This window comes from Salmo trutta, chromosome 2 (assembly GCF_901001165.1).
Source record: "Salmo trutta chromosome 2, fSalTru1.1, whole genome shotgun sequence".
NCBI lineage: Eukaryota > Metazoa > Chordata > Actinopteri > Salmoniformes > Salmonidae > Salmo > Salmo trutta.
In genome coordinates, this window is record NC_042958.1 from 12,154,323 (window position 1) to 12,298,501 (window position 144,179).

General features: G+C 42.3%; 5 protein-coding genes, 1 long non-coding RNA gene and 1 pseudogene across 9 annotated transcripts; 3 read left to right on the forward strand and 4 right to left on the reverse strand.

Moving 5' to 3' along the window:
• The first annotated feature begins 4,918 nt into the window (after window positions 1-4,918).
• Window positions 4,919-9,656, forward strand: mcur1 (mitochondrial calcium uniporter regulator 1). 2 transcript variants are annotated; one of them, XM_029694106.1, is made up of 9 exons: window positions 4,919-5,308; window positions 5,910-6,020; window positions 6,122-6,225; window positions 6,590-6,691; window positions 7,419-7,460; window positions 7,862-7,933; window positions 8,101-8,154; window positions 8,341-8,455; window positions 8,872-9,656. In XM_029694106.1, the coding sequence occupies exons 1-9, from the start codon at window positions 5,014-5,016 to the stop codon at window positions 8,925-8,927; spliced, it is 951 nt and encodes a 316-aa protein (XP_029549966.1). In that variant the 5' UTR covers window positions 4,919-5,013; the 3' UTR covers window positions 8,928-9,656. The 2 variants fall into 2 exon arrangements, with proteins under 2 accessions (XP_029549966.1, XP_029549973.1); XM_029694113.1 differs by having other exon boundaries at window positions 4,957-5,005.
• Window positions 9,657-12,465: 2,809 nt separating this feature from the next.
• LOC115148741 (2-(3-amino-3-carboxypropyl)histidine synthase subunit 2) lies at window positions 12,466-13,771 on the forward strand (the record flags this gene model as incomplete). Its single annotated transcript, XM_075074230.1, is given in 5 exon segments — window positions 12,466-12,837; window positions 12,839-12,981; window positions 12,983-13,104; window positions 13,307-13,495; window positions 13,659-13,771. Coding segments are annotated over 5 exon segments (939 nt in total), but the record flags the coding sequence as incomplete, so codon positions are not given.
• Window positions 13,772-17,065: 3,294 nt separating this feature from the next.
• On the reverse strand, window positions 17,066-26,960 carry LOC115150638 (neutrophil cytosol factor 2). Of its 3 annotated transcripts, XM_029694142.1 has the most exons (16): window positions 25,912-26,960; window positions 22,172-22,318; window positions 21,851-21,933; window positions 21,359-21,467; window positions 20,982-21,116; window positions 20,627-20,734; window positions 20,329-20,388; window positions 20,135-20,178; window positions 19,510-19,651; window positions 19,288-19,353; window positions 19,021-19,093; window positions 18,861-18,907; window positions 18,567-18,718; window positions 18,364-18,475; window positions 18,088-18,205; window positions 17,066-17,408 (listed from the first exon to the last, which is right to left on the reverse strand). In XM_029694142.1, the coding sequence occupies exons 1-16, from the start codon at window positions 25,927-25,929 to the stop codon at window positions 17,317-17,319; spliced, it is 1,506 nt and encodes a 501-aa protein (XP_029550002.1). In that variant the 5' UTR covers window positions 25,930-26,960; the 3' UTR covers window positions 17,066-17,316. The 3 variants fall into 3 exon arrangements, with proteins under 3 accessions (XP_029550002.1, XP_029549996.1, XP_029549987.1); XM_029694136.1 differs by lacking the exon at window positions 25,912-26,960 and having other exon boundaries at window positions 18,861-18,904; window positions 22,172-22,436; XM_029694127.1 differs by lacking the exon at window positions 25,912-26,960 and having other exon boundaries at window positions 22,172-22,435.
• Window positions 26,961-40,416: 13,456 nt separating this feature from the next.
• LOC115150667 (uncharacterized) lies at window positions 40,417-42,696 on the reverse strand. Its single transcript, XR_003867142.1, has 2 exons — window positions 42,384-42,696; window positions 40,417-41,444 (listed from the first exon to the last, which is right to left on the reverse strand). It is a non-coding gene; the product is annotated as an uncharacterized LOC115150667 (long non-coding RNA).
• An 841-nt stretch (window positions 42,697-43,537) lies between these two features.
• Window positions 43,538-49,722, forward strand: LOC115150659 (GRB2-associated and regulator of MAPK protein 1-like). The gene is made up of 6 exons (XM_029694166.1): window positions 43,538-43,926; window positions 44,949-45,089; window positions 45,958-46,088; window positions 46,278-47,471; window positions 47,770-47,930; window positions 48,271-49,722. The coding sequence occupies exons 1-6, from the start codon at window positions 43,806-43,808 to the stop codon at window positions 49,136-49,138; spliced, it is 2,616 nt and encodes an 871-aa protein (XP_029550026.1). The 5' UTR covers window positions 43,538-43,805; the 3' UTR covers window positions 49,139-49,722.
• A 4,246-nt stretch (window positions 49,723-53,968) lies between these two features.
• On the reverse strand, window positions 53,969-107,867 carry prkdc (protein kinase, DNA-activated, catalytic subunit). Its single transcript, XM_029694181.1, has 86 exons — window positions 107,610-107,867; window positions 106,577-106,653; window positions 106,353-106,457; window positions 106,158-106,232; window positions 105,944-106,052; window positions 105,567-105,679; window positions 103,884-103,983; window positions 103,659-103,714; window positions 103,503-103,533; window positions 103,210-103,367; window positions 101,903-102,049; window positions 100,065-100,229; window positions 99,692-99,860; window positions 99,249-99,298; window positions 97,034-97,177; window positions 96,437-96,586; window positions 96,145-96,263; window positions 95,737-95,896; window positions 95,358-95,423; window positions 95,132-95,251; window positions 94,814-94,973; window positions 94,542-94,648; window positions 94,362-94,452; window positions 93,784-93,947; window positions 93,392-93,544; window positions 89,768-89,875; window positions 89,316-89,542; window positions 89,088-89,182; window positions 88,772-88,874; window positions 88,513-88,646; window positions 84,560-84,790; window positions 84,159-84,385; window positions 83,603-83,811; window positions 83,247-83,379; window positions 82,893-83,051; window positions 82,366-82,569; window positions 81,982-82,170; window positions 81,729-81,833; window positions 81,204-81,371; window positions 80,483-80,610; window positions 80,182-80,389; window positions 79,621-79,802; window positions 79,257-79,425; window positions 78,554-78,619; window positions 78,376-78,439; window positions 78,100-78,248; window positions 77,650-77,790; window positions 77,226-77,345; window positions 76,914-77,057; window positions 72,625-72,776; window positions 72,364-72,498; window positions 71,746-71,857; window positions 71,520-71,647; window positions 69,721-69,870; window positions 69,372-69,545; window positions 69,082-69,180; window positions 68,788-68,998; window positions 68,285-68,468; window positions 67,882-68,076; window positions 67,554-67,669; window positions 66,721-66,852; window positions 66,339-66,521; window positions 64,239-64,450; window positions 63,924-64,062; window positions 63,365-63,550; window positions 62,133-62,357; window positions 61,847-61,955; window positions 61,557-61,659; window positions 61,284-61,449; window positions 60,995-61,169; window positions 60,576-60,769; window positions 60,301-60,481; window positions 59,850-60,010; window positions 59,539-59,750; window positions 59,113-59,200; window positions 58,826-58,969; window positions 58,095-58,305; window positions 57,899-57,966; window positions 57,472-57,692; window positions 57,153-57,245; window positions 56,937-57,029; window positions 56,588-56,659; window positions 55,959-56,160; window positions 55,464-55,652; window positions 55,224-55,363; window positions 53,969-54,748 (listed from the first exon to the last, which is right to left on the reverse strand). Exons 1-86 carry the CDS (start codon window positions 107,776-107,778, stop codon window positions 54,544-54,546), a joined length of 12,381 nt encoding a protein of 4,126 aa, XP_029550041.1. The 5' UTR covers window positions 107,779-107,867; the 3' UTR covers window positions 53,969-54,543.
• Window positions 107,868-109,145: 1,278 nt separating this feature from the next.
• On the reverse strand, window positions 109,146-119,968 carry LOC115148748 (ankyrin repeat and SAM domain-containing protein 6-like; annotated as a pseudogene).
• Between the last annotated feature and the right edge of the window lie 24,211 nt (window positions 119,969-144,179).

The following is a 144,179-nucleotide window of genomic DNA, read 5'->3' on the forward strand; positions in this document are numbered from 1 at the left end:
AGTGTATGTAAACTTCTGACCCACTGGAATTGTGATACAGTGAATTATAAGTGAAATAATCTGTCTGTAAGCAATTGTTGGAAAAATTATCTGTGTCATGCACAAAGTAGATGTCCTAACCGACTTGCCAAAACTATAGTTTGTTAACAAGAAATTTGTGGAGTGGTTGAATAACAAGTTTTAATGACTCCAACCTGAGTGTATGTAAACTTCCGACTTCAACTGTATCTACAGTAGCTTTGATTGGACTGATCATGTCAACATCATACTTTCAAAATCTTAGCTAGCAAGCTAGCAGTCATCATCATGAATCAAGTCGACAATCTACTGGCAAATCCTTTTCAAACCTTGTCATATGAAGAGAAATTAGAGATTAAACATCTTGGTGCTCATCGGCCATTGGACATAAACATTATTCAACAATGAGGGGAAGGATGCATTTCTGCAACTCCTCTAGTTATTTTCCTTGGTCATGCCAGAGGTGTCACTCCTGCTCCCGCTCTCCCTCTGTGGCGCTCGAGGGCGCCAGGCTGCCATTCATTGTGCATACCTCTCGACATCATTACGCATAGCTGCACAATACTGGACTCACCTGGACTCCATTACTTTGTTGATTACCCCCTCTGTATCTGTCTGCTCCTCAGTTTGTTCCCTGTGTCAGCATTGATGTCGTTATTTTTCCCCTGTCCAGACGATGTTCCTGTTCTTGCTTCTTATCCGTGTTTCATTAAATGTTCACTCCCTGTAACTGCTTCTCGTCTCCAGCGTCAAGCCTTACAAGAGGTGGATGTTTTGTACAACATAACGCAGAAACGAACCATTGATGCAGCAGAAATCACCGGAGCAATCAACAACTTCAAGGTGAACGTTCAAAACATTTGCGAGCAAACTAATGCACTGGCCAAAGGACATGTTGATGCCACTGAACCAAGGCAGAGAACTTAACACTGCACCCGTGATAAAGGAGACATGCGATACAATTGATGCTCATGTGCAAGAAAGGTTTTATGAAAGTGACCACTTAATTGCAGCAAAGTTGCTGGCCAGCTCATTTTCCCCCCAGTAGGTACATTCCTTTCCGACTGCAGAAGTCCAGTGTGCTACCAAGCTATGGCCTGTGGGCAACCAGGAGAAGCTGAAAACGGAGCTGTCCACCCGCATTATGAGCTGAACACTGGAAAGACAGCACTTTCTTTATTGAAATCACTCTACGAGAACAACCTGCAGGAGGCCTTGTCTGAGACGGTCTCTCTTCTCAAAATCATCATCACCACTCCGATGACAACAGCTGAGTCCCAGAGAAACTTTTCCACCCTTAAAAGGATAAAAACCTTTACACGCAACTCCATGGGCTAGAAAAGGTTAAACGCATTGGCATGCTGTCAATACAGAATGACTTCATCCAGAGAATGCCAGACTTTGATGACAAAGTAATTGAGACATTTACCCACAAGAAGGACCGCCGCGCCAACTTTCTATTCAAGTGAGCACAACTCAACAATGGTGAGTCCATAAATATGTCTGGTATGCTGCTGCATAAGTGATGCAATATGCCAGGGAGATATGTATACTGTAGCTAATCAAGAAATACTAAGTGTATTTTGCATAGTAAGCAGTTAGTAGCCTGTGTCTCACCCTAAGAATGTGGTCCTTTCCCTCTTAGAACTTACCTTAATGTTCTGACTTGGTATTGGTATTTTTGGTATTTTATTAGGATCCCCATTAGCTGTTGCAAAAGCAGCAGCTACTTTTCCTGGGGTCCACACAGAACATGAAACATGACATAATACAGAACATTAAGAGACAAGAACAGCTCCACTTGGTGATGCATACAGTATGTAGCCTATAGCTTGCTTTAGAGAAATGTCAGCATCGAATATTGCAATAGCTTTCATTGCCTGCTTACCTGCCCCCATTGTAAGAGCTTTTGTTGTCTGCTTTTGTTCCCCTGTTAATTAAGCCTACTGTTCGGCCTTGGTGTAAAGGGAGAGTACTGTAAGAACGGCCCATGTTCTGAATTATGTCGCTGTCCATTTCTAAATTGCTGAATGTGTCCAGTTTGTTTTATCCTGTAGTAATTTAGTCATTTGACTTCTAAAACAATAAATCTCAATCCATATCAGATATTTGTCAGGGAAAATTTTTGAAAAATTAATTCTGAACCTGGTAGTGCACATGTAGCCTATAGCCTGTTTTAAATAAATGTAATGATTGAATATTGTAAGAGCTTTCATTGTCTGCTTATGTGCCCCTGTTATTTATCTTACAGTTCTGACTTGGTGTACAGGGAGAATACTGTAAGAACGACCCATGTTCTGAATTATGTCTCTGTCAATTTCAAAAGTGCTGAACAAATAGGCAGAATATAGGCTACATCTGTCCCAGCTCGCTCATGTCTAAATCAAAATTATGGCTTGCCTCTTAGGCAGCATTCCTCCTCCTCCAAACACGGCGAGTTGAGTTGATGCCAAAGATCTCCATTTTGGTCTCGTGGATCCACAACACTTTCACCCAGTTGTCCTCTGAATCATTCAGATGTTCATTGGCAAACTTCAGACGAGCATGTATATGTGCTTTCTTGAGCAGGGGGACATTGCGGGCGCTGCAGGATTTCAGTCCTTCACGGCGTAGTGTGTTACCAATTGTTTTCTTGGTGACTATGGTCCCAGCTGCCTTGAGATCATTGACAAGATCCTCCCGTGTAGTTCTGGGCTGATTCCTCACCATTCTCATGATCATTGCAACTCCACGAGGTGAGATCTTGCATGGAGCCCCAGGCCGAGGGAGATTGACAGTTCTTTTGTGTTTCTTACATTTGCAAATAATCGCACCAACTGTTGTCACCTTCTCACCAAGCTGCTTGGCGATGTTCTTGTAGCCCATTCCAGCCTTGTGTAGGTCAACAATCTTGTCCCTGACATCCTTGGAGAGCTCTTTGGTCTTGGCCATGGTGGAGAGTTTGGAATCTGATTGATTGATTGTTTCTGTGGACAGGTGTCTTTTATACAGGTAACAAGCTGAGATTAGGAGCACTCCCTTTAAGAGTGTGCTCCTAATCTCAGCTCGTTACCTGTATAAAAGACACCTGTGAGCCAGAAATCTTTCTGATTGAAAGGGGCTCAAATACTTATTTCCCTCATTAAAATGCAAATCAGTTTATACCATTTTTGACAAGAGTTTTTCTGGATGTTTTTGTTGTTATTCTGTCTCTCACTGTTCAAATAAACCTACCATTAAAATCATAGCCTGATCATTTCTTTGTCAGTGGGCAAACGTACAAAATCAGCAGGGGATCAAATACTATTTTCCCTCACTGTAATTGCAAAAGGTTTAGCCTTTTAAAATGAAAACTTGGATTAGCTAACACAACGTGCCATTGGAACACAGGAGTGATGGTTGCTGATAATTGGCCTCTGTACACCTATGTAGATATTCCATAAGAAATCGTCCGTTTCCAGCCACAATAGTCATTTACAACATTAACAATGTCTACAATGTATTTCTGATCAATTTGATGTTATTTAAATGGACAGAAAATGTGCTTTTCTTTCAAAAACAAGAACATTTCTAAGTGATCCCAAACTTTTGAATGGTAGTTTATATATAATTTGATGCTCTCATTTTTGTTAGAAAATCAATATCAAATACAGATTGAAAAATAGCTAGAGGCCTTGTGCAATATAGTTTAGCTAATGTTATTACTATGTATTGTAGTGGAATGAAATTGAACCAGGTATGTTTTTTATTCTGATGCATGCTGACTGTATGTGATAGTAAGGTAAAAAAAATGTTTTTATTGAAATGCGTTGCACATAATCTGTCTGTCCCAATTGACAGTGGTAAATGGACAATTGGCCCAGCGTCACCCGGGTTAGGGGAGGGATTGGCATGAGGGGTAGGCCGTCATTGTAAATAAGAATTTGTTTTTAACGGCATGCCTAGTTAAATAAAGGTGAAATTAATAAAAACAAATTTAAAAAATGCACGCTTGTCACATTGACGTCATTCTTGTATTTGACACTGAAGGTGCTTCTCCCACCTGATAACAATGAAGATCTTTGCACAATTTATGTGTGGGAGCATATCAGTTTGCTCACCTCTCATGAATATTACATTCTTATCAAGAATTTCCTGTGAATATTCTCACTATTGTGGTATCCATGTCACTTCATCCAAAAGGCTAGCCTACTGTCACGGATATTGTGTCCAGGCTTTCACAATACAGTCATTTTTGAAAAATATGTATTCTATCATTTGTGTAGTATTCTGTTTATATTCTGTTGTCAGAGTCCTCCCTAACCCGAATACCTGAGATGGTACCGAGGGTACGGAACTGGTTCTACATTAAATCAAATGGAACAAGTGTAGTCTCCATGTTGCTGTCCGCAGCTTTATAGTCAGGATAGCAGTTGTGCCAGCAATTTAAGCAAAGCAGGAGACTTCCACTAAGGCATATGACAAATACAAACATTGCAAATGATGTAGATGAGAATATGTTGCCCAAACATAGTGGACGGCCTGTGCACAATTTCAGGGCGCTGCCTGCCAATCTTGTATCCAGTCCCAATGTAAATTAAACATCACTTTTAAGGCTTAAAGAGCATTCATAAACCCAATATTAGGCCTGTAGATCATTTAGAAATCATGCATAAGGCAACGCTCATCCTTGTCAGTCCCACACCCCAAAAGGATGCTTTTGATACAGTAAAATAAGAATGTGTGACATCCATATGCAAGAACACACAATGCATATTTTACAAGAATACACAATGCATATTTTATAAGAATACACAATGCATATTTTACAAGAATACACAATGCATATTTTTTTCATATCAATTTGAACAAATACAGTAAAAATTGACAAGTGCATCAGGTCTAGATCAGTGTAGTAAGAAAATATAGTAAACTGTTGCTTTAAAACCAAACCCTCCTAGTTACGTCAACGTGGTGACATGAGATTATGGGAACTCCGGCAGGAAAGTACAGTGAAAGTGAACTAAAGGTTTGACAATGTCATTGAAACAAAGAATCGCATTTCATTCGCGGTTGAACAAATGTACTTTAAACTCGGAGTCTTGGTATAGTAAGCAAGAAAAGAGGACACGCGGGGACAGAGCAGGTTTCACTACAGTTGCGCTCCAACCTAATATTTCCTCTCTGAACACAATTTTGACGAGCAGCATCCATTCGCGCTGTAAACAATGTAACACCGATTCTGGCTCTTGCAACCTTGACAAACGAACATGGAGAAGGAGACTATTTACGGGAGTGAGCGTTTTTAAACGGAGCTTTTTATTTGTCAGAGGTATGTATGTACACTGTCTGAGCCAAGAAGACAACAATAACATACACACTGTCAAAAATAAATTTGCTAGCTCGGGTTCAGATTGCAACGGTCGTCACTAGTTACCACAGCCACAACGTCATAAATCCCGCCCATTTCTACAATTTCTCTTCTTAAAATGTGATTTAAACCTAACCCTATATTTAACCCTACATCTAACCTTATGCCTAACCATAACCTTAAATTAAGACCAAAAAGCATATTTTTGTTTTAATGACATTTTTACAATATAGCACTTTTTAACTTTGTGGCTGTGGTAACTAGTAGAAATCGATTGCAACCGGGGTTTGAGTGACCTCGTGAGGTCGGATGATTATTTCGGAGAAAATTTTTCGACAACAAATAAAAGTCCCAGTGTTAATGCATTGAACACCAGGACAGATATGCCACTACAATACATTAAATACATGAAATGTATCTCGTCATATCACCCTCAGAGTGCTATACATTTGCATAACATTTTCTTAATTTGATGCAGGATCCTATGGTGGTTATAAATAACACATTTTTCATGTTCTGATCTGTACGCTACATCTAACTTTTCCTTTTATATGGCTATCAGAGCTGAGCACCTCTATACTTCAGTATGAATTGAAAACAGATATGACAAAGTCTGGAAACCGGAGGCTGTATTTTGATACCCATGCATTGGTTCGACTCCTCGAAGACAATGGTTAGAAAATGGTTTTTATTTGTGTAATTTGAAGTAACCCCCATACATATTTAATTCAGTGGTTGGTTTGAACCCAGTTAGTGTTTTGTTTTCATCAACAGGCTTCACCACTCAGCAAGCTGAGGTAATTGTCAGGATGTTGGTCAGGACAACAAACTCCAACATGGATCTAATCTATAATGACATGGTAACCAAAGTGCAGCAGGTGAGGCTTGACTTTTTCATATCAACATACCTTTGGTCATATACTGTATGTGGACACTTGCTCATTGAACATCTAATTTCAAAGTCATGGGCATTAATATGGAGTTGGTCCCCCCGTTGCTGCTATAAACCTATTCCCCCTCAAACTGAAAAGAGACTGAAAAGATATTGCATGGGTCCTTAGATCCTCAAAAGATTCATGACTGTGTGTGTGCTCGATTTTATATACTTGTCAGCCAAATCCACTAATTTGAAGGGGTGTCCCACATACTTTTGTGTGTGTGTGTGTATGTATATAGTCAAATATTGATAATACATGTAAATAACAACTAATGAGACTGACTCGCTGTGGCAATGAATTGCAGGAGATCATGTTGCAGAGGGTCTTTTCCCAAATTGCATCGGTGAAAAAGGACATGATTATCCTTGAAAAGAGTGAGTTCTCTACTTTGCTGGCAGAGAATGAGGTGAGTATTAATTTGTAGGAGTTCTCTAATCCACAGGAGGCTGCTGAGGGGAGGACGGCTCGTAATAACGGTGTAAATGGAATGGCATCAAACACCTGGAACCATGTATTTGATACCATTCCACTGACTCCGTTCCAGCCATTACCACGAGCCCGTCCTCCCCAATTAAGGTGTCACCAACCTCCTGTGCTCTAATCCTATCATCACTTGAAGCACATCAGGGAGCCTTTTATGTCTACTCCTTTACAGACGTCATTTCAACGTCTATTCAATGCTGGTTCAACATAATTTCATTGAATTGATGAGGAAACAACATTGATTCAACCAGTGTGTGCCCAGTGGGAAGAGAGGGTCCCGTGATGGGACACATGAGGGTTAGGATTACCTTATATATGCCTTATGTTACTTATTTTCCAGTGGTAGTCAGTGTTCTTCCTTGTCATTTGAACAGTGACGGTGTGTGGACTCTGGCCAATCACTGACATCAAGGACATCCTATGGAGAGTCCACACGTGATGTCCCAAGTCATACTGGTTGCATGTCAATAGTTTAAAGTTGTCTCTTCACCTTGCATCTTCTCTTTCACTTGCTCTGAACTGAAAACATAGGATTGCTCCCTCTGTGGTCACATGACTGATACAGTGGATGGAATTTTTTGGAGGGCCATGTTATTTCCTTAGTCAGGCATTTGAAGTATATCAATGAATTAATTCATCTTTTCTTACAGAAAGTCAAGGTAGAGCTGATGCAACTGAAGGTGCAACTGGCTGTAAGTTGTTTTAAGGTGGTTTAATTTCTGTGTTGAATAAAAATCATGAGCTGGGGCTGACTAATGGCAAATAAACTATAACCCTGAAGAAGGCACAGTGATGCCGAAATGATTTACCAAATAAATTACTGGGAATTTATATATAGTGTGCAACTCTTTATTTTTATAGCTTATGGTTTAATTTCTGTGAAAATATGTCTCCACATCACCCACATGTTGCTGCCAACATTTTACCTGTTTGTGATGATTTTGCGTGTAAACCGTGTGAAGTTTTCTATATCTATAAAGTATGACTCTTTGTGAAACAGAGCCATGATCAGTTTGGATTGCAGCCTTTAACAGCACTTCAGAACCATTGAGAGTGTTTGAATGACTGAATACCTCCTTTTTCTCTGTCGCAGGATGTGATGAATAAAGTGCGCTTTGACAATATCTTGGATATGAATTCGGAAAAGAGCAGCATGAAAGAAATGGTAAATGTCTTAGTATTACAATGTATATGCTGATGGTTTTTACATTAGTATTCCTAGGATGAAGGTGTGACGCTTTTCTTATTACATACAGTATATCTTGCTCTTATCAATATTTAATGCAAATTTGACAGCACAGTTTCGACTCTGATAGACTATTTGACTTTCAGAAATCAGAGCATGAGAAGAGGCTCATGGAAAGTCGGACCGAGATAATGGAAATGGTCTGTATACTGTACATTATGATTAAACAATTCTACTTTAGAGCTTTTAACGGGTTACTTCATTCACCATGCATGTGTAACACCCATCTCAATTATGTCTTTTCACCATGTATTTGTTATTTAGTTGTTATGATGAGAATAGTGTCTGTGGTTTATGTGAATAATAGCCAAATCTGTCTGTTGTAGAATGCTGAGCAAAATCGTCATTTGACTCGGTCCAATATGAAAATCGACACTGAAGTGGCAGGATTGAAAACCATGTTGGAAGCTCACAAACTTGATACTATCAAATACCTTGCAGGTAAGAAGTGTCATTCATGTATCCATGCATTATAGTCTTATTTGTTCAATATTTAAAAGGCACTCGCACATCTGAGCTATCTTTGTTGCAGGTGCATGGTAAGATGAATAAGATGAGAAAAAAAGAAGAAACCCACACACTGCTCTTGATAGTATCACTGCTCTTTATTAAGCTTTGTATTGGCCTCAAGGCCTTCGTCAGAGCTTTTTCTGACTGAGGAAATCTCTGACGAATGCCTTGAGGCCAATACGTAAAGATTATTTGCTCAATAAAAATACACTATAAATGCTGAATAACATTATGTCCCTCGAATGAAATAGATACTAATTGTGTATCTCTGGTTTTGGTCAACTAAACGTCACTTTTGTCCATAAGCCATAAACAAGTTCTGACTGACGGACTCCTATGTCTTTCAGGTTCAGTCTTCACTTGTCTCACTGTGGTTCTCGGATTCTATCGCATCTGGATGTGACTCCGGGGAGTACAGGAAGAGCTGGTCATCTGGACCACTGTAGCTCAAAAAGAACCCATTTGAACTGCCACCATTTTGTGTTTGATAAATAGTAAATCGCTATAGGAACAAACAACCACTGGCTGATGGCATGAAGACAGATAAAATGCTTTGATGTTGATTGACATTGATATTTCTGAGGACCAATGACTTAAGATTTAGAAGATGAATCCAGGATGAACCCAGCAAACCATGAAATGCAAAAGGCTGCACTTGTAAAGCACTATCCAACATTTTTGATAGTATTTTTAATTGGTTGTGTTTTCATATTAGAGTACCCTACAAAATAAATGAAATGTTATTTAAGATAGAATCCTGACAACAAATATGTATTGCAATGTATATGAATGCATTTTTTTGGTACATGCACTGTTAAGCAAGAAACCTGCATATGTTGTTTGATAAGTATGTTGTGAAAATGCATCGATATATACTGTAATTGCCATGCTGTCCAAAGTGCATTTCCGGCTATGTAGTCAGATGAATGTAGCCAGTGGGATGCAGCTCCGTATATTTTTTAAACTGTTGTAGACACTAGGGGATTCGTGAGCCATTGGAACACACATTCCATCAGTCCAATGGACCATTTTGTATGACCATAGTAGATATTGTAAAACTGTATAAAAGGAAAGCAGCACTTATGTATGACTAAACACAAATCAATAATAAAGAATAATTTTTGGACCATAACATACGTGTTTTATATTATTTACCAGACCCTAATAACATTTGCATAGGATACCTTTATTGTGAAGGAAACAACTCAGAAGTTATTTCCCGTGGTCGTGTATACATTTGTAAATTTTGCCTGTTAGAAATAATGCAATTTATCATATTTTGCTTTCTAAATGTTTGAATTATTTATACTGGTGGTCGTGTTTTGATGAGAAACTTGCGTTCGATACTATCTATGCCTGGGTCACCTCTAAATTATTTGATTTGACATCAAGTTGGGTCGTCATTTACGAGCTAGCTATCTAGCTGTACAGTAGCCTATATTGACATGATAAATTGCAGATACCCAGCAGAAACTCCATGTTCTGTAGGAGCAGCATTTATCATAGGCGAGGAATTGCATTCAGCAGCAACAGAATGTTCACTCTGGGAATCTCGAGGAGCTCTATCAGATCATTGAGACATGCCACTTACATTTTTTATTTATTTAACCAGGTAAGCTAGTTGAGAACAAGTTCTCATTTACAACTGCGACCTGGCCAAGATAAAGCAAAGCGACACAAACAACACAGAGTTACACATGGAATAAACAAGCGTAGAGTCAATAACACAATAGGGGGGAAAAAATAGTCTATAAACAGTGTGTGCAAATGGCATGAGGAGGTAAGGCAATAAATAGGCCATAATAGCGAAGTAATTACAGTTTAGCAAATTAACACGAGTGATAGATGAGCAGATGATGATGATGTGCAAGTAGAAATACTGGTATGCAAAAGAGCAGAAAAGTAAATAAAAACAATACGGAGATGAGGTAGGTAGATTGTGTGGGATATTTACAGATGGGCTATGTACAGCTGCAGCGATCGGTTAGCTGCTCAGATAGCTGATGTTTTTGCAATTCGTTCCAGTCATTGGCAGCAGAGAACTGTAAAGAAAGGCGGCCAAAGGAGGAATTGGCTTTGGGGGTGACCAGTGAAATATACCTGCTGGAGCGCGTGCTACGGGTGGGTGCCGCTATGGTGACCAGTGAACTGAGATAAGGTGGAGCTTTACCTAGCATAGACTTATAGATAACCTGGAGCCAGTGGGTCTGGCAACTAATATGTAGCGAGGGCCAGCCGACTAGAGCATACAGGTCGCAGTGGTGGGTGGTATAAGAGGCTTTGGTGCCAAAATGGATGGCACTGTGATAGACTGCATCCAGTTTGCTGAGTAGAGTATTGTAAGTTATTTTGTAAATGATGTCGCCGAAGTCGAGGTTCGGTAGGATAGTCAGTTTTACAAGGGTATGTTTGGCGGCATGAGTGAAGGAGGCTTTGTTGCGAAATAGGAAGCCGATTCTAGATTTAATTTTGGATTGGAGATGTTTAATATGAGTCTGGAAGAAGAGTTTACAGTCTAGCCAGACACCTAGGTATTTGCAGTTGTCCACATATTCTAAGTCAGAACCGTCCAGAGTAGTGATGCAAGTCGGGCGGGCGGGTGCGGGCAGCGAGCGGTTGAAAAGCATGCATTTGGTTTTACAAGTGTTTAAGAGCAGTTGGAGGCCACAGAAGGAGTGTTGTATGGCATTGAAGCTCGTTTGGAGGTTAGTTAACACAGTGCCCAAAGAAGGGCCAGATGTATACAGAATGGTGTCGTCTGCGTAGAGGTGGATCAGGGAATCACCCGCAGCAAGAGCAACATCGTTGATATATACAGAGAAAAGAGTTGGCCCGAGAATTGAACCCTGTGGTACCCCCATAGAGACTGCCAGAGGTCCGGACAACAGGCCCTCCGATTTGACACACTGAACTCTGTCTGAGAAGTAGTTGGTGAACCAGGCGAGGCAGTCATTTGAGAAACCAAGGCTGTTGAGTCTGCCGATAAGAATACGGTGATTGACAGAGTTGAATGCCTTGGCCAGGTCGATGAAGACGGCTGCACAGTACTGTCTTTTATCGATGGCGGTTATATTGTTTAGTACCTTGAGCGTGGCTGAGGTGCACCCACTTCATCAATGATCATCAGTTCAAAAATGTATAAGGATTGTTATCCCTTAAAGCACTTGCTAACAAGCTAGCTACACAAATTGTCACTTGAATAACAGTTTGTGTGAGTGTAGGCTAATTATGATTTCAGTATTTGTTATTGAATGAGACTAGTGAATTTATAAGCATTAGTTTACCATTTTAAAGGTCCAAAGCCCTTTTCATCTCGATATCAAATCATTTCTGAGTAACAATGAAGTACCCTACTGTGATTCTTTTTTGGACCATTTTAAATTGACAACAAACCCAAAAACCTTTTTTAGCATGAATTTCGCTACAACTGTCTGGGAGTGGTCTTGACTCTTTGTAATTGGTCTATTAACTGTGTCACCGGGCAGGCCAAAACTCCATCCTACCAACACAGGCTGAAATGTCAAACAGCTCTTACACTAAAAGGGCATTATAATAATTTTCACAATTATTATTAACAGAATTATTCCAACCTCAGTGTGAAAATATATATAAAATACAGGAAAGTCTAGTTTGACTGCACTGGGCCTGTAATAATTTGAAGAGATGTATCACTATAACCTTATTGTCAATATTCATGATATTTCTAGTTGTTGTGTAGATGAAGTTGCAGCGGAGCATGTAGGAGCGGACTGCATCATGCACTACGGGAGGGCTTGCCTCAGCCCGTCCAGAAGACTCCCTCTGATGTACGTGTTTGAGAGGAGACGTGTGCCTCCTCCTTCAGAAAGCTGTACCGACAGACAGAGTCACATCATCCTCCTGTACAATGTCAACTATGCTCACATTATTGGTAATGTTTCACACTGACTTATTTCCTCTGAGTATCCGAACATTGCCGCCTCAACCCTTCATGTGGACGGAGAACTTTGCTGGTCACAGACAGACACACAGACAAACACAATGACAGCAGTTCTCCGTGTCAAAACGGTGATCAAGCCGTTTATCAGTTTGGTAGGCAGTTTGATTTGAAATGTGGACAGACCATTGAGGACTACAGTGTGTTCTATATCGGTCACGAAGGTGCAACCATGACAAACTTCGTGATGACTTGGAACCGCTGCTCTTTCTGCTCTTTTGACCCAGTGACAATGACAGGGTCGATCAGTATCAACAAAGCTTTGATGAAGCGATATAACGCAATAGAGCGGACAAAGGATGCCAGTGTGGTGGGCACACTAGGTGTGGCAAACTACCTTAACCATCATCAAGCAGCTGAAATAAACCAACCACAGAGCAGGGAAAAAGAGCAACATGTTTGCCATGAGGAAACTGAATCTGGCCAAACTGGCTAACTTTCATGAGATTGACATTTATGTACTGATCGCATGTCCTGAGAACTCTGTTGGACTCCAGTGAGTTCTACAAACTGGTCGTGACCCCCTTTGAAATGGTGGTGGCCTGCAATAAGAACAGGGAATGGTTGGGAGAGTACGTCACAGACTTCAGGGATGTCCTTCCAGGTAGGATCGGATTGACATTGATTTTCTGCTGAATTAAACTTTCTGGCCAATAATATTGTGAACAAGAATAGGCCTAGCTAGTGCTTTACTGTGCATATCATAGCCTGGTCCCAGATCGGTTTGACGAGTTGGCAAGACAGCACAAACAGATCTGAGTCCAGGCAATATAGGTAATATGACTAATAGTAAAAACCTGTTGTAGGTGGATGCAAGCATGTGGCCTTGGCGAATCCTGACGACCTCGAGGATGGTGATGAGACTGATGTCTCCCTCATCACCGGAGCTCTACGAACGACCCGCTTCTTGTGCAGTGAGCCAGTATCTTCCTCACGCCACTCCTCACTAGTTCTATGGAACCAGACGCTCACTGTGGCCAACGCTAACACAGCTGGTACATTATGTGGGAAGAACAGACAGCTAAAAACAGGCCAAAAACAGGCTGGGTTGGGGTTGGGGTTAAAACTCTACTCTGGGATTGCAAGACGATAAAGATGTTGTTGAGTGGTCTCTTCTTCAGTTACAATTTTAATAAGTCCCTCTTCTGTTTGTTTCAGCCACGTTCCTGGCGGGCCATAGCTGGCAGGGACTGGAGCAGAAACTAGATGAAACACTGGTGGTGAAAGCATTAGAGGGAAGGAAAGGCCTACGAAGAGGAGCTGACGACTGACCGGAACCATTTATCATGAAGGAACTCATCACATCCAGATAATTAGTGCATTGCAACATTTTTATGCAAAATATCTAATTATTTACAATATACACTGTATCATGTTGCGTCATAGCTCAACAGATTCCAATTCAAGCAATCTTCTGACACATTTAAGGCCAGTATTATTGCATAACTAAGCTGACTGACAAAATAAAGGAAACACTAACATAAGCTGCCATAACAGCTTCAATGTGCCTTGGCATAGATTCTACAAGTGTCTGGAACTCTATTGGATGGATGCAACATCATTTTTCCATGAGAAATTCCATAATTTGGTGTTTTGTTGGTGGAAAATGCTGTCTCATGCGTGTTCAATTGGGTTGAGATCTGGTGACTGATGCTCTTTTGAGACCCTCTTTCAAAGTCATTGAAAACTCTTCTAGCTATGGTAGCCAAAATAATGGTCAACTGGGCATTTTTATACATTACTCTAAGCATGATGGGATGTTAATTGCTTAATTAAAGACATGCTCCGGAGCTTTGGCGACCAGTAAGTATTTTTTTAAACCTCCCGCTTTGGGCTTGATGTGACAATGTGTAGTTCATACATACATAATCTATGAGCAGAATAACGGTTTTACCATGAAATCCCAAGTTTTAAAAGCGACTGTTTACAGCCCATCACCATTTTAGTGACAGCTAGCAACATGCACACACAGCAGAGTGCGAGAAAGAGAGACGTGAACGAGAATGACGCGGTGCACGTATGTGACGTAGGATGACATTTTTGGGGAACACTTTTGGCTCGTGAGCGCTACTTTCAGAACTAATGGCTAAAAAGTAAACAAAAGTACCAGAGAATGTCTTTAACTCAGGAACCACACCTGTGTGGAAGCACCTGCTTTCAATATACTTTGTATCACACATTTACTCAAGTGTTTCCTTTATTCTGTCAGTTACCTGTATATCAACTGGTTTATATTTGCGTGATGCTTATGTTAATTTGTTTTTGCTACACTGAAGCGTTTCGTGGAGGCAAAACGGAAAAGTGCAAGCCTTTTCATGTAATATTTAGGCTTTTAAATGCACATCTCTTTGTAAGAAGCGTATATATATAGGTGTATACAGTTTTTACACATTTTGTTATGTTACAAAAAGGGGTCTGAATACTTTCCAAATGCACTGTATATGAGTCTTAAAAAAGAACAAAACCAAAACTGTTAAAATGTAACAGATGAAACCACATACTTGAACTTAAAGGAAAATTCCACCCAAAAGTTTTCACGGTCTCATACCTTTCAAAATACAGAAATATGCATCATACCGGCTGTATTTCTGTATTTTAAAAGTTAAATATCTTTAAAACTTGATTGCTGACATTTTGGGACCATATCAACAATGGATTAATGAAACAAATAAATAAAAATAATTGTTTTGGGGTGGAGTTTTCCTTTAAATGCACTCATCACTGTTGTTATTATTTAATCACCAACAGTTTGCTCCATGTACTGTAAATCACAATTGAGATATGAAAAAGAGTTGTCGGTTTTATTTTGTCATTCAAAATCTTTAATATGGGCTGTTGGATCAGTCATAGTTGCAGATGTCAAATGTGCTATGAAAGCTATTTTCATATACACACATACCAAAGGTCCTGAAACTGCAATTCAGAATAGTCTGTGTCCATGCTATACCCAATGTTTAATTTGTTTAACAATGACATAAAAATAACTTAGGTATAGCAGATTGTTCCTGAGGGAACCATTTGTGGTGTCAGATACATACAAGCACATACGGTTGAAGTCGGAAGTTTACATACACCTTAGCCAAATACATTTAAACTTAGTTTTTCACAATTCCTGACATTAATCCTAGTACAAATTCCCTGTTTTAGGTCAGTTAGGATCAGCACTTTATTTTAAGAATGTGAAATGTCAGAATAATAGTAGAGAGAAGGATTTATTTCAGCTTTTATTTCTTTCATCACATTCCCAGTGGGTCAGACATACACACAATTAGTATTTGGTAGCATTGCCTTTAAATTGTTTAACTTGGGTCAAATGTTTCGGGTAGCCTTCCAATAAGTTGGTTGAATTTTGGCCCATTCCTCCTGACATAGCTGGCGTAACTGAGTCAGGTTTGTAGGCCTCCTTGCTCGCACACGCTTTTTCAGTTCTGCCCACAAATTTTCTATGGGATTGAAGTCAGGGCTTTGTGATGGCCACTCCAATACCTTGACTTTGTTGTCCTTAAGCCATTTTCCCACAACTTTGTAAATATCCTTGGGGTCATTGTCCATTTGGAAGACACATTTGCGACCAAGCTTTAACTTCCTGACTGATGTCTTGATGTTTCTTCAATATCATTTTCGTACCTCATGATGCCATCTATTTTGTGAAGTGCACCAGTCCATCCTGCAGCAAAGCACACACATAACATGATGCTGCCACCCCCGTGCTTCACGGTTGGGATGGTGTTCTTCGGCTTGCAAGACTCCCCCTTTTTGCTCCAAACATATCAATGGTCATTATGGCTAAACAGTTCTATTTTTGTTTCATCAGACCAGACTAGGACATCAGTTTGTACAGATAAACTTGTACCTTCAGGCGTTTGGAAATTGCTCCCAATGATGAACCAAACTTGTGAAGGTCTACAATTTTTTTTTCTGAGGTCTTGGCTGATTTCTTTTGATCTTCCCATAATGTCAAGCAAAGAGGCACTGAGTTTTAAGGTAGGCCTTGAAATACATCCAGAGGTACACCTCCAATTGACTCAAATGATGTCAATTAGCCTATCAGAAGCTTCTAAAGCCATGACATAATTTTCTGGAATTTTCCAAGCTGTTTAAAGGCACAGTCAACTTAGCGTATGTAAACTTCTGACCCACTGGAATTGTGATACCGTGAATTATAAGTGAAATAATCTGTCTGTAAACAATTGTTGGAAAAATTACTTGTACATGCACAAAGTAAATGTCCTAACTGACTTGCCAAATCTATAGTTTGTTAACAAGAAATTTGTGGAGTGGTTGAAAAACGAGTTTTAATGAGTCCAACCTAAGTGTATGTAAACTTCCGAATTCAACTGTTAAAAAGAATGTAAAACAAAAAAATGCATTTCTATTCAAATACGTAGAAAACCTGGGCATGCTTGATTTGTGCCGGGCCAAAAAGGTTATTAAAACTTATAACATACTTTAACAATAACATGACATAAATTGGTAAATATCAGCCCAATGAAGAAAGGTCCTTGCTTAGGTAATGACGTTTCAGACCTAAATGCCTTCCCTCAACATAAATATTGAAATCTGACTGTGTTTTTCTTTGATGATGTTTGGTTGGTGGTTTCCAGATTAGAAGACAAAAGCCAGTCAGCCGACATATGCAGTGTGGACCGTAGATGTGGTTTCCACGAAGGTGGAAACATTGCCTTTAAAAGGTGCATAGCTGCCAAAGCGTTATCGGATAGAATCCTGGACCTCATGCTCAAAGTAGAAATATCAAATCCCACAATCTCTATGAAGTCATTGTTCCTTATCCTGACATTATGACATTCCTTTTACATTATTTATCTTTCATAGGAACTTCTTCCACAAAGGATGCCGGGAATATGCCAATCTTTCCGTTGCACTGTCCCTCAAACCAGTCTTCATTGACTGAAAAGAAAGTATTGAAAATGGGAAATGGGAAATGACTTTTGCTTCTGTATTTTAACAGGAAAAAATCCACTCCAAAACTGTTGTTTTTTTTCTCACTGTTTTACAGTCCCAACAATATTTTGCATGTCAGCAGTCAAGTTTTCAAGATATCATTTGCCACATCATCATGATGATGATGCCAAATGCATCATGGGATTAAAAACGCATCATTGTGATGTGACAAGTGACACTTTGCTTCTTGAAAATACTATAATCTTCAAAACTTGACTGCTGACATGCAAAACATTTTGGGACTATATCAACAGAGAACAAATTAAATAAATACCAAAATATAGTTTTTTTTTTTAGGGGATTTTAAGAAAACATTAGGTCTAGGCTTTTTCAAATAGCAATAAGTCAATGTACGCCTCTACAGCTATTAGAGAAAATACAATAAGTCTCTTGACACAAATTATTTTCCCAATGTCGAAATGGGGCCCCACATGAGAGAGTAATGAAAATGGGAATGTACTATTGCTTCTGTATTCTGTAACCCTAATTCTGTGTTCTGTAAGACAACAGCAGGTTTCCAGCTCTTCTAGGATATCATATAACAACAGGATAATAAAAAACACTGACACAACTGATTTCTGCATTGTGGAAATGGTGCCCCGCATGAGAGAAATGGGTAGCTCACCTTTGGAGAGAAGTAAGATGGTATCTCCTTGATGGAACTCAAGATCCTCTGGAGTTGAAGACTCATAGGAATGAAGCGCCATCAGGTGAGTCTGGCTTTGCAGCTCCTCACTCATGCCCTGTATTGTAGATTACATGAAATAAGGGACATTAGTACCCACATGATGACATCTGCCAGAACAAGGTTTTGTTGACTATTACATTTGTAAATTAAAAGTCCACATAGCAAAAAGCTATTATGACATCAAATACTGTATAAAGTACATGACCACATTACCTCTTTGAGATCACACCACAGTGTTAAACGACCATTGTGGACACAGCTCCAAACATCTTCCATCCTTGTGTTCTCATCAATCACTTTTTTACCAGAATCTATTTGGGCATAGCTTGAGAAAAATCACAAAAATCCTGAGCTTAGTTTTGTAATAGTAATGATTGTTGAAATAAATTGACACTAATGTTTAACCAGTGCCATACCTCAAGGTGATTGCTGTGGCAGGGAGGCCCAGTTTGTTACTGATTTTCTCCAGAGTGGTTGTGTAGGGAAGTCCAGGCACCATGCAGATTGCTATGGTGTAAGTGAAGTGCACTTTCACTACACAGAGTGAATGGTCACTAAACTCTTCACTCTGGCAAGACAGGGGAATGAAATAAACGTAAAATTATATTTAAAATGTGTAAGCGTAGAGTACTGATAAACAATTGATATTTGCTTTGGATATTGCATGCTGTGAAACATGTCTTGAACTCGATTTTCAATTATTCTCATACCTCTGTTTTTGTGTCCCCAATGCTCTGATTTTCAGTAGCAGAAGCTGCTGCAATAATACCCCCAAAAGTTACGTAATTTGTAATAGGTGATGTTGCATTGCCAATAATTAAAATGTTAACTATACAACTTCCATTCCATTTTTACATAAAATATCTTTACCAGAATTTCTCTGAGGTCTGTTCGGTGGTTCTCGTCTAGGTGGCGCTGGGATGTCATCCTTGTCTGTCCCATCCTACAAGAAAGCAAATCAACCCACGTAGGGGGAATCAATTAACATAACAATTGAGGGGTAAGCTATATTTACCAGTATTTTGGGGATTCAACCTTTAAAGGTGTCCAATTTGTTATAGCTCAGCATTGACACATGTTAGAGTCAATGCCATCTTGTCATGAGGAATAAACACTATATTGACAGTAGAAATGTACCTGATCTTGCTTAGATGATAAGGTTATTTCCAAACGCTCCAGGAAATTATAAGGAACAAGCCCCCTCTAAAAATGTAAAGTTTAAATTAATTCACTGCACACAAATCATTTTTTAAAATAATGACGCTCATAATCAACCAAGTATGTTTGAGCATAATGAGTACAATAGATCCACATTTTTCATGCATAAAGCATTTTTCAGTGTAATGTTTGTACTCATACTCGCTCATTGAAGATGACAGAGGCCCAGTTGTCAGATCCTTTGTTCAGCACAAAGACAATGTTGCCAGGCACCACAGCTAACTCATCACTTGTCTCAGGGACAAACTCAAAGAGGACAGTGTGAGGCTCTCCCTCCAGAGCCCTGCGGGGGGGCGACAGAGATATCCTACTTTAACTCATACCCAAATAATGCTGTTGACTCGTTCTATGCTAGTATGTGGCCAAAGCATATATTGTAGAAAAACACTTAAAACACTTAAAAAAAACCCACCTCAAACTTGTATCTCAAATAGACAGTTTAAAAAATGCTTGCTATTTCCTCATAGAACATGATGTCATGTTGGCACACTGGCTGAGCTGGCCAATCAGTGGTCTACTTGTGTGAATTAATATTTGTAATGACTGGTATAAGCCCACACCATTCTGTTTTGGGGGTACACCCAAACCACTCAAAAAGAAAAAAGCTTATAATTTTCCTTCCAAAATATCTAAAAAAATATCACTTATATTGTAATTAAATATAGTTCATATTTCATAGAAATCTGGAAACACTGGACAGTTACTTTAAGTGTCAAACCACCCCCAGTGTCCCCTACAATTAACATCGAGATCACATTAACTTTACCTCAGAACTTCAGGCGCTTTTGGTCTGGTAGGAACATCTTCAACCTATTCTTACCGTCAAAAAAAATGGCACATCACATTACACTGAATTTTCCTCCTCAATCAATTTCTTATTTTAATTGTTCATCGTTTTTATTTTAATTGTTGACTGTTTTTAAAGGCACTATTAAAACATCAAATCATATGACACTTCACCTGTGGCTGTAACGGAGCAAAGCCAGAGAACTCATCCTGGAAGACGATGGAAGAAACAACCTGACGATAGAGAATAAAACTGGTTCAACATGAAACAATACTTTATGACATGCCTACTACTAATAACGTGCCAAATAGCTATCCTAAAGAAAGACCCAAGGCTATTCACAACTAATTTAAAATGCACATCTCAAACAAAGTAGGTACTTGACATGCATGTTGTATACACATTTACAAAGTCGCAACATTTTGGCTGGTTAATATATATGTTATATTTTTAAAGAGATGATAGGGATACCTTAGCCTTGCCCAGGTAGTCCTTCTTCTCCAGTTCAGCCACATAGTTCTTGTTTGGCTTGAACAGCACTTTCGCCGGGACCTTAACTGGCTCAAACAGCTTCTGCTTCTATAAGGATTAACAGAGGATTTACATCTCCAACTTTGTTGAACAGTCAGACGCCGTGAAAATGCATAATAAATACATATTAAAACACTTTTCACACTACTGAGATGAGCCGCCTGGCCTGGTTACTCATTCACTATAGCTGCTGGAACAAACAATGTAAAAAAAAAAGTACATATCTAAGCCAGCACAGTATAGTTGGGGTCAACATCATAGTGTGAAAAAGGCTTAAGAGAGAAGGGCCACTGACCAGGATGCACTCCAGACCTCTGTCGATGTGGCTGAGTTTGGCCTCGGTCCTGAGATTCAGAGCAGTCAGGAGGTTCTCCTTGGCTTTCTCCCACTGACCCAGCTGAGCATGGGCCAGCGCCATGTTGTGCAGTACCTGTGGGAGTGATACCACTCAGACATTTGTTGTTGTTGTTGTAAAATTACAGCTATACAGCACTTCCCGCCCAGGTCTCAAAGTGCTTTACATTGTAGCATCCACTTTTTTGCTATGTGTATACATACTGTGATGTTTGTTGGGATAGGTTGCTGTGCAGACACTAAAATACACGTAACATATTCGACATCCAATCATTGTTACAAAGGCAAGACTTCCATCATATCTTTACCTGGACTCACCTCACAAGCATATAATTTGTATCTCAGACCAAGAGGTTTGTAGTCAATCAGCTGGTTCCCCCTCAACTCCTTGAAGGCATGTTGGAAATCAGCAAAAGACTCCTCAAACCTGCAGGCAAAGTAAGGAGGTATCCAAGTAATTCACTATCCTGCTATAGGTAAAACACATATACAGCTGAATAATGTAGAATAAATAATATGCTACGTTTAATTGTACAAAATAATTATCCATTTTAAGAGACATTTCACAATTTAAACTTCACACCAGATGATGTCATAAATGTTTCCAGATGAAGTCATCAGAAACACTTATCCTCTATAAAATCATAGAAACTCACTATTTTCACATGTTGATGTTGGGGTGGTCCTGATGATGAATTTGAACAATTGTGAAATGTCCCTTTAACACACCATTCGAAAGTATGGGATTCTTTTTTAAAGCAATTATAATGCATCTAATCACCTATCCCTAATATGATAGATTTGTCTTGCCTTTCTTTTTTGTAGAATGTCAACCCCCTTTGAAAGAATGCAACAGCCAAGTGTTCATCCTTTCCGATACAACTGTCCAAAGCCTGTGTGATATTCAAAAAAACTCAGTGACTTCCTTCCAATCAAATGGTACCACAAGCATTGTGTACTCAAACTAAAACTTCCCCTTTTTCTGTGACTTGCATTTTTGAAGTGTAAAATAACATTTAATTACAATGTGATAGCAACTTTAACCCTTAGATGTATTGATTTCTTTGGTAAAACAGGGAAAGAGATAATTGTCTTTTAATTAATGATGAAATTTGGTAAAAACTGCCATACCTTTTCAGCTGCATCTAGGTTCTTATTGATCAAATGTAGGCAGCCAATGTTGAAAAAGATTTTGGAGTTCTTTTCCTGGATGTCCAGAAATGTTCCAAGGGCAGCTGCGGAATCCCCGCGTTCGAAACAGGCCACTGCCTCATCCCACTGTTTGAGAGTGTTCACAAATGTCATGGTTCCAAATAGAGTCGATGCGCTGAGCTACAGTGATATGACGAGAGAAAAGTGAAACCACTCTTCTTAAACTGACACATTTCCCCCACAGAGGTAGGAAGGAAGTGTAATGATTACACAGAATCGCAGTTCCTTTTTTTTCTCCAGTCCATTTAGTGTTGTAACAGTACGCCCCGGGTTGAGGGTTCGATTCCCACGATGGACCAGTATGAAAAATTACAAAAAAATTGATCTGGATAAGACTGCCTGTTAAAATATAAAATGTGAAAAGTGTTGGCTGCAACAGTGCAGATAAAGAAGCGAAACATAGTGCTTGAAATAAACATGCATTTGCAGGGTTGCCAACTTTTGAAGAAAGCTTAGAGTGAAATTTTGCCTAAATGGTGGTCTGCATCTGTTTTAAAGCTAATTTCCAGCAATTCTATGTATTTTTACATGGCTTAGGCCTATGACCAGGGTGGGCGGAAAATACAGGTCAGGTGTATTTAGAATGCTTTGAACATTAAATGAACACTCAAAATTCTACCACTTTGTTACTTTGAGACTTGTGCCGGATGACATTTAAAGTATGCTCATATTTTTTTTAACATATTTTTTAGGTGGTTTGACACTTTATTCAGACAGTAATGAAATTAGATGGGGAGACAGGGAAATGTGAGGAACAGTGGGAAGGTCAGTGGGAATGCTCTGCACAGGAATACTCATATTAATGGTTGATGGCAGTGGGTAACCAAATCATAGATTGCAGTCTCCTTGTCCGTAGACTGCTTTCAAGGTAAGGACACAAACATTTTGTATTTTATAATTTTGGTGAACTCTTTAAAATTGGGCTGGAAGAAAATCCTGCTTGCTCTCCAGGAGGGTTGGCCACCCATTATCTATGTTTCCCAAGTGCTAGGTGTTTGAAAATGCTCTTGTTTTAACAATACATTTCTCAACCACCAAACCTTCAAAAAAATACCAATATTCAGGGGGTTTATGCCTACTACTTGAAGATCCTTGCCATCATCTTACTCTACATAGCCAAGATATATGATGCGTGTTTAGGAGTTGTGAGTCCCCCTCTACTATCTCTGCCTTTATTGTGCACTATACTAAAATGGCCTGAAGTATTTCATATCCATCCAATACGTATTTGTAGGACTTTTCAAAACTGTCCATGAATGGCTTGCAAAAAGATATAGCCTCAAATAATTCATTTTCAAAGACACAAGTAGGCCTATGACACTGGCAATATTGTGAAGTGGAATAATAAATTACTGTAAGTGTGTGGAATAACAGTGGTGTTGTTGCTGGCAAGCACACTAATTAACTTTTATTTTAGCCCTTTGTTAAGAATGACAATTGCTCAACTGATCAGACTAAATAAAAAGTACATTGGTAATAACATTTCCTGAAGACTACCCTAACCAAATAATTTTTATATTTATTGTCCCCCCTCTAGAATCAAAGTTAAACTTTTGGGTTCACAATCTGTTTGACCAAATTATTTTTATAGTTACAAATCAGGTCCCCCTACCAAACGTCCCTGCTATAACAGACTGTATGTCTATCTGCTGTCTTTTCGTTGTCACAGACTAAATGCCAATCACCAAACGAGGGGAATAAATCGACTTTAGTACCAGCTGTTAAACGGCTGCATTCTGCAATAGGCGCGGGAGTAGGAGCAACCTCATTTTGTTGACAACATTGTACATATGAGAGTAGCATGGTAGCGCTGTTTTAACAGCTGTATAAACTCAGTGGAGAACGTTCTCTCTCTCCATTCACCTCCATTCTAATCTTGAGGGGCGTTTCTTTAAAACGCACATCCAATCCCCTTGAGTCCTTACATAACTACACCAATCATATCCTTCAATGTGCCGCGGTTCACAGTCCTGTGGCAAGAGGTTCCGCGCGTGATGTTAAATTGCAGTTTCCGATTTCAAAACTATTTGAAGCAAGGTTGAAAGTTAACGCACTATACAATGGATTTAGAAAAATAAAAGCAGTACTTTTCAATGCGTGAGATATAAGACGTAAGGAGTGTGAGCGTGAGAAGAGGGTCAAATCAAATTGTATTTGTCACATGCTCAGAATACAACCTTACAGTGAAATGCTTACTTACAAGCCCTTAACCAAAAATGCAGTTAAAAAATATCCCCCCCCCCAAAAGTAATAGATAAGAAAAACGAATAATTAAAAAGCAGCAGTAAATACATTTACATTTACATTTAAGTCATTTAGCAGACGCTCTTATCCAGAGCGACTTACAAATTGGTGCATTCACCTATAATATCCAGTAGAACAACCACTTTACAATAGTGCATCTAAATCTTTTAAAGGGGGGGGGGGGGTTAGAAGGATTACTTTATCCTATCCCAGGTATTCCTTAAAGAGGTGGGGTTTCAGGTGTCTCCGGAAGGTGGTGATTGACTCCGCTGTCCTGGCATCGTGAGGGAGCTTGTTCCACCATTGGGGTGCCAGAGCAGCGAACAGTTTTGACTGGGCTGAGCGGGAACTGTGCTTCCTCAGAGGTAGGGAGGCGAGCAGGCCAGAGGTGGATGAACGCAGTGCCCTTGTTTGGGTGTAGGGCCTGATCAGAGCCTGAAGGTACGGAGGTGCCGTTCCCCTCACAGCTCCGTAGGCAAGCACCATGGTCTTGTAGCGGAGCAATAGCGGAGCTATATAAAAGGGGTACCAGTATGGGGGTGCAAATACTCTGGGTAGCCATTTAATTAGCTGTTCAAGAGTCTTATTGCTTGGGGGTAGAAGCTGTTTTGAAGCCTCTTTGACCTAGACTTGGCGCATGGCAAGCGGTACCAGTCTATGACTAGAGTGGCTGGAGTCTTGACAATTTTTAGGGCCTTCCTCTGACACCGCCTGGTATAGCGGTTCTGGATGGCAGGAAGCTTGACCCCGGTGATGTACTGGACAGTACGCACTACCCTCTGTAGTGCCTTGCGGTCGGAGGCCGAGCAGTTGCCATACCAGGAAGTGATGCAACCGATCAGGATGCTCTTGATGACGCAACTGTAAAACCTTGAGGATCTGAGGACGCATGCCAAATCTTTTCAGTCTCCTGAGGGGAATAGGTTTTGTCATGCCCTCTTCACAACTGTCTTGGTATGCTTGGACCATGCGTTTCTCACGGCCAATGCGTGAGAGTTGGCAGCTCTTAAGTTTGATGTCCATGTAAAACTCCTTTGGGCCCTAAACAAATCTATCCTGGGTTTGGCTAATTTCTTTATTAGCAACTATTTCAGCTTCTTTTTTTTGGGGGGGGGGGGGGGTACCTAGGGCTGCCAACTTTCTCACTACCAAATAAGGGACAAAAGGTGGCGTGCCATTGCACAGTGCCACGGCGGTGTGGGTATGGTGTTGTGTGACAGTGTATATTCATATTCTTATTCAATTGGAAAGGCAAAACATTTTTATATTCCATTTAGTCTATAGCTTTACTAAAACTGTATCATTATGTAAACGTTTGAATAAACCTCAAAATTAATGATCAATGAAATCCCAATTTTGACCATTACAGCAAAAAATAAATAAAACATTTCAAAAGAAGGGCATGAGTCACTCACCAAGTCTACTTTTTCCATGGATATTTTTTGCTGCTCTTGAATGATTCAAGCAGTCCTTTGTCCTTTTGCATAGCCAGAGAGAAGTCCTTACATGACAAGTCACAGTTCACAGATATCTAGAGTTCATTTTTGATCAGCTCTGTCACAGAGCCTCTGTGCTGCATCTGTTTCTTGAGTCTGACCATTTAAATGGTCGTCAGAGAAAATCCTCTCTACAAAGGCATTTGAGCCTGGAACACTGAGGACAAATGAGACAATCCTGAACATGTTGATCAAGTTGGCTTTCCCTAGGTTTTGGAAAACTGCCACCCACTTCTCACTGGTGGATTTTGTGGTATCCTTTCTGGCTTTGTGTATTTCCTCCCGGCTAGTACAAAACTCTTAATTTTGAGGGAAACCATCACCTGCTCCAGGTCAGTGAAGGAGAGCTCCTCATAGAAGCCGGTCCGTTTCAGTTTCACCATTACATTTTCTGGTGAGAAATCAAACCACTTGTCAATGTATGTAAGGACAGTGTCATAGAACTTCAAAGTCCTGTTGCTGCTTGGACCTTTGTGCTGACAATTGTTTGTCCATCAGCTGCTTGGTCTGGTATCCAAAAAAAGCTGTCCTGTTTCTGCTGAAGCATGTTCATTGTACATTTTTGGACTTCCTCGTAAACATCGTGATGCGGAGCATTGTTTCCTCCAGCTTTTTTACGAGTTTGTCAAAAACACACACCACATTGTGGGAAAAAAAGACAAATCTCAGCACCTTCCGTTTTTCTTCATACTAAAAAATACTCTTCAATGCCACAGGACAGGTCTCCCCAAGGGACCTGAAGTATGAAGTAAGAGCTGGCCAGCTTTGCAGGAGACGATCGACAGCTGGATGAAGGGAGAGCCATCGTGTGCAAACATGTCGCAGAATTTCACACCACTCAAAGTCAACAAAGGCAAAAAATACTCACAGTTCCTCTCTTCGGGAAGCAGATACTGAGACGTGGCTGTAGATCTTTAAAACAATTGTCTCAATAGCCAATGACAGCTGATCGCAGGCGTGCTTGCAGGCATTATGAGCACCGAGGTAAAGACAGTTTCAGGTTGGATATTTGACGGATATTCGCCTGTAGTTTTCCTTACATCCACTAACAGCAGTTAGGGGCCGTCAACATAGTGACAAATCACATTTTTCAAATTTCAATAGCTCTTTAACCATTACTCCTAAAACTTTCAAAACTGGTTGTAGCTAAGCCGATGGCATAGACACACATTGCACACTTTGTTTTTGTCGATTTACATCTCGCACTATTTTAAATTAATTAACATTTTTGAATTTCAATAGCTCCTTGGTCATGTGACCTACTGACTTCAAACCAGGTTCAGAATGTCCACTCAGTGGGCCTACACATTGCACACCCTTTAGTTTGTCCATTTTCATCTCACACATTTTTACATACATTTTTCTAAATTAAAAATGTAAATAGCTCCTTGGTCATGTGACCTACTGACCTCAAACAAGGTTCAGAATGTCCACTGACTATGCCTATCACACACTCTGATGTATGTCTACTTTAATCTCATGCTATTAGACTTCAAATGTGTAAGCCTGAGACCCAGTAGGTGTGGACATTGCTGTACAGTAGACACCCACACACAGAAGTCATTTGGAGAAAAAGAGTGTATCTGACTGATAGAGTAGTTAACAGTGATTACTATTATCTGTCTGACCCCCTTGTACCCTCAAACCCTTCCAGGACATTACAATCTCACAATGCAGGATATTCCATGGTCCCTAGACTCCTTTCTAACAGTCCTCAAGCTTCAATAGGATAGTCAAAGACTGTGTCACTGTTGAAATTCAGAGTCAATGTTATCATTTTAGTAAGTCTTATGGTCGGACATAAAATGTCTCCAGTTTCTTGCTTTCTCAGGTCCTGCTGAGTGAACAGTATTGATGCCTTTCAGTCTAGCTCCAGTCAGGTGTCATTATGTTATAAGCACCACGCCACCCCACTCCCATTTCGTAACACCCTCTCACTTTCTACCATTTGTCTACACTCCAAGAATCATGAGAGCCCTCTAGCTGTAGACGCCCCCAAATCCATGACAACTGAGATTACCATATCTATAGCCTTCTTAGCTTGTAGGTCTAAAAGCATTTTTGTCCTTACTATGTTGAAATATCAAAGACTAAGGTTTTTGTGTGACTCTGGTAAGTCATTTCAAGTCAAAGCCTTGTTTTCCCTGGTACATAAACGTATACTACTAACTAGTTCTGTTTATTTTGACTTTGCAGCATAAAAATCTTGTTGGGAGCTGTAAAAACACTTCCACAACTGTATGTTAATAAAGAAACACTACAGCTCAGTGCAATGGTAAATGTTACGTCAGCTGTGGGATATGGACAGTAGAGGGGGATGCTGTTGTACTGACAGTAGAGGGGGATGCTGTTGTAGTGACAGTAGAGGGGGATGCTGTTGTACTGACAGTAGAGGGGGATGCTGTTGTACTGACAGTAGAGGGGGATGCTGTTGTACTGACAGTAGAGGGGGATGCTGTTGTACTGACAGTAGAGGGGGAGGCTGTTGTAGTGACAGTAGAGGGGGAGGCTGTGGGACATGGACAGTAGAGGGGGATGCTGTTGTACTGACAGTAGAGGGGGATGCTGTTGTAGTGACAGTAGAGGGGGATGCTGTTGTACTGACAGTAGAGGGGGAGGCTGTTGTAGTGACAGTAGAGGGGAAGGCTGTGGGACATGGACAGTAGAGGGGGATGCTGTTGTAGTGACAGTAGAGGGGGATGCTGTTGTAGTGACAGTAGAGGGGGATGCTGTTGTAGTGACAGTAGAGGGGGAGGCTGTTGTACTGACAGTAGAGGGGGATGCTGTTGTAGTGACAGTAGAGGGGGATGCTGTTGTAGTGACAGTAGAGGGGGATGCTGTTGTAGTGACAGTAGAGGGGGATGCTGTTGTAGTGACAGTAGAGGGGGATGCTGTTGTAGTGACAGTAGAGGGGGAGGCTGTTGTAGTGACAGTAGAGGGGGATGCTGTTGTAGTGACAGTAGAGGGGGATGCTGTTGTAGTGACAGTAGAGGGGGATGCTGTTGTAGTGACAGTAGAGGGGGATGCTGTTGTAGTGACAGTAGAGGGGATGCTGTTGTAGTGACAGTAGAGGGGGATGCTGTTGTAGTGACAGTAGAGGGGGAGGCTGTTGTACTGACAGTAGAGGGGGATGCTGTTGTAGTGACAGTAGAGGGGGATGCTGTTGTAGTGACAGTAGAGGGGGATGCTGTTGTAGTGACAGTAGAGGGGGATGCTGTTGTAGTGACAGTAGAGGGGGAGGCTGTTGTAGTGACAGTAGAGGGGGATGCTGTTGTAGTGACAGTAGAGGGGGATGCTGTTGTAGTGACAGTAGAGGGGGAGGCTGTTGTAGTGACAGTAGAGTCATCACTATTTCAGGACTTTTCTTTTGATGAGGGTCACAGCACTGGAGAATAACCTGGTTCTGGTCCAGATGTACCGGACTCATTTGCCTGAGGGTGGCCTCTAAAATAGTAAATAAAGTTATGTTTGCTTGTACACTGGTCATCCTTATGCACTCCATGCAATACTTGCCATTGTTTGTAATAGTTATTGTCATGTTTTTGTCCACATTTGTTTGGAAATACTTGTAACTGTCCTTTGTCATACAGCTGCATGGTACTGTGACATTAGTTGTCATGTTGTCCACTAAGCTGGTTGTTGTTAGTCTAAAGCATACTTTTACAAGCTTGTTTAATATTTGCATTTGTCCCCCAGCTCTTTGCCACAAGAGTCCAGTCTGCTTTTCACAGCCCTTTTGCAACGACAACATTGTAAAATCCTTTTTCCAAAATTGATTGAGGTACATTTTTGCGAAGAGGTATGAGGGTTGTGATATGGGTCACTGAATAGTAAAGTCATTTAAGGGATCAATACATTTCTGTATTGCATCCCCAGTATTTGCATGAACCATCAGGCCAAGTGTTTTTGGTTGACCCTGCTGGACAGAAAGAGGAATCGGGAACACGCTGCATTCAAATTCAGGTCTTAGTTGTACTGGATCTAATACATATTAGCATTTTACATACATTCATAAGTGTAATAATTGTTTATGACATAATGTGAAAAACTCCTGGCTGCTGGCTCTGTCACTTTCAGACATGTGCAGAGAACCACAGAGGTTCTCTGTAAAGAGAGAGTAATCCAAAAGGCACATACACACCCCTTGACTTTCAATTGGTAGCCTTGACGTGTGTATTCTCTCCTGATTGGCTCTGTGGTGCTTAGTCAATGGGAACTCCGTTGCCGGCCACATCATAAAGTTTTTACACAGTCTGGCAGTCTGACTAAAGTGCCAGAGGTATAAGGAGTGACATCCTCCTTTGTATTTATGGGAACAAATATTTAACAATTTGGATCCTATTCTTGGACAGTTAGAAGACAATGCATCAATGCAACAAAAAACAAAAATGTACAAATTACTGTCCATGAGAAACCTCAACCTTGTGGGTCTGTGGGTGTTTGGGCCAATAAAGTGGCAACTCAATTCTACCACTGACTAGCCTCTCATGCCCCTATGAACGGGGACACAGGACAATAGCTTTTAATCTAAACCAGCCCTTTTTTACTGGAGTACACTAACCCCTAATTAGGACTCTTTTCTTGACACACAGTATCAGTTTATCAGATAAGAAGTCAAGAAGATCAAAAAGTAGATTGTTGTAAGGGTGTATTACGTCCTGTGCTGGCCACATTGTCATATCCATTCTGGATTCTGACTGGTAAAATCATAGAGGCATTTTTCAGCTATGTATGTGTATACTGTATGTGGGAATGTCTTATTCCATGTACCAACACTGCATGTAGGATGGACATATTCCTCAACTGCATATATCATAAATTGCTAATAGTAGTATTATGTTCAACAACTGACTTTTTCAGATATTATTTTGACAAACACACTTTGGTGCTTACAATTCATTCTCTATTGTCATAGATTTGGTGGGCACTGTCATCTGTGATATGACTTTCTGTAAGCACGTACTGATGAAACTGTCAATATTTAAATAAACACTACATTTATTCACTCTGATAGGGTTGGATCCTATATGCTACTTTTATTATTGCCTGTAAATGGTTCAGTGCCTATAATTTAGGCTGTGTGTATGTAGAATGGGGCATAAAGGAAATGACCTCTACTAGATTATAGTGATAAGGAAAACAGCAAACACATTTGGCCTGTGTATTCATTTGCTAATCAGAATTCCATTAGGTTTACATAAAAAAAAGAGAATACTTCAAAATGAAAAGATCCTGCCATGGAAAAGACGACTGGGTGGACATAAAGTGGACAGCAGGACACCTTCGGGGTCTTTGTAATGCAGGTTTGATAGTTATATTTTCAATAATGAATGGTTAGCTGTTATGTGACAATTAGGTCAAAAACTCTATTTTATTTTTTGGTGAAGATGGCCAAGGAAGTTGCACAGAACTTCCGAAATCCCGTCCCAAATTGATATAGAACCTTCACAAAAATACACGGAGCAACTGCGAAAATAAATGGCTGATATGTAATAACATTTAATTCAAAGTAAATGTAATTCTTTATTTTTATGTAGTTGTGTGGGACAGCCATATGTTCAGTTCATGCCTATGATTTCAGAGTTCAACAAAGCCAACAACTGCTTCATGTGTGCCACTGAGAAATAACCTGAATGTGTCCCAAAGACTGACTGGGTTAGTAACTTTATTTAACATGTTTATAATCTTTTGACAACAGTGACGGCATGTAAGACAATTTATGATATAACACAATGGATGGCTAATGTGTCATACTGCATTGATATTATTTATAACGTCTTATGTTTTGTTTTAGATTGAATGTTTTTCATGCCAACGGTGGTTCCATGTGCTGTGCCTAGGAATGAAGACAAGAGTTCAACAGGGTAAAGAACAGAAACTGCTGCCTATTGTTGAAAATGTATGCTATATCCCATCCACACTGAAGAGGCTCTGAAATGTACATCAACCAGGGATAAAGAGAAAGTTAACACTGAAATGTTTCGTACTTATTTGAAGTAAAGTGTCTGTTGACATGTTGGATAAGATTAAAGGTCTAAAATTTGTTTAATTTGTCAATATTACATTTTTATTCATTGATTTACTGGCCACCATTACTGTGGTTACATGTTCAGTATATGTATTGACCAGCAAACCCACTGCAGCCTACCTTACTAGCTCACTCGCCATCCCTGCTTTGGACAATTAATAACTTGACTCTTGTACTTTACCCTTTATTGTTGATATTAACGATGAAAGGAGATATCTGTCTCTCTCCTATTGTGTACCGCTGTTAAATACTGTGGTAAAATAAAAATAAAAAACAGGGAAAATAAGTACTTAGAACTACCAATTATTATAGATAAATATGAAAGAAAAAGGGTAAATGCTGGACTGAAACCCATAATTGTGAAACTAATATTAATGTACAACAATATAGAAGATACAGGACTTGAGGTTATGCAATATTTACATTTACATTACATTTAGTCATTTAGCAGACGCTCTTATCCAGAGCGACTTACAGTAGTGAATGCATACATTTCATACATTTTTTTTTCTTTTTTTCCTGTGCTGGCCCCCCGTGGGAATCAAACCCACAACCCTGGTGTTGCAAACATCATGCTCTACCAACTGAGCTACAGGGAAGGCTATGGGTGTATATCCACTGCACACTTCTTAGGTGTGTAATTGACATGACAAAGGAGCTATTGCAATTTAAAACTATGAAAAATGTACATTACACCACATGATTTTACAGTACACAAACAAGAGTGTGCAATATAGAAGGAAAGCCAGTGTACATTCTGCACCTTGTTTGAAGAGCTATTCAAATTTCACATTTGGAAAAATACATGTAAAATCGAGTGAGATGAAAATGGACAAACTAAAGGGTGTGCAATGTGTAGGCCCACTGAGTGGACATTCTGAACCTTGTTTGAAGTCAGTAGGTCACATGACCAAGGAGCTATTGAAATTAGAATGTTTGAATAAAAGTTGACATTGACATTATCTGCTGCATAGGCTGTGACGTGTCTAATATCCAGTTCATCAGAGCTTGATGTATGCCATTTGCAGTTTCATCACTGTCTTCATAAAAGTCAAGTAACTTGCACTGCACTTCATCATACACAGAGAAATGTCTCACGCACACTCTTAACAAGACAGTCGGTGCTGTTGTAGGTCCGTCTTTAACCGTATGGTACACATATGGAACGCCGTTTGGGTCTTAAAGCACGTGGTCAAAACGCGATCGTTTTAATGCTACGCGTGTAAAGTAAGCAGGTGCAGGCGCTAAATTAACGCGCTAAATTAACGCCTACCCGCGTCAAATAAGCGCGTGCAAGTGTGCTTGCAGGCGGTTCAACATGTGCTAAATAAATGGCTGCAAGCGGTCCTGCAGACTTCAAGTTAAGCCTACAGCTGCTAAATATACATCTACACACGCTAACTTAATTAAGTAGTTCCTTAATATGCTAATTTTACTAGCCAATTTCCCTAGCTCCTCCTTTCAACCAGGTTTCAATAATCAGTGTACAGTCAGTTTGATGCAACAACACCACAATTGAAGATGGCGAGAAGAAACTTCCTTATCTGCTGCAAACAGACCCTAAATGACTGCACTCGATAATCCTGGACTTTATGCCCTTGAGTCCACGTTAACAAGGTTGATTATTTTTAAATACTATTATTAATCATAAAGTTGATCCACACACCCCGGCCATCGCCGCAGTGAACGGCACAGTCTTGTAACATTTTTACAGCCCTGCTAGCTACATAAAGGTGATTTATTGTCGAGGAATACTGACGTGAAACATGTTTTTGTATTTTTAGGCATTTTTTGTATTTTCTGGTATTTTTAGGCTGGCTAACTATAATTGCAATGCCACCTACCCGTAGCCGCGCTAGCTCGCGATTAGCATGAAAACATTTACAAAATCACATAAAGCTCATTTGGCCTAAGACAACCCTGTAAAAACTTTACTAATATCTACAACATACCAGCTTTCAAACAGCACAGAAATTACTTTTGAATACCCTTTGAAATTTTAATATTTAATCTAAGCCTATGATGCAGAAATTAACAACTTCAGAACCAGGAACGTTAACGTTAGTACTATGGTACTGTTTTAACAGGAATCGCAGTCCTATGGTCTCTATTTTCACAAAACTGTCAGGACTTTAAAATGACTGATGATATACATTACCTCATCCCTGTCTATTGTTACACATTTTTTCCCAGACACTTCAATCTGTCACATGCACCGTTATATTCTGACATGTCAGACTTGGCTCTGGATGAAAAGATTAAGGACTTGGTGGCTGGGAACGACAAACTTGGAACGGAGGCTGTTCGAGCACAATTAAGGGCATTGGGAATCCGGGTGCAGAGACGCAGAGTGAGGGACAGCATGATTCGTGTTAACCCGAGGGCGGCTGCCTTCAGAACCATGTCGCAGAGGCTACATAGAAGGTCATACCGTGTTGCTGGACCAAACTCGTTATGGCACCTTGATGGAAACCACAAACTGATAAGGTAGATGTATCTTTGTGATAGACACAATTATCTATATCACTGGTGAGAAGTTGTACATTGTAACACCTCAAATTGTTCATCAACTTGTTCATCAACAACTAACAGTTCAGTTTAGCAAGCAATGGCCCAATATGTCAATCATGTGGATAATAATTGTTTTATTGTATTTCTGCTACTTCTGTGATCGATAGAATATCTGCATCATGAAATTAACAAACATGCTTATATTGAGGACATACTGAGGCAAAAACAGTTGGAACAAAGTATTTGTGCCTAAGTGTGAACAACAGGAGAGTCTCCTCTTGACTCATTAACTTGCTTCATTAACATTGTTCCACATTTTGGATGTTCATTTAATATCTGTTCTGCTGCTTTGTTATATACTGCAGGAACCTGATGCAGCATCTAAGTGGTAAAGGAGGATGGTGATGTTTGTATATTTCATGTGTTCAGCTTTTGTATCAACCAGTGCTGTGTTTTCTGATTTAGGTGGAGGATAGTCATACATGGTGGCATTGATGGGTGCAGCCGCCTCATTGTGTTTCTCCGTGCTTCCAGCAACAATCGCAGCAGTACTGTAATGGATTGCTTCATGAATGCTGTCTCCAGATATGGCGTTCCCTCCAGAGATAGGACAGACCATGGAGGAGAAAACAACACTGTCTGCTTGTTGAATGTAATACATATTGAAAATATTATTTTAAAAAAATAGAGCGACATGCATCCTTAAAAGGTCTTCTTGACCTACACATTGATTACATTCTATAGTGAGTGATGCATGCAGCTACATTTTTTTTCCTGTAAATCATATTCAGAACGCAATCACATTATGTCTGAAAGCTTTATTGCTTTCTCCATGTTTTTGAAATGTATAAGCCTTCAAATGACCTTTTACAGACTACTACAAACGAGGCTACACTTGTGGCAGCACCTATTCCTGTGCTATTCCTGTGGCACCCCATCTTCTGCACCACTTCTTGTGGCCCCCCTCCACCTATACCACTTCCTGTGGCCTCCCTTCCTGTGGCCTCCCCTCCACCATTCCCTGAGGCTTATCGTCCACCTTCACCACACTCTTCTGTTGATGTTGGTGATGACAATAAGTAAGTCATCCCTGTAAATAATTAAATGTCTTATTACAGATGAATTGTGGGAAGTATCTGAGCTTTGTTATTCTGAATGTCTCTTTTAGTGTTGACCTCCAACACTGCTGAAGTTAATGAGATGCCAACCAAATTAATGTGATGAGGGACAACGTTTATGATTGTGCAATGAGAGTTTTTAAGAGAGCCCGCTTTAATCCGGAGGCAAAAATAGACATGGTTTTTAGGGATGCTGACGGAAAAGGGGCAGCTGATGAGGGTGGTCCCTCAAGAGAATTTCTCCGGCTGCTAATGAATGCCATCCATTCCTCTGCAATATTTGAGGGAACTGATTGACAAAAATGCCTTTCTTGCAACTCTCAAGGTGTTAGACTTTTACACCAACAAAGACACATTTGTTTATGGCAATATATATGACTATATAAGACATTTGATTGTTGTATGTAATGTGTCCTTTATTTACTGTTTGTCTTCTGTGTGACAGCACTCTATGATGGCGTATACAAGCAGGTGGGCCGCATGATTGCTGTCTGTCTGGTACATGGGGGGTGTAGAGACACATTTTTTCAGAGAGGCTATACAGGCAAGTGTGTGGCCTTCAACCTCCTGTGCCAGAACTGAAAGAAATTGTGGAATATGACTTGAGAGAGAAGTTGAAGGTAAGTACTTTATACTGTGATGGATGTTATGTTACTGTTAATTTGCACTAAGTTTGAAAAAATGTTGGGTTGTAGTTCATGAGAACTTTTCCGCATGGATTTGGTTTATTTTTGTTGGCAGTCAATCTTTAAGGGTAGTGATAATCAGTTTATTGTTTTGCTAATTTGTCCCAAAACACAGTTCAATAAACAATCTAAGACCAGTTAGCACAAACTGTTGACAAGGCACAGGAAGTGGTCATGTTGGGTCCAGTGCGATACATTCGTACATCGGAGGGATGCCCTAGTGGAGTCAGCCACAAAGTTCTACTTAGAAAGCAGGATACGGGATGCTCTTGAGTAGTGAGTTTCCATATAGCTAAGGAATCTCAAGTTTAGTTAAATTCTTCAGGGCAAATTCATATACTTTTTTTTACTTTATAGATTCACAGAGGGTCTGGAGTGTCTAGGTCTCCTGCCTTACATGAATAGACACTCAAGCCTCTTCAGAGAGGTTTCCATCTATGCTGCGAAACCTCTTTTGGCCACAGACATAGCTTCTCTCCAAAGCAGAGCGCTCCCCACCTGGTACTAATCAAAGAGCAATAGAGAGAGGAGTTATATGTTTCTGGAGGGACTGGCTTCTGGAGGTGGAAGGTTAGATGCAAAACCATGATCATTGAAGTAACACAGCCCACATCAGTAAAACATCACCTAATCACTCTCACAACTGTGGGACAGCATCCTAATCCCTTAATTATGCAAAACTTTTTGGAGGACTGTAATCTTCCTGCCCTGAACCAGGAAGACTCTAACTTCCTGAATAAGGAAATATCTCTTGAAGAAATAAGAGAAACAATAAAATCTCTAAAGAGTGGCAAGACCCCGGGCCCAGATGGATACCATGGTGAATTCTACAAAACATTCAGCAACATGCTCTCTCCCTGCCTACACAAAATGTTGGTTCAGGCCAACGAGGATGGAGCGCTCCCATCCACTTTGGATGAGGCGTTTATTACAGTTATATATAAGAAGGGTAAGGATCCGGAAGAGGTAGGGTCATACAGACCAATATCCCTCCTTAATACAGACCAAAAGATTTTAGCAAAAACTTTGGCTAACAGGCTTAGCACTTTAATTGGCAAATTGGTCCATTCGGACCAGACCGGCTTTATCCCTAACAGAAACTCATTCTTCAATCTCAGGCGCCTATTCAACATTATGTATTCTCAGAGGTTACCTAAAGTGGACCTTGCCGTTATATCTCTTGACGCCGAAAAGGCCTTTGACCAAGTTGAGTGGCCCTATCTATTCAAGGTCCTACAGAAATGTAATATTGGAGATGGGTTCATAAAGTGGATCCAGCTTTTATATAGGAACCCCTGTGCGAGAATACTCACTAACCAATCATTGTCGCCCCGATTTAACCTTTACAGAGGGACAAGGCAGGGTTGTGCGCTGTCGCCTATGCTCTTCGCCCTAATTATTGAACCTCTCGCTCAAGCGATCAGATCTCATGCAGCAATACACGGCTATAATACTAAAGATACTCTAAATAAGATGTCCCTATACGCAGATGACATTCTCCTCTATGTAACAGAACCCCAAGATAGTATTCCAGCTATTCTGAAGGTGATTCATTTGTTTGGTACCTTCTCAGGATCCAGAATAAATTGGAACAAGAGTGAATTAATGCCCATTCGGTTGCAAAACACTTCTTGGCTAGAACATCTTCCAGTTAAGCTATCTTCAGATAAATTGACCTACCTTGGAATTGTAGTTACCAAACAATACTCCTTACTATTTAAAGAGAATTTCCCCTCTCTGATGCAAAAACTTAAGGCAAACATACAATTTTGGAGAACTCTCCCAATTCCTCTGCTCGGAAGAATTAATGCCATTAAAATGGTCTTCCTCCCACAACTGCTCTACCTATACCAGAACATCCCAATATTCATACCTAAATCCTTTTATAAACAACTGGACTCTATTATCAATCCTTTCATGTGGGATTCTAAAACACACAGGATAGGTAAAAAACACCTCTGTAAATCCAAGATGGAAGGAGGATTGTCTCTCAACGTTATATTTTACTACTGGGCCGCCAACCTCCGCGCTGTTACGTTTCTGCTGGATGACGCACACCCGCCACCCAGCTGGCTTAGTATGGAGCGAGAGGAGTGCCACCCCTTCTCTATTGGTGCTGTGATTTTGTCACCTGTCAATCTGGAGATGTCACTTTACCGCAACAATCCTATTATACATAGCACAGTCCGAATCTGGAAGCAAATTAAAGTCCACTTTGAGCTTAGACCAATATCATTCATGCTTCCTGTTGCCAGGAATCCCTCCTTTGCCCCCTCTAACCTTGATAACACCTTTGAGCGATGGGGAGAGTTGGGGATAAGTACCATAGGGGATTTATATATAGGGGGGACCTTTGCTTCCTTTGAATCGCTGAGGGAAACCTATAATCTTCCCAGAAGTAACTTTTTCAGATACCTACAGATTAGAGACTATGTTAGAAAACACCTCCCAACATTTGGGAATGCTAAACCTTCCATGTTTGACGGATGCATAAAAATATGCCCCACCTCAGACAAACTGATATCTCGTATATATGACGCTTTTCAATCTGTTAGCGCACCGTCTACTGATGCCATTAAGGCAAAATGGGAGGAAGAACTAGGGACTGATATTTCGGTGGCAGACTGGGAGGACAGCTTGGAGTATATCCACACCTGCTCCATTAACTCCAGACATCATCTCATACAATTCAAGGTATTATACAGATTACACTATTCCAAAACCAAACTGCATAGGATATTTCCTGGTACATCCCCTATGTGTGATAAATGTCAGGCTGAGCAGGGTACACTGCTTTGCCCTATGCTCTCACTTGTATGGGTATTGGTGTGGAATTTTTGGGGTCCTCTCTGAAGTTCTGGAGACTTCAATAGACCCAGACCCGCTTCTGATAATCCTGGGAGTGTCCGATTCCCTAAACAGATTAACCAACTCCCAAGAACAACTAATCTCTTACAGTCTCATTTCGGCAAAAAAATGAATCTTGTTGTTTTGGAAAAAGAGGGAAGCACCCTCTACCAAATTATGGCTCAGCGAAATGGCAAACACTGTACACTTAGAAAGAATTAGATATATTCTGAACAATAAAATATCAACATTTGATCAAATCTGGCAGCCTTTCCTCTCTTACTTGGACCAGGCGGCGCTGTGAATTTGCACTTTTTAAAGCACTCTCAATTGTCATATGGTCATCTACCTTTGGGCAGCATGTGCTGGCCCCGCCACCCGAGCAGTTGGGAGGGGAATAGGGTGGGATAAAGGGGGGTATAAGTGGGGGGGTTACATCGACCCTTTTTTCTTTCTACCTGTCCTTGTTTTGTAATATTTGTTTTGTGCCCAGAACTCTGGGTCTTTTGGATAATGTCTGTTCTCTTATGTTTAGATAAGAACTGTAAACTTGTCTTTTATACCTATACACCATACTTGTGTATGTGTTCAATAAAAAATATTTGAACTGTGGGACAGCATTTTGTAGCCTTATTCTTCCATGGGCCCGTAAGAATGTAATAGATCAATTAAATCCCAAACTACTTTCACTTAAGAGTATTGTGTTCTTCAACAAGTGTTACTTATGGACTTTAATGTCCCCCCCTTTCTTTTTTTCAGGGGGGAACACATACCCTTTAACCATGGAGGTTTTCTTTTTCCCTTCGGGGGCTTCAGCATTCCTAGGCTGGGATTGCCAGTGGAGCCACCGCTACAGTTCTCTGCAACTGCATGGCAAGCGGTACCGGAGCGCCAAGTCTAGGTCCAAGAGGCTTCTAAACAGATTCTACCCCCAAGCCATAAGACTACTGAACATCTAATCAAATGGCTACCCAGACTATGTGCTGCTACTCTATCTATGCATAGTCACTTTAATATCTCTACCTACATGCATGTATTAACTCCACTAACCAGTGCCCCCACACATTCCCTGTAAATAAGCTAGCTATTGTTATTTTACTGATGCTCTTTAATTATTTACTTTTTTTTGTAACGGCATTGTTGGTTAAGGGCTTGTAAGTAAGCATTTCACTGTAAAGTCTACACCTGTTGTATTTGGAGCATGTGACTAATACAATTTGATTTAAATAACTCATTTAAGGAGAATTATCCAAAATGTTTATTGCATGACCACCTAGTAAGTTCAGAATACTGCAGCCAATGTTAATTGATGTGTCCCAAAAGAATTGATATTATGAAAGTTTCCGACAGGATTGTCCATCAGCAAAAACATTACAACCAACCTGAATCAATTGGACACAGTAATACATAATGCAGCTTTAATATTTAAATGTATGATTTCTTAGTGGGTAAACTGAGCATTATGCAAAGTAGTTAAGTTATGTCAAGGGACTATGTTACAATATGTGCAATGTTACCATAAATCTTACAGTAAATATGGACATTTCATTTACATGTGTTATGGCAATAAAAGACACCGTAGTTGGTACATAGGTCATAGTGCAGTAAGTTTGAGGGTAGTGGAGAAGCACAAGTGAGACTTTGAGTGAAGTAACTGAGGGCAGAAAAGGATATCAGGGTGCCCAGGAACTTGAAGCTGCTGATCATCTCCATGTCAATGTACAGTAGATGGGAGAATGGTCAAGTATCACCATCTACTTTGTTTTTCTTATGCTGAGACTTGTCCTATCACCATTGTCAGGTCCCACAGCTCCTTCATGTACTCATGTGTGCCATGGTATTGTTGGGTCCATTCTGGGATACACATTCTTATAATGTAAAAAAATCTAATTTGTTATTACAGGATTTACAACCAGAGCCTGCTAACCAGTTTGTGGGTAAGGATGGCGTTGAAAGCAGAGCTATGAAAGAAAATGCACTCTGATGTATGTAAAAATGTATAATTGACATTTGTTGGGACAATAGGCAAACTGGAGTTGTACATAGTGTAGCACAATCTATTGTTCCAGTTTTTTTTAATCTATATCGACTGGGCTGCAGTGGAGACGGTAAGAAGCTTCGATATCATGGGGCCCTAACTTCTAACGTCCTTTCCTGGTACACCCACAGACACTGCAGTCAAATGCCAACCAGCGGGTCTCTGTCCTACGGTGGCTGAAGACGTTTTGCCTGATGTCAAACAAGAGTGTCAGATTCAAGTGTCTGGAAAAAATGTAAACAGAACCATAAGAGCAAATGACTTTTTTTGTCATCTTTACTGGCAGTTTTAAAATGTCTAATTGATTCATTGACTCCAAGAAACAGATTGTTTGTAGTTCATAACATTAACACAACTGACAAATGGTGCTTGACTGTAAATTGGGATACATGTTTTAATAACATTAGATATTTGATTGGGCTTAATGTTGCATACAAATCAAATGTATTTATAAAGCCCTTACATCTGCTGATATCTCAAAGTGCTGTACAGAATCCCCGCCTAAAACCCCAAACAGCAAGTAATGCAAGTGTAGAAGATACCTTGTGCATGCATGCATGCCAACCAGGTGAGAATCACCAAAATGAATTGATACTTGATGAATCAGGTCTTCTCTGCTGCTTTATCAGTACTAGCCGATAAGTCACATTTAGGTAGCTTGTCTTCCTTAAGTCAATGATAAAGCAAAATAAAGACAATAGTCCAAAAATTGAGAACTACCAGGATTTTGAGCATCTCCGTTGTCTAATCAATGTATGCCTGGCCCTGCATGCAAGCAACAATCTTGCTAGTATGTAAGTTAATTTACCTTGATAGTATTAATTAACACAGTCCAATGTGTTTCTGTGGCTGTTATAGTTTACATGATTTTTCAGCAGGGCTTTTAATAAAACAAGACGGTGCCGTTCATTGCGTCTAGCAGTATGACCGGGCAAAGTTTGAGGCTAACTATATGATATAATATGGCCGGGGTTCGAGGCTACTGACTTTAGCTAATTTAGCTAGCAAAATATCTGATTTAGCTTATGCTAAGTACACTGCTGATCCTAGATTAATGTTAGCTGAATTTTATAGCCAGTGATGAGAAACAGATCCTTCCACTTTAAACTAGTTGATAAACTTTACGATTATGTAACAACAAATTTCAAAGACAAAACCGTTACCTTGTAAAGGTTCAAACTCTGCCTGCAGTGGAAAAGGAAGTTCCTTCAAACTGAAATCTGGTAGAAAGGAGGAGCTAGGGAAATTGGCTAGTAAAATTAGCACACTAAGGAACGCGTTAAGTTAGCGTGTGCAGGACCGCTTGCAGCCGTTTATTTAGCGCATGTTGAACCGCCTGCAAGCACATTTGCACGCGCTTATTTGACGCGTGTAGGCATCCATTTAGCGCGTGAAGACGTTAATTTAACATGTTCACGCGTTAATTTAGCGCCTGCACCTGTTTACTTTACACACGTAGCATAAAAAAGAGCGCGTTTTGACCACGTGCTTTAAGACCCAAACGGCGTTCCATAGTCTTCTTTATGTATTTACGTGACAGAGTATTGATCTGAGAAAAAGCTGTTCATGTACCTTTCAAAGAGGCAAATGCTGGCTTTGCTAAGACTTATCTCTGACTTGGACCAAGAGAAAGGCTATCCACAAGATCAAGTACGCCACCTATATGCTCATAGCTTGATAGATATAAAGTACTGTATCTCTAGATACAGAAGGGCAGTGTGACCTGCTCTAAGAAAACAAGCATGGTTGAATAACATTGACCAACATGTCACATTATCCTACAAGTATAGCATTACAAATGTATGCATGAATGGTGCTGGAGTAGCCTAGGCATATAAGGTTGAAAGTGGACTTTCAAGAAGGAAATTGGGTGTTTTGATCCCCCACCCAGCAAGCACCGATCTTCTTTAGCTCCCACTAAGTAATTTAACTAGTTTCTTTCTCGTGTGGATAAATAATATGCATAACATTAAAAGCACAATATATGCGTTTATATATGTTATATGCATAACATATTTGTCAGCCTGATAGTTGTTCGAGTAGGACACAAAGTAAAATAAAGACTTGAATTAACTCATGATATTCTCCCTTGGATTCCCGTTTGTGTTGAGTCTCAAGCTTGGCCTTGCGGTGAATTCAACAGCTGACTGGCAGGCCACAGTAAAAACCGGCTATATCGTACAAATTAATGAAAACAAAAAGGTGCTTTTTTGTCTTTAAGTTTAGGGTTAGGCATAAGGTTAGCAGTATAACATTTTAGAAATAGGCGGGGTTTGTGGCTGTGGTAACTAGTGACGACCCAGACAAGGGAATAGTTTGAGAAGTAGGCGTCTGGCATGTGCAGATATCTGTGGTTTCAATACACAGCATTTCCTGTCAATTTAGGTGCAACTAGCATACTAGCTAGTACGGAGCTAACATGGCTGTGCGACAATTTAGGAAACAAATAGCTAGCTAACCTCAAAATAAACAAAACCGAACCAAAAGAAAGGTGTAGGTTACATGCCTGAAAACAATGCAAAGCTAGCAGCAACGCCGGGAAGTGGTGCGTTCATGCTACGCATGTCGTGTGTTTACAAGCTAACATGGACCTTGGATCAATGCTGTACAACAATTTGAAAGATGTATCATGGAGCACGACGTCTTTACCCCTAGACCGACTTGTCAGTGTTTATAGATTGCCGCAAATTGTGAAGTTGGACAGTGGTAGGTAAACTTTGAGCAATTTATTGTTTTTAGTAAGGGTTAACGAGTTAATACGCTGCTTAAAATGGCAATTAAAGTTAGCTAGCCTCCAACCTAACTATCTAGGTTAGCTAGCTAAGTTGCCTAGACATCTAATGTTAGTTAAATTGGCTAGCAACCATTAACTAGTTAACAGTTAGCTACTCTGTCATTGTTGACAACGTAGCTAACGTTAGTCAACAAAGTTGCAAAAGCTTACCTAGCCTTTTAATAAAATTGGGCAAAATAGAAGAAATGCATAAAAGATGGTAGCTAGCTAGATTCATTGCTTGATTGTTATCAAGTTCCCGAGTGGCGCAGCGGTCTAAGGCACTGCATCTGTCATACTGACCCTGGTTCGATTCCAGGCTGTATCACAACCGGCCGGGATTGGGAGTCCCATAGGGCAGAGCAAAATTGGCCCAGTGTCGTTAGGGTTTAGCCGGGGTAGGCCGTCATTGTACATAATAATTTATTCTTAACTGACTTGCCTGCTTAAATAAATAAACATAACGTTAAATTTGTAGTTGAAAGAGGAATGCATTGCAAGAGTCTTTTCTGTAGCGGGCATGCATACAGAAAAAAGATCCTCACTGTAAAATGCAGTCCAAGAGTGGGCTACCAACAAAAACGTAGCTAAACAATAGAGCAAATGCAGAGATTTTTCACATGCAAATGTCATTTGGTTTAGGCCATGATAGCCATATCTACACAGTTATATTTAAAGCTGTAGCTACATAGCCATTTAAAAATATAATTTTTACATTTTAGCCCACAGTTATAAAAGTCTAGATTAATGCTTAGTCTACATTAAAACATGAGGTGATACACTAACGTTAATCATGTAAAATATACTATTCATGAGGGACTGATAACTAGTTATACATTTCAATGATTGATATTACTGTATTCAAATCCATCTGTGAAAAATTGTGCCTCGTTTTTTTTATGACAGTGATGTTTTCTACTTGTGTAATTTGAATGAAAGTGTCTCTCTTCTCCAGGTGAGTTGGTGGATGGCTTACGAGACAATGACTACCTCTTGATTCATTCCTGTCGTCAATGGACTACAATCACTGCACACAGTCTGGAGGAAGGCCATTATGTCATTGGGCCCAAAATAGAGATCCCGGTACATTATGAAGGTTAGTCAATCACTGTTCCATTTTTAAAACTACTTTGTCAGTGGTTCACATGGCAATGTTTATTCAGATGTATGTGAATGCCTTAGAGTAATATTAATCGGTAAACTAAACCCACTCAACTTTTACAACATTGACTATGACTCTCCCTTGCCACAGTCTAGCATATAATATCAGCAACCTATTTTACATCACACTTCACGTGGACTGATTAGACAGATCTTTGCTAAAAGCTTATTTTATTGTTATCAAGCTTTTCAATGCCTTTCTAAAGCCATTGAAGTTAATGAAGGAAAAATACATTGATTTGTACAACCAGTACATTTTAAATCCGGTGCTAGAATCAAATATGCAACATGCAAACACGCACATTGTACTGTTTACTCAGGGTTTAGAACAGGCACAGTGCCGTTTCACTAATCTTAAAAGCCTCTCAGGCTTGAATCAATGATTACACAGACGATACCCTTTTTTACATTACTGACTCTCTGCTGCGCCTGCGCCAATCCAACTGATCTGGCTGATGGGACCTCAGACTGACATATGATCAATGCTCTCGCCTCACAACATATGGGAAGTGTACTTAGTCAGACTGTAAAACTGATTCACGGAAACACTGTACATAACACTGGAACATTGAGGTTGCAATGAAAGCTTGGCCTGGTGCAGGCTGAGGCTACTGCTGGGAACCAGGGTTATTCAGATAGCGATGTTCCCAGAGGGTCTTTGTTGTGTGTTCACTGAAATATTTCAGAGATGTTTCCTTTTGAAGCACAGACTAAACTAAAAGGGCCTATCCTATCCAGTAACATTAACAAAGGTAACATGCAGCCAGGCTATCCTGTCTGATTCTCTCCACCCCTTCCTGTAGGTCAGTTTAAGCTGCTGGAGCAGGACAGAGATGTCAAGGAGCCGGTGCAGTACTTCAACAGTGTGGAGGAGGTGGCCAAAGCATTTCCCGAACGGGTGTATGTCATGGAGGAAATTACGTTCAATGTGAAGGTCAGTTGCTATTGGTTGATAGTTAATCAAAAGTCGATTTTAGCCTTAAAGTGACTTGTAAGTTATGTACATTTCCAAAATCTTCAGATGTGACATTGTCATAGGAGGTCAATTGGAGTGTTTTTAGGGGTTATAGTTATGTGATCTTTAGGCTATGAGACTACAATCCAACACGTCCTTGTCTCACAGATGGCTTCGGGCGAATGCAACGAGGACACGGAGGTGTACAACATCACACTAAGCACCGGTGATGAGCTCACCCTCATGGGCCAGGCAGAGATCCTGTACGCCAAGGCGTCCAAGGAGAAGTCGCGCTTCAACACCATCTTCAAGAAAATCGGCAAGCTGAACTCCATCAGCAAGATCGCAAGCCGTGGCAAGATGCCCTGCCTCATCTGTATGAACCACCGGACCAACGAGAGTGTCAGCCTGCCCTTCCAGTGTAAGGGTCGCTTCAGCACCTGCAGCCCCCTAGAGCTTCAGATGCAGGAGGGGGAGCACACCATCCGCAACATTGTGGAGAAGACCCGGCTGCCGGTCAACGTCAGCGTGCCTGGCAGCCCGCCGCGCAACCAGCATGACGTCCACCTGATCCGCGAGAGTCACCGCTACAAGTTGGTCAACATCCAGACCAAGACGGTGGTGGTGGGCTGCGTGCTGCGCAGTAACAAGATCACCCCCGTCCACTTCCCGCTCCACATGGCCTCCATGCCCAAGTTCATCATCCCTGAAGGGTTGCTTCAGAACGAGCTGTGGCTGGACACCATGGTGCACCGCTGGTTCACCTACTGCCAAGAGCAGTTTGACATCGACGACTATTCCCGTGCTGTGCGTGATGTCAGGACTGACTGGAACGACGTTGATGGGAGGAGCCCCAAGAAGAGTAGTGGTAGTGGTGGTAGCAGCAACAGCAGCAGCAATGGCTGCCCCTCCCACATGCACATGCCCAGCTCTCTCACGTACGCCCGCGACGAGCTTACCCAGTCATTCCACCGGCTCTCGGTGTGTGTTTATGGCAACAACCTGCACAGCAACAGCGAGGTCAACCTGCAGGGCTGCATGACGCTGTGCGGAGACTGGGTGCTCCTGCCATCCGAGGGCGTGCTGGCTGATTCGGTTGACACAGAGTACCTCTTCCCTGAGCTGCTGGAGGACATGAGCCAGTCGGCTGTTCCCTACGAGGAGCTGTGGCTGGACAACTTGAGATCAAGTCGGGGAGGAGGAGGGCACAGTGTAGGCGGCGAGGATCCAAGAGGCACCAGCAACACCATCGCCACCTCCATGGCTGTCATATCATACCCCGTCTCCTCCTGTCATGTGGGTCCAATGGTCAGCTCTGAAATCTGTCTAGCTCCGCCCCCAGTCCCACCAAAGTCTGAAGCTGTGAGTACACATGAATTCTATCACCATGGCTACATTAAACAACTAATATTCCAGTATTACTACCAAGCAAATTGGAAAAAATATTGATGTTACTGATATAATTGGCTTATGATCAGATGTAGGCCCAGTGTTTGAGACATTACATTGTAACAATTTAATATTCTTTACTGGTGTAAACATCCTCACAGCTAAAAACAAACCATTTCTCAAATTAGCAAGCAGTTGTTCATTGCTTGTTTTCACTGGCTGTTTTGGGATGGTTTGAGGCTTTCTGATTTACCTTCACCTTCCTCTCCAGGTGAAGGTAGAATGCCGTCATTTGAACGCCCCTCCCATTCCCCCCCGAAGTTCCAAGCAGATGATGTCCACCCCAACGCCGGCTGTAGCTAAGGCTCGGCAGACGGAAACGCGCTCTCCAAGCCCTACTCTCTCCTATTATTCCTCAGGCCTACACAGCATGTAAAATCCCAATGTGTAGCCTCATCATTTGCGCATAACTTTTGACTTCAATGCATGTTTCACACACACCACTCAAGTTAGGATTTGGTCCTGCACTGTTTATAGATTTTATTCTGATTCTAGATGATACATTGAAATGACCATAAAAAATAAAAAACTTATGTACACACTTCCTTACACATTGCTGACTAGTCAATAGCCCTTGTTTCCCTCCTAATGGTCTGGAATGTTGGGCTACATTTATCCCTATGTGACATTATTTCAGAATAGTTTAGCAGTGTTTAGACTCAATTTGTACCTAGTTCTTTCACTAACTTTAGTATTTGTGTTTTGCTCGCAGCTGTGGAGGAGAGAATGAAGTGACTGAGGCAGACGAGCAGAACCACGTGTGTTACCCCTGTAACTGGGTCAAGGGCAACGAGGAGTGCCTGACAGCATCCCATTTGAGCCCACCTCACGACGGCGTACTCTCCTGCCCTTCTAGACTGTCGTGGCCCAACTACTCCTGTGGAGGGGATTCTCAAAGCATGGAGGAGTTCCTGCCCATCCCCTGTCGAAGTTACTACAGCTATCCCAGAAAAAGACCCTCTGGCACGCCCAAGTCACCATGTACTTCCAGCCTTTTTGACTTCGATAGAAAAGAGCAGAAGGGCGGTAGCGCCATCCCCTTGAAATCCCACAAAGCCTCATACACTAATCGGTTTTGCCCCAAGTCGTCGAGCTACACCCTGGAAATGTACAGAGACAATATGATAGACGAATGTAACACTAAACAAAGCCTGTCGTGCCCCATCTTGCCACCGAGGACGCCCAAATCAAACGAGACATGTAAAGATTCTGTCGAAGATACGGCGCAGGACACTCTAAAGTGCCTGGTCAGCCAACAACACGATCAGGTCACGACGACAGAAATATTCTCCATCTCCTATCCCCCCCTACCGCCACTGTCCTCCCCCTCCCTACCAGCCCCCGGAGGACAATGGCAACCACCCACCAACCTCTCTGGACTTTCCATCGAAGAGGTGTCCAAATCGTTACGGTTCATCGGCATTTCCGGTGACATTGTGTCTTCGTTTATGACAGAGAAAATCGACGGGAATCTACTTCTGCAGCTTACGGAGGAGATTCTGACAGAGGACTTCAAGTTAAGCAAACTCCAAGTGAAGAAACTCATGCAGTTTATAAAAGGTTGGAGGCCTAAAATATAGCCTAGCTCTGTACCAAAAACAGTTTTGTACTCAAACGCTATGCACATCCAGAAATTATTCTGGGGTTATTTCATATAGTAGGAGTTGGCCAGATGATTTTCTGAAACAACTCTGCACATTCTAGTTCTTTGATAAAGATAACACATGAATTGGGCATAGTATATAAATTACTAGATGCCCTCTCTAAATAACCCACACTCAACGTTAAGCTTTCTTGTTAAACCAGAAAACCAAGGGCAGTCTCGAAGGTGGCTGCCTAACTTGTCAATCCAGCTCTCCGAAGTCCAACCCTGGTATTCATTACAGTTGTCTATGTAACAGGGATGTGTTTGTTAACTCGTCATTATATCTGTTTAGATTTTCTGTTTGTCCTCTTTAGGGACATTCTCTCACAACTCCGTTACTATTTGCTTTAACCCGAAGCCTTTCCACGAACGTTTGCGATCCAAGCGATGGCATTTAACTAATTTATACGCGTATGCTTCTTGTAATGCTGAATTAATATGCAAGTAATAACCACCAATACAATGTAACTTCATATTCCGCATAATGAAATGCACTTGAGTAAAACGTGTTTGCCAGTACAAATAGACTGTGACAATCAACTCATGACAACACTGTACAGTCGTGGCCAAAGGTTTTGAGAATGACACATACATTTTCAAAGTCTGCTGCCTCAGTGTCTTCAGATATTTTTGTCAGATGTTACTATTAGAGGTCGACCGATTATGATTTTTCATTACCGATTATTGGAGGACCAAAAAAAAGGCCGATGGCGATTAATCAGCCGATATTTTTTTCCTTATTTTTAAATATTTTTTATTTGTAATAATGACAATTACAACAATACTGAATGAACAATTATTTTAACTTAATATAATACATCAATAAAATCAATTTAGCCTCAAATAAATAATGAAACGTTCAATTTGGCTTAAATAATGCAAAAACAAAAGTGTTGGAGAAGAAAGTAAAAGTGCAATATGTGCCATGTAAGAAAGCTAACGTTTAAGTGCCTTGCTCAGAACATGAGAACATATGAAAGCTGGTGGTTCCTTTTAACATGAGTCTTCAATATTCCCAGGTAAGAAGTTTTAGGTTGTAGTTATTATAGGAATTATAGGACTATTTCTCTAAACGATTTGTATTTCATATTCCTTTTTCCTATTGGATGGTCTTATAGGCACTTTAGTATTGCCAGTGTAAAAGTATCGCTTCCGTCCCTCTCCTCGCTTCTACCTGGCTCGAACCAGGAACACATCGACAATAGCCACCCTCGAAGCAGCGTTACCCATGTAGAGCAAGGGAAACAACTACTCCAAGTCTCAGAGCGAGTGACGTTTGAAACGCTATTAGCGCGCACCCGGCTAGCCATTTCACATCGGTTACACCAGCCTAATCTTGGGAGTTGATATGCTTGAAGTCATAAACAGCGCAATGCATTGCGAAGGGCTGCTGGCAAACGCACAAAAGTGCTGTTTCAATCAATGCTTACGAGCCTGCTGGTGCCTACCATAGCTCAGTCAGACTGCTCTATCAAATCATAGACTTAATTATAACATAATAACACACAGAAATACAAGCCTTAGGTCATTAATATGGTCGAATCCGGAAACTATCATCTCGAAAACAAAACTTTTTTCCTGTCAGTGAAATACGGAACCGTTCTGCATTTTATCTAACGGGTGGCATCCCTAAGTCTAAATATTCCTGTTACATTGCACAACCTTCAATGTTATGTCATAATTCCGTAAAATTCTGGCAAATTAGTTCGCAACGAGCCAGGCGGCCCAAACTGTTGCATATAGCCTGACTGCGTGCAATGAACACAAAATGACCCAATTTCACCTGGTTAATATTGCCTGCTAACCTGGATTTCTTTTAGCTAAATATGCAGGTTTAAAAATATATACTTCTGTGTATTGATTTTATTAAAGGCATTGATGGTTTATGGTTAGGTACAGTCGTGCAACGATTGTGCTTTTTTCGCAAATGCGCTTTTGTTAAATCATCCCCGTTTGGCGAAGTCGGCTGTCTTTGTTTAGGAAGAAATAGTCTTCACAGTTCGCAACGAGCCAGGTGGCCCAAACTGCTGCATATGCCCTGACTCTGTTTGCAAGAGAAGTGACACATTTTCCCTAGTTAAAAGAAATTCATGTTAAAACAGGCAATATTAACTAAATATGCAGGTTTAAAAAATATATACTTGTGTATTGATTAAGAAAGGCATTGATGTTTATGGTTGGAGCAACGTGTACCTAAGCGATTATATGCAACGCAGGACAGGCTAGATAAACTAGTGATTATGATTGATTGATTGTTTTTTATAAGATAAGTTTAATGCTAGCAAGCAACTTATCTTGGCTTCTTACTGCATTCGCATAACAGGCAGGCTCCTCGTGGAGTGCAATGTAAAGCAGGTGGTTTGTGTTGGACTAGTTAACCGTAAGGTTGCAAGATTGAATCCCCGAGCTGACAAGGTAAAAATCTGTCGTTCTGCCCCTGAACAAGGCAGTGAACCCACCGTTCTTAGAACGTCATTGAAAATAAGAATGTGTTCTTAACTGACTTGCCTAGTTAAATAAAGGTAATAAAAATAGGCCAATTTGGTATCCAAAAATAACGATTTCTGATTGTTATGAAAACTTGAAATCGGCCCTAATTAACCGGCCATTCCGATTAATCGGTCGACCTCTAGTTACTATGGAATACTGAAGTATAATTACAAGCATTTCATAAGTGTCAAAGGCTTTTTGACAATTACATGAAGTTTATGCAAAGAGTCAATATTTGCAGTGTTGACCCTTCTTTTTCAAGACCTCTGCAATCCGCCCTGGCATGCTGTCAATTAACTTCTGGGCCACATCCTGACTGATGGCAGCCCATTCTTGTATAATCAATGCTTGGAGTTTGTCAGAATTTGTGGGTTTTTGTTTTTCCACCCGCCTCTTGAGGATTGACCACAAGTTCTCAATGAGATTAAGGTCTAGGGATTTTCCTGGCCATGGACCCAAAATATTGATGTTTTGTTCCCCGTGCCACTTAGTTGCCTTATGGCAAGGTGCTCCATCATGCTGAAAAAGGCATTGTTTGTCACCAATCTGTTCCTGGATGGTTGGGAGAAGTTGCTCTCGGAGGATGTGTTGGTACCATTCTTTATTCATGGCTGTGTTCTTAGGCAAAATTGTGAGAGCCCACTCCCTTGGCTGAGAAGCAACCCCACACATGAATGGTCTCAGGATGCTTTACTGTTGGCATGACACAGGACTGATGGTAGCGCTCACCTTGTCTTCTCCGGACAAGCTTTTTTCCGGATGCCCCAAACAATCGGAAAGGGGATTCATCAGAGAAAATGACTTTACCCCAGTCCTCAGCAGTCCAATCCCTGTGCATTTTGCAGAATATCAGTCTATCCCTGATGTTTTTCCTGGAGAGAAGTGGCTTCTTTGCTGCCCTTCTTGACACCAGGCCATCCTCCAAAAGTCTTTGCCTCACTGTGCGTGCAGATGCACTCACACCTGTCTGCTGCCATTTCTGAGCAAGCTCTGTACTGGTGGTGCCCCGATCCCGCAGCTGAATCAACTTTAGGAGACGGTCCTGGCACTTGCTGGACTTTCTTGGGCGCCCTGAAGCCTTCACAACAATTGAACCGCTCTCCTTGAAGTTCTTGATGATCCGATAAATGGTTGATTTAGGTGCAATCTTACTGGCAGCAATATCCTCGCCTGTGAAGCCCTTTTTGTGCAAACCAATAATGACGGCACGTGTTTCCTTGCAAGTAACCATGGCTGACAGAGGAAGAACAATGATTCCAAGCACCACCCTCCTTTTGAAACTTCGTCTGTTATTCGAACTCAATCAGCATGACAGAGTGATCTCCAGCCTTGTCCTCGTCAACACTCACAAGTCTGTTAATGAGAGAATCACTGACATGTCAGCTGGTCCTTTTGTGGTAGGGCTGAAATGCAGTGGAAATGTTTTTTTGTGGATTCAGTTCATTTGCATGGCAAAGAGGGACTTTGCAATTAATTGCAATTCATCTGATCACTCTTCATAACATTATGGAGTATATGCAAATTGCCGTCATACAAACTGAGGCAGCAGACTTTGTGAAAATTGTCATTCTCAAAACTTTTGGCCACGACTATTTGAAAATCTATTTCATTTTTTTTTGAACCAACGTTGACTTTATGTAATGGTTAAAGAAGCATTGGGGTTCATGAAACAACTACCGGGATTTACCATTGCTAAAGGACAATGGTTTGACAAATTAAACGGAGAACTTGCTATTTAAACTATGGATATGTTACATGGGTTTAAGAGTATTTAATAACTACTAGCCCTTGATTAATTTGATATAAACTGGGATAACAATATCTTCCCTTATTGTGCACATTTACAAATACTGACCAGACTAATCTGCCTTAATTTAACCCACCATAGACCATTAACTACACTACCTTTAGCTGGGGTTCAAGGTGGAGAAGCATAAAACGTTCAGATAGATATGCTTTGTATAGCACAGTTATGATTCATGTATAGAAACGTGAAATCATGTTAATACTATAGCTATCTGCAACATTCTGAACATTTCACCTTACTGAATACAGCTTGTGTAATTTTTCTGGTGTTTGTCAAATTACTGTAAATGATCAATAGCACAGGACCATGAACTGGAAAATGCATCTACAAACTATCATGGGAAAATGTACTAACTTATGAACCCCCATTATATTTTGACCTAACCCTTTCTATGGTTGTGTATGATCAATAAACATGGACACATCTTATCTTTTGGCTGAGCTACAATGACGACAACCTTGCACAAATGCACATCGAAGGAATGCCGTTTTATTCAATGATTCGCCATGCAGTGCCTTCCAAACAAACAAAAGCCAGTTAAACAATGAAGTGTCTAGTTTGAGAGTGTTAGAATTCATTTACTTTTTTTAAACAATCATAAAAAGACTGAAGACGAGGCTTCATGTACTAACTTCATAATCTATAAGGAACAACATCAGCACAATATCGTGGGCAACAGTCCATTGGCCCTGTTTGAATACTATAGGAACGCATGCTTCCTCGCTCCCTTGAAAAAAAAATCTGATCCTTAAAGGAAAATTCCACCCTAAAACTATAATTTGGTATTTGTTTCATTAGTCCATTGTTGATGTAGCCCCAAAATGTATGTCAGAAATCACGTTTTCAAGATACAGCAGTACTTTGCTTCGTATGACACAAAAGGCGTCATACCGGATGTATTTAGAAAGTGATATTAAACTTGATAGCTGACATGCAAAACATTTTTGTTGAATCAGTGATTACTTCAAGGGAGGGTGTGTTTAAAGTATTCAAACATAGTTAAGTTGTCTCGGAGGGGCCTCATTGGGAGAGATGTGTGCATTTCAGATCCAGGGCTCCCAGCCCACCCAGACCCTCCCCAGAATGTTGGGGTCCATGGCCTGGTCCAAAAGACAGTCCACCTGGCTCTCTACCGACAGGCCGTCGGGGCCCAGCCGGGCACGCACATTATGCTCCTCACTTCCCAATGCCACAGACTGCATGGCCTTGAAGGCAGAGTCCTTCTCAAAACCCAGCTTCAGCTCCTCACTAAAAACAAACGAGAGATTAAGGGTCAGATTCAGCCATCCTACCATAGAAATGTTTAGTAAGGCCGGGATTCAAACAAGCGCTAATAAATGGCTAGTGCGCTGCGATTAACTGATCAGTGATTTCTGCTTTAGCCAACATCAGTGGAGTTTACAGCAAATTGATCTCCGCAAATGTCGGGGAAATTGCCTTTTAAAAGGAAATAATTGTGCAAAGGTCGTTAATCTGCGTTAGACTGAATCCCGGTCAAAGTTCTCATTTATTTTGCACTACTACTGCCTATGCACTACTCTTATTATGCTGATCTCGTCACCATGGTCAAAACAGAGATACTGCAATGCGGGTTTGATTGAATCGAGCTCTTAAGGCATGTATACAAGTAAACCCCCTGACTTTGAAAACCCAATTCAAAACTCCCTGGACACAAAAATCAATGAAAGTTATCCACTGTTTTCCTTGAGGAAATTTTGCCTACCTGGTTATGGTGGCAGGGTTTGCTCCTTCTAGTTTTCTTCTGGCAAAGTTGACTTTCTGTAGAGGGTACCAGTTAATTTCTTTGGTGTTGACGCTCTCGGTCCAGGTGCCTCCCTTCTTCAGCTGTTTCAGCTCAAAGTTCTGAGGGTTAGTGAAAACCAGTTAGTAACATTGTCATCATAATGTACACACATCGTATTAAAGTATTCTTAGATGCTGGGCCCTAGACCTCGTGCATTACCTTCCAGTCCAGAGACGGCTCCTTGACAAACACGTCCATGGTGTTGAGCAGCAGCTCTGGGTTGGCCCTGTAGGCTCTCAACGAATGCACCATCACACTCTGGATCAGGCCTGACTGTTTCATAGGCTGCATCAGATTCACAAACTGCCTCGTCAAGCGGAATGGCATCAGCTCTGGTACGGCGAGGAACTGTGCAAGAAAAAAACGTGTCCAGATTTTCTTAGGGGTAAAGATGTGAACTTGTACAAATATCATTCAAAAAGAAACTACGCTTAACTATATACTCAATGTAATAAACAGCTGCTTGCACATTCAACTCACGAGGCTGCACTATCCACTACACCAGTTAGTCTTAATCCTGGTCCTGGACTCATAAATTGCTTTGATGGTTTAAATCATGTGTGTAGTACAAAGACACAAATGTGGCATAATTAATAAACACTGCTCTACACTATCCCTGCCCTCAAAACCAGACAAAACGTAAGGGGGGCCCACCTGTGTGGCAGAACCAAAGGCGTGGCCAAAGTCGATTCCGATCATACCACCGGTCTCCATGTTGATCATGAAGTTGGAGAGATGACGGTCGCCGATGCCCAGGAGCCATTGGCTGATACACAGCAAAGCATGGGAGCTGGTGAAGTGGGAGCGCAGAGACAGGAAGGCTTCGGGGGTGGTGCTCATCCGGACAAACGCTCTCCTGGAAAAAAGATTGACAACGACCCTTTTTGAATTTGCGGAAGAATCTATGGCCGGCACACACTGGATTAATCTTCTATTACATGTTCACTAACTTTTCATGACATGGATTGTCCCTTGGTATTGGACTGAAGACTGCTCCACTTCAGTGTGCTCTAATGATAATCGATAGGATCAAACCCTTGGGCCCTGTTAATAAACATCCTTCACCCCTCCCTTTCTTGCAGTAAGCACTGATCAAAAACAAATTGATAGGTGTAAACCGTTCTATCACAAACAGTAGCTTTCACCAATCCGGCCATGTCAGATCAGGGATTTCTTCAAGAAAATGAGGAAGGAAGGACTTTAGGTTTGTTTACTAAATGTTACAGCTTGATAGCTGCATCTATACACAATGGTGTGGGTCATTATATAAATTAGAAACCAACCTCAGCAGATCGCCCGGTACAAGCTGTTCTATCTTCATGAAGTTATTGACTGTTTCATTGCGCTTTGCCATCCTGTGATAGATGGCATAAATACATTTAAATGGAAAATTATCTGGAACGGTTATAAAAACAAAAAAACAAAGGCAAAAATGGGATTTATTACAACACAAAACCGAGGATACATATTTACTAGATAAATGCATAATAACAGGGTCAGTGAGTTAACTATGTTTAAGTACAACACAAAGTTCAGTTGACTTCGCACTATTGGTTAGAGCCTGTAACTAAGCGTTTCACTGTAAGGTGTTGTATTCGGCGCACGTGACAAATAAACTTTGATTTGACTTACTTGTAAGACTCAGCATAGCGTCCGATACCTTGTATTTGATGAGCGTCTGACTTGGTGACTTTGGTGAGCCAGTTATCATAGACTTCATTCGGTCTACAGTGAACAAAGACAAAAGGATACATTTTTTTTTTGTCTAGATTGCCAGTGAGATCAGTTGTAGATTCTTCTATGTTTTTGGCATATCTGCTACTACTGGCATATCTGGTACTACTGTACCTCATTACAGTCTGCTGCTCCTCCTCAGTCCTGGTGCGGAGCAGCAAGTCTTTTAGTGTACAGGTATTCTCCATCCACTCAATCAGTCCAATTCTGTAGGGATACATCAAAAACATACTGAAAAATACAGGCGCTGTCTGCTTGGTAAACAGAAAATAACTTCATGACCCCCTGCCACTGCAATACCAGTTGTTCATTTTAAACTGCCACATTTACACAATGATGATTAGTAGTTGAATCACGTGTCGTAGTGATGGATAAAGTATGTTGCCCCTGAGGACTGGGTCGGGAAAACACTTTAAATAAAATGAAAAGCTACCTGGTGGTTATGGGCACCACCTGGTATGTTCGGAGCTGCATTCGGCTGTGGGCGCAGGTGGTGTTCTGGGCCAGGAGGATGTTCATGACGGTGAAGAGCTGTTCGATGCGCTGGTCCTGACGGAGGTCCTCTCCGCCCTTCACCAAAAATGGGTACTCCCGCTCGTCGTCCCCGCGCACGATCAGACGCTTGGGCCGCCGGATGGAGTTCATCACCTTTACCTGGGGACGGATGAACGCAGACACACACAAGTTAAATGAAGTGCTACTACTATTTCCCCTAGATTATATCCATGCCTAGATATAAAAAAGGCCCCCGAAGTAACATTCAGGGTTGCAAACAGAAACACATTCAATTTAAATAGAGGCTAAAGTGAGGGTCAAGAGAACAACAGGAAGTGGAAATAACAGCTGTGGATCATACATACCCTTTCATCAAATCCTGTAATTTTTGCATGATACTCAGGCAAAGGTTTGGATCTGCTGTCATATTGCCCTAAAAGACAAGAGGAGATAAATCACATAGTATTGGTGATCATATATTTTACATAAAGTGACAGCTGGAAAGCAAAATGTCATCACATGCGTAGAACTTGACTTGAGAAATGTTGCATCCCTACTGACCTGGGACTTCCAGCTCGTTCCGGAGTGAGTCGGCTTTGAAGCCGCTCAGCCAGGGGGAGTATTCCTTCAGGTTCCCTGGCTCTTTCCGGAACTTGCACATGGAGATGATCAGGTCTGCCTCCACCTGCCTCAGGAAGGCCTTGTCTCTCCGCTTCTCAAAAAGCTTGGCACCACCACGACCTAACCACTTCTCCACTTCCTTGGCAAATTTCTAGAGTGCACCGAAATGAGAGTGATTTCAGTGGAATACAATAAAATATATCATATACGCTGAGTATACAAAACATTAGGAACACCTTCCTAATATTGAGTTGCACACCCTTTTGTGCTCAGAACAGCCTCAATTCGTCAGGGCATGGACTATACAAGGTGTCGATAGTGTTCGACAGGGATGCTGGCCCATGTTGACTCCAATGCTTCCCACAGTTGTGAAGCATCTCAAGGATGATCAATGGAAACAGGATGCACCTGAGCATTTTGAGTCTCATAGCAAAGGGTCTGAATACTGATGTAAATAAGGCATCTGTTTTTTATTTTTAATACATTTTGAAACATTTCTACGGGGTATTGTGTGTAGGTTGATGAGAATAAAAAATGTGAATAATTAGAATAAGGCTGTAACATAAAATGTGGAAACAGTAAAGGGGTCTGAATTCTATCTGAATGCACTGTATATGACAAGTATACCTGTAGCTGTGTTTTTTTTTTTAATGATATGTAAAGATGCCAACCTGTATAAACTTCTGGCGGAATGCGCCAAGGCCTTGTGACTTCTGATCGCAGAGGGAAGAATACATTTCTTCATACATGTTCCTCATCCTCTTCTTATCGAAACTCGTTTTCTCACATTCAGTTTTTACATCGTTCCACCAATCCTGTGACAGTCACATGACAATGTTATCAGAATCTACACCTCAAAATCTACACCTCAAAATGAACTGAGAAGAATCAACAACCACTGATGACCGCAATAAGAAAATGGTTCACTTGTTGTTTCAATGTTGTAATCATCAACCACCTTGAAAAGCATCTCAGGGTTTGTTAGCTGCTGGAGGGCATCAACAAAGTCCCGCACAGCACCCCCTTTATCCAATAGGGTCTTGAGCCTGTCCAACACACACATCAACCGTAGCAGTTATTATACAGTTAGTATGAAATACCAATTATTCCTAGTGGTGCTTGTTACAATGAATCCCAAAGGTATAGGCTAGGTTATGAGCAGATGTCATTTTTGAATAAACTCCATGTAGGTAAATAGCGGACTGTAACATAAAGCGTAATAAAATAACTGTAGTGAACACTGAACTGTTCCGCATTGTTTGATACTGGATCCATCTCTAGTAACACAATTTGTTACTATGTGATGCTATGATTCAAAATTCAGCGTCCATGGTCTTTTGGCGAGCTGAGTAGACTGTTTGCCAGGGTGGAAGCAGTACAGTACCTGTCGACAAACTCCTGGTGTTTGTGTCCACTGGCCGAGTCCTCAAAGTGGTAGCTCTCACTGCTGATCATGTAGGGGTAGACCAGCGCCTGGGGGTAGCACTCTGCAATCTGACCAATCATATGCTGCACCGCTACCGCCTCGGGCTTGTCCAACAAGGCCATCATCTGACTGATCCAGCCAATCAACAGCCAGCAGGGCACTGTCACCATCTGTCAACCACAACATGGGAACCTTGAGCTGCTAAACAAAGCTATAGTATTTTGAGGAAAAGCTTTCTTATGGAAATCGGATCCTAGTTGGCTCCCTACCTCTTTGGCCATGAGGTCCAGAGTCTCAGCAGGGTAGAGCTCGATGATCTGCAGGAGACGGGGGAACTTGAGCCGGGCCTCTTCTGAGTTCAGCTTCAGGGCTTTGAGTATGCTCTCTACCACGTGAACAGGCAGGGTGGCCAGCTCAGGGAACTCACTAACTACAAGACAACATCCAGATAGACACGTTAGTAGTGATTAGACGATTAGTCACTGCCTAAACAGCAATACGGGTACATTACTGTGTCTAATAGTTGGTTTCCCTAACTAAATGTCAGTCCCATTTCAGCTGGAATCTACTAAGACATTATACAATGACAACTGGTACTGTCTGGTGCTTAACAAAACTCAGCGTAACAATTACATCTAACCAGGGACCAAATCGTACATAGTGATACACTCATCTTTCCAGGAAACTAGGGCTAAAGTCAGAGGTGCTGGAGGGACTCACTGTTACTGCTTTGCTCCTCTTCACGCAATCTTTGGTCACAGAAGTTTGCCAGAGCCATGTAGGCCTCGACGATGCCGCTGGTGTCTAAACACTCCTGAGTGTAGGACTGGACTTCCTCATCCGCCCTCCTCACGGCACCACTGAACAACTCCAGAGCTTGCATCTGCAGCCCTACCACTGCCTGCACAAAGAGTTAGAAATGTTCTGATGTGGCACGGAATTCATCTTTTTGAAAACATATAGCAGGTTACAAACGATGCCCCATAATTGTATACCTTCTGCTGACTAGCTGTCGAGGAAGATCCAGCTAGCTGCAGAACTCGGTCTGCCTTCTCTCTCCCGATGCTCTCCAGAACCGAGGGGCTCCTGCTCACAGCCGAGGCCATGATGTGGTAGGACGTTCCCAACAGGATCCTCTGGTCTCTGAAAACATGGCCGCTGGCACTCTGGCACTCGGCCTGAAGGTCATCTATAGAGGACAAGACTGAACGTAAGGGCTGCACCACATCACGTTGAGGCAACATGCACCCATTTTTCTTAACAAACTTGCTCAATGAATAAAATTAAGATTTATGTAGCCCTTTTTACAACACTTGAGGAGCTCAATCAAACTCAGGCAAATGGTTTGGACAATATTGATCCCAGGTCAGTCCATAACCGGCCATAACGGACCTCCAAGTATCCATGATCTTACCCAGCAGTGGGATAGCTTTCAGCATGGTGGCGATCTGCTCCACGGGCCCTTGAGCCAGGCTGCGTTTGTGGCTGAAGCGGCTGAAGCTGTGGACCCAGCGTAGCAGCCAGCCTCTCTGTGTCTTGGCCTCTCGGTGGAGCTCCTTCAGCAGCTTGGTGGCTACAGGGAAGTTGCTCTGGAATGACAAAGCATTTTAAAAAGGTGCAATGTGTCACTTCCTGTGTGGCCACGGGAGGACATCCACAACGGACAATGATCAAACAAAAACACAGACAGACTAAGATCTTACCTGATTCCAAGCGCTGTCAGCCATGCATAGCTTCATGCTAAACTTGCAGTCCTTGACGATAGTGTTGAGGTCCTGGGCTTGGTCCTGCTCTGCCCCGTCCACCTCCATGGTGTCACTAGGGGCCTGGTTGCTGAGCTTCTCGCATATCTTGTCCAGGAAGAAACATCTGGACCACGGGCAGATAGAAGGGGATATTTTGACAGTACAAAGAAACCACACACACCCTGAATTATAGACACATTTTCTTCAACAAAACAAAACAAAAACTCTTACCGAGACGTAATGATATCATCCCATACATTCATTGGATCCATTTTGGTGTCAGGGTAGCGGTCAATCCATCGTCTAATGAGGTTTTGTAGGGAGTTAATGGAAACTACGACAAAAAGAGATAAATAGAACATATATTTTGTCACCTATGCAGGATATTATGGTGAATCAAAATAGCGAGATAGCTCAGTGGACTAACGCCGGTGACCCGGGTTCCAACCCCAGTTACTCACGAAATAGCAAGATGATATTGGTGCCTAAGATCAAAATTAGCGCGATTGGAGGAAACTCACCCTCTCCAGTGATGAACTGGAGGAAGTCCTGGATCTCTGTCAACGCCTGCACCGACTGCAGAATGGTCAGCCGGCTACGGTTCAGCAGAGTGTCCACACTAGAGTAATTCTTCACAGAGACATGAGAGAGGAAATGTACAAGTGAGGGGAGTGTGATCAGGTTCCTTCATATTTAAATGAGAATTGACTTTGTCTGCACTACTCCATCAACATTAACCATGTTTCCTACAATCCTTCCCCCCTCACACACTAGCAGTAACTAGCAGTAACGTGTGGTGCCACTGACCTGCATGAAGACCTGCAAGCAGTTGTTGGCGTAATACTTGGCGCGGTCGTAGTCCTCCTGCAGGATGTAGAGTAGGCTGAGTTCCTGGCTGTAGTGGCTCTCCAGCAGGGCCTTGCGCTCTTCCACCTTCATGGCGCTGTCCACAAAGCTGAGCAGAGCCTGGTCCCTCTCCCCCAGCTGCAGCTGCTTCAACATACTGCGCATCATATACTGCAGGTATGTTTCCTGTCAAAAGCCAACACACACATTAATGACTACAATCCATCGCGCAAGTCAAAAGCCAACACACACATTCATGACTACAATCCATCGCGCAAGTCAAAAGCCAACACACACATTCATGAATACAATCCATCGTGCAAGTCAAAAGCCAACACACACATTCATGACTACAATCCATCGCGCAAGTCAAAAGCCAACACACACATTCATGACTACAATCCATCGTGCAAGTCAAAAGCCAACACACACATTCATGAATACAATCCATCGTGCAAGTCAAAAGCCAACACACACATTAATGACTACAATCCATCGCGCAAGTCAAAAGCCAACACGCACATTAATGACTACAATCCATCGTGCAAGTCAAAAGCCAACACACACATTAATGACTACAATCCATCGCGCAAGTCAAAAGCCAACACACACATTCATGACTACAATCCATCGCGCAAGTCAAAAGCCAACACACACATTAATGACTACAATCCATCGTGCAAGTCAAAAGCCAACACACACATTCATGAATACAATCCATCGTGCAAGTCAAAAGCCAACACGCACATTCATGACTACAATCCATCGCGCAAGTCAAAAGCCAACACACACATTCATGACTACAATCCATCGTGCAAGTCAAAAGCCAACACACACATTCATGAATACAATCCATCGTGCAAGTCAAAAGCCAACACGCACATTCATGAATACAATCCATCGCGCAAGTCAAAAGTCAACACACACATTAATGACTACGATCCATCGCGCAAGTCAAAAGCCAACTGCTACTGTAGGTAGCTTTGATATAGTACATACAGACTATAAATAGACTAAATAAAAGCAAATACAACATTTTGTTGCTCGTCATTTATTCTGTGATCCCTCCTTACCCCATAGGAAGTCCCACCCAGTTGACTACTTTAAAAATGGTGAAAGGCTTCAATGGCACAACTCATGCTAAAACAGGCTTTTTGGCAAGCCCTCTATCCAACTCTGTGGGATGGGATTACCTGATAGAAGGGTTCTGCCCACATCTTGTCCAGGTTGACTGGCTGTTCCTGGTCGATGTTGACGATAGAGCAGTACTGCAGAGACTTCCACTCTGTCAGATGGCTGTATGCCTCCAGGGCCGCCATTTCCCAGAAGTCCTTCTCTGTGTCCGTGGGCTCGCCGTCACTCCACTCCGTGTTGAGCGCCTGCCGCGTTGAGGAACATCAATGTGAGCATCAACGTTAAAAGGTGTTACATTTGGTAACACTTTTTATATACCACCTGTGTGTAATGCAATATGACTGCATGTATAGCCTTTAATGCAGTTACGATTACTGTTGTAAGGAGCGGTGAGCTGTTATGAACGCTGTTATGAATGCTTATAAGTCTTATAATACACTATGGGGTGATAGAGTAACAGGAGTACCATCTACTCCAGGACACTTAAAAACATTGATTTGTTGGATGTTGGATCTGTATTCCTTTTACACACATGTACTTACACAAATAATCACATCTCAATGAGACAATTGAATTAAAATCAGCTGGACTTGATCAACATTCTTCTCAATGCATTACCTCGTTGTAGAGCCTCACTGCCTCAGCATAGTTGCTGCTGGCTTCCGCTTGCAGAGCAGTGCATGTGATGGACTTGGTCCCAATCTTGCCGCCAAAGATCCCCCGAACGACATCGTAGTCTCCTAGAGATCTGTAGAGTCTGGAGGAGAAAAAAAAGGAAAAACAATACCACATCAAATTCAAATGTATAGTGCTGTATTAGATGAGGTGTGTGTGTGTGTGTGTACAGCTAAAACATTTTCAAAAAGGGCAGAAATAAATCCAACCTATAATTAGGATTCCCTTTAATTAGATGCTCAAACTACCGTTACATACTTTGCCAGATGAATCCATTTCTCTGTGTCTGGAGGGACCTCTTTGCGTCCGCCGCGGACCCGTTTGGCAGGGGGCTCTTCGGGGCTGCAGCCCTGGACCAAGCCCTCCTCCAGCAGCAGGATGCCAGTGGGCTGCTGGAGGCTGGCAAGGCAGCTGGAGCTCACTGCTGCAGGCTGCATCTGGAGCAGATCCTTGTGCTGGTAGCTCATGTCCTGCAAACACACAAACACACCAGTCATCTTGCAAATAATCTTGTTCACTGGGTATTTCTGTGAATGCATCACATTTCTTCTTACTGTATGCAATGAATAATACATGCACGCCCACAACACACAGTTGAAGTCGGAAGTTTACATACACCTTAGCCAAATACATTTAAACTCAGATTTTCACGATTCCAGACATTTAATCCTAGTAAAAATTCCCTGTCTTAGGTCAGTTAGGATCACCAATTTATTTTAAGAATGTGAAATGTCAGAATAATAGTAGAGAGAATGATTTATTTCAGCTTTTATTTCTTTCATCACATCCCCAGTGGGTCATATGTTTACATACACTCAATTAGTATTTGGTAGCATTGCCTTTAAATTGTTTAACTTGGGTCAAACGTTTCGGGTAGCCTTCCACAAGCTTCCCACGATAAGTTGGGTGAACTTTGGCCCATTCCTCCTGACAGAGCTGGTGTAACTGAGTCAGGTTTGTAGGCCTCCTTGCTCGCACATGCTTTTTCAGTTCTGCCCTCACATTTTCTATAGGATTAAGGTCAGGGCTTTGTGGTGGCCACTCCAATACCTTGACTTTGTTGTCCTTAAGCCATTTTGCCACATCTTTGGAGGTGTGCTTGGGGTCATTGTTCATTTAAAAGACCCATTTGCGACCAAGCTTTAACTTCCTGACTGATGTCTTGTGATGTTGCTTCAATATATCCACATCATTTTCCTTCCTCATGGTGTTATCCATATTGTGAAGTGCACCAGTCCCTCCTGCAGCAAAGCACCACCACAACATGATGCTGCCACCCCGGTGCTTCACGGTTGGGATGGTGTTCCCTCAGCTTGCAAGCCTCCCCCTTTTTCCTCCAAACATAACGATGGTCATTATGGCCAAACAGTTCTATTTTTATTTCATCAGACCAGAGGACATTTCTCCAAAGAGTACAATCTTTGTCCCCATGTGCAGTTGCAAACCGTAGTCTGGCTTTTTTATGGCGAGTTTGGAGCAGTGGCTTCTTCCTTGCTGAGCGGCCTTTCAGGTTGTGTTGATATTACACTCGTTTTACTGTGGATACAGATATTTTGTACCGGTTTCCTCCAGCATCTTCACAAGGTCGTTTGCTGTTGTTCTGGGATCGATTTGCACTTTTCACACCAAAGTACGTTCATCTCTAGGAGACAGAACGCGTCTCCTTCCTGAGCGGTATGACGGCTACGTGGTCCCATGGTGTTTATACTTGCGTGCTATTGTTTGTACAGATGAATGTGGTACCTTCAGGAGTTTGGAAATTGCTCCCAAGGATGAACCAGACTTGTGGAGGTCTGCAATTGTTTTTCTGTGGTTTTGGCTGATTTATTTTGATTTTCCCATGATGTCAAGCAAAGAGGCACTGAGTTTGAAGGTAGGCCTTGAAATACATCCACAGGTACACCTCCAATTGACTGAAATAATGTAAATTAGCCTATCAGAAGCTTCTAAAGCCATGACATCATTTTCTGTAATTTTCTAAGTTGGTTAAAGGCACAGTCAACTTTGTGTATGTAAACTTCTGACCCACTGGAATTGTGATACAGTGAATTATAAGTGAAATAATCTGTCTGTAAACAATTGTTGGAAAAATGACTTGTGTCATGCACAAAGTAGATGTCCTAACCGACTTGCCAAAACTATAGTTTGTTAACAAGAAATGTATGTTGTGGTTGAAAAACGAGTTTTAATGACTCCAACCTAAGTGTATGTAAACTTCCTACTTCAACTGTAGCAGAGATGGCAAAGATTCAAGTGTTACAAATGCACATGCCAACATATGAGAAACATTCCACAATAATACTAAAATAACTGAACCATCCTCTACACACAGTGAAAAAAACGTGAGAAGTCTCGAACCTGCACACATGCAACAAAAGGAGGAAAGTAAAGGGTACTCTTGCTTAGGAACCCGTTCATATCCCTCAGTAGCTCCTCCTTGATCCTCTTCTTCTCCTCAGTAGACTTCTCCAAGCCGTCCATTTCTTGCAGGACACCAGCAAACAGAGAGCTGAACAACTGCTTGGCCAGAGTGGGATCTCTCTGGGGAAAGACATTTAGAATAAAATGAAATAGATGAGAACTTGAGTCCAGTTCTGATGAGATGGAAATGTGTGTTCTGCTCTCCCACAACACAGAGCACTACTTTTTACCCAAAGTGAAATGTTAAATCAAAAGTAAAGTGAGTACAGTAAATGAAAGTGACGTAACAGTAGGTTGGCCATCCAGAGGTGGGACAGACCTGTGCCAGAGCCTGCAGGGGAGCGATGAGGCTACTGTGCTGGATCTGGATATCAGGCAAGTCTCCTGATCTGTAGCTGCGGTACAGAGTGACCTGGGCCTCCTTTCTTAGCCTCTGGTCGGCCATCTTGTCCTAAGTTAACACATAACCCGGCCAGTTTCAGGTAAGTGGAAGACAAAATGGCAGCATAAAACTCAAGCAAAAAAAGATCTAAATGCAGATAACTACAAATACAGAACAAATATGGATTTGATCTACACTGTGTACAAAACATTAGGAACACCTGCTCTTTCAGGCTGACCAGATGAAACCAGGTAATAGCTATGATCACTTATTGAGGTCACCTGTTAAATCCACTTCAAAATCAGTGTAGATGAAGAGAAGTTAAAGACAGTTAAGACAGGTTAAAGAAGGATTTTTAAGCCTCGAGATACGGATTGTGTGCCGTTCAGAGGGTGAATGGCAAGACAAAATATTTAAGTGCCTTTGAACAGGGTATGGTAGTAGGTGCCAGGCGCACTGGTTTGAGTGTATCAAAAACTGCAACGCTACGGAGTTTCTCACGCTCAACAGTTTCCCCGTGTGTATCAAGAATGGTCCATCACCCAAAACACATCCAGCCAACTTGACAACTGTGGGAAGCATTCGAGTCAACATGGGCCAACATCCCTGTGGAATGTTTTTGACACCTTGTAGAGTCCATTCCCCGACGAATTGAGGCTGTTCTGAAGGCAAAAGGGGGGGTGCAACTCAATATTAGGAAGGTGTTCCTAGTGTTTTGTACACTCTGTGTATAACCCCTTCACTTAAAAAGGGTCTTTCTTGACGCTTGCCTTCTCCTGTCTCTGGTGGCGTATTTCCTTCTTGGCGAAGCCCAAGCTGACTTTTTCTTGGTCCTTGAGGAAGCGTCTCCTCAGCCTCAGGATGTCGGCGCGTTGCTCACTCTGAGCTGTTGAAGAGAAGCAGACAAACAGGACATTGACAGCTGATAGACATACAGTATCCATAAGTGCACACAACGGAAAACATTCGGAGAAAAATGTTTTCTTTGCAATGAAACAAAAAATGATGTCCTGGTCCATGTTCATTCTGAGACTATTGTGTTATCACTGTTAAAGAAAAGGAATAACATCAAATGGAGGTATGAAACTTGAGACTAGCCTTTGCTGCGGCTGTCACCCTCGTCAGAAGGCGAGGCGAGGCGCCTGGTGCCAAAGCCTTCCCCGGTGGGCCTCCAAGCAGCCGGCTTCTTCTTGTCGAACACGAGTAGGGCGGAAAGGGACTCAGAGGACAGCGAGTACTCAGCCAGGGTGTCCACGCTGCTGCCGGTCAACCAGTTATAGGCGGAGCGCCGGCCTGAAATACAGGGAAACAAAACAATATAAAACGCACGTAACCACACAAAAAACACAAATATGCTAAACACTATCAAAGAGTTAACTCAAATGTATAGCTAACAATTAGTTAGTTACAGCTGGTTAGTCATAGCTAACTCACACCCATACCCCAACCAACTGAATACCTCAGTTTCAAAAGCTTTTTGAAGGAAAGGGGACGTACATACCTGCAGCTTGAGTCTGGCTGAACTCCAATGAGCCTTGTGTTGCTCGGAGCTGGTTCCTCACGGTCCCTGGTTGAGACGTGGAGCTCTCCGGGCCCTGCGTGGCTCCCTGTGTGGCTTGAGTTTCCACAAACATCGGGGTTAGGATGGTGCTCCTGAGACGCCAGTTCGAATCAATCACGTAGTCCTTTAAGAGAGAGAAAACGTCATCAAAACACTTTGCTCTACAGTCTTATTGCAGATTTCCCCACAGTAGTAGATGTTTGTGTCTTTTGTGATCATGTGTGGAATTCACATTTAAATCTAATAAACCTGAAAAGATACATTTGAATGTACTTTTCTGTCACATTGTTTTGTTAAAGTACATCTATCAAAATGTGCATTCTTTGCAGGCAGAAGCCTATATTAGTCACTTCATAGAAATAGAATGTTCTCAAAATAACAATCCAGAAAGAATGATCTAGAAATAAGTTATTTGATTTCAACGGTGGTCACAGTCTCCTGACCTGGAACTTGCACTCGGACAGCGGGTACTCAAACATGTTGCGTGTGTAGTCTGGACTCTGGCTAGTCATCTCCAGGAGCAGGTTAGTGGCCAGACTGAGGAAGTGTTCCTCGATGCGACTAGAGTATAGAGAGTGCAGCAACGCCAGCATGCGCTCTAGCGTGGCTTTGGGCAGGCGCTTCTCGTGGCTCCAGAAGTTACGCACGTACAGCCTGCAGATTGAGGGGAGGCAGAATGCTACAGACACTACTTATTGATCAATGACTTTTATGCCACGTGTAAGATAAGTACTTACTGCAGCCCTTGGTTTCCATCGGTAAGTCCCTGAAGCAGGGTTTCCTTTGCCTCGTTGAACACTTCCACCGAAACACTGTCAGACTGACTCTCTACATCACTGAAAACAAATGACTTCGTTATCCTTTCACAATCATTCCATCAGTAATTTCCCGAGCATCAACATTAGAGCAATTATAGGGGCATAGTGGTGGGGCCCAAATAGGAACTAAAATGTTGTTATGTGTGAATGTGAGGCATGGCGATTGAATCAATGCGGTGAGGCTATCCTAAAATGAGCACTGTACCAACCTGTAGTTATCCTGAATCCACATGAGGATGTCGTACATCCTCTCTCTGCAGGCCGGGGAGGGGTGGGAGATGAATGCTGTGACGGCCCCCAGGACCTCCTGGAGCTCCGCTGGCTTCAGCTTGGCCAGGATCTTGTGGATGATGTCCAGACACACTCTCTGTCTCACCTCATCCCTAGGAGAACGGCAACAACGTCATGTGGTTTCTACCGGAGTTTATGTGTGTCACTGATTAAGGCTGGTCCTGGACTAAAAAGCAATTACACTGGAGATTCTCCAATTGACCATGCTTTTTAGTCCAGGCCTCATGTGTGTGTGTGTGTGTGTGTGTGTGTGTGTAGGGGGCAAACCTGTGGGCCATGATCTGGGTGAATCCCTTGGTCTTCAGCAGCAGGTAGATGTCTGGGATGACGTCGGCCCGGCTGAAAACACACTCCAGACAGTGGGTCTTCAACATGCCGTGCAGCTTCGGCAGCAGGTAGGACACTACGTTGACAAACCTAATATAGACACACAAGTGTGCACACACACACACATTATTGTAAGTCAAATCAAAATCAACTTTATTTATCACGTGAACAGGATACAACAGGTGTAAACAGTACAGCGAAATGTTTACAAACTCTCATACAGTGAGGGAAAAAAGTATTTGATCCCCTGCTGATTTGGTACGTTTGCCCACTGACAAAGAAATGATCAGTCTATAATTTTAATGGTAGGTTTATTTGAACAGTGAGAGACAGAATAACAACAAAAACATCCAGAAAAAAGCATGTGAAAAATGTTATAAAATTTGCATTTTACTGAGGGAAATAAGTATTTGACCCCTCTGCAAAACATGACTTAGTACTTGGTGGCAAAACCCTTGTTGGCAATCACAGAGGTGAGATGTTTCTTGTAGTTGGCCACCAGGTTTGCACACATCTCAGGAGGGATTTTGTCCCACTCCTCTTTGCAGATCTTCTCCAAGTCATGAAGGTTTCGAGGCTGACGTTTGACAACTCGAACCTTCAGCTCCCCCCACAGATTTTCTATGGGATTAAGGTCTGGAGACTGGCTAGGCCACTCCAGGACCTTAATGTGCTTCTTCTTGAGCCACTCCTTTGTTGCCTTGGCCGTGTGTTTTGGGTCATTGTCATGCTGGAATACCCATCCACGACCCATTTTCAATGCCCTGGCTGAGGGAAGGAGGTTCTCACCCAAGATTTGACGGTACATGGCCCTGTCCATCGTCCCTTTGATGCGGTGAAGTTGTCCTGTCCCCTTAGCAGAAAAACACCCCCAAAGCAACTGTTGTCACCTTCTCACCAAGCTGCTTGGCGATGGTCTTGTAGCCCATTCCAGCCTTGTGTAGGTCTACAATCTTGTCCCTGACATCCTTGGAGAGCTCTTTGCTCTTGGCCATGGTGGAGAGTTTGGAATCTGATTGATTGATTGCTTCTGTGGACAGGTGTCTTTTTTACAGGTAACAGGCTGCGGTTAGGAGCACTCCCTATAAGACTGTGCTCCTAATCTCAGCTCGTTACCTGTATAAAAGACACCTGGGAGCCAGAAATCTTTCTGATTGAAAGGGGGTCAAATACTTATTTCCCTCATTAAAATGCAAATCAATTTATAACATTTTTGACATGCGTTTTTTTCTGGATTTTTTGTTGTTATTCTGTCTCTCACTGTTCCAATAAACCTACCATTAAAATTATAGACTGGTAATTTCTTTGTCAGTGGGCAAATGTACAAAATCAGCAGGGGATCAAATACTTTTTTCCCTCACTGTAAAGCTGCTTTGTGTATTTAGAAAGTAGCTTTGTGTATTAAAATAACTGGGTAAATTGCCCAGATTTGATTAGAGCAAACCAGCCAGGAAGTCTTCCTCCAGAATCCATTCTAATTGAGGTGACCCGATGTTTATCTACAAATATTTGTAATCTTTGCCATTTCCTAACAAAAGGAGCATTATGAAAGTAAGTTGGAAATGTATGACAGTGAAGGAGTGCAGCTTCACTTTTAACCCAGTTAATTTTGTATCCAGTGAATTGGCTAAATTATTTACTTCAGTTTTGGCACCTAAGGCACTGATGGACTTGGACTGAACTAGCTTACTAGATCATGGTGTTTCAGGAAGTTACAAGATTAAAAACACTACTCTTACCGGTCCATAAAGGGAGGAAAGTGCTTGGAAACTTTGCTCAAGCAGATAATGAATTTGTCATCCAGGTCTTTTTTCTTCAGATCTGTTAATTTATTTACAGTGAGACTGAGCAGCGATGCATCAGGTTGCTGAAAGAAAGAAAGAACACGTTGAATCATGTTCAAATAAAAAGTAAATGAAGTCCATCATTTGGGTTTAGGATTATCAAGACGACAAGTTTACATACACTGTCCTTTTCAGTTATGTTCTTCAAGATAAGACCGATGATCTCAGCGGCTGCAGAGTAGACCTCCTTATATCTGGTGAAGGCCAGGTTGTTGGTCAGGGACTGGATATACCTGCAACACATTTCACATAGTCAGGCCTTATTCACTGAAACACTCAGTACCCTCATTCAATGCAACACTCACAATGGAGGAATGGGTTCTCAATCACGTTTACCAGGTAAAATAAGGTCAACAATAGTAAGGTAAATCATGCTATAATACTACTCCTAATAATACTAATAGTCATCATCATCATTATCATAACGACAATCATCATCACCACCACCATCATAATAATCTTCTTCATCATAACTACAATCATCATCATCATAATAACGACAATCATTATCACCACCATCATAATAATCTTCTTCATCATAACCACAATTATCATCATCATCACCACCACCATCATAATAATCTTCATCACCACCACAATCCCCATCATCATAACCACAATCATGCTCATCATCATCATCATCATAACCACAATCATGCTCATCATGCTCATCATCTTCTATCTAATCAGCTGATGCATTCGTTTACTTTCTCGACAGACACACAGGTTGCCCATTTACCTGTCGTACTCGATATCACACTTCCTGGCATCGTAGGCAGGGAGGCTGTTGGCCAGAACGATGCCCAGCAGCTGGAGTCCTATTGAGTTATCTTTACTGTTTGGGTCTGTGCCGCAGAAACGCTCGTAGATCAGGCTGAGCAACAAAGAGGACGCATGTTGATATTAAAAGGATAGTTCACTTTTTTTTAAGAAGGTTTTCAAAAGCTTGGGGAAATCAGTGGGAAAGGAAATTAAATGCTTGTACTAGGGTCATTCTCACTTGTAGGGCACGTCCAGACAGTCCTTCCAGCACTCCACCACAGTGCGAATGATCTCCAGGTTGTGTCTGAAGACGGGCCTCTTGGGGTGGAAGCTGTTCCTCATCAGGAACTCCAGCAGACGATTGGCCAGGACTTCATCTCTGGTGTTGCCCTGGGATAACAAAAAAAAGACTGTATTGCAATATTTCCCCTATGGGGGGGGGGGGGGGGGGGGGGGGGCAAAATCATAGTAGGGGAAACAATGCTGTATTGGAAGTACACGACATGACCAAAAGTATGTGGACGACTGCTCATCGGACATCTCATTCCAATGTCATGGGCATTAATATGGAGTTGGTAAATATTTTGCTGCTATAACAGCCTCCACTCTTCTGGGAAGGCTTTCCACTAGATGTTGGAACATTGCTGCGGGGACTTGCTTCCATTCAGCCACAAGAGCATTACTGAGGTCGGGGCACTGATGTTGGGCGATTAAGCCTGGCTCGCGTTCCAATTCATCCCAAAGGTGTTCGATGGGGTTGAGGTCAATGTTCCCTCTTAGCTGAGCGCAGACGTGCAGTAGCCCAAGACTGCCGCGCTGGGAACACCGCACAGAGCTTGGAAGAAATATCAGCCCACGTAGAGAAGCACGAGATTGAACTTCATTCAACTTTCTAGAGTTTTCCCTGTTAGTTAACACCATCAACGTTTCCCTTTACTATGGCAATTGTGATCGAATCAACACCATATTAGCCATTTACTATGCAACATACCGAAACAAAACAAACTATGCAAGAGATTTTGTCTTAGGTAGAATGCATCAAAGTAAGGTGCAGCATAACCATTCAGAGCTGCAGAATGCCTATATGCAAATAGACCATTGCCATATGGATCTGTGCCATTTACTTTGAACTGGACTGTGTTTACAGCTGTAGTCGTGAGTAGATGTGCATGTTTTGAGATCAAAGCAAGAGCTGCATGTAGCCAGTGAGTTAATAGCCTAGTTATAGATAATTTGTAGACAGCAATAGGAGAGTGATTGCTTCCTACAAGAGCACAAAACATGTACAATTTTCTTTGAAAAGAGAGTCAGGCAAAAAGTTTTTTTTTGTCTTAAAGGGGCAGTGTTGTATTTTGAGACAGGCTTGAATAAGCTAAATAGCCAACAGGCAGAAGGTACCATAATTTATCTGATTCTCTGTAATAATGGTATGGGCATAATAATGCATTTTATTTTGTAAAGTGGTTTCTAGCATCAAACACAACAACATTTTCAGTCACCTCCTTGTCTGAAGGACGAGTGGATAAACAGGTTAAGCCCTGTACTCTGTTTTTTTTCAAAAGTCTCATGGAATGTAGGCCTTCATTGAACAGCACACATTGGCTGCTACTGTAGGCTGAAATATACAGCTATTTCCATGTTAAAATGTTATGGGAAGCATTTTCTCCATTGTTTATTTTATTGTAGGCCACTCTGGTGGGCCTACATTATGATCAAAACAGAAAAAAAATGCCTACTTGGCCACTGTTAAAACTGTAACCCTCTTACATCTAACCCTCTTACATCGCTCCAATATCCAATGATAGGGCGTGGCGCGAATTACAAACTCCTCAAAAATCCCAAAACTTCAATTTTTCAAACATATGACTATTTTACACCATTTTAAAGACAAGACTCTCCTTTATCTAACCACACTGTCCGATTTCAAAAAGGCTTTACAACGAAAGCAAAACATTAGATTATGTCAGGAGAGTACCCAGCCAGAAATAATCACACACCCATTTTTCAAGCTAGCATATAATGTCACAAAAACCAAAACCACAGCTAAATGCAGCACTAACCTTTGATGATCTTCATCAGATGACACTCCTAGGACATTATGTTATACAATGTTTTGTTCAATCAAGTTCATATTTATATCAAAAACCAGCTTTTTACATTAGCATGTGACGTTCAGAACTAGCATACCCACCGAAACTTCCGGTGAATTTACTAAATTACTCACGATAAACGTTCACAAAAAACATAATTATTTTAAGAATTATAGATACAGAACTCCTTTATGCACTCGCTATGTCAGATTTTAAAATAGCTTTTCGGTGAAAGCACATTTTGCAATTTTCTGAGTAGATAGCCCGGCCATCATGGCTAGCTATTTTGACACCCACCAAGTTTGGCACTCACCAAACTCAGATTTACTATAAGAAAAATTGAATTACCTTTGCTGTTCTTCGTCAGAATGCACTCCAAGGACTTCTACTTTACACCCAATGTTGTTTTGGTTCCAAATAATCCATAGTTATATCCGAATAGCGGCGTTTTGTTCTTGCGTTCAAGACACTATCCAAAGGGTGACGCGCCGGCGCATATCGTGACAAAAAAATTCTAAATATTCCATTACCGTACTTCGAAGCATGTCAAACGCTGTTGAAAATCAAATTTTATGCGATTTTTCTCGTAAAATAGCGATAATATTCTGACCGGGAGACGTTGTTTTCGATCAAAGACTGAAAATGTAAAATGGACTCTTCACGTGCACGCGCGCACCCGTGTCATTGTTCTCAGATCGACCACTATCCAAATCCCCTACTGTTTTTCACCCAGGGACTGCAGAGTTATCATTCCCCGTTCTGGCGCCTTCTGAGAGGCATTTTGTTCTTGCGTTCAAGACACTATCCGAAGCCTATGGGAGCCTTAGAAAATGTCACGTTACAGCAGAGATCCTCTGTTTTCGATAAAGAGGCTATAGAAGGCCAAGAAATGGTCAGAGAGGGCACTTCCTGTATAGAATCTTCTCAGGTTTTGGCCTGCCATATGAGTTCTGTTATACTCACAGACACCATTCAAACAGTTTTAGAAACTTTAGGGTGTTTTCAATCAATTATATGCATATTCTAGTTTCTGGGCAGGAGTAATAACCAGATTAAATCGGGTACGTTTTTTATCCGGCCGTGAAAATACTGCCCCCTATCCTAAACAGGTTAAAGCTGGTACAGCCTCTGTGTTCACAGTAAATGCGTGCTGAGATGAGATTGGAGATGTTGGTTAGAGCTGCCTGGCCCTATAAAAAACACTCACAAAGTGTGAGTTTGCTATTCACAAGAAGCATTGCCTGATGTGAACCATTCCTCGACCAAAAGAGATCTCAGAAGACCTAAGATTAAGAATTCTTGACTTGTGTAAAGCTGAAAAGGGTTGCAAAAGTATCTCTAAAAGGCCACGGTAACACAAATTGTCTATAAATGGAGAAAGTTCAGCACTGTTGCTACTCTCCCTAGGAGTGGCCATCCTGCAAAGATGACTGCAAGAGCACAGCGCAGAATGCTCAATGAGGTTAAAAAGAATGCTAGAATTTCAGCTAAAAACGTACAGAAATTTCTGGAACATGCTAACATCTCTGTTGACGAGTCATCGATACGTAAAACACTAAACAAGAATGGTGTTCATAGGACACCACGGAAGAAGCCACTGCTGTCCAAAAAAAAACATTGCTGCACGTCTGATGTTTGTAAAAGTGCACCTGGATGTTCCACAGCGCTACTGGCAAAATATCCTCTGGACAGATTAAACTACAGTTGAGTTGTTTGGAAGGAACACGCAACACTATGTGTGGAGAAAAAAAGGCACAGCACACCAACATCAAAACCTCATCCCAACTGTAAAGTATGGTGGAGGGAGCGTCATGGTTTGGGGTTGCTTTGCTGCCTCAGGGCCTGGACAGCTGTCTATCATCTACGGGAAAATGAATTCCCAAGTTTGTTAACATTTTGTAGGAGAATGTTACGCTATCTGTCCGCCAACTGAAGCTCAACAGAAGTTGTGTGATGCAACAGGACAACGACCCAAAACACAGAAGTAAATCAACAACAGAATGTCTTCAACAGAAGAAATATTGCTAAACTGAAACAGTTTTGTAAAGAGGAATGGTCCAAAATTACAGAAAACATTTGGTTGAGGTTATTGCTGCCAAAGGAGGGTCAACCAGTTATTAAATCCAAGGGCTCACATACTTTTCCCACCCTGCACTGTGAATGTTTACACAGTGTGTTCAATAAAGATATGAAAATGTATAATTGTTTGTGTGTTAATAGTTTAAGCAAACTGTGTTTGTCTATTGTTGTGACTTAGATGAAGATCAGATCAAATTTGATGACCAATTTATGCAGAAATCCAGGTATCCCAAAGGGTTCACATACTTTTTCTTGCCACTGTAGCAGAATCAACTAATTTGAAGGGGTGTCCACATACGTTTGTATATATAATGTAGCTCAATGAGAAAAGGGGTGAAAAGAAGACATGGGTAAGAACCTTGGGGGTGGCCAGGCCAATCCAGGAGAGCACTGTGACCACTATGTCCACCACCATGAAGTGGATCCCTTCACCCCCATTGTTCCCAGAGACCACCAGCTGTAGGAGCGGCCCCAGCCACAGCCTGGCGTATGGACGGAAAACCTGCAGAACAACAGCGTCAAGACCATCAGAAACAGTATGTTGAAACCATACCTGCCAATCTTGATTTGAAATACAAATGGGAAAAACAGGAATGAGGAAGGGTAAACTCAGGGGAAAAATAAATTGTTGGCAGATATTGTTAGAGGATGGATGGATGGGTGGCCTCACCTCCTCTGTGTTGATTATCAGCTTTGCGATGAAAAGTCGGATATTTAGCGGTGTGGCTGGATTTGCCAACTTTCCTTGCAGGAACTTCATCCAGGGTGGGAGTTCACTGGGTACGCTTCCCTAGACCACACAGAAGACAAGACAACATGTTAGAATGGGTCCCAATCCTAAAAATATACTATCAACCTTTCTCCAACTGCAGTAGACAGACTTGTGCAGAATTCCAAATCCACCCCCAGCCCCTACTCCCTGTAGATCTGATGAGGACTGGATATGTGGAATCCATATTGCAAAAAGTCGACCAGAGGGCAAGATTAAGCCATAATAATGCTTATATCTATCAAATCCTCTCAGATCTACAAGAGTGCCTGGGGTTTAGGGGCTAAGTGGTCAGTGTGGAATGGAGCAGTGGAATGGAGCAGACCTGTTCAACTCTGGGAGTGATGTTGTTCCTCTGCATGTGGCCCACCAGAGACGTCATGGCCGCCATGCACTCGTGTTGGTTCAGTTCATCCATCTCCAGGTCCGCCGTCTCCTCCTGAGCCGAAATGGTCTCTGCTCGTTCCTGAGGTAATTCCAAAAACAGTCAAACATACCCAATAAAAAGATACAACAGAGTTTGTAGGCTCTTTGTGTATATTTATATCCAAAGAGACACACAGCTGTTCCTTCTGCTAAAGGTGCTTCCACTAAGTATTAACTCAGTATATCTTTAGGATATCTTAAATATTGTATATGTACTTATAAAATGTGTATAATAAAGGTAAGGGGCCTGTTTGGGGATGGGACAAGAGTCTATCCCATGGATACACTCAAACCCTAACCCATGTAAAAGCAACCCTGGTGCATGGAGAGAGACAGCGGTCGGACTGACCCTCTTCCTGACTGTGCAACTTTGCCCCGCAGGATTCTGGGAATTGTAGGAGAAGCTCTGGACTCCGGTTGAGAAGTCAAACTGACTCATCTCCTCACTCAGACTGCTGTCAGCCATGTAGGACTGAGAGGAGAGGTATACTGGCTCCTCTGATGGGCAGAGACAACACGGATAGAAAGGTTAAATATAGAGACAACTGTTACTTCCGACAATGTAACGTGAAGTATACTAAGGAACCTCAACTGAATATCAGGTGGAGATGCAGATTCATCCTACCTCCGTTCTCCTCGCTCACTTCTTTCCGAATCATGACGTATTTCTTCTTCCTCTCCATAGGAACCTATAGGGAGAATGAGAAGGCTATGCTCAGATGACTGACATCGCTCAGATGACTGACATCACTCCGATTACTCACTGATGTCATCTCATCAGTGGGAAAAAGAAAACAATATACCTCGATTTCAATAGGGAATCTGTACGTCCTTTGGTTATCAATGAGATTCTCGAATATGAATTGATTCTGGGGGAAAGAACAGAAGAACATACATTATTGATTTGTATTGTAGAATTGATAATGTGAGATGAGCCTGGTACTTCTATACCCATACCATTTAGCAATTTTATTTCATCACAGGACAAAAGTACATCGTTTATAGGTTTTTATAAACTGAGTGTATATATTATAATGCACACTCTAGAATACCCTTCAAGCCAATCAGAAACAAGTATTCAACAATGCCATGGTATAACTTGTATTATAAACTGGGTGGTTCGAGCCCTGAATGCTGATTATATCTGTGGTATATCAGACCGTATACTACTGGTATGACAAAACATGTATTTTTACTGCTCTAATTACATTGGTAACCAGTTTATAATAGCAATAAGGCACCTCGTGGGTTTGTGATTTATGGCCAATATACCACGGCTAAGGGCTGTGTCCAGGCACTCCACGTTGCGTCGTGCTGACGAACAGCCCTTAGCCGTGGTTTATTGGCCATAAACCACACCCCCTCGGGAATTACTGCTTAAATATACAACTGGATAAAATCTGCAACGCAGTTTGGTTGAATTAACCCTTTAGTATGGCATGACAATGACTATAGGAATTGGCTATACAGCACAAACAGATCTGGGACCAGGCTACTTTGTATCACCTTCTCAGGTTTCTCTGTGAAGAGGAAGCCTTGGTAGAACTTGGTCTCGTTGAAGCTACAGCTGATGACTGCGATGGCACAGTTATACGCAGCACAATGGTACTGCCTCCTGATCTCCAAGAGCTGAGTTTCTCCTGTCATGTTCTCCGTGAAGGCTTCGAAGCATGACCTAAAGGGAAATTACAACTGGATTTAGCAACACAAACAGATTAAACTACACGACTGGAGAAATTCATTGAGTACCATTTTTATTTATTTTGTACCCCTTGACAAGTTAGGGGTGAATATATATTTCATGGATGGCTATATTGGAACTTTTTATGGATAGCACCTTTAAAAAGATACAACTTGTCGGTGGACTTACTTGATGAGAGTCTTTGACAGCTCGTTGCCCTCTGTTCTGACTGTGGTTCCACAGTAGGCCTGGTTGATCTGAGAGTCTTTGGAGTAAACCTCCTCTTTAGGCAGACGAGAGTAGAGCAACTCCATCAGTTTGTAGCAGCCATTCTTCTTAATCAACTGGGCCTCATAAGCCGCTTCGTTGGACTGAAAAAAAAGGTCAGAAACATATTTTTTAAACGGTTAAAATGTTTTTCAACTCTACGAGAACATCAGAAAAAGCTCAGTTAGGATTAAGTTTATCTGCAAAAAGAAAAAACATTTTCTAATTAGGCTAACTCAAATAACATTTCAAGCCTTACACGTGACAACAGATCTACACCAAAACACTAAGTTCTCTATGTTATTTAAAAATGTTTCCAGACTTTTTCAGTAAAGCACACATGTCCCGCCATATAGCAGATTAAAGCAATGAGCCTTGTAGATTCCACAAAAGCCAAAGCTCTCTACACTTAACATTAAAGTTCCACCACGGTAAAACACTGCAGAATATTAAATACAGATAACAAGAAAGCAACCAACAGACCTTGGTGAAGCGAGCGAGCAGCGCCGGCAAGATGTCAGAGACGTTAGCGCTGAAGAATTCAGCCAGGGCTTTAGGGCTGCAGTAAGAGGCTAACGGTAGCAGCACTCTCTCCAGCATGGCTTGGAGCATGGAGGGGACAGGCACGTCACCCTGCTGGATGGTCTTGTACACGGCGCATAGCAGCTGCACCAGCCGCTCATCGCTGGACCTGCTCACACACAAAACAGTTTTCAATCCACCTTACACTTGGAGAAACCAACACTGATCTAAACACGGTGGGGGAAATAAGTGCCTCACTCACCGTCTAGCAATTCTTTGGAAACACGTTTGGAACAATTCCTCCATAATGTGCTTTGTATCACGGCACAGAACTCCGGCCATTAATTTCAGCAGAAGAGGACTTTGAGAGAGTTCTAGGGCATCCAAAAACTGAAAAGGAGTGACATTCATGATAAATGTACAAGAATAATTCAAGATATCATTAAATATATGTGGCGGGAATCAAACCCAGAACTATGAGCCCACCAACTGAGCCATTAAAACACTACTGGTCTATCGAAGTGTCCACTTCTCTACCCCCTTATGGATTTAAAGTGGACTGGCGTAAGAACAATGTTGGAGAGAATTGGACTTAACCATTAAAGTTGATGGCAGACCAGAGTTCAAATATAGGTGTATTTGAGTATTTGTTTTTTAAATTATAATTTTTTTGTGTAGTGAGTATGTTCAAATAATGTGTCCCGAATCAACTACTTCTATTGGAAATATTTGAAAGTATTTTTGTAGTATGTTAGTATGTTAAATACTATTTATAAATACCTAGGTTAAATGCATGGGAATGTATATAAGTCAGTGTATTTGAGTATTTTCAAATACTTTCCAAGTGTATTACAAATACATTCCAATATTCAACTACTTGTATTTTCAAATAAATAATATTGAAATACTTACTTCCAAATGTCTTTGAAAGTAATTGAAATACCCTAAATACTATTTTTGAACCCAGGTCTGGTTGACCTTACCTTTCGAAGACAGTCCATGTAGTTGTTGCGGTGTAGGGAGCCGCGGGTGAACTCGTCTGACTGCATCGGGAAATGGGATGCCACCAGGGCCTCCAGGGATGTCTGCAGCTGGGCCAGGGGCTCCTCCGGCAGGGTGGTGAAGAATGGCAGCATGATCAGTGCCTGGCTCTGAAGAGTGGTGGGGTTAAAGGGATAGTTAACTCAAAACAGTGATTAACATTTTTCCTCTTCCCTTGACTATAGGTAAGCCAGTTTTCCATGACTATGAGTCAATCCCATAGCACTTGTTGACAAGATTAAGGACTTAGTATTGTAGTGTGGCTTATGTTCCCAACCTGGCCATCCATGCTACCACAGCCAGTTAATTATCCACAGCTACCAAATGACCCTTCTCCCATCCCCAGCAACTCGGTTTTCAGTGAACATACCTTGTAAAACAGGGCTTTAAAAAAATAAAAATAATTTTAGATACCAAGAAACAAAATCAGGAAGATTAAATTGATTAAAACGACCTTAATGCTTTACCTTGAGATTCAACGGCAGGGCCATGTCAACGATGAGAGTAGTGAACGTGGAGAACACCATTTGGAATGCTTGGTGGCCGGCATTGGAGCACACAGACGAATCAATCTGCACAGAATTAGATATACATATAGTTATAATGAACAGTTAGATAAACTCATATAGGTTAAACACGAGCTAAAACCTGGGTCCAAAAATACAATGAAAACATGTTTAAAAAGATGAAAAGAAGCCTATATCTCTGGCTATGCTGCACCTGTAGAACCTTGGAGAGCAATGTGAGGGTGGCGGTTTTACTTTCTGACGTGGAGGCGTTGTTGCCCCACCACGGTCTCAGCAGCTCCCATCTCTGCAGTACCCGCTCCACCAGCCGACTGCCCTGGCTCTTCCTCATCGAGCGCTCCCGGAAACTGTGGTCCAGCATGCCGTTCAGCAGCACGCTAACCTGTAGCAAGGACACCAAAGAAATGTACAAATGTGTTCCACAACACTTTTTGGTCATCTTGCTTAGAGAGAGATATACTTTGTCCATTTTCTTGGTAGGTCATGGAAATGTGTCATTCGCTTTCAACCCAACCCCTGACATTTGAACGAAGGTTTGATTCTAAATAATTTATTAGATGAGACCACTACTACTCACCATGCTAGGGTTTTGGGTGGCGGCTTTCATGAGCAGTGTTACGGTGGTATCCAGGTTACTGAGCAGCTCTGCATTGAGCGTCATCTGGAAGAGGCTGTAGAAGTACTCTCCATGAGAGAAGCTGAGGAAGTTCTGCTTGCGGCTACCCGCCAGAGGCACAGACAGCATGATTGTGTTCAAAAGCAGCTCTACCAGCTGCTCACTCTGCCAGAATGACGACAGAACACAAACAGGTAAGCGCAGCAGAGACAGAGTTTGATGAAGTACTTGAGTCAAACCGCAATCTGTGACCACTCTCAAATTCATAGCTGGAGCTATGAATACAATCATTGACTATCTACGAGATTAAAGTTTTAAACATATTTGGAAGCTATACATTGTTTGTTTACAAAAAGATTAAAAAGAAACAGAAGCCTGCCATGTAAGCAGCAAACTGCCAGAGGGCATTGATGTTGCTCTGTTGGCCTTAGTACCAAGCCGGCAAAACAATCTAGGGGAAAGACTGGATTAGGCTAGGTGGTTCCAACCTGTCCACCCAGGGAGAAGGCCAGCTGCACCAGTCCGTCGGCTAGCCTCCTGCTGCTCACGTCCATGGAAGGGAGGGCCTTCCTCTCCTCTCCGGGGGCGATGCCTTTGTATACCGCCAGGAGGAGTTTGGATCCCAGGGACTGTGAGTAACTGAGATCCTTTAACATACAGCAGAGAGAACAGTCACATATTGAAGAGATTTCAACAAGAGGGAAGGTGTGTCATATTTACTATTTGTGCACTACAAGACAACAATTGAACTCTGGCCTTAGTAAAGCTGGGCCTAAATGTTTCAGCAGCATCAGGTAGATCAGTAAGACAGGGGTAAGGAGAGAAAGAGAAAGAAAGAGTACCTGGCTGTGCAGAAGGGAGCTGAGGAAGCCTGCTTTGTGAATCTGTTTGCAGGCAGAGAGAAGCATCTCCATATTGGCATGGCTGGTACGAGTGTCTGGATGGTAAAGGTCCACGCGACACAAGTCCTCCACTCTGAAGACAACACAAACCCATTATTAATCATCATTCCTACACTATGATTTGCTCTGTGGTCTGATGATTTCCTGAAGAAAATTAATGATAGAACGCCTATAAAGCCCATAGTTGTCTAGCTAACATGTTTAAAGGGCTACTTAGAAACAACAATGGTCTAGGGGTTGGTTTGGGACTGAACTGATCTTAACCTAAACAGAGGACTAAGCAACACCATACAGACCTTTGCTGGGATATCCTCTTCCTGAGGCTGTCCTCCAGATCCTCTCTGTAGGGTGAGACCAGCAGGGCCTTCAGCAGGGGAACACACACCTCTGGCAGGCGCTTCATCACTTCCAGGTCAGCCATGTTGAAGCCGATAGACGAGGGCTCACAGACAGTCAGAGCCACCAGCTCCAAAAAGGCAGAGTCAAACAGATCCTTCTCCAGTAGCTAGGGACAGGGTTAAAACAGGTATTTATCAGTTTATTTCTACAAGTAAATTGTCTTGCAAGTTTCTAGAAGGCAGCAAACGAAGACCCATGATACAATACGTAATCAACAATACAGCGAGACAGTGGGCATTAAAATGATAAAGGGATACATTTGACACTTTTCTGACACTTTATCCTCCCCCAAGAATACATGTAGCTTGTGACTGCATGGGGGAATTGTCAGCAATTTAGAGGTTATGTACATACATTTTCCAGGAAGAGTTTTGTCTTGTTGGACACTAGCACAGAAACAAGTTGCCCATAAATGTCTACAAAGCCAAAAATATACATAAAGTAAGCCTTCACCTTCCAAAAGTCCTGTTGGCATTTGACCAGTACCACCGTGGCAAACTCCATGAGTCGTACGATGATGGTGCACTTGCTGTAGTTGTACTGGTCTCTCTCTCTGGGACTGAAAAGGGAGATTCTCTGGCCTGCTCTGAAACAGCCCTCTGCTGCCTCCAGCTCCTTGGTGGCCAGTTCAGCAAGGAAGAACCCCAAGGCATTCAAAAAGCTGGATTTCTCATCAGAGCCTAAGAATAAAGAAAAAACTTGTGACCGAAATGCAAGTGTGACCATACTGGATTCAAACCCAGGTCTCCTGTGTGTCACGCTACTTTGTTAGCCCTCTGAGCTAAAAGCGAGTCCTCGTGTCTCAGGCAAGGTCCCTCATCATACGAGTGTGGCTCACCAGTGAGTTTACTCACCTAGTATCTGCTGGGGCTTGATGATATGTAGGCCAATGAATGTGTTGTAGCAGTCGAGGGCGGCCAGCAGCAGGTCCATCCACTGCAGCGCGGCCCTGACGGTGAAGGGGCCGGCCAGGTACCCGAGGGTGGGCTGGGAGAGCAGCCCTCCACCCTCCAGCCTGGAGATGAGGAAGCCCACACCATGCTGCTGCAACAGCTCCTGCAGCCATTGGGATGGAGACCTCTCTCCTACAGACAAGAAGAGTCTCATTAAGATCTTTGCGGGCTATACTAAGCCTTGTCTCAGGGTTGTAAGTTGGTGGTCTGTTGATATCCCTCTAGTGGTGTGGGGGCTGTGCTTTGGCAAAGTGGGTGGGGTTATATCCTGCCTGGTTGGCCCTGTCCGGGGGTATCGTCAGACGGGGTCCCAGTCAGTGGTGGAAAAACTACCCAGTTGTCATACTTGAGTAAAAGTAAAGATACCTTAATAGAAAATGACAAGTAAAAGTGAAAGTCACCCAGTAAAATACTATCTGAGTAAAAGTCTAAAAGTATTTGGTTTTAAATATACTTAAGTATCAAAAGTAAATGGAATTGCTAAAAGTACAAACCAAACAGCAACATTTTCTTGTTTTTATTTTATTTACGGATAGCCAGGGGCACGGTTCAACACTCATTTACAAACAAAGCATTTGTGTTTAGTGAGTCCTCCAGATCAGAGGCAGTAGGGATGACCTGGGATGTTCTCTGTTTAGTGAGTCCTCCAGATCAGAGGCAGTAGGGATGACCAGGGATGTTCTCTGTTTAGTGAGTCCTCCAGATCAGAGGCAGTAGGGATGACCAGGGATGTTCTCTGTTTAGTGAGTCCTCCAGATCAGAGGCAGTAGGGATGACCAGGGATGTTCTCTGTTTAGTGAGTCCACCAGATCAGAGGCAGTAGGGATGACCAGGGATGTTCTCTGTTTAGTGAGTCCTCCAGATCAGAGGCAGTAGGGATGACCAGGGATGTTCTCTGTTTAGTGAGTCCTCCAGATCAGAGGCAGTGGGGATGACCAGGGATGTTCTCTGTTTAGTGAGTCCTCCAGATCAGAGGCAGTGGGGATGACCAGGGATGTTCTCTGTTTAGTGAGTCCTCCAGATCAGAGGCAGTAGGGATGACCAGGGATGTTCTCTGTTTAGTGAGTCCTCCAGATCAGAGGCAGTAGGGATGACCAGGGATGTTCTCTGTTTAGTGAGTCCTCCAGATCAGAGGCAGTAGGGATGACCAGGGATGTTCTCTGTTTAGTGAGTCCTCCAGATCAGAGGCAGTAGGGATGACCAGGGATGTTCTCTGTTTAGTGAGTCCACCAGATCAGAGGCAGTAGGGATGACCTGGGATGTTCTCCGTTTAGTGAGTCCATCAGATCAGAGGCAGTAGGGATGACCAGGGATGTTCTCTGTTTAGTGAGTCCGCCAGATCAGAGGCAGTAGGGATGACCTGGGATGTTCTCTGTTTAGTGAGTCCGCCAGATCAGAGGCAGTAGGGATGACCAGGGATGTTCTCTGTTTAGTGAGTCCGCCAGATCAGAGGCAGTAGGGATGACCTGGGATGTTCTCTGTTTAGTGAGTCCGCCAGATCAGAGGCAGTAGGGATGACCTGGGATGTTCTCTGTTTAGTGAGTCCTCCAGATCAGAGGCAGTATGGATGACCAGGGATGTTCTCTGTTTAGTGAGTCCGCCAGATCAGAGGCAGTAGGGACGACCAGGGAGGTTCTTTGTTTAGTGAGTCTGCCAGATCAGAGGCAGTAGGGATGACCTGGGATGTTCTCTGTTTAGTGAGTCCTCCAGATCAGAGGCAATAGGGATGACCAGGGATGTTCTCTGTTTAGTGAGTCCTCCAGATCAGAGGCAGTAGGGATGACCTGGGATGTTCTCTGTTTAGTGAGTCCTCCAGATCAGAGGTAGTAGGGATGACCTGGGATGTTCTCTGTTTAGTGAGTCCGCCAGATCAGAGGCAGTAGGGATGACCTGGGATGTTCTCTGTTTAGTGAGTCTGCCAGATCAGAGGCAGTAGGGATGACCTGGGATGTTCTCTGTTTAGTGAGTCCGCCAGATCAGAGGCAGTAGGGATGACCAGGGATGTTCTCTGTTTAGTGAGTCCGCCAGATCAGAGGCAGTAGGGATGACCTGGGATGTTCTCTGTTTAGTGAGTCCTCCAGATCAGAGGCAGTAGGGATGACCTGGGATGTTCTCTGTTTAGTGAGTCCACCAGATCAGAGGCAGTAGGGATGACCTGGGATGTTCTCTGTTTAGTGAGTCCTCCAGATCAGAGGCAGTAGGGATGACCTGGGATGTTCTCTGTTTAGTGAGTCCGTCAGATCAGAGGCAGTAGGGATGACCTGGGATGTTCTCTGTTTAGTGAGTCCTCCAGATCAGAGGCAGTAGGGATGACCAGGGATGTTCTCTGTTTAGTGAGTCCACCAGATCAGAGGCAGTAGGGATGACCTGGGATGTTCTCTGTTTAGTGAGTCCACCAGATCAGAGGCAGTGGGGATGACCTGGGATGTTCTCTGTTTAGTGAGTCCGCCAGATCAGAGGCAGTAGGGATGACCTGGGATGTTCTCTGTTTAGTGAGTCCGCCAGATCAGAGGCAGTAGGGATGACCAGGGATGTTCTCTGTTTAGTGAGTCCGCCAGATCAGAGGCAGTAGGGATGACCTGGGATGTTCTCTGTTTAGTGAGTCCGCCAGATCAGAGGCAGTAGGGATGACCAGGGATGTTCTCTGTTTAGTGAGTCCTCCAGATCAGAGGTAGTAGGGATGACCTGGGATGTTCTCTGTTTAGTAGGTCCGCCAGATCAGAGGCAGTAGGGATGACCTGGGATGTTCTCTGTTTAGTGAGTCCGCCAGATCAGAGGCAGTAGGGATGACCTGGGATGTTCTCTGTTTAGTGAGTCCGCCAGATCAGAGGCAGTAGGGATGACCTGGGATGTTCTCTGTTTAGTGAGTCCGCCAGATCAGAGGCAGTAGGGATGACCTGGGATGTTCTCTTGATAAGTGTGTGAATTGAACCATTTCCTGTTAAAATGTAATGAGTACTTTTGGGTGTCATGGAAAATGTATGGAGTAGAAAGTACACTACATTCCCAAAGAAAATAATGAAGTAAAAGTAGCCAAAACTATAAATAGTAAAGTACAGATACCCTCAAAAACTACTTAAGTAGTACTTTAAAGTGTTTTTACTTAAGTACTTTACACCACTGGTCACAGTGTCACCCAACCCCCCGTCTCAGCCTCCAGTATCTATGCTGCAAGAGTCTATGTCCCGGGGGGCTAGGCTCAGTCTGTTATATCTGGTGTAATTCTCCTGTCTTAACTGGTGTCCTGTGTGAATGTAAGTATGCTCCCCCCCCCTAGCCCTAGTACCATGCCTCAGGACTACTTCACCTGATGACTCCTGGCTGTCCCCAGACCCTGCTGGTCATCTATGAACATCTTGAAGAACAATCTGGCCTTAATGGCCATGTCCACCCAACACCGCCAGAAGAGGACTGACCACCCCCTCAGAGCCTAGTTCATCTCTAGGTTTCTTCCTAGGTTCCTGCCTTTCTAGGGAGTTTTTCCTTGGCCACCATGCTTCTACATCTATATTGTTTGCTGTTTTATTATAAACTTCTATTTACTAAGACACATTTAAATTAAAAAGGTAAAATATTTAAATGTGCAATGTGGTGTGGTGCCAGGGCTTTATAAGTCAATTTGATTGATTGACTGATTGAATAATATTGCCGTAAATAAACAACTTTTCAGGTCAATTGTGTTTGCCCTTTGTCTCGAAGCCATTGAATTGCACATTTAAATATTTTACCTTTTTTATTTAAATGTGTCTTAATAAATAGAAGTTTAAAATAAAATGTTTAAACATACTATAGTTAGAATGTGTTATTGTCACATTTGTCTTTTTACAGAAGAACAGATACAAAGGACAGTTCACCTGGTAGCAGGGGCACAAGCTCGTAGAAGAGCTCCATGCACTTGTGACGGCACTCAGTTTGAGGTCGCCCACACTGCTCCAGAAGCCACATAACAACATCGGACAAACACAGATTTTCATCAGGGGGAAAGCCCCTAGTGGAAAAGAGAGAAGATTTAGTAAATGATACAATTCAAAAATGCTTTAAAACGCAGTTGCGTGTACTTGAAGTCAAAAATGCAACCATCCCAAAAGAGAGCCAGACTAGTACATTGCTAACCTTGGAATCCGCCTCTTGGTGTTCTGCTGATTGAGGTTGGAAGCCTTGTATTTGATGATCCTCTTCAGGTGGTCAATAGCACTTCCACACTGTTGCAAGGTTCCTAAGGAAGTAGAAGGATTGTATTCATCTTTATGGCGATATGGATTTGCGTGATGATGCATATTGTTGGATTTCAGCACCTCAAGATCTTAACTGTATACTATGACCTCTCTGGACACAGGTAAAACCTAATTATTTTGTGGACTTTTGTTCATATTGAACATCATCATTAACTGAATGACAGCACCAACAGGAATTTAGTGACAATCCTTACCCAAGGATCTCTCGTCTGAATGGGCCAGTGCCAGGCTTTCAACGAATACCACCAGTGCTTCAAAGACAAACTGCTCCACCAGGGAATTCTCTTCTCTGCACAGACAAAGCAAACAAAAACAAATTGCAGTCTGTAGTGTAGGCAATCTAGCCACATTTCCTTTATTTCCTAGTATGACTGTCCCGTTTACTGCACTAACACGCTTCACAGAATCAAATAAGATCTTACCTGAATAGTCGGTAGATACTGTTGAAAGCCAGCGCAGCACCCAGCCTCTTAAAACCATTAGGATGCAGGGCCAGGCTGTAGATGCGCTTGAACAGAGACTTGATGTTGGCTGGGCTCTTCTCTTGTTGCTTGGGGGTGGTCTGTTTAATGGACCACTTGATGAACTCGTGAATGCAGCAGCCACAGAAGTCTCGGAGTGTGCTATCCACTGGGTCTATCACGCCATCCTGAAGAAAAACTATATTGTCAGCAACCTTTCATAACAACTGCTGTAGAATAAGTACATTTCAGTTTTACACATTCACTCCTGGTTGAAATACATTTGTGACAAATTGTGGCAACATGGGACCAAAAGCCTTGAAGAACATTGCAGTTGCAACTACTTTTGCTATCAGTTTCACATATTCTATTAAAAATAAAGAGTATTTGAAATTCAGTAGGGGGAGAATTACCATAATAGCCTCCAAAACAGCAACTGTGTCCTGACTTTCAAATGTCTTGTTGTTGGTGAACCAGTGGATGAGCTGCATCACCAGTGGTTCGAAGAGCTGCCTTGTTACCTGAAAACAAAAAGGTTAAAATACATGATTTCTGTAGCATCTACAGTGCATTCGGAAAGTATTCAGACCTTTGACTTTTTCCACATTAGACTTATTCTAAAATGGATTAAAAAGAAAAAATACGCAATCTAACCACAATACCCATAATGACAAAGTAAAATTCAGTTTAATTCTTTAGCAAATAAAAAAATACTGAAATATCACATTTATATAAGTATTTAGACCCTTTACTCAGTACTTTGTTAAAGCACCTTTGGTGGCGATTACAGCCTTGAGTCTTTTTGGCTATGACGCTACAAGCGTCATGTATTTGGGGAGTTTCTACCATTCTTCTCTGCAGATCCTCTCAAGCTCTGTCAGGTTGGATGGGGAGGGTCGCTGAACATTTATTTTCAGGTCTCTCCAGAGATGTTTTATCGGGTTCAAGTCTGGGCTCTGGCTAATCCACTCAAGGACATTCAAAGACTTGTCCCGAAGCCACTCCTGCGTTGTCTTGGCTGTGTGCTTAGGGTCGTTGTCCTATTAGAAGGAGAACCTTTGCCCCAGGCTGAGGTCCTGAGGGCTTTGGAGCAGGTTTTCATCAAGGATCTCTCGGTACTTTGCTCCGTTCATCCTCCCTCAATCCTGACTAGTCTCCCAGTTCCTGCTGCTGAAAAACATCCCCAAAGCATGATGCTGCCATCAACATGCTTCACTGTAGGGATGGTGCCAGGTTTCCTCCAGACGTGACGCTTGGCATTCAGGCCAAAGTGTTCCATGTTGGTTTCAATTGACCAGAGAATCTGGTTTCTCATGGTCTGAGAGTCCTTTATGTGCCTTTTGGCAAACTCCGAGTGGGCTGCCATGTGCCTTTTACTGAGGACTGGCTCATTGTTGTCCTTCTGGAAGGTTCTCTGGACAGAGTGACCATCGGGTTCTTGGTCCCCTCCTTGACCAAAGCCCTTCTCCCCTGATTGCTTAGTTTGGCCAGCCAGGCCAGCCCTAGGAAGAGTCTTGGTGGTTCCAAACTTTTTCCATTTAAGAATGATGGAGGGCACTGTGTTCTTGGGGACCTTGAATGCTGCAGAAATGTTGTGTGCCTCGACACAATTCTGTCTCGGAGCTCTACGGACAACTCCTTCAACCTCATGGCATGGTTTTTTCTCTGACATGCACTGTCAACTGTGGGCCCTTACAGTTGAAGTCAGAAGTTTATATACACTTAGGTTGGAGTCATTAAAACTCGTTTTTCATCCACTCCACAAATTTATTGTTAACAAACTATAGTTTTGGTAAGTCGGTTAGGACATCTACTTTGTTCATGACAAGTAATTTTCCCAACAATTGTTTACAGACAGATTATTTCACTTATAATTCACTGTATCACAATTCCAGTGGGTCAGAGATTTACAAACACTAAGTTGACTGTGCCTTTAAACAGCTTGGAAAATTCCAGAAATATATGTCATGGCTTTAGAAGCTTCTGATAGGCTAATTGACATCATTTGAGTCAATTGGAGGTGTACCTGTGGATGTATTTCAAGGCCTGCCTTCAAACTCTGCCTCTATGCTTGACATCATGGGAAAATCAAAGGAAATCAGCCAAGACCTCAGAAAAGAAATTGTAGATGTCCACAAGTCTGGTTCATCCTTGGGAACAATTTCCAAACTCCTGAAGGTACCACATTCATCTGTACAAACAATAGTACGCAAGTATAAAACACCATGGGACCACACAGCCATCATACCGCTCAGGAAGGAGACGCGTTCTGTCTCCTTGAGATCAACGTACTTTGGTGCGAAAAGTGCAAATCAATCCCAGAACAACAGCAAACGACCTTGTGAAAATGGAGGAAATGGGTACAAAAGTATCTATATCCACAGTAAAACGAATCCTATATCGACATAACCTGAAAGGCCACTCAGCAAGGAAGAAGCCACTGCTCCAAAACCGCCATAAAAAAAGCCAGAATACGGTTTGCAACTGCACATGCGGACAAAGATCGTACTCTTTGGAGAAATGTACTCTGGTCTGATGAAACAAAAATAGAACTGTTTGGCCATAATGACCATCGTTGTGTTTGGAGGAAAAAGGGGGAAGCTTGCAAGCCAAAGAACACCATCCCAACCGTGAAGCACGGGGGTGGCAGCATCATGCTGTGGGGGTGCTTTGCTGCAGGAGGGACACTTCACAAAATAGATGGCATGATGAGAATGGAAAATTATGTGGATATATTGAAGCAACATCTCAAGACATCAGTCAGGAAGTTAAAGCTTGGTCGCAAGTGGGTCTTCGAAATGGACAATGACCCCAAACATACTGGCTTAAATGGCTTAAGGACAACAAAGTCAAGGTATTGGAGTGGCCATCACAAAGCCCTGACCACAATCCTATAAACAAAATTTGGGCAGAACTGAAAAAGTGTGTGCGAGCAAGGAGGCCTACAAACCTGACTCAGTTACACCTGCTCTGTCAGGAGGAATGGGCCAAAGTTCACCCAACTTATTGTGGGAAGCTTGTGGAAGGCTACCCGAAACGTTTGGCCCAAGTTAAACAATTTAAAGGCAATGCTACCAAATACTAATTGAGTGTATGAAAACTTCTGACCCACTGGGAATGTGATGAAAGAAATAAAAGCTGAAATAAATAATTCTCTCTACTATTATTCTGACATTTCACATTCTTAAAATAAAGTGGTGATCCTAACTGACCTAAGGCAATTGTTACTAGGATTAAAATGTCAGGAATTGTATTTGGCTAAGGTGTATGTAAACTTCTGACTTCAACTGTATGTAGACAGGTGTGTGCCTTTCCAAATCATGTCCAATCAATTGAATTTAACACAGGTAGAATCCAATCAAGTTGTAGAAACATCTCAAGAATGATCAATGGAAACAGGATGCACCTGGGCTCAATTTCGAGTCGCATCGCAGTCTGAATACTTAGGTAAATAAAGTATCTGTTTTTTATTTTGTATGCATTTCCAAACATTTCAAAAAATGGGGTATTGTGTGTAGATTGTTGAGGATTTATTTATTTAATCCATTTTAGAATAAGGCTGAAACGTAACAAAATGTGGAAAAAGAGAAGGACTCTGAATACCTTCCAAATGCGCTGTATATATAGGCCTTACAAAGTGGTCATGAACGCTACATCAAGCCTAGCGGTTAAGAGCATAAGGCCAGTTACCGAAAGGTTGTTGGTTCGAATCCCTGAACTGATAGGTGAAAAATCCTTGAGCAAGGCACTTCACTCTGATTGCTCCTGTAAGTTGCTCTGGATAAGAGCGTCTGCTAAATGACTGAAATATAAAAATCAAGGCTACATTAAGCCTTAAGCTGATGTTTTGTCTGAAGTTCATCAGGCACAGCTAGAGCCTGGTTCCTTTCTAGGTTTCTGCCTTTCTAGGGAGTTTTTCCTAGACACTTTTGGGGGTTTTAGGCTGGGTTTCTGTATAGCACTTTGTGACAACTGCTAATGTAACAAGGGCTTTATTAAAATAAATGTAATTGATTGAGTTAGACTTCTGGACTAACCTGGTCCACGTCACAGGCGAGCCGGAGCAGCACAGGGAACAGGCGTTTGTGCAGGTTGTACATAGGAAGGCTGCCCTCCTTCCCTTCCACCATCTGAGAACCCTTACCCACCATGTACACCACCAAGCTATGGAGCAACTCACAGGCTGCCACCTGAACACAGCACATACACAACACACAGTAGCAAGTTTAATAACAACTCTTGAGAAGTGCACATTGGAAAAGTGTTGGATCTATTCAACTCAATGCCATGTATAGAGCTATATTGTTTTGACTTATTTCAGGGATCTGCACACATTCACAACAGTCCCAAACTATTAGGTCTATCAGATATATACTTAATCAGATCTTTTTTGCCGTCTAGATTCCTTGTAAAATATATGTTTGTTTACTTTGGTTTGCCTGTCACTTGTGGACAGCGCCAGCTCTGTGATGCGAGGTAGAAAGGGGTCGAGGTAGATGACGGGCTTCATGTCAGCGAAAGGCACAGCGAAGCTCAGTCTTTTCTCAGAGTCCCAGGCCACAAACTTCTTCATCATCTCCTCGGCTGAGGTCGCTGGTGAGAGAATAAGATCCTATATAAACTATAGAAACATACCAAAGGTGATATATAAAGATATGAGGGTATAGCCGACATACAATTAGCTGATATGCGGACGTTCAAACACATCACAGGGGTTTGTGACACCTTAAATGGGGAGGGTGGGCTCGTGGTAACGGCTGGAGTGGAATCAGTGGAATGGTATCAAATACATCAAACACATGTGGTTAATACCATTCACTCTGTTCTAGCCATTATTATGACTCATTCTCCCCTCAGCAGCCTCCTGTGATACACATATTAGGTACACAAACAGTACACACACACACACACACACACACACACACACACACACACACACACACACACACACGTTTGTTCATCGTGTTTAATCAAAGTGGTAGTTGCAAAATACATCTAGATCCTCACCGGTCACCAGATTCCTGTTCAACTGCCCTCCCAGGTGTCCCAGCAACCGCACCACCCTCTTCCTCACCATGGCAATGGGAGAAGCTTCCTCCTGACAAACAAAACATCCTGTAATTAATATTTGAGAAACTTATGCTTCGGTTACTTATAGCCAGGAAAATGACTCCTACTACTTATTACCATGGCAACCTTCTTGGATCTCTTCAGGAGCTTAGCCATCACTTTGCTGTATCCTTTTTCTTTTCCCGTGGATAGAGATGTCACCTCCCAGGGGCTCTCATCTTTGTCTGCAATCAAGACAAAAATGGGAACAGAATTATAGCATACCGTACAAACAAGTATGTCAGATTCCCTGAGGGAAGTACAGCCAAATAGAACAAAGATATTCTTTGTAATTTCCTCTAAACTGAGATAAAGCAAGAATGGATGGATGGAGAGCGAGGTGAAATCACCGTCAGCGGCGGCTGTTTTCAGGTATCCATCGAGGTGGGGCAGGATCTCCCTATAGTATGGCTGCATGGTGTCTCGGGGAATACGTGACGACCACACCTCCAGAGCATCCAGCGCTGCATTGGCCAGTGGGGCGTGGCTCAGGCCCAGCTTCAGAGCCACCTGGGGTACACCAATCACAGAGAGCGGTTAAGTCATCAATTGGGATGAATTGAAAACAGCACCTATACATGTACATGACTTAGTACCAGGTAGGTAGGTATATGTTGAAATGTTTTAGGTAAACCAGTAATAAACCCTCATGAGAGGGAGCAACCCACCTGAAGTGGGGGGATGTATGCCTTGATGTCCAGAGCAACTATGTCATGATGAAGGGAGAGAACAAAGGTCAAGCAGGAGGCCAGGAGCTCATCTTTATACTGCTTCATTCTCACAGCCACCTAAGGAGACAGCGACCATCCAGTACATCACTCTGACCAAACAACATGGCCTTTAACACCGCTCTTCTCGTTCTAGAGTGGATTTAAAAAAGTAGTCGTGCTGTACCTCTTTTCCAAACTTTGAGAAGAGTGCAAAGCAGGCGCTGCTTTGAGCGCTTTTGGGTCCGACACCCTGTTAAAAAAAGTATAGTGTACATCAGCCATCATGTACATCACATCACATGTACATCAGCCATCATGTACATCACATGTAAATCACATATGTACATCAGCCATCAAGTTATAGAACATACAGCTGTATCTACGTGGCATATATAACCTTTAGTTCTAAACTTTTATCCAGTGCAGTGACTGAATAGATAGTGCATATGACCCAAGAGGGAATCAAACCCACGACGCTGGAGTTGCTAGTGCATACAGCGCAAATTATATCAAACATATTTTCAAAGCATAATAATGGGATGGAATTGAAGAACACGGTTTACCTGGAAGTACTTGATTCTCTTGGCTACTTCCATGGAGACAGAGAGTAGCTTGTAGAAGCCACTGACAAGCGGGGCTCTTATGGACTGAAGGATCAGCTCGTGGCTCAAAGGGTACACCCACTGCCCAAAATACTCCAGACGCTTCTTCAGGAGCAACTCACTACAAGGACAAACAGATACAGGCCTCATAATGTAACTAGAGGTACAGACTCAGGTGCCAAACGGGCATACAAATACTCGGCTTGAAAGCACTGGATGATTTAGGCTGCATTGAGGATTCCCCCCCTTCACTGAATAAAAAACAAAGTCACAGATCTGTGCTGTAAAGCCGCTTTCTATGGTTGTTGTTACGCCAGACAGCACACAGAGATCTGGGACCAGGCTAGTGGATGGGGACTGGTACTGTACCTGCAGAAATCAACCAGGTTGATGAAGGCAGTGAAGTCCTTGGGTTTGTTGGGCAGGAGGTGGGCTGTTGGGTCAGAGGACGGCAGAACCATACTGCTGCTGATCTGGTCATCCTGACCCTAAGACCAGATAAACCACGTATTGATCAATGAGAGATCCTCATGTGTTTACAATATCAATTATTTTCACACATGGCACACCTTTATTAATCAGCTAAAGCCGGGACACATCAGTGGTGACCGTTTAAAAAAATGATTCACCACAAATCAAAAGTTATTATCAGAGGTCTCACCTCCTTCTCTGTGTTGACTTTCTGAACTGAGAGGTCCAGCTTCTCTACGATCCTCAGGATGGATTTCACCAGTTCATCATAAAGCAGGCGGCTCAAAGACCTCAGGGTAGCATTCTGGGTTTCAAACCCACTGTCGAGAAACCCAGTGTCCTACAGCAGAGGAAATTTTGAGTCATTGATAGCAAGGAACACTTCATCAACCAACACTGTATGTGGAGGACTAATCTCTCATGGACAGACTACGTAAGCATAAATGGTAGCATCTAACCAAATGATGCACAACTTAAGTTCTGGGTTAACCGAGATTAGTGGAGGACTAACTAGGCTAAGAGAACCAATCTGAACAAGGAAGATTAAAAACATATTTCCCCTTAGAACCAGACCTGGGTTCAAATAGTATTTGTTATCTTTGATAGAACCTGCCTGCAGAGCTAAATGGGCGGCGTACACTTTTAGGACTATTCTACTGGGCCAGGCCAAGCTTAATCAAGTGCAGTTAAAGTATCTGAAAGAGAATAATACTATTTTAACCAGGATCTGCTTAAAACAGCGTCCTAACTGGTTACCACACACACACACACACACACACACACACACCTTTAGATGATCACAGTCCAAGAGACCCCTGAATAGATCCAGGTAGTCGCGACAAGAGGGAACCCTCCATTTCCCAGTCTGCATTTGAGAGGCCTCTGCAGACTCCCCACCAGTCCCGGTGCCACTCTGAGCGTTCTCCCCCTCCTAACAGAACAGTTACCACCATTAACAAGTTCCCACTGACAACAACTGATCCTGACAACTAGAGGTCAACCGATTAATCGGAATGGCCGATTAATTAGGGCCGATTTCAAGTTTTCATAACAATCGGAATCGGTATTTTTGGACGCCGATTTGGCCGATTAAAAAAAACAACATTTAAGACCTTTATTTAACTAGGCAAGTCAGTTAAGAACACATTCTTATTTTCAATGACGGCCTAGGAACGGTGGGTTAACTGCCTTGTTCAGGGGCAGAACGACAGATTTTTACCTTGTCAGCTCGGGGATTTAATCTTGCAACCTTACGGTTAACTAGTCCAAAGCTCTAACCACCTGCTTTACATTGCACTCCACGAGGAGCCTGCCTGTTACGCGAATGCAGTAAGAAGCCAAGGTAAGTTGCTAGCTAGCATTAAACTTATCTTATAAAAAACAATCAATCAATCAAAATCACTAGTTAACTACATATGGTTGATGATATTACTAGTTTATCTAGCCTGTCCTGCGTTGCATATAATCGCTTAGGTACAGGTTGCTCCAACCATAAACATCAATGCCTTTCTTAAAATCAATACACAGAAGTATATATTTTAAACCTGCATATTTAGCTAAAAGAAATCCAGGTTAGCAGGCAATATTAACCAGGTGAAATAGTGTCATTTTGCGTTCACTGCACGCAGAGTCAGGGTATATGCAACAGTTTGGGCCGCCTGGCTCGTTGCGAACTAATTTGCCAGAATTTTACGTAATTATGACATAACATTGAAGGTTGTGCAATGTAACAGGAATATTTAGACTTAGGGATGCCATCCGTTAGATAAAATACGGAACGGTTCCGTATTTCACTGACAGGAAAAACGTTTTGTTTTCGAGATGATAGTTTCCGGATTAGACCATATTAATGACCTAAGGCTCGTATTTCTGTGTGTTATTATGTTATAATTAAGTCTTTGATTTGATAGAGCAGTCTGACTGAGCTATGGTAGGCACCAGCAGGCTCGTAAGCATTGATTGAAACAGCACTTTTGTGCGTTTGCCAGCAGCCCTTCGCAATGCATTGCGCTGTTTATGACTTCAAGCCTATCAACTCCCAAGATTAGGCTGGTGTAACCGATGTGAAATGGCTAGCTAGTTAGCCGGGTACACGCTAATAGCGTTTCAAACGTCACTCGCTCTGAGACTTGGAGTAGTTTTTCCCATTCCTCTGCATGGGTAACGCTGCTTCGAGGGTGGCTATTGTCGATGTGTTCCTGGTTCGAGCCCAGGTAGGAGCAAGGAGAGGGACGGAAGCTATACTGTTACACTGGCAGTACTAAAGTGCCTATAAGAACATCCAATAGTCAAAGGTATATGAAATACAAATCGTATAGAGAGAAATAGTCCTATAATTCCTATAATAACTACAACCTAAAACTTCTTACCTGGGAATATTGAAGACTCATGTTAAAAAGAACCACCAGCTTTCATATGTTCTCATGTTCTGAGCAAGGCACTTAAACGTTAGCTTTCTTACATGGCATATATTGCACTTTTACTTTCTTCTCCAACACTTTGTTTTTGCATTATTTAAACCAAATTGAACATGTTTCATTATTTATTTGAGGCTAAATTGATTTTATTGATGTATTATATTAAGTTAAAATAAGTGTACATTTAGTATTGTTGTAATTGTCATTATTACAAATACATTGTTTTTTTTGTTTTTTTTAAATAGGCCAATTAATCGGTATGTTTTTTTTGGGTCCACCAATAATCGGTATCGGCGTTGAAAAATCATAATCGGTCGACCTCTACTGACAATCCCCCATCCCGCCAACTGACAATATCCCATCCTCCCAACTGACTGACAATACACTATCCTGCCAACTTTCAATCATGGTTAAAGAAAATATACCTTTAAAGTATACCTTTAAATAACAAAACTATGCAACTAAGTAGAGTTGATGAAAACAAGGTCAACAACGCATAGATCACAGTCCATGTAAGGAATGTATGATATTCTCATATTAGAGCATTAAAACAGTGGCAATAATGTAGGGCCAAAATGACCTTACCTCAGGAAGGACAACAGGCTTCGAACAGACACGAATCAAGCCCTGGTGCACTGAAAGGAGAAAAATAAAACAATTCTGGCATAGTGATGCATCAGAAGTTACGGTAACAACAACTTTGACGGCTTAATGAGGCCTTCATAAACCCTTTATAAGGTCGATGTAGATTTTATTAATACTATACACGTACAACAAAGGCTTTAGAAAAATGTCCTTACATCTGGCACTTTGACGATTCTGTCAAAACCCTTTGCAGCCTCTACCTAGCATGGCATTTGTTATTAACAGCCTAAATGATTGTAGCTTAAATGGTTTGTGAAGCAACTATGATGGCTTTATAAAGGGTTTTTGAAGGCCTTCATAAATGGCATATAATATAGGTTAGAGTCTGTGGTGTAAAAACGCTGAACGCGAACACATTGTTTGACTCGGTTTCTTCAACTCACCCACAGAACTTATGAAGCTCCAGAATACTGGACCCTTGGATGCCATGGCGACAAGCACCTTGACGATGGCACGAGTACAGGTGGGCTGCATTCTCACGCTGTACTGAGGGAAGCTGTCGATCTGTACCACCAGGAGGCGCTCTAGCACAGGTGTGTAGACCTCAGGGACCTGTGGGTGCACGACAAACAGTGATATGGTAATGCTAGTCTCTACACCATCCGTAACTAAAGTTACATCGGTCGGAACATAGGAACAATTATTGCAGGGCGCTAGATTTAGCATCACTGATTATTTGGACGAATCACGATTTTGCGGGGGTAGGCATTTTTCAAATTTCGGAAGGGGTTAATTTGGACTGGGTTCTGGGGTTACCTTGTCTAGGTGGATGATGACACTGGCGATGGAGTCCAAGAAGCTGGGGAGCTGGTAAACTTTATCCTCCTCTCCGTCGGACTCCGTGAGGTACATCTGTTTGCAGCGTTGGATCAGCTCTGTGTACATCAGGTCCACGTCTTGAGGGCAAACCACTTTACATGGCTGCAACAGCAACAATTACACAAGAAACGGTTCAGTAATGCAAAATAAACAGTGCACAGGATAAATTGAATATACCACAATTCCAAATGCATGTACATATCAGTGACTAACTGTAGTATAGTACAACATAACAACAAACCAGTGTCATGACGTTGCCCTCTTTGAGTACAGGGAGGACAGTTGACCCCCTCCCCCTTGCACCATCCCCCAACCTACCTCCCCCCACCCAGGCCCTGTGTGAAGGGGTGGTAAAATTCCAGAGGAGAATCTCCGGCCACATGGCCCATAGAGAGACACAGGAAATTCTTCCAACTCACAGAATTGGGGAACCGAACGACATTTATGTTCTGGAGAAGGTATAAAAGATTGGTGAAGAATCCAGCTACGAACTGGTCCGCTTGGTACAATTTTGTGATACTCAGAAGAGACAATATAGCCATATTACCATAAAACTGTTTATATAATAGCCTCAGCTATGGGACTTGCATCCAAATGGTGGTATAAAATGTATTAATAAGGATAAAGCTATTTGTAATACATTGAGATGCCATGTACTGATGTTAATGTGATAGAATGTATTTCTGTTCAAAAGCTTAGATCAGTCATCGGCACGCCCCCCGGGGACATGGACAGGACAAGGCGTCATGTGACAAGCCTATTCTATGTTCACTTATAAAACCCCACCTAGAAGTTATTTCTTTAGACCAGCTTACCTCAAAAGAGAGAGTCAGACCAGCTTACCTCAGAAGAGAGAGCCAAGGTTTAGCCCCCAATTCCTCTACTGAATGTTAACTATACGACACGGTTAAACTTTTAGACTATCGAGACCGACAGAATATGAACAAGTCTTTGATATTAATTATTAGTCTGCAGCTAAGTAAATGATATCACTGAACGCGAAGACCAACGAAACAGCCATTCTATAACGACATTAATGAATGTCGCTTTGAAAGATCCATTCTAACCAAGAGAGAGAGAACTCTCCAACAGAACGACTCTCCAACAAGGATCCCGACGACACACTGAGCATAAATATATATTGATTGCAATTGTTCCCGAATGAGTGAGCGTTCATGTACAAAGGATCAGGATATCAATTGTTAATATTTATCAACTCTGTGTGCCTTCTCAGTTGCCCTTTATGACCCTTTGTTTAACAGGCCGCCATGCCTGTTTAGCCCACTAGGGCACATTACTCTACCAATTCTTTGTGACGATACCTACTGTTTGTATGCTTTCTGTGAATTACTTAGTTTAGTAAATAAATGATTTTAAGACAATTGATGTATGGATGACTTTAGTAAAGGCTGGATTCGTGCAGATACAACAATTTACGACGTTTGGAATGAGACTGGACGCGAGGTAAAATACACCATTTAAACCAGAAGATAATCGGCCTATACTATAATAGAATATAATATATAATGTTATAATATAGGAAAGTTATATTAGGAAAATTATAACTTTGTAATCTGAATATTTTCCTTGGTGCCCCGATCTCCTAGTTAATTACAATTAAACGATTAATCAGTTTTAATCGCGTGATAATAATTACAGGGAGTTATTTGATAAACATGTCTTCCGTTTAATGGTACCCCAAAGACACGACACCAGTCAGTGGCTTTTCCAGCAGGACAAGCCCAAAGGGATGAGGGGAGAAAATAGAAACGTACCGCTGCAAAGAATCCATAGCCACGGATAGCAATGGAGAGCTCCTTGTGAGTGGAGTCCATGGTCTTGATTATGGCACAGAACTTCTGCATGAAGAACTTGAGCTTGCCTTTGTGCTCCTCAACATTCTCTGCCACCTGGAGAGCAACCTAAAGTGACAATCCACCAAACAGTTATATATTTCTCAGGGCAAAAAGGAAACACACTCCTTGCAAAACAAAGGAATAGAAATACAGTTATTCACAAAAATACTCTATATCTTATGAAACAATAAGTATAGGGGACAAATGAACTGACGCCCTTCTGTGCAGCGTGACTGCAAAAAAAAAAAAAAACGCACCATTAATTTGTCTGACGGCAGTTCCACGATAACAGAATGATGCTCACTTTCAAATGTAGGTCAAACAAAAACCAAGGATTTCAAAGTTAAACCAACCATACAACTCTATGTACAAGGAATACTTTTAATAATTTCCATGGAAAACTATACAAAAACACATTTACTTGAAGAACAGCGCAGCTACAGCCCAAAAAATTGTCAAAGACTACAGCCGCCCTAGTCATAGACTGTGCACTCTGCTACCGCATGGCAAGCAATACCGGAGCGCCAAGTCTAGGACTAAAAAGCTCCTTACAGCTTCTACCCCCAAGCAATAAGACTGCTTAACAATTAATCAAATGGCCACCCGGACTATTTACATTGACACCCCCCCCTGTTTTTACATTGCTGCTACTCGCTGTTTATTATCTATGCATAGTCACTTTACCTCTACCTACATGTAGAAATTACCTCGACTAACCTGTACCCCCGGACATTGACTCAATACCACTACCCCCTGTATATAGCCTCATTATTGTTATTTTATTGTGTTACTTTTTATAACATTTTTAACTTCAGTTTATTTAGTAAATATTTTCTTAACTTTATTTCTTGAACTGCATTGTTGGTTAAGGGCTTGTAAGTAAGCATTTCACTGTGAGGTCTACACCTGTTGTATTCGGTTCATGCAACAAATACAATTTGATTTGAGATGCAAAGTTTGGTAACAGAATTACGGTTTGTTCTGTCATTCTGTTACCAAACGTTGCATCTGCACTGTTCTTCAAGTAAATGTGTTTTTTTTAAATGTTCAGTAGACATTGTTAAAAGCAGTCATTGTGCATAGTGTGCTATGTTTTTTTTTAACTCTTCAATCATTTGTTTGTTTTAAATACATTTTAAAGTGAAAAATTGGAGTATCAGCACCATTCTGTTACCATGGAATTGCCCCTAACTACATACTGGCTTTCAGGGACGTGGTAAGCCCACCTGTTTGAGGAAGGACTCCAAGGCATAGTAACTGGTCTTCTTCATCTCCTGGTTGATGTGTCCACACAGCTTGGACATGACATCAAACAAGGCTCTGTAGTGGTCCATCAGCAAGTGGCTGAATTGAGCTGCATGCTTTGCTAACAATCTCAGTCCAGCTACAAAGCGTAGAAACATTGCTTAATGTTAAGCTCAAACAATGCTGCCTTTGATTGAGATTTACTGGTGCAATGGAAACAAAATAGTAGTCATGAAAGTGCAAATGATTTAGCACTCAATGCAGTAAATCTTACCAAATGTGACAGCATAACGGCACATCTCCACCTGTTCAAAAGAAAGGACGTGAAATGAACAGAAGGATGAATGAACAGTCCTATTGCTCACATTAGACAACCTGTACGCTACCACACAGGATATTGAAAGCACTAATTGTATAACATTTTACCAACCTGAGGACTAATTGTCTTCAAGGCATACTCAAATATTTCCTTTGAGGTTCCTGGGTCTTCAGAAAAAATATAAAAAATTAATATGGAAAATACAGGATGACCTGAAGACAAAGTCACCTTATTGGTGCTGAGAAAGTCAATCAGAAGATTTACGACTGAAAAAAAGCTTTCCATACAGGAGCAACACATTCAGTTAAATAAAGGCAATAAACACAAAACACACACCGTCTTCCACTGACTTGGTGAAATTAACCATTAGTGCCGTCATCCCTCTCAAACATCCAGCCACAACAGTAAGCTTTGGCTCCTTTGTCGATGAAGTAATCTAAAAAGGGTTTCAACATTGCAACCAAAAGAAAATGAAATTCAATGCACACAACAAAATCTATTGTAATTCAACTGTAGGCCTAAATATTGCGCAATGAACACGGCTCAAATACCACACAGTCTACTGCAGGGAACTAGATTTAGCCGAGGGACGATTTTTGTCGGACCGGATGTTTACGGGGGGACAGAACAGAATTATAATAATTTGTACACTGCAAATTGACCAACTTGTTACTTGAAAATAACAATCATTTAATATCTTGATTACATTGAGACACGATCACATACAGTTGTGGCCAAATAGATAGACACCCTTGCACATTTCTTAAATAATTCCCAATTTAAATCTCTGAAGCTGGAGACTCATATCTCCCTTACTAGCTTTAAGCACCAGCTGTCAGAGCAGCTCACAGATCACTGCACCTGTACATAGCCCATCTGTAGACAGCCCATCCATCTACCTACCTCATCCCCATACTGTATTTATTTATTTATCTTGCTCCTTTGCACCCCAGTATCTCTACTTGCACATTCATCTTCTGCACATCTACCATTCCTGTGTTTAATTGCTATATTGTAATTACTTCGCCACCATGGCCTATTTATTACCTTAACTTACCTAATTTGCACTTACTGTATAGACTTTTTATTTTATTTTGTTCTACTGTATTATTGACTGTATGTTTTGTTTATTCCATGTGTAACTCTGTGTTGTTGTATGTGTCGAATTGCTATGCTTTATCTTGGCCAGGTCCTAGTTGCAAATGAGAACTTGTTCTCAACTAGTCTACGTGGTTAAATAATGGTGAAATTAAAAATTATTATTTTTTAAAAGTTGAAATTGAAAAAAACTGTCTCCACAACCTGTTATGGATTTTCAACAATGCAGAACCAATTTTATTTTTGTAAACTTAAGTTTAAAATTGTAATTTAGAAAATAAAGACACATTTGACATGGACAAAATTAAAAAATATATATTATTTTTTCCCCACCTTTTTTCTCCAATTTTAATTGTTTTATCGCTGCAACTCCCCAAAGGGCTCGGGACAGGCGATGGTTGAGTCATGCGTCCTCCGAAACATGACCCGCCAAACAGGGCTTCTTAACTCCCGCACGCTTAACCCGGAAGCTAGCTGCAACAATGTGTCGGAGGAAACACCATTCAACTGATGACCGAGGTCAGCCTGCGGGCATCCGGCCTGCCACCAGGAGTCGCTAGAGCGCGATGAACCAAGTAAAGCCCCAACGGCCAAACCCTCCCCTAACCCGGACGACGCTGGGCCAATTGTGCGCCGCCCTATGGGACTCCTGATCACGGCCGGTTGTGACACACCCTGGGATTGATCCCGGGTCTGTAGTGACGCCTTTGACCGCTGTGCCTCTCGGGAGGCCAAATTTGTATATTTATTTGAGAAGAAATAGTGAAATATTTAAGAAAAGGGTGTCTTTATATTTGGCCACAACTTTCTCTTTTTTTATTCATGGAAATACTTGGGAACAGATTTACTAAATAAAACTCATTTTTAGCTGAATTCCTGGTGAATTTACAGTTGTTTTGAGGGGATGGTTTTGGGATGTACCTGAAGTTTCAGCTCTCCTAAATAGGCTCTGTAGAGTTTATCTGAGTGGTTGACCATTTCGCTGGGATGGACTTCACCCAAAACTCCTAAGAGCTCATAGATTTTACTGAGAACTATTGAAAAAATAAGACAAATCAGAAACACAAATCAGTGTCAATAGGACTTGCAGGTAAACTAATGTTATAGTATACTGCATTATAGAGAGAGCAGACAGAGTGATTCCTATGCCACTGCAAACATCGGAATTACAAGGTAGTCAGTAAACATGGTTGAATATGTGGGGACCTATTGAATGTTATTCTGCGACACCTACTTGAAGGTGCCTGCTTTTTCACACTGTCAATATGACCCCCATCAAGAAGGAAATTAACACTCACCTGTATCTGCGATTTTGTTCTTGTAGGAGAGCTCGAAATAGAATTTGTCGAATATTTTACCAACTTTTAAGTCCTGAGCAATGCTGGAGTCCTTAGTTAAATAGAGAACCTATAAAAGTTAGGAAATGGAAAACTGACATTTAGTAAAAAGATGTTGTCATTTAACCAGTTTTCAATAAAAACATTATCACATGAATGCATGTTAATCATTAACCTTGATCAGGAGATCTAATGTTGGTGCCTTGCATTTTGCAGCTTTGTCCTTTGTATACACAACCAAGCATATGTCCTACGACCAGAGGAAGCATGGAGTTAATACTGAGGAGTCCAAGGTGTCAAATAAAAATCACTTCAAAATGTATAAATACAAACTTAAAAAATACATCAAATGTAACAGTTAATAACATACCTTGATATCAATGGCATAAGTCTTCTCCCAACCCTTGACGCTTGTAGATATCCTCTGCAAGAACTTGTCCAGTAGACTGATGGTCTCAACTCTTGTATCTCGGAGCTACATTTAAATATGAACCAGTCAGTCATCATGGCAACAACAACAAAATAGAACTGGACTGTCCTTCTACATTTCAATTGGAGAACAGATTTTCATTGACCTCATTCATTTGCACTAACCTCTTCACATGCCAGTGATTTTCGAAGAAAATTGAGCAACCCATCTTCCTTTGAGAACAACAAGGATGCATGTAAAGCTTAAAGAGAAAACAAATCAATGAATTACTTGATGTCACTCACTCACCACTTCAAAAACAAACAGGTAATTCTATATTTTACAAAAACACTGTAGTATAGTCCCTACAGAATTAGAATAGCATCCTAGATCAGCGTGGACTTGCCCTCCTGACCCCAACGGATTGTTGAAAGCTAGGGAAGATCTCAATTGCATACTACTCTCCTTTCGCCTCCTTCTCAAAATCCATTGGAGGGGGAGATCAGAAATGAGAGACTTCTGACTCTCATCCAATGGGTTTTGAGAAGGAGACTAGGAGAGGACGTGAGAATGCAACAGATCTTCCCATAGTGTGGACAAGCCTGCAAAGCTGTTGACCAGAGCCTCAGATGTAGCAGGCCTGATTGTCAAGAGCTACAAAAAAAGTAAGGACCCCTTTAGTCCTTAGAATGAAATAACATTGCGAAACACGCTAATTTAAGGTCTTAATCACTATTACCTGCATAGTTAATCTCAAATGCCATATGAATGGGGACGTTTGGTATTATTCAAGATGGATGCAATGCGCATGCGTAACTGTGATTATTAGCATCTCAAAAAATGGCTCTGGCCATTGCCTCAAACAGGTGCCCAGTCTGTGCCTCTTGATCCGAGCCGGTATTCGTTCATTAGGAAGGTATGTAATCATTAGCCCAATTCTGTAGCAAAACGTTTTGCAACAGAAATCGTTTCCTCCAAACGAAAACGAGAGTTTATATTAGACAAATTCAGATAGGTCCCTTCCCGTTTAAGAAACGTTTTGCAACACAATAGGCTAAATGAATACCCCCCAGCATTAGCAAGCCAAAGAGTAAGGCGCAAATCTATACTTGCTAGCTAAGTTGCTATGCTATCTACATAGCTAGTTATGCTGTTTGGTCTGTTTACAATTGAAGTTAATATATTGCACACTTTATATAGACCTACAGTGAACCTTACCCAGCTCGTTCTCGCTGTTCGTTAGCATGCATTCTTGCCCCAAGTCCCCGATAATGTCATGACATCTTAGCGCTGCATCTCTTGTGTCGCCATCTGAGAGAGCTGCATGAAGTTTCAGAAGATGCCCTTGAATCCCTCCAACAACCTTAACTTTGTCGTCGGAGGACATGTTAAACTAATCTAGCTACTGCTAGCTATCCTTGGAACACATCAACAACATTCATACGCGCGCGACCAGAAATACTTCTAAAAGTTTAAACACTCCCATCAAAGGTATATTCACGACCAAGCATGATGTTCAAAAACGTTACAAACCCGGAAATCAGATGTCAACTGTTTAAAATGTAGCAATCTCAATCAAACTCTAATTTATATTGCAATTTAATTTAATTCTAGCATGGATTAGCCTTTCAACAGGCAGCGATTGTGTCACAAGTCTAGTAAGTAACCTTAAATGTATCGTCGTTTTCAAATGCTCAATCAACGCTGAAAAGATCCTGAATATACCCCTGTAGTCGTCAACTCTGAACGCGTTCAACTGTAAACAGCGTAAACTACTGGCATGGAGTGTCGATTCTATTCCTATGGGGAAATATTGTTATTTTTTTTATTTTGGAAGCCAAAAACCATGATACAGAAAGTTGAGTTAGTGGCAATGTGTAGATTGGCAGTAATCTGAATACTAACAAAAGAAGAACACTGTCCATCTTTTCATGAGGTTTAATAATGGCAGTTCATCATCAGAATAAAACCTACTTTGTTTACACACACAAATCACAAGACTTAGTACAAGTAACAACACTTACAGTAGTGAAATAGCCAAAACGAATGTAGAAAAAGAGAAAATCAGACATAAAACAAAAAATTAGGACAATCTTCCCTGTTATTATTCTGGCAAACCAGAATTCCTCCAATCACTTACATCATCAGTGTGCGACAATCTTAATTCCAGCCTTTTAAACCTTTATCTCCCACATTCATTAAGACATTACAGGCCAGTTTCCCAGACACAGATTAAGAGTAGTCCTGGATTCAGAAGCATATTTAATAGAGATTCTCAATTGGATGTACTTTTTAGTCCATGACTAGACGTAATCTGTGTCTAGGAAACTGGGCCTGAAGGTCCATTCTCACTTAGTACTCACTCTCTCGTACATCATCAGCGCTTGTCGCAACTGTCTCAATCTCAGCCTAAAGGCTTTCATCTCCCACATCCATTAAGGCAAGACTAGGCATTTTCTTTCCTAGTACCCGCTCACTCACTCTACTTTATCTCCCCTATGACAGCCCTGTTGCCATGGCAATAAAGGATGGCTGCATATTACGTTGTGCTATGTCGGTAAGCAGCAGGCCGCCTCCCAGTCGTGACCCCAACCCTGGGTCATGGGGTCCCTTCAGGGGGTTCTTTGCTGCAGTGTTCTCCCCCACTGGGAGTGTTCTGGAACACTGGCGTCCAGGAGAGTCTCCCCACACCTGGGCTATAGGGTGAACTCTGACTTCCTATACGGTTGGTCTTCAATCGGAGTGTCATGCCTGTTACCTCTTGTTAGAGGTGCACACCTGGTGTCGGACCCAGCCTGTAGGAACTACAGAACAGAATGATTATCATATATGCCTACTAATTACAGTCAGGCTGTGAATGCAACTTAAGGAAGTGATGGAGACATAGGTTTATAGATGGGATTTTAACATGTGTAATATTGGATTCAGAACCCATGTGTCCTGCATCCTGGTTAGGGGTTCGCAACGTCATAACACTCACAGCATGGATGTCCTGGTGGTCTGGGGTTACTGGCACTGCTGTCAAAGGAGGACTGAAAGTTGTGGATGGTCTACTGCAAAATCTGCCTCTCTCTCCCCTGCAGCAACAATTCAGGTGAATAATAATAATTTATATATTTTCATTGAATGTATCAAGGTGTGAACCCTCTTTGGTAACTAAACACGATAGAAGTAAAACAAATAGATAGGCAGGGAACACAGAAAGGGGGTTTAGTAAAGATTGAAAACGACCAGCATTGAGTTCAGAAATTGCTGCCAGTATTTGATATCTCGGCCCATCTGTCTTAATCCCCAATTCCTTTAAATCTCCATCTGTCAGAGTAAAGAAAGCCTCCATATCCACCTGTAGTGGATGCACATTGACTGACTGAGTGACTGAGTGGATGAAATCAGGGTTGGGGTCAATTCCATTCAATTCAAAAAGTAAACCAAATTCCAATTCCACATTTTCCTCATTAAGGTAAATTGGATTTTCAGTATACTTCCTAAATTGGCTGGAATTTAAATGGATTTGACCCCAACCCTGAATGAAATGACATGTAAGCTATGAACATTTTATAATAAGTAGCAAATACAACTTGGCTTATGATATAGTGTGAATGACACATACCTCTTGCTCTTCGAAAATGGGCTGGATAGTCCATCTGTTCATCAGGATACTGGATAGTTCATCTGTTTGTAGTAAGAGATCAGCAGAGGAAGGGTGTGTTTTTAAAGTATTCATACCAACCACAGATGCCCAGGCTCACCCTCGTCAGTGATGGTGCCACTACTGGAGCCGCCACTGCTCTTGGAGTGTGGGTGGGAGGAGGCGGAGGACAGGGAGTCCCCCGGGGCAGGCTTGGGGATGGCGATGGGGTCAGGGTGGGAGAGGTGCTCTTGGAGGTGGAGTTCCCAGACTGAGGTCTCTTCTTCAGGTCTGTCTTCTGCACAGAAAATAGATGTGTGTGTGTATATCACTTCATCTTTTGCTAGTAATACTGATATTTTGTAAGCATGCATGAGCCTTTATAATGTCTTATAATAAGGCTGGAATATTTTATGTCTGACCCGTCTGGAGTGGACATCTCTGGCCACCAGGCTGGGGCTGCTGTGGATGTCTGGGAGGCTGATGTCAGGCACAGTGGAGGCAGGAGCAGGCACAGGGGTGGGGCTTGGCACCTCGATCCTCCAAAATCATGATCGATCTATCAGTGGTTTTCAATTTCATACAGTGAAAATGTTTTTTTCCGAAAATCTTCGACAACATGTGACTCAGAGTTGCCATTGCTGTTGAGGTTGGCTTTGTCGGGCCTCTGTGGCATGGGCAGCCGCGGGGTTTCACTCTTGCCCTCTTTGATGACTCGCGAGCAGTCTGAGTTCCACGGTTCAAAGTTTGACGGAGGCAGGAAGGGTGGAATCACTGCCTTCAGCTTGTCGTTGGCAGATGGTCAGGGATGCCCCGTTTCTCAGCTGGAAGTTTAGTATAAGTTTTAATCAATTCAATCACACCAGCGTTGCAGTATATATGCAGTAGCATGCACAGTGGATAGGCTATGGTCCCCAGTCCGGACGGGGGCATATCAGTGTTCAGTTTTCTCTCAATAATATCCACAATGTGTAGCAGTTTGCCACAGGACTCTACAATGTTATTCAGCCAGCTTAAAACCTTTTAATGTATGCCAAAGTGTGAAACTGAAGTTTCAATGAAATGTAGCCAGTGGGCTTAAGGTCAAGGAATTTAAACTCAAAACCACTTCAAATGTAAATAATCCTACCATTGTGGTTATTAAAAAGTCCTTCTCCGTGCCCATTCTGCCAAGACCTATGAAACAGATAAATATTCACTTTCAAATAAATAAATAGTTAGTCTAGTACCAGTGGCGGATTTAGGTATCGGCGACATGGGCAGCCGCCCTTGGCGGCATCTTGCCGGGGGTGGCACGTCACATCAATGATATCATGTCACCGTGTGGGACTGTGGGTCAATTAACCTTGTCGGAGTGGGCACCCTGATTGTAGTTTGTGAGCTAGGCAGGCTACTGCCTCGGAAGGTCTCCCACTCAGAAGTACGGGATGGGGAGGGGGGTGGGGGAAGGTTGACCTCAGGTCTCCCCACAGGAAGCCCGAGGTAGGGGGAGTGGGGGAATCTCTCAAATAGTGCACCTCTAACTTCATACAGTACTAATGCAATTAGTTGTGCAATTTAGTTTGTGTGTTTCTTGTTTGAAGTGCAATAATGTAATAATCAGGTTATCTTCCAAATAAATGTGTTATTGTATTTGTGTGATATAGGATTTGTGCAATTTAGTTTTATTTGTGTTTTTTGTTAGCAATAGGGTAATAGTGTAATAATTCGATTCTCTTTTTTATTTGTATTTATATACTACAATTTCTTTCTATTTGTCTTTGTTACTTCTTTTTGATATTTAAAAGTCTTATTTTTGTGTATATTTTTATATTCATATAGTTTTAAATGTTATGATTATTTATTTGTGTTGTTCCAAATATCTAAATAAAAATGACTCAACCAGGAGCTGCACCACATCCAGCTGCCCGCTGACAGCTGCGATCATCAGGGGTGACACCCCGTCCGGGTTGGCCATGTTCACCTGGGACGGGTCCTCCTCCAAGATCTCCTTCACCAGTTCGGAGTTGCCTGGGATACACAGTACACACACACACACACACACACACACACACACACACACACACACACACACACACACACACACACACACACACACACACACACAGGGTTACCACAGACCACCCAATTTCAGCTACAGACAATCTTACTGAAACAAAGGTCTCTGGTCTCCACCAAAAGTTTCAAATGTTTTCAGCCCTTGCAGACCCCACACAATTGTCCCTCGCAGGATTTAGGGTTAGTTGTGAATGTGATGTTTTCAGACCCCACACAATCTTCCCTCCCAGGGTTTAGCACTTGCGCCAGACTGCATTGAGCAACCATGTAAGACTGCCCAGTGCACATGCCATGTTAGATTCTCATAAAATCACAGAGACCCCATTTTGGGGATGTTTGAGAATTATTTCTTACCTGGCTTACCTACATTCATGGTTGGTTTACATATTGAACACGCATGGTAGTGTTATGCCAACTCTTGCAGACATAATTCAATATGACAGCTTTTCCCTTACAATGCAATACGTCCTCTCACAAGGCAAACCTCTGTTTAACATATGTCTGCGTCCTCTAAACTCACCTAACTTCAAGGCACTGAAGACATCTTGTCTCCTCTTCTTGTCATCTATGAGGGGGTTAAAAGAACAGAAGATAAATGTACAAAGGACCTTTCGGTGGGGTGAAGCAACAATCAGACATGGTCATGAACTATGCTACCCACCATACACTACCCCACTGCTGAACCCAGTCACATTGGGTAGCACGATAAGGCAGGGAACCCTCAGTGGAGAAATACTGGAGAGATGTACAGGCTAAAGTTAAAGAGATTCTCTGGTACTTTTGTATACTTTTTAGTCCGTAGTTCTGAAAGTAGCACTTACAAGCCAAAAGTGGTCCCCAAAAATTGCGTACTATGTCACATATGTGCAGATATGTGCACCACGTCATCGATCTCTCTCGCTTTCTCTGCTGTGTCCATTGAGCTGGGCTGGCCTCTTGCTAGCTGTCACTCAAATACGAGGGACTTGAACTTGAATTGCTAGGGGGATGGCCCACGTGGGGGTAAATGTAGGGAAAATGGTCGCTGCACAGCTTCAAACTAGGGATTCTGTGGCTAATTGAGGTAAGATAGTCATTCTGCTCATAGATTATGCATGTATGAACTACACATTGAAACATCCAGCCCTCCCAAAAAATACTTTCTTAGTCGCCAAAGTACCGGAACATGTCTTTAACAAGTCCAAAACCATCAGGAGAGTGTACCACAATCACATGACTGCTAGCCAGGGAGAGGGATGAGGGAACTCAAAACACAAGTGACTGGTCCTAATTTTGTCCTGAATTGTAGTTAAGGTTATTGTGCTTAGATGTACAGTATACCACACCAATAATGTATGCATTAAGAATGCAGGAGTGATATGGACACTACGTGAGCAGTGACTTTTGAGATTTCTGATGCATCAATTGAACTGCAAAACAATTGTGAAAATGTATGCAGAAAATATTTTTTACAATTGTTTAGGTTAGGACCAATGATATGTATTAACCCTAAATGACTGACCGGGGGCGTTGTTTTGAAGCCACCGCACAGCCATTTTGGTACTCCTCATCCAGTGTAAAAAAGAGTTTGGAAGATATAGAAATACATTTATTAATGTCAACGTTTGTTTTTAACAAGTATATTCTATTACAGACTACTTTAATGCATACTTTTAGATATTAAGTGAACTGAACATTAACATTTAAATAAAAAAATATATATAAAAACACATTTCTTAAAGGATTGCATGCAGTGCTTTATATACACTGCTCAAAAAAATAAAGGGAACACTTAAACAACACATCCTAGATCTGAATGAAAGAAATAATCTTATTAAATACTTTTTTCTTTACATAGTTGAATGTGCTGACAACAAAATCACACAAAAATAATCAATGGAAATCCAATTTATCAACCCATGGAGGTCTGGATTTGGAGTCACACTCAAAATTAAAGTGGAAAACCACACTACAGGCTGATCCAACTTTGATGTAATGTCCTTAAAACAAGTCAAAATGAGGCTCAGTAGTGTGTGTGGCCTCCACGTGCCTGTATGACCTCCCTACAACGCCTGGGCATGCTCCTGATGAGGTGGCGGATAGCTCCTGAGGGATCTCCTCCCAGACCTGGACTAAAGCATCCGCCAACTCCTGGACAGTCTGTGGTGCAACGTGGCGTTGGTGGATGGAGCGAGACATGATGTCCCTGATGTGCTCAATTGGATTCAGGTCTGGGGAACGGGCGGGCCAGTCCATAGCATCAATGCCTTCCTCTTGCAAGAACTGCTGACACACTCCAGCCACATGAGGTTTAGCATTGTCTTGCATTAGGAGGAACCCAGGGCCAACTGCACCAGCATATGGTCTCACAAGGGGTCTGAGGATCTCATCTCGGTACCTAATGGCAGTCAGGCTACCTCTGGCGAGCACATGGAGGGCTGTGCGGCCCCCCAAAGAAATGCCACACCACCATGACTGACCCACCGCCAAACCGGTCATGCTGGAGGATGTTGCAGGCAGCAGAACGTTCTCCACGACGTCTCCAGACTCTGTCATGTCTGTCACGTACTCAGTGTGAACCTGCTTTCATCTGTGAAGAGCACAGGGCGCCAGTGGCGAATTTGCCAATCTTGGTGTTCTCTGGCAAATGCCAAACGTCCTGCACGGTGTTGGGCTGTAAGCACAACCCCCACCTGTGGACGTCGGGCCCTCATACCACCCTCATGGAGTCTGTTTCTGACCGTTTTAGCAGACACATGTACATTTGTGGCCTGCTGGAGGTCATTTTGCAGGGCTCTGGCAGTGCTCCTCCTGCTCCACCTTGCACAAAGGCGGAGGTAGCGGTCCTGCTGCTGGGTTGTTGCCCTCCTACGGCCTCCTCCACGTCTCCTGATGTACTGGCCTGTCTCCTGGTAGCGCCTCCATGCTCTGGACACTACGCTGACAGACACAGCAAACCTTCTTGCCACAGCTCGCATTGATGTGCCATCCTGGATGAGCTGCACTACCTGAGCCACTTGTGTGGGTTGTAGACTCCGTCTCATGCTACCACTAGAGTGAAAGCACCGCCAGCATTCAAAAGTGACCAAAACATCAGCCAGGAAGCATAGGAACTGAGAAGTGGTCTGTGGTCACCACCTGCCGAACCACTCCTTTATTGGGGGTGTCTTGCTTATTGCCTATAATTTCCACCTGTTGTCTATTCCATTTGCACAACAGCATGTGAAATTTATTGTCAATCAGTGTTGCTTCCTAAGTGGACAGTTTGATTTCACAGAAGTGTGATTGACTTGGAGTTACATTGTGTTGTTTAAGTGTTCCCATTATTTTTTGGAGCAGTATATAATTCCACACTATGATGTTAGAATAATACTGTGAAATTGTGAAAATTAAGATAATGCCCTTTTAGTGTAAGCTGTTTGAAAAGACCGCCTGATATTTCAGCCTGTTTTGGTGGGGTGGAATTTTGGCCTGCCTGGTGACATCACCATTAGTTACACCAATAAGAAATAGAGTTCCAAACCTCTCTGCCAATAACAGCTCGTTTTCAGCTGCATTGGACCTTCATTTCTGTAGAGTACTAATGTTAATGTCCCCACTACAACAAATAAATACATGTAATTTTGACCTTGAAACATTTTATTGAAATACTGTAGAATTCCATTCTTTCCTATAAAAGACTGCTCCTTCTGGGGAGTGCCAATATGGCGCCGGTGGCTCCAAAGCCTCTCATTGGCCATTACATAGAATCAGCAAACCAGGGTTTACTTTATACACATCATTGGTTCAGCCCTTATGCAGTCGAAGAAGGCAAGATTCATTGTACACAATCTGCACCACACCAAAGACATAAGTTGTCTTTCCAGCTATACAGGAATTGCAGATAAAGCATAACCCATAGTATCATGACTAAGTCGTCGTGATCATTAGAATAGGTAACTGACTGAACAAATTCTAGGAAGCGTACTTCTTGTGTACTACTTCTTGTCCAAACACAAGAGGCACATCAAAGAGAACAGATGTCTAAAGAGGGAATTCTGTAACGATGACTGTTTCTTTTAGACACCCAAGGTGTGATCACTGACTGCATTTCAAGATTATTACAGTTTTTTCTCCTGAATGTTTCTTCAGCAGGACACAGAACCCTGAATCAGCATCAAGCCCTGCCAACAATAACATCTCCTAAACAAATTGATACCGAGCCTAAAGGTTTTATACAGGGCGTCTGGTCCGTTCTATTCCAAGTAAGCTTAATGATAGAACAAATATTGGAGAACTCATTTCAGACAGTGTGTGACCGACCAGGGTTCGAGTCCGGGTTCACAATGTGTTACAAGACTTTTAGCCTGCCGTCTAGACGTTAGCTTGGGAAGCTAACAAAAGTGTTCAGGTCTCAGGCAGGGTTAGTCATCACATGAGCGTGCTTCACCGAATCACCTGTGTTAGACCTGGACAGAGAAGTGAACTCGTGGCTGGTCCATACCTGGCTGTGGGCGCAGGGTGATGATGGAGTCCAGGCAGGCCTTGACATCCCTCTGCTTGAGCTGCTGTGACAGCTCAAAGGCCGTCTTGGCCAGTACATTGACCTGGTCCGGGTCTGCCCCCTGCTCTACCAGCTTCTGGGCCACACCCACCTTCCCGCTCAGCATGGCCAGCATGAGGGTGCCCCAGTCCGTTGTCTTCTGGAAAACGTTCACCTCTGCCCCCCACTCCAGGTGCAAGCGAATGGCCACCTTGTGGCGAGCACCTTGATGTCCATGAACTCTCTTTTGTCCCTGCCAAAGCTGCCGACGCTATTGTTGTTGTTGCCGTTGGCGATGCCCTTGGCAAGCGCCAGGTGGTCGTAGTCGTCGACAAAGGCGCCACTCTCCAGGAGGAGCTTGGCCACGTGGGTGTGGCCGCCCCTGGCTGCCATGGTCAAAACGTTGGTCCCCATCCGGTTCCCACCGTTCACCTCTGCCCCGTTCTCCAGCAGGATGTGGGCCACATTTAGATGGCCAAACCTGTTGGGTGACAAGACAATGTCATGATCCTCTGTAGCTCAGTTGGTAGAGCATGGCGCTTGCACCACCAGGGTTGTGGGTCCGATTCCTAGGGGCCACCCATATGTAAAAATGTATGCATTGTCATGACATTGCCCTCTTTGAGTACAGCGAGCACATTTGACCCCCTACCCCTCTACCATCCCCCTACTTCTGCGCCATCTCCCTCTGTCTCCTACACCCAGGCTGCTGTGGTCAGAAGGCGGTTGTAAATTCCAAAGGGAATGTCCTGCCTCATGGCCCCAATTTTGAGACAGAATGAGGTTTCATAGAGAGACAAAGGAATTCTTCCACCTCACAGGACGGGGGAACCGAACGACATTTATGTTCTGGAGAAGGTATAAAAGATCGGTGAAGAATCCAGCTACAAACTGGTCCATTTGGTACAATTTTATGAAACTCATGAGAGACAATATTGCCATATTACCATAATAATGTTTATATAATAAACTTTTAGACTATCGATACCGACAGAATAATAACAAGTCTTTGATATTAATTACTAGTCTGCAGCTAGAAATTTGGTATCATTGAACGCGAAGACCGACGAAACATCCATTCTATAGCGACAGTAATGAATGTTGCTTTGAAAGATCCATTCAAACCAAGAGAGAGAGAGAGGACGAAACTCTCCAACAAAGATCACGACGACACACTGAGCATAAATATATATATTGATTGCAATTGTTTCCGAATGAGTGAGCGTTCATGTGCAAATGATTAGCATATCAATTGTTAATATTTATCAACTCTGTGTTGCCTTCTCCTCTGCCCCCACCCCCCTTGTTTGTTTAACAAGCCGCCATGCCGGTTTAGCCCACTAGGGCACATTCCTCTACCATTGCTTTGTAACGATACCTACTGTTTTGTATGCTTTCTGTGAATTACTTAGTTTAGTAAATAAATGATTTTAAGACAATTGATGTATGGATGACTTAGTGAAGACTGGGTTCGTGCAGATAACAACAATTTACGACGTTTGGAATGAGACTGACGCGAGGTAAAAATAAGTCATTACATCAGAAGATTCATAGGTCAGATATTATGATATCTGGAAAGTTATATTAAGAAAATTATAACTTTGTAATCTAATAATAATTACAGAGAGTTATTTGATAAAAATAAGTCTTCGGTTTTAATGATGCCCAAAGACATGACAGCATGCATGACTAAGTCACTTTGGATAAAAGTGTCTGCTAAATGGCATATATTAGAATGGAACTGTCAAGAGATTTCCAAAAACATACTGTACTAAGATGTAGGCAATGGACGAACAATGATCTTAATGCTTCATGTTTTGTAGAGCAGGGGAACTCTCACATTGTGTCATTGGTCACATAGTACACAGGTGACCTGGAAGTGTTAGCACATGTGAGAGCAGAGAAGCTATAAGGATACCTTATTTTTTTATTTTATTTATTTATTTCACCTTTATTTAACCAGGTAGGCAAGTTGAGAACAAGTTCTCATTTACAATTGCGACCTGGCCAAGATAAAGCAAAGCAGTTCGACAACATACAACAACACAGAGTTACACATGGAGTAAACAACATACAGTCAATAATACAGTAGAAAAAAAAACAAGACTATATACAATGTGAGCAAATGATGTGAGATAAGGGAGGTAAAAGCAAAAAAAAGAAAAAAAAAATGCCATGGTGGCAAAGTAAATAAAGTATAGCAAGAAAAACACTGGAATGGTAGATTTGTAGTTTGAAGAAAGTTCAAAGTTCAAATATAAATAATATGGTGCAAAGGAGCAAAATAAATAAAATAAATAAATACAGTAGGGGAAGAGGTAGTAGTTTGGGCTAAAGTATAGATGGGCTATGTACAGGTGCAGTGATCTGTGAGCTGCTCTGACAGCTGGTGCTTAAAGCTAGTGAGGGAGATAAGTGTTTCCAATTTCAGAGATTTTTGTAGTTCGTTCCAGTCGTTGGCAGCAGAGAACTGGAAGGAGAGATGACCAAAGGAGGAGTTGGCTTTAGGGGTGACCAGAGAGATATACCTGCTGGAGCGCGTGCTACAGGTGGGTGCTGCTATGGTGACCAGTGAGCGGAGGTAAGGGGGGACTTTACCTAGCAGGGTCTTGTAGATGACCTGGAGCCAATGTGTTTGGCGACGATTATGAAGTGAAGGCCAGCCAACGAGAGCATACAGATCGCAGTGGTGGGTTGTATATGGGGCTTTGGTGACAAAACGGATGGCACTGTGATAGACTGCATCCAGCTTGTTGAGTAGGGTATTGGAGGCTATTTTGTAAATGACATCGCCGAAGTCGAGGATTGGTAGGATGGTCAGTTTTACGAGGGTATGTTTGGCAGCATGAGTGAAGGATGCTTTGTTGCGAAATAGGAAGCCAATTCTAGATTTCACTTTGGATTGGAGATGATTGATGTGAGTCTGGAAGGAGAGTTTACAGTCTAACCAGACACCTAGGTATTTTAACCAATAATGAAATTAAATATCGGTTTGCAGGTCAGTAGTGTCCATATAGCTTTTTCCAGGAGAGCATAATGGTTCTTACCGTTAAAGATTACCTTTATGTTTTTGGGAAACGCACCCCTGCTAGTAAGGATTGTTTTATTTTGTTGTGCATATTATAATATTATAATTATAACGTTTTAATCGGTGACACCCATTTAACATCTGTATAAGTTATTGACCAATGAGCACATAAATTGGTAGCGACCACATGAGAGGCGTCCAGCCATAGTTGTTACGGCTGTCCACCGAAGCCCCCTTTCGCAATATAAATCAGACCAGATTCTCATGTCCACTATTTCAAGAATCCCTCGAGCAGTTTCGTAGTCGCCTTAATCACAAGCACAAAACGACAACCGTGCGTTTCCCAGAACACCTACATTCATTTCTAATGTTAGTTTGAGTTCCAGTTGTGATGTTCTAAAACTTTTCTCCAATGTCTATCGGTGGCCCATCTTTGAAAAGCATGACGCACTAACAAGTGTAAAGTTCACTCCTCGAGTAATACGCAGGTTTGGTTTGTACTATCATAAAAATAAAAAGCTTTTTTATTTTCTACTGTAAATCATATAGCAACCGGTGTTACCATCCCGTCTCAACCTCTGGAAATCATTGTTTCCTGTTGACATTCTGCGCCTGCGCAAAATGAATAAAACATACTAGCGGTCTTTTCGGACCACACAGCCCAGCACAAGTACAATGAAATGCTTAACTCACAAGCTCTAACCAACAGTGCAGTAATTAAAATCATTCATCACATTCATTTGTAGTATAGCAACTTAATATTCATATTTTAATGGTCAACTTTAATATTCATTAGGCATGACATTGGATTTTGGATATAGGCCTACTGTTCTCTAGGCTTCTAAATTAGAGATCACTGGACAATTTTGTTGTTGTAGGAAATGTGAAACATATTAACGCTTCTCTACGCCACTATTCTTTTATATAGCTTTTTATGAATTGGACTTGTAGTTGTTAATGGAATTGACAATTGTCTTTTATAAATGCAGTCCAGTGGAGGCTGCTAAGGGGAGGACGGCAGAGAGAATACAGTAGACGGCACACGTCAAACGTGGGATTTATGACCCTACTTGATGGGTCAGGTGTGTATGCCCATATATGGGCATCCTGCAGGACATCCTGCTTTCCGTTCTCACGGTAGGAGGAGGGTGTTTATTTAACCAGATAGTGCATCTGTTCCTTTGAAGCTGTCATGATGATTGATGTGTCGGGACCTCGTTGAACTGGGGCATGTGTTTGAACATTTCAAAGAGTATGGCCCCCACCCTGTTGTAGTGACCTTAGGGCTGTTGTCTATGAAACAGGAATGTCCGGGGTTATTGGGGGGCAGACGCATTATAAATAAACCCCAGAACACCAAACAAGAAATTAAAATAAACCCAGAACACTAAACAACAAATTAAACATGTCTCCTAGGCCAATTGTAGGTGTACTTTGTGCCTCGTGTCAAGAACACAATGACAAAAACATTGAGGACATTCTGTGTGAGGCCCCTGAACGTTTTAAAGGCGTGCTGGATATGAATGATGGACATATGGGTTACATATTCCAACCGGAGGATTCAACTGTGAAATACAGTGGGGGGAAAAAAGTATTTGATCCCCTGCTGGTTTTGTACGTTTGCCCACTTACAAAGAAATGATCAGTCTATAATTTTAATGGTAGTTTAATATAAACAGTGAGAGACAGAATAACAACAAAAATATCCAGAAAAACGCATGTCAAAAATGTTATAAAATGATCTCCATTTTAATGAGGGAAATAAGTATTTGACTCCTCTGCAAAACATTACTTAGTACTTGGTGGCAAAACCCTTGTTGGCAATCACAGAGGTGAGACGTTTCTTGTAGTTGGCCACCAGGTTTGCACACATCTCAGGAGAGATTTTGTCCCACTCCTCTTTTCAGATCTTCTCCAAGTCATTAAGGTTTTGAGGCTGACGTTTGGCAACTCGAACCTTCAGCTCCCTCCACAGATTTTCTATGGGATTAAGGTCTAGAGACTGGCTAGGCCACTCCAGGACCTTAATGTGCTTCTTCTTGAGCCACTCCTTTGTTGCGTTGGCCGTGTGTTTTGGGTCATTGTCATGCTGGAATACCCATCCACGACCCATTTTCAATGCCCTGGCTGAGGGAAGGTTCTCACCCAAGATTTGACAGTACATGGCCCTGTCAAATGATGCGGTGAAGTTGTCCTGTCCCCTTAGCAGAAAAACACCCCCAACGCATAATGTTTCCACCTCCATGTTTGACGGTGGAGATGGTGTTCTTGGGGTCATAGGCAGCATTCCTCCTCCTCCAAACACGGCGAGTTGAGTTGATGCCTAAGAGCTCCATTTTGGTCTCATCTGACCACAACACTTTCACCAGTTGTCCTCTGAATCATTCAGATGTTCATTGGCAAACTTCAGACGGGCATGTATATGTATTCTTGAGCAGGGGGACCTTGCGGGCGCTGCAGGATTTCAGTCCTTCACGGCGTAGTGTGTTACCAATTGTTTTCTTAGTGACTATGGTCCCAGCTGCCTTGAGATCATTGACAAGATCCTCCCGTGTAGTTCTGGGCTGATTCCTCACCGTTCTCATGATCATTGCAACCCCACGAGGTGAGATCTTGCATGGAGCCCCAGGCCGAGGGATATTGACAGTTCTTTTGTGTTTCTTCCATTTGCGAATAATCGCACCAAATGTTGTCACCTTCTCACCAAGTTGCTTGGCGATGGTCTTGTAGCCCATTCCAGCCTTGTGTAGGTCTACAATCTTGTCCTTGACATCCTTGGAGAGCTCTTTGGTCTTGGCCATGGTGGAGAGTTTGGAATCTGATTGATTGATTGCTTCTGTGGACATGTGTCTTTTTTACAGGTAACAAGCTGCGGTTAGGAGCACTCCCTTTAAGAGTGTGCTCCTAATCTCAGCTCGTTACCTGTATAAAAGACACCTGGGAGCCAGAAATCTTTCTGATTGAGAGGGGGTCAAATACTTATGATAAGAGAATTATCTAATAAAGGTAAATGAATCAATAAACCATGATGAATTATTAGTCATACAGCAGGTTTAATGAATAATCAATGTAATGATCAATGTAGGGATCGATTAGTCTGATTAGTTCCAGAAAGTCCAGGAACCACTGGAGAGGGAAAGAAATGTGTGTATGCAATTAGTATAGAGAGATAGAGAAGCAGATGGTCAAGGGAGTAAAACCTCAGAGAGTTCCTAACCTTGAAGGAAAGGAACAGGCTGAGCCAGAAGGTGATAAACAGTGTGAGAAGTTTATGGGGGTTGCAGGTCACCAACGGATTGTGTGTAAATGCATGTGCGTAAGTTAGCAAGAACTATATAATGACTGTTTTGTTATCCTGACACCAGAACGTTCTCTGAATAAAGCTACAGAAACCTTTTGCAGAAAGCTGAGTCCTTGCCTAATTATTTTAACCCATTGTCTTACAAACCTTGGGCATTAGTCAAGGCGAATTGATTATTGATTATTATCATCAAGATACAAAATTCCTATAACAACTTATTTCCCTCATTAAAATGCAAATCAATTTATAAATTTTTTGACATGTGTTTTTCTGGATATTTTTGTTGTTATTCTGTCTCTCACTGTTCAAATAAACCTACCATTAAAATTATAGACTGATCCTTTCTTTATCAGTGGGCAAACATACAAAATCAGCAGGGGATCAAATACTTTTTTCCCCCACTGTATTTGATACAATCCCACCTATAGCCCTCCAGTCATTACCACGAGCCCGTTCTCCCCAATTAAGGTGCCACCAACCTCCTGTGAAATGCACACATACTGGCTGCAGCCAGATTCTCTACCCTTCTCCCCTAGTGTGTACTCGTTCAATTAAAACCACTGTATGGGTTAGACACCCCAAGCATGGGCTACAGGTAGTCTCCACCATATTTATCTAACACCAATCCATTCCTTTTAAATCTATGGGGGGTATGGAGTGGTATGAAATAGTTACACTTTGGGGAGATGAATTTAGGACCCTAATACTTTGATCAGGATTCAATACTTCATTGATTCTGTTGTGCTGCAACCTCTGTATAGCAGTGCATTCGGAAACTATTCAGACCCCTTCACTTTTTCCACATTTTGTTACGTTACAGCCTTATTCTAAAATTGATTAAATAAAACAATTTCCTCATCAATCTACACACAATACCCAATAATGACAAAGTGAAAACAAGTTTTTAGACATTTTAGAGAAAATCCCCAAAAATACCTTATTTATGGAAGTATTCAAACCCCTTGCTATGAATTTAAATTGAGCTCCTGTTTCCATTGAATATCCTTGAGATGTTTCTACAACATGATTGGAGTCCACCTGTGGTAAATTCAATTGATTGGACATGATTTGGAAAAGCACACACCTGTCTATATAAGGTCCCACAGTTGACAGTGCATGTCAGAGCAAAAACCAAGCCATAAGGTTGAAGGAATTGTCTGTAGAGCTCCGAGACAGGATCGTGTTGAGGCACAGATCTGGGGAAGGGTACCAAAACATTTCTGCAGCATTGAAGGTCCCCAAGAACACAATGGCCTCCATCATTCTTAAATGGAAGAAGTTTCCAACCACCAACACTCTTCCTAGAGCTGGCCGCCCGGCCAAACTGAGCAATCGGGGGAGAAGGGCCTTGGTCAGGGAGGTGACGTAGCATAATACCCAAGAAGACGAGGCTGTAATCGCTGCCAAAAGTGCTTCAACAAAGTACTGAGTAAAGGGTCTGAATACTTATGCAAATGTCATATTTCCAGTTTTTACTTTGTCATTATGGGGTATTGTGTGTAGATTGTTGAGGAAAAGTAACAATTTAATACATTTTAGAATAAGGCTGTAACGTAACAAAATTTGGAATAAGTCAAGGGTCTGAATACTTTCCGAATGCACTGTAGCACTACCCACCAACAGCAGATGGAGTCATTCTCCTGTCAACTGCATTGTGTGTAGTCGACTACCAATTCATTTGAGGGTCACATTCTCCTCTCATAACTCCACTCCACACACAGTTTATGAGCCTAAATGTAAGGATCCTGAATGAGTAATGTTCTTTTCAACCTGTGGCAACCGGCCAAGCACAACAACTATGGCCTGTACATCAACCATTTCCAATCACCCTGTCAAACATTGATATAGAGCTCAATGTCGTCAGCAACGAACTAAAGAGCTGGAGGTGGCTCCCCCCAAAAATACAGGGACACTTTTTTTTTTATAGAAACAGGGCTATAAAGAAAAGGATTTGACAAGTCTTAAAGTAGGAGTCACTTTGTCTGTCCTTACTGCTAATAGGTAAACATTGGCCAGTAGGACGTGTAAAACACTAAGCTTTTTCCCTTTTTTCTCCTTAGTTCCTGTTTGTTACTGTAAAGTAATATCACAGCTCACTGATCCCTAGGCATCAGCACTCTTCTGGGAAATGGGATCGTCAATCATCAACTCAGTGCCGTCATATTGGCCCTTCAATATGGTTGCAGCCAGGTTCCACAATGCTTTTTGGATATTATGGTTTGGATATTTACATTTACATTTACGTCATTTAGCAGACGCTCTTATCCAGAGCGACTTACAAATTGGTGCCTTCACCTTATGATATCCAGTGGAACAACCACTTTACAATAGTACATCTATATTTTTTTTGGGGGGGGGGGGGGTTAGAAGGATTACTTTATCCTATCCCAGGTATTCCTTAAAGAGGTGGGGTTTCAGGTGTCTCCGGAAGGTGGTGATTGACTCCGCTGTCCTGGCGTCGTGAGGGAGCTTGTTCCACCATTGGGGTGCCAGAGCAGCGAACAGTTTTGACTGGGCTAAGCGGGAACTGTGCTTCCGCAGAGGTAGGAAGGTGAGCAGGTCAGAGGTGGATGAACGCAGTGACCTTCTTTGGGTGTAGGGACTGATCAGAGCCTGAAGGTACGGAGGTGCCGTTCCCCTCACAGCTCCGTAGGCAAGCACCATGGTCTTGTAGCAGATGCGAGCTTCAACTGGAAGCCAGTGGAGTGTGCAGAGGAGCGGGGTGACGTGAGAGAACTTGGGAAAGTTGAACACCAGACGGGCTGCGGCGTTCTGGATGAGTTGTAGGGGTTTAATGGCACAGGCAGGGAGCCCCGCCAACAGCGAGTTGCAGTAATCCAGACGGGAGATGACAAGTGCCTGGGTTAGGACCTGCGCCGCTTCCTGTGTAAGGCAGGGTTGTACTCTGCGAATGTTGTAGAGCATGAACCTACAGGATCGAGTCACCGCCTTGATGTTAGCGGAGAACGACAGGGTGTTGTCCAGGGTCACGCCAAGGCTCTTAGCACTCTGGGAGGAGGACACAATGGAGTTGTCAACCGTGATGGCGAGATCATGGAACGGGCAGTCCTTCCCCGGGAGGAAGAGCAGCTCCGTCTTGCCGAGGTTCAGCTTGAGGTGGTGATCCGTCATCCACACTGATATGTCTGCCAGACATGCAGAGATGCAATTCGCCACCTGGTTATCAGAAGGGGGAAAGGAGAAGATTAATTGTGTGTCGTCTGCGTAGCAATGATAGGAGAGACCATGTGAGGATATGACAGAGCCAAGTGACTTGGTGTATAGCGAGAATAGGAGAGGGCCTAGAACTGAGCCCTGGGGGACACCAGTGGTGAGAGCACGTGGTGCGGAGACGGATTCTCGTTACGCCACCTGGTAGGAGCGACCTGTCAGGTAGGACGCAATCCAAGAGTGAGCCGTGCCGGAGATGCCCAACTCGGAGAGGGTTGAGAGGAGGATCTGATGGTTCACAGTATCAAAGGCAGCAGATAGGTCTAGAAGGACGAGAGCAGAGGAGAGAGAGTTAGCTTTAGCAGTGCGGAGAGCCTCCGTGACACAGAGAAGAGCAGTCTCAGTTGAATGACCAGTCTTGAAACCTGATTGATTTGGATCAAGAAGGTCATTCTGAGAGAGATAGCAAGAGAGCTGGCCAAGGACGGCACGCTTAAGAGTTTTGGAGAGAAAAGAAAGAAGGGATACTGGTCTGTAGTTGTTGACATCGGAGGGATCGAGTGTAGGTTTTTTGAGAAGGGGTACAACTCTCGCTCTTATGAAGACGGAAGGGACGTAGCCAGCGGTCAAGGATGAGTTGATGAGCGAGGTGAGGTAAGGGAGAAGGTCTCCGGAAATGGTCTGGAGAAGAGAGGAGGGGATAGGGTCAAGCGGGCAGGTTGTTGGGCGGCCGGCCGTCACAAGTCGCAAGATTTCATCTGGAGAGAGAGGGGAGAAAGAGGTCAAAGCATAGGGTAGGGCAATGTGAGCAGGACCAGCGGTGTTGTTTGACTTAACAAACGAGGATCGGATGTCGTCAACCTTCTTTTCAAAATGGTTGACGAAGTCATCCGCAGAGAGGGAGGAGGGGAGGGAGGAGGATTCAGGAGGGAGGAGAAGGTGGCAAAGAGCTTCCTAGGGTTAGAGGCAGATGCTTGGAATTTAAAATGGTAGAAAGTGGCTTTAGCAGCAGAAACAGAGGAAGAAAATGTAGAGAGGAGGGAGTGAAAAGATGCCAGGTCCGCAGGGAGGCTAGTTTTCCTCCATTTCCGCTCGGCTGCCCGGAGCCCTGTTCTGTGTGCTCGCAATCAGTCGTCAAGCCACGGAGCAGGAGGGGAGGACCGAGCCGGCCGGGAGGATAGGGGACATAGAGAGTCAAAGGATGCAGAAAGGGAGGAGAGGAGGGTTGAGGAGGCAGAATCAGGAGATTGGTTTGAGAAGGATTGAGCAGAGGGAAGAGATGATAGGATGGAAGAGGAGAGAGTAGCAGTAGAGAGAGCGAAGGTTGCGATGGCGCAATACCATCTGAGTAGGGGCAGAGTGAGTAGTGTTGGAGGAGAGCGAGAGGGAGAAGGATACAAGGTAGTGGTCGGAGACTTGGAGGGGAGTTGCAGTGAGATTAGTAGAAGAACAGCATTTAGTAAAGATGAGGTCAAGCGTATTGCCTGCCTTGTGAGTAGGGGGGGGGGGCGGTGAGAAGGTGAGGTCAAAAGAGGAGAGGAGTGGAAAGAAGGAGGCAGAGAGAAATGAGTCAAAGGTAGACGTAGGGAGGTTAAAGTCACCCAGAATTGTGAGGGGTGAGCCATCCTCAGGAAAGGAACTTGTCAAGCTCATTGATGAACTCTCCAAGGGAACCTGGAGGGCGATAAATGATAAGGATGTTAAGCTTGAATGGGCTAGTGACTGTGACAGCATGGAATTCAAAGGAGGAGATAGACAGATGGGTCAGGGGAGAAAGAGAGAATGTCCACTTGGGAGAGATGAGGATTCCAGTGCCACCACCCCGCTGACCAGATGCTCTCGGGGTATGTGAGAACACGTGGTCAGACGAGGAGAGAGCAGTAGGAGTAGCAGTGTTTTCTGTGGTAATCAATGTTTCCGTCAGCGCCAAGAAGTCGAGGAACTGGAGGGTAGCATAGGCTGAGATGAACTCTGCCTTGTTGGCCGCAGACCGGCAGTTCCAGAGGCTGCCGGAGACCTGGAACTCCACGTGGGTCGTGCGCGCTGGGACCACCAGGTTAGAGTGGCAGCGGCCATGCGGTGTGAAGCGTTTGTGTGGCCTGTGCAGAGAGGAGAGAACAGGGATAGACAGACACATAGTTGACAGGCTACAGGAGAGGCTACGCTAATGCAAAGGAGATTGGAATGAAAATTAACTAAACAACTGGGGAAGCGAGAGAGCAGGGCCTCCCTCACTAACCATTCACTGAAACACTCAAATATAACTTTTCCAACTTACACTTTAGAAATTATAATTGATGTAAACTACAGTGGTTCAATGTTTCCAGGAATAGGCTCAAACTTAGTTTATTCAGCTAGATAACTTGGTACAGTATTCTTCCGTGAAACCCACCCAGTGCACCGTATCCTATGACGCCGTAGCTAACTAGCATCCAATAGCATATGGTTAGCACCAATACTTGGTTACAACAAACTACCAATGGATCATTCGTGTCCGTGTCTAGTTCCTTTCATAACGCAGAAGTAATTAAACGTTGGCTAGCTAACACAAAGTCTGTCCTGCTAGCTACACAAGTGAACTACACAACTCGAATGTTCAGAGAGTTAAGCTTACGTTGCAAAAATCTTATTGACTAAAAATGATACAGTACTGCTAGCTGGTAGAGTTGGCTAGCTAGCAGTGGATGCGTTTACCTTTATCTTTGATACAAGGACAACTATGTAGCTAGCTAACATAACACTAATCAAATCGTTCCGTTGTAATGTATTTAGTTTCTACAGTACTGCTAGTTGGTAAAGTTGGCTAGCTAGCAGTGGCTGTGGTGTTGTGGTGTTGACGCCGTTTGGAAAATATTCAACAGTGTAATTCATGCACTTCAAATACATTTAGATGAACAATTGGGCAACACTTAAAGCATGCATGTATGAGGCTTTTTAATGTCTTGTAGTAAGGCGTATTACCTTATGTGTTATGTCTCTATGTATCAACATTTCAGATGATCGAAAATGGCTGCCATTTTGCCAAGATTTGAGATGAAGAGAATAAGACTCTATAAGGGGGTCATACATGCTCATGACAAGTCATAATGCATTATACAGCAGGCTTTAAAGAAGGAGTTATCAACATTCTTATTAAAGTATTGCCTTATTGCTATATGCAAGAGTTAAAGGAAAATTCCAACCAAAAATGATATTTTGGTATTTGGTTAGTCCATTAGTCCATTGTTGATATAGTCCCAAAGTGTTTTGCTTGTCAGCAATCAAGTTTTCAAGATATGTAACTGTATGACGCAAAACGCAGCATCATATGATGCAAAATCCATCATACGGGGATGAATTTCTGTATTTTGAAAATTACTTATCTTAACTTGATTGCTGACAAGCAAAACATTTTGGGACTATGTCAACCATGGACTAATGAAACAAATACGTTTTCCTTTAAGTGTTTGTTTGTGCCAGAAGGCAGGTATATAAATAGTATATGTAGCTAAATTGCTGACTAGAGCTGTTATAGCTCATTCTGTAAATCTAAACACGCCACAGTCACTTCGAATAAATCATGAAGGGCTATTTCAGTAAAACTGGTTTAATTCCTCTGGTTCATATTAATTATAACGGAAATTAAACTTCCTGTAGACTGCTAATGCACATGTCCAGAAGGGATGCATAATTGGAATGTATCCAGAGGATATGTTCCAAAACTGAAAGGTCAGTCTATTAATTTCACCCCTATTCCCATACCTTTAACCGCATGGGATATTAGACTGTCTGAGTCATAAGCTGTTTTAATGGAATCTGGGAACTGAAGGAAACAACGTTGTGAGGCCACTACCTCATACACTGAAATAGTCCCAAACATGAAAAATCTGCGTAAGCTTTTACTGTGCAGGGACCTTAGGGCAAAAACATACAGATGTCCCCAAATGATTCACTAGAACTGAAATATTCAGTTGCAAAGGTTGAACATAATTTCCCTTTAAGAAATGTCACCAAAAAGAGACTCTCAAAATCAATGTACTTTTATTCTCACTGCCCTGTCATTCTCTTGAGTATTCAAAGCCCATCTAAAGCTCTGTGAGGGGGATCAGTTCATACACTGTGAGAAAGAGAGAGAGAGAGACACAGAGAGAGAGACAGAGAGAGAGAGAACCTTTTTCTCCCACTCTCTCTCTCTCTCTCTCTCTCTCTCTCTCTCTCTCTCTCTACCTCTACCTCTATCTCTCTCTCTCTCTACCTCTACCTCGCTCTCTCCCTCTCTGAAAACAGGGAAGGCTGTTATCAAAGTCTGTTTCCCACTTCACACTTTAGCTGACTCTGATTTAAATGACTGAATATGATAAAGTGCAGAGTGGCATATCACTGCGCAGTTCATTTTGGAGAGGGTGAAATTACCGTTCCCTCATTAGATTCATTTCACAACATGTTGATTATTTTCTTCCTGGGAGTATGACAAAGCACAGCCATGAATGTTGGTTATAATGTTATTATAAGGTTATAATGAGTATTATTTGCAAACTAAATTAAACTAATTTGAAAAACAAAAACAAATCAAAACTCTTAATTTGACAGTCATGGGAATACGACTTTGACAACAATATTTGATAGTGTGCTCATCTTACAGAGAGTGGCTTTAGCCCTGAATTTGATTCCGCCTTTTGTTGACTGTAAATCAAAAGACTTGGATCTGGCAACAGGCGGTGATGACAAATCAATCATGGACAAGTGTCCTTGAGAATCCCTTATCTAAAGTATTGGTTTTAAGAGAAAGGAAAGAGGTGCTTTCCATCCATGCTTCACAATTTCATATGTTGTTTACCATCGCTCCTCTAAACTAGTATTGCTTTGTGTGTGGGAGATATAGAACTGGTGTTGAAATGTTTCTAAGCCTCAGTCACATTCTGAGTTAGACAATATATGTCAACTGTGCATATATTACCATTTTCCTCAATGCTAAGCTAAAAGGGCGTATCAATCACTGGTGCGCCGGCTTCTGTGCTGCCACCTTGCTGTAGCAGCCCCGCCACATCTGTCACTGCTGCAGGCAAAGCCCCAAGATTATTTATGGGATTGTAAAGACTTGGTTTTGCACAGTAGGAAAAACAAAATAAAGCTTTATCTACAAGATCTAGGTAATTTCATACTCCGTGGCACTAGAGAATGTTCCTCATCCCTGATCACAGTTTCATCTTAGTCGGCATGCATTTCCATATACATTTAGGGATAAATGGCTTGCTTCAGTAAGTAAGGGATTTGGCTACGGCTGTGAGAACATTAGTGAACATCTTTTGCTTAGTGTCACATTTTATTATCATTACACATATTGTCATTGACACAGGAAGTTATATCTCTGGGTATTTCACTCACTTACCATCAGGATAACATTTAGTTAGATGTGGACAACAGGAAGTTTTTAGACATTGGTGACATTTATTTTACCTATATTTAATATGAGGAAGGCTATGAAATTGTTGCTTTTAAAGTTATACACTATAACACAAGTGAGGCTTCTCCAGCAATGCTTTTCAAAACTTCTGATCTCTCCAAATACAAAACAATTTGCTTTTAAATGTTACAACGAGATTTCTGCGGTTTTGTGTGAATGTAGCCTCTCGCTACAAAAAGGCAAATGGTAAATTCACACAAAGAACAGCAGAGGGCAGTATAGTACTGACATTTTCACAGCAGCGTAGGCTCTGTAAATCCATGGGTAGTCACTGATGTCCAAGACTCAGGAATGACAGATTATCAAATCAAATCAAATTTTATTAGTCACGTGCACCGAATACAACAGGTGTAGACCTTACAGTGAAATACTTACATACGAGCCCCTTACCAACAATGCAGTTACATTTTTTGGGGATAAGAATAAGAAATAAAAGTAACAAGTAATTAAAGAGCAGCAGTAAAATAACAATAGCAAGACTATATACAGGCGGGTACCGGTACAGAGTCGATGTGCGGGGGCACCGGTTAGTTGAGGTAATATGTACATGTAGGTAGAGTTATTAAAGTGACTATGCATAGATGATAACAACAGAGAGTAGCAGCGGTGTAAAAGAGGGGGGGACAATGAAAATAGTCTGGGTAGCCATTTGATTAGGTGTTCAGGAGGCTTATGGCTTGGGGGTAGAAGCTGTTTAGAAGCCTCTTGGACCTAGACTTGGCGCTCCGGTACCGCTTGCTGTGCGGTAGCAGAGAGAACAGTCTATGACTAGGCTGGCTGGGGTCTTTGACAATTTTTAGGGCCTTCCTCTGACACCGCCTGGTATAGAGGTCCTGGATGGCAGGAAGCTTGGCCCCAGTGATGTACTGGGCCAGTACGCCCTCTTGTCGTGTCTTTGGGCATCATTAAAACCGAAGACTTAATTTTATCAAATAACTCTCTGTAATTATTATTACGCGATTAACTGATTAATCGTGTAACTGTAATTAACTAGGAGGTCGGGGCACCAAGGAAAATATTCAGATTACACAGTTATAATTTTCCTAATATAACTGTCACATATTATAACATTATACACTGCTCAAAAAAATAAAGGGAACACTTAAACAACACAATGTAACTCCAAGTCAATCCACTTCTGTGAAATCAAACTGTCCACTTAGGAAACAACACTGATTGACAATACATTTCACATGCTGTTTTGCAAATGGAATAGACAACAGGTGGAAATTATAGGCAATTAGCAAGACACCCCCAATAAAGGAGTGGTTCTGCAGGTGGTGACCACAGACCACTTCTCAGTTCCTATGCTTCCTGGCTGATGTTTTGGTCACTTTTGAATGCTGGCGGTGCTTTCACTCTAGTGGTAGCATGAGACGGAGTCTACAACCCACACAAGTGGCTCAGGTAGTGCAGCTCATCCAGGATGGCACATCAATGCGAGCTGTGGCAAGAAGGTTTGCTGTGTCTGTCAGCGTAGTGTCCAGAGCATGGAGGCGCTACCAGGAGACAGGCCAGTACATCAGGAGATGTGGAGGAGGCCGTAGGAGGGCAACAACCCAGCAGCAGGACCGCTACATCCGCCTTTGTGCAAGGAGGAGCAGGAGGAGCACTGCCAGAGCCCTACAAAATGACCTCCAGCAGGTCACAAATGTGCATGTGTCTGCTCAATCGGTCAGAAACAGACTCCATGAGGGTGGTATGAGGGCCCGACGTCCACAGGTGGGGGTTGTGCTTACAGCCCAACACCGTGCAGGACGTTTGGCATTTGCCAGATAACACCAAGATTGGCAAATTCGCCACTGGCGCCCTGTGCTCTTCACAGATGAAAGCAGGTTCACACTGAGCACATGTGACAGACATGACAGAGTCTGGAGATGCTGTGGAGAACGTTCTGCTGCCTGCAACATCCTCCAGCGTGACCGGTTTGGCGGTGGGTCAGTCATGGTGTGGGGTGGCATTTCTTTGGGGGGCCGCACAGCCCTCCATGTGCTCGCCAGAGGTAGCCTGACTGCCATTAGGTACCGAGATGAGATCCTCAGACCCCTTGTGAGACCATATGCTGTTGCGGTTGGCCCTGGGTTCCTCCTAATGCAAGACAATGCTAGACTTCATGTGGCTGGAGTGTGTCAGCAGTTCCTGCAAGAGGAAGGCATTGATGCTATAGACTGGCCCGCCCGTTCCCCAGACCTGAATCCAATTGAGCACATCTGGGACATCATGTCTCGCTCCATCCACCAACGCCACGTTGCACCACAGACTGTCCAGGAGTTGACGGATGCTTTAGTCCAGGTCTGGGAGGAGATCCCTCAGGAGACCATCCGCCACCTCATCAGGAGCATGCCCAGGCGTTGTAGGGAGGTCATACAGGCACGTGGAGGCCACACACACTACTGTGCCTCATTTTGACTTGTTTTAAGGACATTACATCAAAGTTGGATCAGCCTGTAGTGTGGTTTTCCACTTAAATTTTGAGTGGGACTCCAAATCCAGACCTCCATGGGTTGATAAATTGGATTTCCATTGATTATTTTTGTGTTATTTTGTTGTCAGCACATTCAACTATGTAAAGAAAAAAGTATTTAATAAGATTATTTCATTCATTCAGATCTAGGATGCGTTATTTTAGTGTTCCCTTTATTTTTTTGAGCAGTGTATATTATATTATAATATCTGACTATTATCTTCTGATTAATGACGTATTATTACCTCGTGTCCAGTCTCATTCCAAACGTCGTAAATTGTTGTTATCTGCACGAACCCAGTCTTCACTAAGTCATCCATCATTATATCCTGCCTGTTTGGCCCTGTCCGGGCCTATCATCGGATGGGGCCACAGTGTCTTCTGATCCCTCCTGTCTCAGCCTCCAGTATTTATGCTGCAGTAGTTTATGTGTTGGGGGGCTAGGGTCAGTCTGTTACATCTGGAGTATTTCTCTTGTCTTATCCGGTGTCCTGTGTGAATTTAAATATGCTCTCTCTAATTCTCTCTTTCTCTCTTTCTTTCTTTCTCTCGGAGGACCTGAGCCCTAGGACCATGCCTCAGGACTACCTGGCATGATGACTCCTTGCTGACCCCAGTCCACCTGGCCGTGCTGCTGCTCCAGTTTCAACTGTTCTGCCTGCAGCTATGGAACCCTGACCTGTTCACCGGACGTGCTACCTGTCCCCGACCTGCTGTTCTCAACTCTCTAGAGACAGCAGGAGCGGTAGAGATACTCTCAAAAATCGGCTATGAAAAAGCCAACTGACACTTACTCTTGAGTTGCTGACTTGTTGCACCCTCGACAACTATCATGATTATTATTATTTGACCATGCTGGTCATTTATTGCTTACTGTTTGGGGTTTTAGGCTGGGTTTCTGTACAGCACTTTGAGATATCAGCTGATGTACGAAGGGCTATATAAATAAATTTGATTTGATTTGATACCTCAATTGTCTTATAATAATTTATTTACTAAACTAAGTAATTCACAGAAAGCATACAAAACAGTAGGTATTGTTACAAAGCAATGGTAGCGGAATGTGCCGTAGTGGGCTAAACCGGCATGGCGGCTTGTTAAACAAAAGAGTAGTAGGGGGTCAGCTGAGAAGACCCTACAGAGTTGATAAATATTAACAATTGATATGCTAATCCTTTGCACATGAACGCTCACTCATTCGGAAACAATTGCAATCAATATATATATTTACGCTCAGTGTGTTGTTGTGATCTTTGTTGGAGTCTCTCTCTCTGTCTGTCTGTCTGTCTGTCTGTCTGTCTGTCTGTCTGTTAGAATGGATCTTTCAAAGCGACATTCATTAATGTCGTTATAGAATAGATGTTTCGTCGGTCTTCGCATTCAATGACACTGAATTTCTAGCTGCAGACTAGTAATTCATATCAAAGACTTGTTATTATTCTGTCGGTATCGATAGTCTAAAAGTTTAACCACGTGGTATGGTTAAAGTTCAGTAGAGGAATGCATGGTCAAACCTTGGCTCTCTCTTTTGAGGTAAGCTGGTCTAAAGAAAGTAATTCTGGGTGGGGGCTTATTTACTGAACGTAGAAAAGGCTGTCTGTCACATGACGCCTTGTCCTGTCTGTGTCCCTGGGGGAGTGCCGATGACTGAGTTAAGCTTTGTACAGAAATACAATTCTCTCACATTAACATCAGTACATAGCATCTCAACATATTCCAAATAGCTTTAATCTTATTAACTTCTTTGGGCTAGGGGGCAGTATTTTCACATCCGGATAAAAAACGTACCGATTTAATCTGGTTACTACTCCTGCCCAGTAACTAGAATATGCATATAATTATTGGCTCTGGATAGAAAACACCCTAAAGTTTCTAAAACTGTTTGAATGATGTCTGTGAGTATAACAGAACTCCTATGGCAGGCAAAAACCTGAGAAGATTTCATGCAGGAAGTGGCCTGTCTGACAAGGTGTTGTTGTTCTTGCTTCTGTTTATTGAAGAGTCAGGATCTTAGCTGTAACGTGACACTTCCTACGGCTCCAATAGGCTCTCAGAGCCCGGGAAAAACCTGAACGATGACGAGGCAGCCTCAGGCTGAAACACATAATCGCCTTTGCCAAGTGGTCTATCAGAGGACAATGGAATTAGGCGCGTGCCTGATTCGACCCCGTGCAGTATTTTCTTTCGGCTGTTTAGCTAATTGCAGATTCCCGGTCGGAATATTATCGCTTTTTTACGAGAAAAATTGCATAAAAATGGATTTTAAACAGCGGTTGACATGCTTCGAAGTACGGTAATGAAATATTTAGAAATCTTTTGTCACGAAATGCGCCGTGAGCGCGACCGTTATTTACCATTGGGATAGTGTCTAGAACGCACGAACAAAACGTCGCTGTTGGAACATAACTATGGATTATTTTGGACCAAACCTACATTTGTTATTGAAGTAGAAGTCCTGGGAGTGCATTCTGACGAAGAACAGGAAAGGTAATCAAACTTTTCTAAGAGTAAATGTGATTTTGGTGAAGGCTAAACTTGGTGGGTGTCTAAATAGCTAGCCCTGTGATGCCGGGCTATCTACTTAGAATATTGCAAAATGTGCTTTCACCGAAAAGCTATTTTAAAATAGAGGAGTAATGTATATATAATAGAGGAGTAATGTATAGAGGAGTAATGTATATATAATTCTTAAAATAATTGTTATGCTTTTTGTGAACGTTTATCGTGAGTAATTTAGTAAATTGTTAGTACATTCGCCGGAAGTTTGCGGGGGGTATGCTAGTTCTGAACGTCACATGCTAATGTAAAAAGCTGGTTTTTGATATAAATATGAACTTGATTGAACAAAACATGCATGTATTGTATAACATAATGTCCTAGGTGTGTCATCTGATGATGATCATCAAAGGTTAGTGCTGCATTTAGCTGTCTTCTGGGTTTTTGTGACATTATATGCTAGCTTGAAAAATGGGTGTCTGATTATTTCTGGCTGGGTACTCTGCTGACATAATCTAATGTTTTGCTTTCGTTGTAAAGCCTTTTTGAAATCGGACAGTGTGGTTAGATTAACAAGAGTCTTGTCTTTAAATAGCTGTAAAATAGTCATATGTTTGAGAAATTGAAGTAATAGCATTTCAAAGGTTTTGAAAATCGCGCCACAGGATTCAACTGGCTGTTACGTAGGTGGGACGAATTCGTCCCGCCGGTCCTAGACAGGTTAAATCATTTTATACAACCATTAGATGTAAGTCTCATCGCTGAGGCTAGTATATAAACCTTAGTATGGTAATATGGCCATATTGTCTCTCATGAGTTCCATGAAATTGTACCAAGCGGACCAGTTCGTAGCTGGATTCTTTACCGATCTTATATACCTTCTCCAGAACATAAATGTCATTCGGTTCTCCAATTCTGTGAGGTGGAAGAATCCTTTGTTCTCTATACAAAACCCACTCTGTCTCAAAACTGTGGCCTGTTAGGCAGGACATTCCCTTTGGAATTTACGACCGCCTTCACACAGCCTTGTGTCAGAAGGATAGAGGTCGGGGGATGGTGCATAGAAAACCCAGAGGGCAACGTCATGACATACCCCCCCGGTGGTTTGGATCCTGTTTATCCTGCAAGTTACAAATCAACATAAAATCATGACCACGTGATGTCCCATTTGTAGATCGTCGTTGCAGTCCCCTCTGGTGGTTGAACTTGGTATGCTCTCTGAAAGCGGAGCAGTCCACCACAAGGATGGGCAGTGATGTCCGGTTGGTGGTCGCTGTTGCGGTCCCCTCTAGTGGTGTACCTTGGTAGGTTCCCTGGAAGCTGCAAAGTACCCCAGGAAGGGCCAGGGAATGTCCTGGTCAGTGATCGCCGTTGCGGTCCTTCCCTCTGGTGGTTTACCTTGGTAGGCTCTCTGACAGCGGGCATGCCGCCACAAGGATAGGCCGTGGGTGTCCGGATTTGGGGTCGCCGTTCCGGACCCGTCGTCCAGACTGGAAGATCTGGGCAGTAACTTAGGCAGATGTTAACAACGCACACACACTCATGAAATATATATAATTACATTCATTCCCCAATGAGCGGCGTTGTGGCACTAAGTGATGGTTGTATGGGGACTTTGTTTATGGCTCTATCACTTCCTAAGTGTCAAAGGAACTGAACCGAAAAGGAATGAAAGCATAAACAAAAGATATACAAAATATAGTTTTCACCCAAAAATCATCTAATTGGATGTATTCTATATATGTCCAATGTTCTGGCAAAATGATTATCATGGCATTGTCTCTAATGCCATATCTAGGGTTTTCCTACTTGGTGTGTTGCTTAGGCACTATCCTAAGTTGAAAACGATATGATAAGTCTACAGCCGTAATGCACTAGTTTTGGGCAGTCTACAGGGATGACCTATGGACTTCTGGGAAGAAAACTGGTGAGTGCTGTAGAGTCAAAGGCCTAGAAGTAAATGTTCAACTTTACTAAGGCTGGTATATTGCTTGGGCCCTTAAGTGGTCCTAGCATAAATCCTAATTGGATGTTCCGTTGTGCATGTGCGTTAATGCTTACACAATCGCTCATGTCAAGGGAAGAAAACCAAGTATCCTGGCAGATTACAACTTGTTCAGAATGAGTCTGACGTAGTCAGGTAATTTTCAGGTCAATGCCTGGAGGTCAGTCAGAATTGGTGTCAAGGGAGTCTGTAGTAGTTTAGGTATGAAGGTATGAAGTCTATTTCATAGCTATGTTATCCACGGAGGAGCTAACCTCACAACGGAAGTACTCTTTAAGTATTGGACCAGTCGTACGTGGTGTGATCATGGTTCATGACTTCTAATAATTTTCCTCCTGAATGGAGGGTCCTATTTATTAGTGACATGTGTGTTAAGCATTGGAAGAGTGCACTGGAGATTCCCCTCCACGTGTTGCACTCTGAGTGACTCATGTCGTCAATGGTAATTTGATTGGTTAGGTCTCTAACCTTCTTACTGATTGTAGCTGGACTGACTGTTGCTAGTGTTGGTACTGGTACTCAAGGGGACCAGTTATCCTACCGATTTATTCTGAAATATTATCTACCGGAACACATGATTGGAGCATTTTACTAGTTGTATTGTAGTTGAACCTACACACATGGCAAGGAATGATTATTGTTCCCATTTGTTTTGGAGGTGGACAAGTCCACTGGACTTCCTTTATGACCAGTGTGGTACACCTCAGTACTATCTTAGATGTGTTCTAAGATAATCCCCGTCTAGGGTCCTGTCTGCTCCTCACTGTTCTCATAGGGGAGTTTACAACTAGATTTGATTTATGCTCTGGCGGCCTCGTACGGTGTTGTCCGTAGTCTCGACCCCCCCACCGGCCTCGATGAGGCTCATCATGGGTCTGGGCTACTATTCCCCCCCTTTGTGTCTCGGGACCCCCCCCACCAGCGGGTGGTGTTGGTGTTCGATGCGCAAACGGAAAGGTCGGACCCTATGTACGAGTTGTCAGCGGCCGCGTTTTTATGAGAATGGCTGTAAACTTTCAGCCAAACCTCCTGGTGTTTGTGCTTCAAAACGAGGCATGTCAGTCACCACCGCGTCCGCGTGTGGCAACCTCTTCAGTACCTGCGAACTGAGACAAGGATATCGGTCTGTGAAATCGCAAAGTGTTTCACCAGTGGGAGTCATCGGGTCAGTTGCTGGACTGACGCCATTAGTGTCATTGTAAGGGGTGACAGTCCCCAACAAAGCGGAAGGTGTATCATCGGAAGCAGAGTATACTCTGCGCATCAATGTTTTTCTTGCTGAGACGGCCGCAGTGCTTGCGGAATAGTCCGAAGGGCAAGATAAGTTCATCTCAACTATCATATTGCATGACTGCAAGGAGGAGGGAAGTTGCTTATTCCCAGAGACAGCTGGCTCGAAATCATGAAAAGAATGGTCAATCAGGTTGGCTGATGGGATGTGTCGAGATAACGTAATATCTCCTTGGATCGGATTCTGTACCAATAGGTTTCTAAACGTCTTTTTCCCAAGGGGTGCTTTCGACAGATACCCCTCGTGACTGACTGCGTTGCAGCTAGCATTAGGGGAAGACAGCGTGGTCAGTGGAGAAGGCACTGTGGCCTGTGACCATACCTGGTTGGTTTTCCAATCCATCAATGGGAGTAATCGATCCATCAAGTCTGCTCCAAGTAGCAGGGGTACAGCTTCGATACTGGTAACATACACGGGGTGAACGAGCGATACGTCCTGGAAGTGTAGTTTCAGCATGGCTCTCAATGTGAGAGGCGAGGTAGTCTGTGTGACCCCTCGAAGTGTAGTGTCGCATCGTTCCACTTTTAACCAACGTTTAGTTGGCTTCAAAGCCCTTTTGAGATCATCAAACAATGTTTGAGAGATGAGTGATATTGTCGCACCCGAATCAATTAGCGCATGACAAGTTAAGCAGTCCTCCAGGACTGTTTCCAGGTATGGCCGTTTAGATTCGTGGTTAGTGAACATATTCCCCACAAAGTGGAGTGAGCGTTCGCAACGACGTGATGTGCCATTTCTGTTCAAGGTGGAAGCAGATTGACTTTTCTGATTTTGAGTGGGCTTGGCTTTAATTAAGCGTTTTACCTTTTTCTTCGCACTCTTTGTATCAGAGTCTATAGACAAAGCCTGTGGGCTTGTTTCTTGATCAAGCGGGCCCTGGATAGGGTCTTGAATGAGAGCGGGAGAAATTTGAACTTTAACGTTCTTGCTATGGGTGTTAATTCCTGCGGACCTGGTGTCCGGTAATTCCCCGTCTAGTCCATGTGACTTATCTTTTACCCTTTTCTCAAATTGTTCTCGCTTTAGTTCTTCCCGTAGTTCTCTCTATTACCGCATAGTAAGCGGTACCGGAGTGCCAAGTCTAGGACAAAAAGGCTTCTCAACATTTTTTCCCCCCAAGCCATAAGACTCCTGAACAGGTTATCAAATGGCTACCCGGACTATTTGCATTATGTGCCCCCCCCCCAAACCCCTCTTTTACGATGCTGCTACTCTCTGTTTATCATATATGCATAGTCACTTTAACTATACAGTTGGGCTGACCAACCAATGCTCCCGCACATTGGCTAACCGGTCTATATGCATTGTGCCCCACCACCCATCACCCGCCAACCCGTCTTTTACGCTACTGCTACTCACTGTTCATCATATATGCATAGTCACTTTAACCATATCTACATGTACAGACTACATCAATCAGCATGACTAACCGGTGTCTGTATGTAGCCTCGCTACTTTTATAGCCTCACTACTGTATATAGCCTGTCTTTTTACTGTTGTTTTTTTTCTTTACTTACCTATTGTTCACCTAATACCTTTTTTGCACTATTGGTTAGAGCCTGTAAGTAAGCATTTCACTGTAAGGTTTACACCTGTTGTATTCAGCGCACGTGACAAATAAACTTTGATTTGATTTGAGACGGTGGCGCTAACATTATGTACAAAATAAGTAAAAAAATAAGTTATAAACGAGAAAAAAACCAATCAGTTGGTTGACACGTAAAACGTCTGCCTTCTTCTCCGGTGCCATTTTAATCTAAACTACCCCTCATCTTTGACTATAAGAAGGCATGTTTTATCAGTGAAGGCACACAGGCTTTGGAAGCATGCATGCACTAACCTACTCTGTAATTTCACCTTCCGTATAATTTGAGGCAAAAGTATCTAATGACTCTCACATTAAAATTATTGGAAACCATATTGTAAAGCTATTTCTTACTAATCTCCATACAGTCTAACAGTGATTGTCAAGAAACCTCCTTTATAATCAGAGCTTGTTTAAAATATTATTTTAGTACACGACTAGAGGCAATCTGTGATCACTACATTCATTTTTTGACTTTTAAATTAGTTATATATACCTATTGATTCTTAAAGATATACAGTATAACTTGTAAATGTATCAGGATCTTTGTTCAACTGTCGTACCCCATCAGAAACCAAAATATAAGGCTTATTTTACTCTATTGTTTGTAAACAAAGTAAATGTAAACAAACACTCAATAGCCTCAAAACATGGTTTTTTTTTTAATTCATGGATAATCAGTCCTTACATCCATAGCTCTTTCTATGAACTTGAGAATGGTTAAATTTCTCCAGGCCCATCCCTCAGCTTTTTACCAAAACAGAGGCGGGGTTGACCGCGTTATTGTTCGAACTGCAGATTGCCCCTTTGAAGTTCGGAGGCTCATTCATCTTTAATTAACTTCGGTCCTGAGACATTCTTCAAGATCAGCTCTGAATTTTAAGAACCCTCGGAATGAAATCATTCACCATCCTACAGAACTGTAAAGTCACAACAACACCGTTTCTGTTATGTGACTGATTATGAAGCGAAAAATACACAGTTGATGCTAAATGTTACTTCTAAGTTCAATTAAAGGAGATGTTAATATACATGTTTGTTGTTTTGACATGTTATCCCATTAAACAATACATTGTCTGATGTTCAGCTTGATCATGAGTAAGCGTGATTGCTTTCCATTTTACTCAGTCATGTCTAGTAAATCCTGAGCAGTGCAATCTTTAGCTTGTAGAAGAGAATACGAAGTGCTACTTCACTTCAATTAAATTATAATGGTATCACAATGGATCGAAAATGGTAGTCATTGGATGCAAGGGGCTAAATCATGAGATATAATGGCTGTTGCTTGTATCTTCAATTAAGGATAACATGTTCAATATACACGCCATAACCATAATCTTTCTCGTTGGTTAGCTTGCCTTTGTTGGGATACTGTGTCAAGATATGTTTTCAATGGATGAGTTTTGTTTTTAGCCCTCAGGAAAGTGTCTGTGTAGCCAGGGCATTCAGCCGGGCCTACATTTCATCTGATTTAAACACTTAGGCCCAACCAAGCCTCTGTCTTTATCAAGTCTACCATCAGAGATGTGATGCCCTTCACATACACATTTGGAGTTAGGAGATAACACTGTGGGACTATATTGAGGTGACTTTCTAGCAGAGCATACAGAGAAGATCAATGGACAAGAAGATGTAACACCTCCTGAATGTGATTAGAATTCATTGAATAGCGATCAAAACAGAAACAGAGTAGAGTGTTGGATTACTTGACATTAAGATTGTTAGATTGAGACATGATGATTGGGGGGAATGGGATGGAAGGTTGGGGGTGGAGGCCCACTCTTTATATTGCATTTATTATCACTTACTCTGTATTTCTTCTTTATTTATTTTTGAGTGGCAGCCTACGGGTACATGTTTTATAAACTTATAATTTGAAATGTATAATGTACCTGTAACCCCCAAAAAATAACATAACATTTTGTCCAAAAAAAAGGTGAGGTTTCACCTTGGAGATGAGGGCCACCAGAGAGGCTAGTAAGCACCACTGGGGTATAAGAAGAACTGGAGACTGCGTCCAAGATGTCCAACCATTGTTTTCAAGGTAATCTACTCACGTTCGCATATGCTGATTCATTGACGTCTATATCCGGGTTGCATCTGGTTTATACTGACCAACATCACATGCACACTAGCATTCAGTGCGCACAATGTAGCAACAACGTCATCACATCATCCAAACACATGGCAGACGTTGGATCAATATAAAATGTTAATATCTTCGGCTGTGAGTGATGGGGGGAAAGAAAATCCATGTCTTGTGCACAAAGGTGATGACTAAAGGAATTTTAGGACTTCTCTGTGGCCATCTATGGAAATAGTTTTTCTGGGCCGGGCGTCATTTACACTGCAATACCTTCGCAAAACAGTAGGAGTAGTCGAAAATGTGCTTCTAGACCAGAACCCTGGCCCCTTAGTGAGTACCTGCTCTGAAGTACTGTGTACATTTGAGGACACTTTAGGGTGTTCTACAATGAACAACATATTAAAGTTCCAGGAAGAGCAGTTAGAAAGAGGTTGCCTCATACGGTTTATACAATATCACCAGTCTCTGAGGCCAAGAATCCTAGACCCCAGCAATATCACCAGTATCTGAGGCCAAGAATCCTAGACCCCAGCAATATCACCAGTCTCTGAGGCCAAGGCTCCTAGACCCCAGAAAAATCAGCAGTCTCTGAGGTCAAGGCTCCTAGACCCCAGCATTCTGTCATCATGTTGCACTCTAGCCACTGCCTCTCTGGTGACACCCACTCTAATCAGTATGACAGGAATGAAGAAGACGTCTATGCTGGTAAGAAGAATCTTCATGCTTTTTGT

Excerpts from the sequence above, each read along its gene's own strand:
- LOC115150638 (XM_029694127.1), bottom strand. The coding sequence starts at position 22,345 with ATGACATTTGTGAACACTCTCAAACAGTGGGATGAGGCAGTGGCCTGT. Across the intron at positions 20,735-20,981 it reads GAGGTCTGGAGTGCATCCTG|AAGCAGAAGCTGTTTGAGCC; the intron begins GTCAGTGGCCCT and ends TAATCCTTATAG. Across the intron at positions 18,206-18,363 it reads TGTGGTGTGATCTCAAAGAG|GGCATGAGTGAGGAGCTGCA; the intron begins GTAATGTGGTCA and ends TCTACAATACAG.
- mcur1 (XM_029694106.1), top strand. The coding sequence starts at position 5,014 with ATGTCATTGAAACAAAGAATCGCATTTCATTCGCGGTTGAACAAATGT. Across the intron at positions 5,309-5,909 it reads GAGCTTTTTATTTGTCAGAG|AGCTGAGCACCTCTATACTT; the intron begins GTATGTATGTAC and ends TATGGCTATCAG. Across the intron at positions 7,934-8,100 it reads AGAGCAGCATGAAAGAAATG|AAATCAGAGCATGAGAAGAG; the intron begins GTAAATGTCTTA and ends TTTGACTTTCAG.
- LOC115150659 (XM_029694166.1), top strand. The coding sequence starts at position 43,806 with ATGGACCTTGGATCAATGCTGTACAACAATTTGAAAGATGTATCATGG. Across the intron at positions 47,472-47,769 it reads TCCCACCAAAGTCTGAAGCT|GTGAAGGTAGAATGCCGTCA; the intron begins GTGAGTACACAT and ends CTTCCTCTCCAG. Across the intron at positions 47,931-48,270 it reads TCCTCAGGCCTACACAGCAT|CTGTGGAGGAGAGAATGAAG; the intron begins GTAAAATCCCAA and ends TTTTGCTCGCAG.
- prkdc (XM_029694181.1), bottom strand. The coding sequence starts at position 107,778 with ATGTCCTCCGACGACAAAGTTAAGGTTGTTGGAGGGATTCAAGGGCAT. Across the intron at positions 106,233-106,352 it reads CTTATGCCATTGATATCAAG|GACATATGCTTGGTTGTGTA; the intron begins GTATGTTATTAA and ends CTCTGGTCGTAG. Across the intron at positions 56,660-56,936 it reads CGCTATGCTGAGTCTTACAA|GATGGCAAAGCGCAATGAAA; the intron begins GTAAGTCAAATC and ends CATCTATCACAG.